The 144179-nt window shown below is 40.4% G+C and overlaps 1 protein-coding gene, 1 non-coding gene and 1 pseudogene across 2 annotated transcripts; 1 reads left to right on the forward strand and 2 right to left on the reverse strand.

The window, feature by feature from the left end:
• Positions 1-36740: 36740 nt before the first annotated feature.
• FREM3 (FRAS1 related extracellular matrix 3) lies at positions 36741-119484 on the forward strand. Its single transcript, XM_044268036.1, has 8 exons — positions 36741-41922; positions 43293-43382; positions 86866-87012; positions 90099-90329; positions 93017-93142; positions 103508-103759; positions 116006-116155; positions 119279-119484. Exons 1-8 carry the CDS (start codon positions 36741-36743, stop codon positions 119482-119484), a joined length of 6384 nt encoding a protein of 2127 aa, XP_044123971.1.
• LOC122889668 lies at positions 59421-67704 on the reverse strand (annotated as a pseudogene).
• On the reverse strand, positions 77007-77109 carry LOC122890734. Its single transcript, XR_006381165.1, has one exon. It is a non-coding gene; the product is annotated as a U6 spliceosomal RNA (small nuclear RNA).
• Positions 119485-144179: the final 24695 nt, after the last annotated feature.

The raw sequence follows: 144179 nt of genomic DNA on the forward strand, positions 1-144179 counted from the left end.
ACACACACACACACACACACACACACACACACACATTCCCTTATGCACTTATATGTGCAATATGTCATTTATTTCTGGCATAAAAAAATTTTTAAAAATTTTAATTGTCATTAAACATGTTTGCTTGAATCAACTGATTTATGACATTTGTATGTGCCTTTTCACAAATTCTTTTTTCTCAAAGTGAGATTCTTCCTCCTCTCCTCTCCAGGCAAATGTCTACTTATGCTTTCCTCACACATTTTATGGGTCACCGGTCAGTCACAACACTCATCCCTCTGGGTTATAGGTATACCATTTATGGGGATGTATTAATGACCAATCAATAAGATCTTCAGTTCTAACATACAGAATTTTTCATATAATATGCTTGATTTTTGTTCATAATGTTTTTCCTTCCCATAGGGAGCTAGACTCACTTATTATGTATTCCCAAATTTACTGTTGAGCTCTACTGTCTATAATGTTGTGAGGATCTGGCTATTTGTTAGTATTTGAAAACAAACTACCCTAGTTTTAACATTGAAGAATAGTAAAACAGTGCTTACTATAATGTATGAACAGGATCTTTGCTTTAGTTGGCACTGTTTTTAATTTCCTCCTTTCTCACTGATGTATCACAAACATGTAGAACCACTGAATAAGCAGTCAATAAATATTTGTTGAATTACTAAATGTTGATGTAGAAGAAGGTTAATATTTCTTGATTCAACTGGAAGGACACTATTTCCAAAGATTTTAAGTGCTTTCCTATTGAGGAGATCCCCTTGCTGATGACAAATTAAAAATCTATTTCTCTTGGGGCACCTGGGTGGCTCAGTGGGTTAAGCCTCTGCCTTCGGCTCAGGTCATGATACCGGGGTCCAGGGATGGAGCCCCACATTCGGCTCTCTGCTCAGCCAGGAGCCTGCTTCCTCCTCTCTCTCTGCCTGCCTCTCTGCCTACTTGTGACCTCTGTCTGTCAAATAAACAAATAAAGTCTTAAAAAAGAAATCTATTGCTCTTTATACAGAAAATGAATAATTAGACATATCTTGATGTTGAATAGTGTAATTGTGATTTGCATACTTGGGTGTTCAGAAGTTAAATTCTGCTTCTAAATAACTTAGTAAAATGCTACTTGATTATTTTCATACGTGTTTGCAGTACACAAGTATTGATTGAGGGTTGATCTGAGTCTAGGAGATGCACATGTACTAGTAAGCATCAGCATTACGATGTTAAGACACAGACTCTAGAATGAGGTCTGATTCTAACACTGGCTCTGCCATTAACTTCCTGTCTAATGTAGGATAAGTCAACTAAGTTCTGTATACCTCATTTTTGTCATCTAAAAAGTGGGAATAAAAATAGAACTGATGTCTTAGAATCATTATAAGTGTAAATGAATGAGTTCATTTTTCAGAGGTCTTTCAAGAGTACATGGGAAATAGTAGGTACTATATAAGTGCTTGTTAAACACAGCTTCAAAAATCAAAATCTCTGCTATGATGTAGCTTATACTGGATGAAATAGCAGGGAAGACAACAAATGAATAAGCAAATAAATGTACATCCTTTCAGGTGATCATCAATGTTATATAACCAAAAAAAGCAGAAAACGGAGAGTGATAGAGCAAGACTGGGAACTGCCTTTTAGGATCAGTGGACAGGAATGGCCTCTGTGATAAGATGAGGGGTGAGTAAGTGAAGGAGTGAGCCATGTCAGGGTTAAGGACTGTCAGTCTTAAAAACTGATAAAATCCATTCTTTCAATGACATTATTAGTCATACTCTCAGTCTTATTTTTTTTAAGATTTTATTTATTTATTGGAGAGAGAATGAGTGAGAGAGAACATGAGAGAGGAGAAGGTCAGAGGGAGAAGCAGACTCCCCAAGGAGCTGGGAGCCCGAGGTGGGACTCGATCCCGGAAGTCCAGGATCATGACCTGAGCCAAAGGCAGCTGCTCAACCAACTGAGCCACCCAGGCGCCCCCACTCTCAGTCTTATTTTTGCACAATAGTATCTATCATTACAGGAGAAGTATTCATTATATGCTTTATCCAAAATCTAAATATAACCATTAGTTCAAAAACTCTAAAAATAATCATCCTTTTCTCAGATTTGTATTATCTTAAAAGTTGGGTATAAATGCTGCCAATACTTCTGTTCCATAAATGTCAGAGACGTCATGTTGCCATAATTATATCCTGGCCATCAGGGAATGAACCGCACGGCTTTGTTTTAAGAAGGTTATTTTCTTTTGAGCCTTTGAGAAAAAACAACTATACCACTTTTTCCATCATTGTAGATTTTTTTGTGTTTCTGAATAAATATTAGAAATAGACCTCTTTGCTATGATGAAACCCAGGAATAGTGTCATGTTCAACAAAAGCTTCCAGGTAGATTTCCCGCGCTTGACGTGGATCGCCAACATGGCCATGCAGTCAGGATGCTAGGGCTCCCTAGTGGTTGGGACAGCCATTTCTGGATGAATGCATTTGCTGCTTAATTTCCTACCAGACATTATTATAGCCTCCAGCAGAATAGAGCTCACCTTCTCTCCTGTTTTATTTTTCTATTTTGATAATTAATATTTAAGAGTTTTAGTAGTAGGATTATGGGGTGTGGCAGATTAAAAAGAAAAAAAGGGAATATTGAGAAATAGAAAATTCCTTTTTATGTCAGCTAGATGTTTATCCTCTAAACTGGCGCTTCTCATCCTGAGGACTACTGACACTGGAGCCCGACAATCTGTTGTAGGAGCTGTCCTGTACGATGCAGGATGTTTAGCAACATCTGAGCCTTTACCCTAGATGACAGTCAGCATCCCTCCCTTCCTTCCTCCTCCCCATCCATCTGACCATCACAAACGTCTCCAGACATTGCCAAATTATGTTCCCCTGGAGAAGGATTGTCCCTGCTCAAGAACAACTTCTCTAATTATTGTTATAGCACTTTCAAATAAATTGTGATTAAATTTGCTTAAATTTAATCATATGCATATATACATGTTTACATGTATGTATCAGAATTATCTCAGAGAAGGCTTGGCTAGCAGATTTCAATTAACTAAACCAGTAGATCTCCAACTTTTCTCAGATTATAATTCCCATTTCTCCTCTCCACCACTAGATCCCAAATCCCTGTGTCCCATAGTAAATTACGGAGAGTCCATTACAGCGAGTTAATGGACAGTGAACTCTCACTGTGACTCTTATTTTGATTAATTCTAATATGAACATAAAAGAAATAATGCATAAAGGAAGTACACAAAATATTTTAGCTGGTTTTAATTTATAACATTAATTTCTACCAGCACCTTATTAAAAATGCTTTTTAAATTACTAAGTTGAAAGATTTTCATACCCTGTACTATGAAATCTTGATTTGTTTACAGCAGTAGTGAATTGAGAGCTAAACTATATGTGAGCTGGGAAGTGGGGAAACAAGGATATGAACAGTCAGCCACTGAATTATATACACAAACATCTCTTTCCAGGAAAAGGTAATAAACAAAAGCTACAGAAACATAATGATACACCCATAAATATTACGTGTGTTCTCTGTGTTCTGTTCTCTTTCCTTTGAATCATAAAATTTGTGTTGAAGAACCCAGATTGTGTGGTCATAATCACACCCCTTAGACTAAAGAGAGGTATGAGGAAAGCCATTTCAGCAGCTCTGAGAGAAAAAATACAAAAATTTAGGGCTCTGTCTCCTGCCCAAGAAGCTGGTAGATCTCGTGCAAAACAAAGGCAGCAAATTGGAATTCTGCTTTTATAAAGTTTGTTCTTGAGTTGACCTTCCTTTTTTTTTTTTTAATATTTTATTTATTTATTTGACAGGCAGAGATCACCAGTAGGCTGAGAGGCAGGCAGAGAGAGAGGAGAAAGCAGGCTCCCTGCAGAGCAGAGTGCCCGATGCGGGGCTCGATTCCAGGACCCCAGGACCCTGGGACCATGACCTGAGCCAAAGGCAGAGGCTTTAACCCACTGAGCCACCCAGGCGCCCCCTTGAATTGACCTTTCTTTTCCCATACCTCCCCCATGTGTCTGCCCACTCTGTGTCTAAACCTGGTTTGTGATTGGATCCTTCTATTTATTTTAGCTTAAGATTTCCCAGCTTCAATTTCTTGGTTGACCTGCTTCTCCAGTCTTCAACCTCTTTGCTTCTCAGCTCGTAGTCATTCATTTAAAAGGTGTTCTATTATCTCAAACAATGGGGATCCAACAAAAAAAAGGAAAGAGTGGTCTATCTGGGAAGGTGAACATGGAATAATTACCATACAGGGTGATGAATATTGTGAAAAGAAATGATGGGGGTGTGCTGGCTTGAACTCTTTCCCCAAAAAAGATAGACTGAAGTTCTAACCCTGAGTACCTATAAACACCACTGTATGGGGAAATAGTCTTTGCAGATGTAATCAAGTTAAGTTGAGGTCATTAAGATAGGTCCTAATCCAATAGGACTCTTGTTGTCCTTTGGAATTAGAAAACATTATACAGGGGTGCCTGGGTGGCTCAGTGGATTAAGCCGCTGCCTTCAGCTCAGGTCTTGATCTCAGTGTCCTGGGATTGAGCCCCGCATCGGGCTTTCTGCTCAGCAGGGAGCCTGCTTCCCCTTCTCTCTCTGCCTGACTCTCTGCCTACTTATGATCTCTCTCTCTGTCAAATAAATAAATAAAATCTTTAAAAAAAAAAAAAAAGAAAAGAAAACATTATACAAAGACAGAGACACAGCAAGAATGCCACACCATTTGATGACAGAGACGAAAAGCTGGCTTGTCATAAAAGAGGGGGATTTCTACGCTCATGGTTTCTCAACTGTGACAGAAATCCACTGCATTAACTTCTGGCCCCTTAGAGCCCTCTGCATCACTTAGGTGGGATTTAGAGGACAAGGAAGACAATCCAAACGTGATGCTCCTGCTATGGGCTGTTCTGTGATGAATAAAATGTTTTCTTTTCACCCAGTATCCATGAAACAGCAATAGGCTAACTTTTAGGCTTTCCAAGAGAGTAATGTCAGGACCAAAGAATAAGTGGGAGACAGGACAGTAGAAGAGTTCATCAGGAAGCTATGTTCAGATTGTAAAAAACTGCATGCACAAGCTAGAGAGTTGGAGATCTTTTCCCTGTAAGTTTGGGGCACTCTTAAAGGATACTACCTGCATACATGTGCAAGGGGTTGGCATGCAGTGGCTACACTGCACAGTGAGTCTGGAGACAGAAAGTCTACAGAGACCATTCCACTGTCTACTTGAGAAATCATGGTGGACGGCGTCAGGACAGTACCCGAGAGGCTAATGAGAGAAGAAATATGCATGATACTGAGTTTGTAGAGTATGAGGCATGTAAAGAATCTGTGATAAGTATTAAGAAAGAGTCCTGGTTCCCTGGCTTAGATTCCTGGGTGGTGTGTACTGAAGGGAACCTACTGAGGAGAGCAGATATTCTTTCCTCCGGGGAGAAGGGATATGATGACTTCAGTGTGGCCATACTGAGTTTGAGGTGGCTCTACGATTTTCAGGGGATGATATCCAATGGAACACTTATAAAAAGCATTTGGAATTCAGCAAAAACATGAGAGAGAATTTTAGGTAAGTGATAAAATTATAACGTAGTCACTTGAGAGAATGGAGTAAAAAGCAAACTGGGACCATAAAAATGATTTCCAGGCACATTGACAGTCTAACCAAGACTAAATAACATAAATGAGTCAAGCTGTAAATGTCTTTTAGTGTTTGATTATTCCTGCATCATTCCAGAGTCCAGAGCCTGTGAGAGGGTAGATGGTCAAAACTGCAACATTGGCAGTTTCCTGAGCAAATGCGGTGAGAAGGCAAGGGACTCAAGAAGCTAAAAGTGTTAACGCAACATGAATGACAAGTGTGACATGCCAGGGGATCTCCATAGGGGAAAGGACTAATCAGGCAAGGGTTGGTGGCTTTGAAAAAAAATAAAGGAATCAAAGGACTAAGGTGACATTGAAATCAGACATTGGAGAAGGGACTGAGATTATGGGGTATATAAAGACTATGGCTGCTCTGGTCTGAGTGCATCCCCTAAAATTCCTCTGTTGAAATCCTTGCCCGCTGAGGTGATGGTATTAGGAGATGGGGCCTTTGGGAGGTGATCAGATCATGAGGACAGAGCCCTCATGAGTGAGATTAGTGCCCAGAGAGTTGGTTCACCCCTTTGACCATGTGAGGATGGAGAGAGAAGACGACATCCGTGAACCAGAAAGTAGGCTAGACACAGAATACACTGCTTCTTTGATCTCCTACCTCCAGCCTCCAGAACTGTAAGAAATAAATGTCTGTTGTTTATAAGCTACCCAGTCCATGGTAATTTGTCAGAGTAGCCTGAACAAATTAAAACAATGATCAAAGAGAAGAGTATTAGATTTTCTTCAAGCTCTTTAATGTGAGAAAAAAAATGTGCATGAAGATTAAGATTTTTAAAATCATTATGAAATGAACCACTATGTCCAAAAAAAAAAAAAAGTTTCCAGAATCCTAGAAGCCCTTTGATCTAATACCCCCATTTCTTCTTCAAGAGATAATCACTTTCACTTTTGCGAAAAATCATTTCTGACTTTTCTATAGTTTTGCTACCTATGTATTTTCCCTAAACAATATAGAGTGGTCTTGTCTACTTCTAACTATATTTAAATGGAATCATATTGAATGTACTCTTTTGTAGCTGATGTTCTTTTGTCCTTTCCTTATATTTGTAATATCCAATGATATTTTTGCAAATAGCTATAGTTCTTCAATTTTCAGTGATATAAAATATTATATTGTATGTACCACCATTTATCCATGTGACTGTCGATGTACGTTGGGTTATTTCCAGTTTGGGTGTTATCACAGTACTCTAATGCACCTGCTTGTATAAGCATCCGGGTTCATTTGTGCACAAATTTCTCTAGAACACAAAACTAGGAAAGGAACTGAAGGGTTGCAGGATATGTGAATTTCCACAGATTATGCCAAGTGATTTTCCCAAATGGTTTGACCAATTTATGCTCCCACCTGCAATGTCTAAAAATTCCTATTTCTCCACACCTTCATCAATATTTACTGTCAGACTTTTCAATTGTTAATGTGATAGATGCTTAATATGTCAAAATACAAGTGGATTTTCAGTTGCCTTACTACTAGTGGACTCAACATCTTTTTATATGATTATTGCTTATTTGGGATTAAATTCTCATAAAAAGCCTACTCGAGTCCTTTACCCACTTTTCTATTGGGATATACCTATCCTGTCAACTTGTGAACATTGTTTATATATGGATATGAGTTCTTATTGGCTATATGGGTTGTGTGTAACTTCAAATTCTATAGCTTGTCTTTTCTGTCTTTTTATAGAGATTTTTTATATGTACAGAAGTTCTTAATATTATTTCACTAGAATTGATCAGTCAGTTCCTTTGTGGGTAAAGATTTGTGCATCTTATCTGAGAGAACCTGACCTAGACCAACATCAAAGTCACAAAAATATATTTTTATAACTTCAAAAAGCTTTATACTGTTGCTATTTACATTTAGTACTTTAAACCACCTGGACTGTTTAAATATGGATGTTCTCTCAGGTTAAACATTTTGGAAGTAGTTCCTAAGATGAGGATCTTTGTGCAGGTGACTCAATTAAGGACACGTTCCAGGGAAAGCTGTAAGGGAGTTGGATGCAAGGGAAGAGAGAAAGCCAACCGACAATGCAATCTCGGGAAGGCCCTCCAGAAACTAGTTGCAGCCCATCCTGCAAAAAAACCCTCCAAAGTAGTGGTTCTCAACAAGGGGTGATTTTTTTACCCCAGGGGCCATCTTGCAGTGTCTGGAGATATTTTTCTGATGGTCACCATTGGGGATTGCTACCAGCATCTAGTGGGTAAAAGGTAGGGGTGAGGCCAATCATCCTATAATGCATAGGGCAGCCCTCACAACAGGAGCTATCACATCCAAAATGTCACTAGTGCCAAGGCTGAGAAAACCCTGCTTTGGAGTGTGACTTATACCTTGGAGGTCTCAGACAAGAAAGCTCTCATCAGTCATCCATGAAGAACTGATAATAGGAGGATTGGGGGGGAGCATGTTTCTGAGTCATTTCTAGGTCTCTGAAAAATGTGGAGATAAATGGACTACGTAGCTCAAGGTTAATCTTGCAGGACAGAAAAAAGTACACCAAAGCTATTCACAGAAATGGTACAGTAGCAATCAAGGACATCTAATTGGAGCAGAGCATAGACTCTACCTGCTATGGTCCACTCCATGAATGGCTCGGAGGCTCCCATATTTTAGTCTACTCTGTTGTGTGCTTAGAATAGTGATGGTCACAATGTCTGGTGAGGAAAATTACAAGAGAAGGATCGTAGGCACAAACTGGTCTCCACTGCTATAACTGGTGTGGAGCTGAAATTAACCATACCACCCACTTCTCATTTCCTCGTGGTTGCCTAGCCCTTCCGCTGTCTAAGTTGCTTACCCGATAGGGTGATCTTCATCCTGGCCTTCATTCGTGGTGGGCTGCTGATGACCATGATCTTCTCAGGCAGTGGTTAAATAATTGTCCACTCACTGTTAAATTTAGGTGTAAGAGTACCAAAAGATGCTTCATGGATTCCACAAATTCAAATCACACTTTTTTTTAATCCCCATTATAAAATTATACCTCCTCGTGATAACCTGAATCAAGTGCCTGCTGACTGAACAGCAACCAAATGACCAAGCAACCTCTGGAGTTTTAGCTTTGATAGGATTCTTACTGAGTCTCCTCTCTAGGAAGCAGACCTCCTCACCCGTTGAACTTACAGTTACTGGAACCAGCAGCAAAAAATCCCCTAAGGGCTTATACTGAAGGATGGTGAGCAGAGCCACTCATATTTTTATCGTTTGGTAGTTTATTTTCTTAACTTGGCAGTTTCAGAAGTGTCAAGGAAGGGGTCAGGAGTTTCCACTCAGCCTTTCCCTATAATACAGTTTTTAATCTCATAAGTCAAGGAATCAAAATGAGAATTATTCCAACTGCTCTATTGTCCATCCCATGCCAGGCATGAATTTATCACCTGAACTCCACATGTGTCTACTCTACCAAGGGGTTCATGATAGGTGGCTTGGGTCCCTTGCTATCAGTGTCAGGCCAATCTCTGTATCCAGCTACCCTCAAAACTCCTAGTGAATAGTTAGTGGCCATTTACTGGGTAAGTGGCCATTGATCTGTTTGGGGAAAGATGGGGAGAAATTACTATTGTGTACATTTGCTGTGATATCGCAGATGCTTCTTCAAGAGGACGCAGTCATTCCTTCCATGAACTAGCTCATTTATGAAAACCCACTGGGGTGTCTAACATCTGACTTAATGTTCATCCATTCTGATATCGTTTGACTGTATAATCCCTCTTTAGATGTCTTTACGAATATAGTAATCTGCTAGTCATAGCCATGTTTCGCTACAGGCCAGAGCTCCCTCACTGCCAGTCTGACCTTGTTGCCCATGCTTATCCACATTTTGCTTCAGATTATCCTGCCTCAACTACTATCATTTCCATTACTCTAGCAAGTTACATTTCATAATAGAATAACCTACTAACATTGTAAGTGCAAGGACAACCATTATTGAGTTTCTAAATGATACCAGCAGATTTCTTAATACCTTAGTGAAGGCAGTGGACCTTCTGGACCTCCCTCCCCCAAAGAACATCATCATCGGGAGAGTCTCAGATGGGATCTTATAGAATGTAATATATAATTCATTCAATTATCCTTATTTCTCTGCATCTTTGGGGCCCCTTTCAACACTCTACCAATACAACTGTGGCATCTCCACCTCATTTAATGTGTGCTCTTTTTCTTCCAAAGTTAAGATTTATCCTAACAGTATATGAATGGTTCCAGAGGGGTGCCTGGGTGGCTCAGTGGGTTAGAGCCTCTGCCTTCGGCTCAGGTCGTGATCCTAGGGTCCTGGGATCGAGCCCCATATGGAGCTCTCTGCTCAGTAGAGAGCCCACTTCCTCCCCCCCCCGCCTGCCTCTCTGCCTACTTGTGATCTCTCTCTGTCAAATAAATAAATAAAATCTTTAAAAAAAAAAAAAAGAATGGTTCCAGAAGCCCTCATAAGAACATTATATCCTAAACCATTGGTGAATGATGCATATCAATAAATTCTTACTAGGCCTTATATTCTGCCTCCACACTTCAGTCCAACCCCCCTGAATATCCATTTCTAGGCATATTCTCTGCATGCTTGCCTGGGAATTAATGTTCTCCAGCACATCCACCCTAATGTTTCTGTCCCAAGTCTCAGAGTCCCATCTTTTGCCCATTAGGGTCTGACTTATCTTGGGAGATTTGCCAAGTCTGCAAATTGAGCCCTCTCAGTTATTCCTTTCCCAACCATGATATTCAGCTCCTAGACCAAGGTCTGTAAGAGACTTGAGATACATAAATCCTAACGCAATCAGTAGTTCTTGATTGGATTCTGAAGAAAACAGTTGTAAAAGACATTTTAGAAAAATTAGAAAAACACAAATCAAGACTGCATGTTAAATGGTGTGTATTACGGTGTTGAGGGGGTGGTATTTGAGGTAGTTATGGTAGTGGATTAGGTAATAAGGAGTCCTTGTTTTTGGAGATAAAGGCTGTGATATTCAGTGGTAGAGTGTGGTGATGAATGTGGTTTTCTTAGGAATATTTCAGCAAAAATGGATGATGAAGCAACATGACAGAAAATTAATAGTTGTTATGTCCAACACTTGGATGTTGGTGTTCCTTATACTAAGGCATGGGTGTTCATACATGTTTGAAATTTTCCATAGTAAAAAGTAAATAAAAGGTATTTATAGAGGAAGGAAAACTTTTGACTTAGGTGAGGAAAGAACCGGGATCTCTAAGGAGAAACAGTCAGGTTAGAATGGTCCTGGAAGTATGCCAAGGAGGCTAAGTGATGCTAAACCTATCCCTCAGGCCCTGCAGATTTTGAAGAATGAAATCCTGGGAGGTCTATGAAGAGATCCTCTCCCGATTACGTGAGGAGAGAGGAAAAGATCCCTTGCTTTACAAGAGCCAATTTTCTAAAATCCTTCTTAAAAAGGATTAAAAAAATACATCACCTCTTAAGATATACCACTTGTCTTCTCCCCCCATTAAAAAAATTTTTCACTTTAAATGGCCCATTAATGGGGTGCTTGGGTGACTCAGACTGTTGAGTGTCTGCCTTCGGCTCAGGTCATGATCCCAGGGTCCCTAGAATCAAGCCCTGAATCGGGCTCCCCACTGAGCAGGGAACCTGTTTTTCTCCTCTCCCCCTGCTTGTGCTCATGCTCTTTTTCTCTCTTTCTCTGTGTGTCAAATAAATAATAAAATCTTTAAACAAATAAAAATAAATAAATGGCGTTAGAGAGGAGAAGGGAATTTGGGTAAATTGGAAGGGGAGGTGAACCATGAGAGACTATGGACTCTGAAAAACAATCTGAGGGGTTTGAAGTGGGAGGGGGGGAGGTTGGGGTACCAGGTGGTGGGTATTATAGAGGGCACGGCTTGCATGGAGCACTGGGTGTGGTGAAAAAATAATGAATAATGTTTTTCTGAAAATAAATAAATTGAAAAAAATAATAATAATAAATAAATAAATAAATGACCCATTAACTCCAAATTACCTAGATACTGCACAAACTCTTTCTATAATTATTTCTCCTATCTTAGAATACCTTTAATCTTTGGGGTGAACTCCAAAGCAGAATCACCTTATACTCGATTCAATTTTAGTACTGAGATTCTGCTATACTGCATTTAAAAAAAAAAAAAAAGACATTGTTTATACCCTTATTGAGAAACATACTTTGTTCCAGCAATCCTAATTCTGGGTATATATCCAAATGAAATTATTATCTCCAAGAGACAGTCACACTTCAATGTTCATTACAGCCAAGATATGGAAACAACCTGTCTGTTGCTGAAAGAGTAGATGAAGAAAACGTGGTATATATACACAATGGAATAGTATTTGGCTTTAAAAAAAAAAAAAAAAAGGAAACCCTTCCATGTACAATAACATGGAAGGACCTGGAGGACATTATGCTAAGTGAAATAAACCAGATGGAAAAAGACAAATAAATACTGCATGGTATCACCTATATAGAGAATTTTAAAAGAGAAAGAAGAAAGTTGAACTCATAAAAATAGGGAATGGTGGTTTCCAGGGGCTTGAGAGGTGGGGGTAATATAGGGAGAGGCTGGTAAAAAGGTATAAATTTTCAGCTGTAAGATGAATAAGATCTGAGACCTAATGTGTACCATAGTGATTGTGGTTAGTAATTCTATACTGTATAATTGAAATTTACAAAGAGAATAGAACTTAAATATTCCCACTAATAACAGTAATAATTATTATTATAAGACAAATATGTGAAGTGATGGATATATTCATTAACTTAGTGGTGGGAAACATTATATACCTATATCAGATCATCACTTTGTACCCTAAATACCTTACAGTTTTGTCATTTATATCTTAATAAAGCTAAAGAAAAAAAAGGAAACAGTTTGTTGATCAGATTAAATCCATCAGCTAAGTTATCTTTCCTTCCACAAATTACCTTGTTCTTTGAACTTGAGATTTCTTGAGATTCAAATTCTACTTTTTAGTAGAAATCCACTCACCTTGAGTGGATTTCCAGGGACTTAGACCATGAAGTCACAGAGTTCCTAAAATATTGACCACTGTTCTGATTTGCTGTATGCCTAACATCTTTATCTAGTAGTAATTGAAGATGGCATTCTATATTCTCAATCATTTTTCATCTCATGGTGAATAAGCCCATTTACGCATACTGGCTATATCTTTAAAAAGTGGAACTTTGGGGCACCTGGGTGGCTCAGTCCTTAAGTGTCTGCCTTGGGCTCTGATCATGATCCCAGAGTCCTGGGATCAGGCCGCATCAGGTTCCCTGCTCAGTAGGGAGCCTGCCTCTCCCTCTCCCACTCCTTTTGCTTGTGTTCCCTTTCTCATTGTGTCTCTATCAAATAAATAAATAAAATACTTTTTTTAAAAAAAGGTAGAACTTATTCACTAATTACTGAAGTGTTAGAAACAGAGTTTTATCCACCATTTTCAGTCAGTGAATAAAATTCCGTCTCACATTTGCCATGTGCCAGACACAGTACTAGACACCAGAAGTGCCATGCACACAGAGGGCAGCAGGTCCCTGCCCTCAGAAAGCTTACAGTTCTATAGAGAAAATCAAGATTAAACCAGGACATGCAAATAATTAATTAAATCACTATCTATATTGCAAAATATTTTAAAAGAGAACAAGAAACAGGGGACCTCCTGGCTTGTAAAATGCAGAGATGATAATATCTTTGCAGCATTTTCAAGGTGAATAACACCAGGAAGCCAAACATGGTTGGGTAAAAGAAAAAAATTGCATATTTTTGGCAAAATATAGAGTATTTATTATTACTATTATTATTATTATTATTAAGAAAGAGTGAGAGCAACATGGGGGAGGGGCAGAGGATGGGGTAGAGAGAGAATCTAGAGCAGGTTCCACACACAGCATGGAGCCCAATGCAAGGTTCGATCTCATGACCCTGAGATCATGACCTGAGCCAAAATCAAGAATCAGATCCTTAACCAATTGAACCACCCATGTGCCCCCAAAATGTAGAATATTTAAGCCAAGGAGGGGGGGAAATGCTGTAAGAAATGAAACCATAAAATTCTTTTCTACCATTAGCCAAACGAAATTTAACTATTTCAAGCAAAAGAGCATAAATAGTGAAAGGCAGATTTTTTTTCTATAGTACATTTTGTTTGTGATGAGTGCCAAATTAACTGGTATAATCCCAGTGAAACTATTCCATTTTTTTCAATAAATGTACATCACATAAAATAATGCTTCACAAGCTCATAAGTCTTATTACAAATGTGACACATAATCATACCACATAAAAGATCTACTCCTAATTACAAAGTCTTAATTTTATTTGATGATCCCATGTCCTCTTGCAGAAAGATCAAACATGCTTTTTACATGTTCTCAAGGATTTAAATTATTTTGCCATAAGACACTGGGGAGATACCTATGATACAATTTTTTATTCAGCAAACACTCAACATATAATTACCTTACTAACTTCAGATTCTGGAAAACTTAATTTTGTTCTTTTTAAGCAGCAAGTACAAGTCTCTCAACACAGATGAAAATTTTAACTCACTTCTATTTTTTCAAACATAGAAACTGAGGCAGGGAGCTCACTACCTTCTTAATTATTATCTGCTATTATTACCTTTGGGTGAACTGAACTCCTTTAACTTCAATGAGAACTCTGAAATTTTGAATTGCTTTAAAAAATTGTTTCCAAGTTTAAAAATTAGAAAGGATAGACTACTGCCAACAGACTATCTGGAGCTGGGTAAAATTTCAGCCCCAGACATTGGTGACCCAGAAATGAATAAATCTCCGTTATATTCAGCATTCAAATACTAATCTATAAACTGGAACTTTTGTTGTCTATGAAACAATAAAAATGGCATGTGGAGGGGGCAATATCTAATTTCACAGCACTTTACCAAACATCTCATTTCACGAGTATAACCCATCTCGTGCCAAAAATCCACATTAAAAACCCACTACAGATGACATGTGACAGGGGAAGGGTTGGGAATGGGGGGAATGTTGTAGGGACAAGTCAGTTTGTTGAGGGAAGTCAAGGGCACCAAGAAAAACAGAGAAACTCCCAGCAGCCAGAGGCTGACGACAGAGGTCAGCACAGGACAGGGAACAAGGGGGGGTGGGGGCATGGAGCAGCAGTTTTAGGAAGGATTGCACAAAACAAGGTTCCAGATTCAGTTGTCATTGACCTTATGAAGGATTTCACATATTACAGAGAGCTTACACGTACACTACCGTATTCAGACCTCACTGTGGTGAGGCAGCTATTACTAACCACATGTCGCAGCCACGGAAAGAGAGACCCAGAGCAAGGCTTGAGCTGTGGCACTTGTCTAAGGGACATGACTAATAAGCAGAGTTCAGAATTTCCCCAAATCACCCATTCCTCCTCCCAGTATCTCAAATTTGGACTCCACTGTTATAACCAGAAGCACCAAATTTTACTGTAGGCAACTACTTCATCTACCACATAAGTTTTAGCATTTTCATCAGCTTAAGATCCAGTTTGTTCCTTTATGATGCTTTGATTGCATACTATGTAAGAAATCTGATTCAAATGGGTACACGGTTTTAAATGGTTTAACAATTTCTTAGCAGCTCCTCTTGTAATTTCTGGAAATCTTCAATTAAATAAAAATAGCAGGAAAAACATTTTTCTAATAACCACACAAAAATGAGTTAAGTCTGGCAGTACAAATTATAGTATTGGTCATCTCCAATGTGTGAAGGTACAGAATTCAATTCAATGTACCTGTTGTTTTTACAACACAGTTTAAATAGTGTCTGTGTGCATACACACACTCACACATGTGTGATACACATACGTGATACACATATGTGATATATGACATATACTTGTGTATATACATATACAGAGATACATATATAGACAGCGACATATATAAGTACATGCATATATGTAGTGACTTGAAATTAAAACCAAGTATTTGAAAAACAAGGTATTACTCTATGTGAATGCCACTGAAGTTTGCTCTGAGTCTTTGAAAAAACAATAGAGGTAATAACCAAGTAATTTTATCAATAAGAGTTAATTGGATTGTATAAGAAGGCCATGACAGAAGCTTACAGTGCTGTAGAATTGGCCTTAGATAATTATATTCCTATGCCTGAGCTTTATATGAGTGAATAAACAAATGAGTTAATTCATCTTCATTTGAGGCAATCAATCCATAGATATTTACTGAATGACTTCTGCTTGCCGAAAGCGCAGGGTTATGAACTCTAAGGGATATAAAGACACAGTCTAAATAGAAGTTAATAATGAAGTACAAACAGGAACAGATAACCAGCCTTACAGAGAAGTGAATAATGAGTACCATGAGAGCACTGTGCACAGTAAGTAGTCAGGTGGTTCAGAAGAGGGAGAAAACACTTCCATCCTGGGGACTCAGGATGTTGTAGTGGGGGTTCAGCGGGTGTCTGATAGATGACTGACACTGGACTCGCCAAAAAAAGGAAGAAGGGCATTCCAGGTAAAGGAGATACCACAAACCACTAAGTAGAAGAAAAAAGAAAGGTGGGGATGGGGTGAGAAGGAGGCTGTAGCCTTCTGTAGGAGGCATTACCTGACAGACTACAGAATTGAACTCTATCTGAGAGGTAAGAGAAGTTACAGAAAGCTTTGAGGGAAAGGAGAAGCGTGATCAAAGTCGTAAGATGCAAGACGCGTAGAGACTTGGAGAACAGTACAACAGTCCAGTCATAAAGTGACAAAAGTCTGGAGGAGGGAATTTGCAGTGGAAAAGGAAAGCCAAGATCCAAGAAAAATTAAGTCCTGAATAGCCAAGGTTCTGAAGAGACTTGACACCCCCTAGAGGACAGAGATTGACTTGTATTCATCACTGTGCCTGACTCTTAGCAAGGGGATATTTACGTATCTGGCTATTTGCAGAGAGAATGAACACAAAAGATTAGAGAAGGAAGGCTTTTGATGATTAACTGGAAGAAAGGCTGCCTTCTTCATTAAAATGGGAAAATCAGTGGTGAGACAATTCTGATCATGCAATAACTACATTCGTACTTCGTTTTATCGTGCTTCAAAGATAATGGGAATTTTTTACAAATTGAAGGTTTGTGGCAATCCTGCATCCAGCAAGACTATCAATGCCATTTTTCCAACAGCATTTACTCACGTGTGTCTCTGTGCCACATTTTTGTAATGCTCACAAAACTTCAATTATTTCTTTTTTGGGTTTTCCATATAAAGTATCATGTCATCTGCGAAGAGAGTTTTACTTCTTCATTGCCAATTTGAATACCTTTTATTTCTCTTTGTTGTCTGATTGCTGTTGTTAGAAATTCTAATACTATGTTGAACAAGAGTGGTGAGAGTGGGCATCCTTGTCGTGTTTCTGATCTCAACGGGAAGGCTGTCAGCTTTTTCCCATTGAGGATGATACTAGCTGTCAGTTTTTCATAGGTAGATTTTATGAAGTTGAGGAATGTTACCATTATCCCTATATTTGAAGGGTTTTAATTAGGAATGGACTCTGGATTTTGTCAAATGCTTTTTCTGCATCAGTTGAGAGGACCATGTGGTTCTTCTCTCTTCTCTTATTGATTTGTTCTATCACATTAACTGATTTGTGAATGTTGAACCACCCTTGCAACCCAGGAATAAATCCCACCTGGTCATGGTGGATAATCTTTTTAATGTACTGTTGGATCATATTAGCTAAGATCTTGTTGAGAATCTTAGCATTCATATTCATCAGGGATATTGGTCTGAAATTCTCCTTTTTGGTGGGGTCTTTGCTTGATTTGGGGATAAGGGTAATGCTGGCTTCATAAAAAGAGTCTGGAAGTTTTCCCTCTGTTTCTATTTTTTTAAACAGCTTCAGGAGAATAAGTATTATTCCTTCTTTGAAAGCTTTGTAGAATTCCCCAGGGAATCCATCAGGTCCTGTTTTTTGGGAGGTTTTTGATCACTGCTTCAATCTCGTTACTAGATATTGGTCTATTCAGGTTGTCAATTTCTTCCTGATTCAGTTTTGGAAGTTTATAGTTTTCCAGGAATGCATCCATTTCAGCTAGGTTGCTTAACTTATTGGCATGTAACTGTTGATAATAATTTCTGATGATTGTTTCTATTTTTTTGGTGTTAGCTGTGATCTCTCCCTTTTCCTTCATAATTTTATTTATTTGGGTCTTCTCTCTTTTCTTCTGGATTAGTTTGGCCAGTGGTTCATCGATCTTATTGATTCTTTCAAAAAACCAGCTTCTAATTTCATTGATGTGTTTTACTGTTTCTCTAGTTTCTATTTCATTGATCTGTGCTCTAATCTTGATTATTTCCCTTCTTGTGTGTGGAGTTGGCTTAATTTGTTGTTGATTCTCCAGTTCTTTAAGATGACATGATATTTTATATGGGAAACCCAAAAGACTCCACCCCCAAACTACTAGAACTCATTCAGCAATTCAGTAATATGGCAGGATACAAAATCAATGTACAGAAATCATTTGGTTTATTTTATACTGACAATGAAAATACAGAAAGGGAAATGAGAGAATTAATTTCATTTGCTACAGCACCAAGAACCATAAGATACCTGGGAATAAACCTAACCAAAGAGATAAAAGATCTGTAGTCGAGGAACTACAGAACACTCATGAAAGAAATTGAAGAAGACACAAAAATATGGAAGACCATTCCATGCTCATAGATCAGAAGAATAAACATTGTGAAAGTGTCTATACTGCCTAGAGCAATCTATACTTTCAATGCCTTTCTGATCAAAATTCCACCGGCATATTTCAAAGAGCTGGAGCAAACAATCCTAAAATTTGTATGGAATCAGAAGAGACCCCGAATTGATAAGGAAATATTGAAAAAGAAAAACAAAAGTGTGGGCATCACAATGCCTGATTTCAAGCTTTACTACAAAGCTGTGATCACCAAGACAGAATGGTACTGGCACAAAAACAGACACATAGACCAGTGGAACAGAATAGAGAGCCCAGATATGGACCCTCAACTTTGTGGTCAACTAATCTTTGACAAAGCAGAAAAAAATATACAGTGCAAAAAAGACAGTCTTCAATAAATGGTGCTGGGAAAATTGGACAGCTATGTGTAGAAGGATGAAACTCAACCATTCTCTTACACCATACACAAAGATAAACTCAAAAATGGGTAAAAGACCTCAACATGAGGCAAGAATCCATCAGAAATCATCAGAGAACATAGGCAGTAACCTCTTTGACATCGGCCACAGCAACTTCTTTCAAGATATGTCTCTAAAGGCAAAGGAAACAAACAAAAAAAAAAAAGTGAAAATGAATTTTGGGGACTTCATCAAGATCAAAAGCCCCTGCACAGCAAAGGAAATAGTCAACAAAACAAAGAGGCAACACACAGAATGGGAGAAGATATTCCCAAATGACAATACAGACAAAGGGCTGATTTCCAGGATTTATAAAAAACTCCTCAAACTCAACATACACAAAACAGATAATCACATCAAAAAATGGGCAGAAGATATGAACAGACACTTCTCCAATGAAGACATACAAATGGCTAACAAAGACATGAAAAAATGTTCATCATCACTAGCCATCAGGGAGATTCAAATCAAAACCACATTGAGATACCACCTTACACCAGTCAGAATGGCCAAAATTAACAAGATAGTAAACAACGTGTATTGGAGAGGATGTGGAAAAAGGGGAACCCTCTTACACTGTGGGTGGGAATGCAAGTTGGTGCAGCCACTTTGGAAAACAGTGTGGATATTCCTTAAGAAATTAAAAATAGAGCTTCCCTATGACCCTGCAATTGCACTACTGGGTATTTACCCCCAAAATACAGATGTAGTGGAAAAGAAGGCCATCTGTACCCCAGTGTTCATAGCAGCAATGGCCACAGTCACCAAACTGTGGAAAGAACCAAGATGCCCTTCCACAGATGAATGGATAAAAAAGATATGGTCCATATATACTATGGAGTATTATGCCTCCATCAGAAAGGATGAATACCCAACTTTTGTATCAACATGGATGGGACTGAAAGAGATTATGCTGAGTGAAGTGAGTCAAGCATAAAGTTGATTATCATATGGTTTTGCTTATTTGTGGAGCATAAGGAATAACATGGAGGACATGGGGAGATGGAGAGGAGAAGGGAGTTGGGGGAAATTTAAGGGGGAGAGGAACCATGAGAGACTGTTGACTCTGAAAAATAACCTGAGGGTTTTGGAGGAGTGGAGATTTGAGAGGTTGGGTGAGCCCGGTCATGGGAATTATGGAGGGCAAGTTTTGCATGGAACACTGGGTGTGGTGCATAAATATTGAATTCTGGAACACTGAAAAGAAATTGAAAAAATAAATAATTTTTTTAAAAGTTCAATTATTTCTCATTATTATTGTATTTGAGTTGCTGCAGTCTCATGATAAAATGTTAATGGCTGAGGAGTTGCTTTTTATGGATGAACAAAGAACATGGTTCCTTGATATAGAAATTGCTCCTGGTGAAGATGCCTTGAAGATTGTTAAAATGACAACAAAGGTATATTATTCCATTGACTTGGTTGATAAAGGAAAGGCAGGGTTTGAGAGGACTGACTCCAATTTTGAAAGTTCTGCTGTGGGTAAAATGCTGTCCTCACACCAGTCAGAATGGCTAAAATCAACAAGTCAGGAAATGACAGATGCTGGCGAGGATGCGGAGAAAGGGGAACCCTCCTACACTGTTAGTGGGAATGCAAGCTGGTGCAACCACTCTGGAAAACAGCATGGAGGTTCCTCAAAATGTTGAAAATAGAACTGCCCTATGACCCAGCAATTGCACTACTGGGAATTTACCCTAAAGATACAAACGTAGTGATCCAAAGGGGCACGTGCACCCGAATGTTTATAGCAGCAATGTCCACGATAGCCAAACTATGGAAAGAACCTAGATGTCCATCAACAGATGAATGGGTAAAGAAGATGTGGTATATATACACAATGGAATACTATGCAGCCATCGAAATCTTGCCATTTGCGACAACATGGATGGAACTAGAGCATATCATGCTTAACGAAATAAGTCAAGCGGAGAAAGACAACTATCATATGATCTCCCTGATATGAGGAAATGGTGATGCAACATGGGGGCTTAAGTGGGTAGGAGAAGAATCCATGAAACAAGATGGGATAGGGAGGGAGACAAACCATAAGTGACTCTTAATCTCACGAAACAAACTGTGGGTTGCTGGGGGGAGGGGGTTGGGAGAACGGGGGTAGGGTTATGGACATTGGGGAGGGTATGTGCTTTTGGGTAAATTGGAAGGGGAGGTGAACCATGAGAGACTATGGACTCTGAAAAACAATCTGAGGGGTTTGAAGTGGCAGGGGGGTGGGAGGTTGGGGTACCAGGTGGTGGGTATTATAGAGGGCACAGCTTGCATGGAGCACTGGGTGTGGTGAAAAAATAATGAATACTGTTTTTCTGAAAATAAATAAATTGGGAAAAAAAATGCTGTCCAATATCATGGCATGCTACAGAGAAATCATTCATGAAAGGAAGAGTCAACTGATGTGGCAGACTTCACTGTTGTCTTATTTTAAGAATTTGCTCCAGACACCCTGAACTTCAGCAGCCACCTTCCTGGTCAGCAGCCAAAAACATCAAGGCAAGACCCTTCACCAGCAAAAAGATTATGACTTGCTGAAAGCTCAGATGATGGCTAACATTTTTTAGCAATAAACTATTTTTAGTACATTTTTTAGACATAATGCTATTGCACACTTAATAGACTTCAGTATAGTGTAGACATAGCTTTTATATGCCCTGGGAAATCAGAAAATTAATTTGACTCATTTTATTGAGCTATTTGGTTTAATGCCCTGGTTTGGAATCGAACCCACAATATCTCCAAGGAATGTCTGTAGAGTGAAATGTGATAACTGTGTTCAGTTGGAATATTTCTGTTATCCTGTTCCCCTTTAGCATACCTAATCTGTAACTGACCCAGAAAATTGTTTTTAGTCAGGTCCTGCTGGCATATCTACAGTAACATGAGTCATTCCTTTCCTCGGCATGATGGTCTTCTTTCCTAGGTCTTCATACCACTCTTCCGTAACTCTATGAAGTAATTATGAGGTCAAAGTAATTAGGAAAAAAAAAGTACAGTTGTACTCTGCTTGGAACTGCAACACCAAAAAGACCCAGTCGAGGGGATTGCAATCTAGCCATGCCATATGTCCAGAGGAACAAAAGACAGCCCTGACCATGGTTAGACAGACCTTACATCCCAAAGACCTATAAAGATACCAAATGTGAACTACATCTGGCATGAATGGACTGTATCACCGGTACACAGAAGGACTTAAACTTTTACCCAATGAGTTCTACTCATGGAGGCAACTATTTTAAGAGCAGGGAAAACATTTTAATCCTCCAAACAGATTATTTGGTTGGAATTATTCTCTTAATTGTTCATCATTTTCTTATCAATGCTTCTGTGGACCTTTTTATATAAATGGACATTCTCTCTTTCTGCCAAGTCTGAAAATGTTATCCAATTCTTTCTCATAAAGGCTGCAGTTTGCAAACTTAGCTCGCAAATCCAAATAACTATGTAATTACCAACCACATCTTTAATTTAGAGCATCTGACGTTATAAGGCATAAAAGTAAAAGTAATGGCACTGAACACCATAAATGTCTTGATAACAAATAAACCAATAAAAATATTACTCAAGATAATGCAAGCAATAAGGAAACTCATAGAGAATTTATATGTATGCTTAAAGCGTCCATTCAAAATTTGCTTTTACAATCATTTTAAATGAATAATAAACATGTTACATTACTAAAAATAAACTCAATGACAGTAACAAAAGAAAAGAGAGCAGCTGGTATAGTGTGCTCCAGTGCAGCTGTTTTGTATTATTTAAAATTTTACATTTTGCAACAGAAACTAAAGCAATCTAGGCTTTTTTAAAAATGCTGTATTGATATGGACTACTTTAAAATTTCTTCTCATAGCCCAAAAATACAATGTTTTAAACTTAAAGTCATCAATTTCAATCTCCATATTACAATGAGTCTACATGCTCAAATATATGAATAGATGGGGTCGAATCTTAATAAATTTCATATAAAGCATATTTGCATCTGTTTATAAGATTTTGTTTCAAGACCTGAAAACAAAAATAGACACAATCTTCAAAATACAGACTATTTATTCCTCCACATGCTCTAGGTACTAAGGCCAAACCCAGAAAGATCTATACAAAGCACACCACACAATTATGTGAACTATGACAACCGGACGAAAACTTTAGAATGATTTTGTGAAAACAAAACATCCTAATTTCTCCCCATTAATCTTCCAAAATAGAATGAGGTACTGAGTGGATATTGGTCCAAAAGATGGCCTGCATACAAAATTTAAGATCACTTTGTGTACCATGTACAGCCACTATGGAACCCACACTTGGCTTCAACATCCCTCCTGCATCATAGCCCTCCACGGTCAACTGCCATGTCCCCAGGAAGCTTCTCTGCCATGTAGCTTTTTTTCTCTACTATGGGGTCAATGGATATAGCTCTATACCATTTCTCATGATCCCAATTTAAAATGAAAGGTGGCTCAGTTGGTTAAGCAGCTGCCTTCGGCTCAGGTCATGATCCCAGCGTCCTGGGATCGAGTCCCACGTCGGGCTCCTTGCTCGGCGGGGAGCCTGCTTCTCTCTCTGCCTGCCTCTCTGCCTGCCTGTGCTCACTCTCTCTCCCTCTCTCTCTGACAAATAAATAAATAAAATCTTTAAAAAAAAAAAAAAAAGAAACTCCATGCATATGAAGGTCCTTTCTCCCTCCCCCTTGCTGCACTACATATCCTGTGATGCTAAATATTCCCATAGTTCCTAAAAGATAGACATCTTCCAAAAACCATACATCTTGGCAGGCAAAAGATACTTTGCAAAACAACACTGTGTCCTTTAATAGATGACAACCATGCTTGAGTATAAAGGGTGCACTTTTTTAGGCCAACCCAGACCAAGACCCAATCTCTCTCCTCTATTTTCTTCTGCCCCTGTATCTTGATTAATTCATGATTTTTAACCTTTAATATATGTGCTGCCAAAGCAAGCACATGTTTAACCTTTAAGTAGTTGAGATCAGAGATGCTTTGAATTCTCCAAATACAATCTGATCACACTCGTTAACCTTGTCAACCTTCCAAACTAATAGTGACATTTGGCCTTATTTAATGATTGAAAAATAAGTTTTTCTCATAAGCAAAATTTTGGCAGTGACTCCAAAGTGCCCATACCTATCTTTTAGTGGAGGAGGAGGAGGAAGAATGATGGGTTGTGCTACTTGATGTGATTTCAAGAAGTCCCATCTGCTGGTATCTAGGCTGTCTTTGGCAAGTCTAATGCGTTTCTCTCTAGTTTGGACACCATGCATACTCATCCACACATGCAAATACAGTCTCATTGGATCATCCTGCTATTTTGAGAATCTTCTTTTAAAAATACTTTTTTTAAAAGATTTTATTTATTTATTTGACAGAGATCTCAACAGGGGGAGAGGCAGGCAGAGAAAGAACGAGGAGGAAGCAGGCTCCCCGCTGAGCAGAGAGCCCTATGCAGGGCTCAAAACCAGGACCCTGAGATCATGACCTGAGCTGAAGACAGAGGCTTTAACCCACTGAGCCACACAGACACCCTAAAAATACTTTTGATATGCCAGTTATAAATTAGTCTTTATCAAATGATTAGGTCAATTTCCTTGGGAATTCCTAACAAAATGTTTAATAAAACTTGCTCAAATCTACCAAATGTATTGGAAATGTCCTTGAAAGTCAAAATTAAATAAATTTGCCACCTTAAAAATATTGTAAACATCATAAAGAAAGCCTTCTAGAAGTTATTCTGAATGAGATTTCAAAAACAACAAGTCAATTAGTGAAGCAACATTTACATGGCTTTCTCTTCATCTTCATTCCTAGGTCACTTTAAATGGAAAAACTTGCACTTGTTTTTAGTCCCATCTGAGGGAGATACACACATCTATAACCTATATGGACATCTATAACCTATAAGGATTTTCCATGTGTCAGTTTGGTATTGGTTTGCAAAAATTTGACCCTAGAGAAAAATTCATGGTAGGAGTTAGTGAGGCTACACAATACATTATTGATAATTTTTATTATCATAATTTCTGGGGAGAAAAAACTAATAATAAGGTGGATTTGCTCTTCTCTATAAGAGCTTGCTGAATTGATTTACTACCTAACTACCCGCATATGAATTTACATGGAGCATTGCCTTAACTCTAAGTATGGATAATCAGTCCCCTATTTTTTAAAAGATTTTTCTTATGTATTTGAGAAAGAGAGCATGAGCAGCGGGGAGGAGCAGAGGGAGAAAGAAAAGCACACTTCCTGATGAGCAGGGAGCCCCACGTAAGGCTTGATTCCAGGACCCTGAGATCATGACCTGAGCCAAAGGCAGTCACTTAACTGACTGAGCCTCCCAGGTGCCCCTAAGCAATCCCTTATTAATGAGGTAGAACTCAAATTAGATTTTTCCCCCTTCAACTTGCCTGGCAAATGTTTCCCTACCAAGTTAGTAATCTTAACAACTAGTAGAGAATATTATGACATACCCACCCTTGGCCGAAGGGTGAGACTGATACTCAAATGGCTCCAAAAGACAGGCAGTCCAAGCACCCAGCCAAAGAGAATTATTCTCAAAGATTAAAATCTAATGGCATTTGCCCTATCACTGTCAGAGTTGCTCGGGACCCACGATTCTTTCTTCTTTCTTCTTTCTTTTTGAATTGGAAATGTCTATTCTATGCCTGCCTACCATTGTATTTTGGACACAGATAACTTTGTTTTCTGGTTTCATAGGTTCACAGATGGAGAGGAATTGTGCCCCTAGATTTATCCTATGCCCAGTATCACCCATAACTGATTTAGATAGTATGTGCATATTTTGGACTTAGAGTTGATGCCAGAATGGGTTAAGACATTTGGAGATGTTGGGGTGGGATGAATGTGTTTTGTATGTGAAAAGGGTATGAATCTGGAGGGCCAAAGCAAAAGTGCTATGTCTCCCCAAGATCCATTCATCTCAGTCCTGGCCCTCAATACCTCACAATGTGATCTTATTTGGAAATAGGGTCTTTACAAAGATAATAAATTTTAAGTGAAACTATTAGAGGGAATCCTAGTTCAATACAATTAATTGGTCCTTAGAAAAACGGCGAGTTGGGGCACAGAGATATGCGTGGAGGGAAGATGGTATGAAGACACAGAAGGAGGAGACAGTCATCTATAAATCCAGGATAGGGGCCTGGACCAGAGCCTCCCCTCACAGTCCTAGGAAGAAACCAAGTCTGTTGAACCTTGATTTCCAACTTCTAGCCTCCAGAGCTTTGAGATTATAAATTTCTATTGTTTAAACTACCCAGTCTGTGGTATCTTCTTATAACAGCCCTAGCAAACTAACAGAATACCATTTAATACTAATGATTTAACGTAGAAAATATGTTGATATTTAAATCATAATGTTTATGTGATATTTGAACATCTATTCAATGCTATTAATTATATTTTGAGTAAGATATTGAAAAAGCTTTTACTTCCTTATAAAACATAATTAAAAATTGTAGAATTATACTTTGATAGTCATATATTTGGTATGCATATTTTGCACTTGCATAACTGATTAAAAGGAGAAAAGTCAAAACAGAACAGTCTGAAAGCGTATGCAAAAGAAAAAATAAGAAGTAATAGTAATTATATTTAATTGATAAATAGGCTACCAAGTCATTTTGAATTTGGCTGAGTTTTTCAGAGCTGAAATCATGATTGTAATATTCAACAGATCAATTCTTAAGAGAAAGAAAAAGCTGATTTATTAAAAATGCATAATTACCATCAGATAAAACTTGCATACAAATAAACAGGATGATGCCTAAGAGTAAGATTTCTTTTTAACTCACTCAAATTAGATTAATGGAAAACCCAAATAACAAACAAAACAGTACCTTTAAGCCATTCTGATGTCAGTTTCCATTGAAATATCTCCAATAACCACTGCCAATTAAATACCATTCATGAGAACTTCTGTTTCTAAAATTTGAAACTACTTAAAAGGAAATCTCTGCTGAATACACATTGTACCTACATGTACTGCAAATGAATAAAGAATACCAAATAGACTAGAAAAACTCAATCTTTTAACTTTGACTCTTTTTTTTTTGATGTGTTCTTCATGCCTTCCTCTGAGATTAAAAAAAAAAGTTCTTTTCTATGTTGTATGGTTTAGAGTCATGTCACAATGATCATGACACAATGATCATGTCACAAATTAATCCTGAATAATGCCTTTTGTTCTCCCAGGGTTTTATTTTCTACCAGGAATGAGAGAAATTGAATCAGCTCTTTGTCCTGGTGCACACCCAAAGAGAACCTTCGTCATCTCCCACCCATAGGCTCCCCTGCCCTGGACTTCTCTCCACCCATCATCTTCCCTGAGCAGCCACAGCTGGAACAGGAACCACAGGAGTCAGGGATCTTGCACCCAATGAACAGAAGGATGGCTCTTTCTGGCATGAGAGAGGTAGGACTACCTGCTCTTTTCCAGGTGGCTGTTAAAATCTCAGAAGAGCAGACAGAATGTTCTGATTCCTCTCCTCCCTGTCCTTACCCCACCCCTTGTTCCCAAATGCTGACAGTAACAATGTACATTTATAGGATGACTAGAAATAATTGCTGGGAAAATTTTAGAAATTAATGCATGCAGCACCGTATCTTTAAAAAAGCTGCATGGTTTGTCCCATTGAGCATGATGACCTCCTTGCCCCATAGGGTGATGCTTGCCTTCCACAACACCCTATAATGTGTGGAGGCACAGAGAACAATGGTGCCCATCCCAGGGCCTGGAGATCCCCCATCAGAGAGATCCACGCAAAGGCAGCTATGGCCCTGGAACACAATCATGGGGGTGGAGCTGTAGCTGCTGCGCTCTTCAGAATGGGAGGAGCTGGTAAGACACACAGGCGCCCCGCCCCCCTGACTGTGGGGACAAGGCTGACTTGACCACTGAAGGCTGTGTGCTTAACGTCTCTGGAAGCTGCTGTCCTGACAGATGACAAATGACCCACACAGCCAGTGGATGCCGTTTTAATTTTTTTTTTTTTTTTTTTTGAGGGGAAGGCTTATTTGATTCTTCAACCTGTAGCCTCCCTGAAACATATTCTTCAATGTCTAAGAGACCATTGCTGGCTCCAAGGTCGATTAGAATAAAGCCTCCAGGTAGGTTTTTCTGTCGTATATAACATTAAACATTTGCAAGCAATCTGATTCAAGGCATTCATCTTATGATATTTAGGATGTAAGCCCTTTTATTCCCTAGCTGGTAGAGAAAAAAACGGCTTCAGCAAAGACCAGGTTGAACAGCTTAGCCTTGACAGGGAGCAGAGACAATGTGGTGGAACTTCTCAGTTCGTGCGGCACAAACCCACTCTACTTGTGCTCAGTTAATTCTCCTAAAAGCTATGTGACTTTTCAGAGAATGGACTGCCACCTGCCAAAGCACAGGCAGGCTGTTTGGACCCATTGTCTCCTTTCTATGACCTATTAAATGTCACTGTACTTAGGGCAGAGACAACTATTTATGGAGTGGGACTTGACAGAAAGTACCCTGGGGTGACAGGGACATATGAGGAGTCCTACACAGGACATACTTCTAGCGAAAGTTGAATTAATTTATAAGGTAAAATGCAGCTCAGTTTTAAATAATAAATTTGGGATGATAAGAGGTAAAAAAGACATACAATTGAAATTGTTCTGCGGAGTGGGAAGGAGACTTCGATAAAATAAATATTTGGCTAGAAATCAAATTTTCATTCTCTACACAGAACTGTCACCAGCCTCTAAGGAATCCACAAAGTCTGAGGATGAAGAAAGTAAAACCAGTAACTAAAGGGTCAAGAGGACCAATAAGCACAGCTCCAACAGTTTACTCAGATCTCTCTCATTTGCTTTAAATGTCCCTGATTCTCGTCCTTCTGCCTGAGGTGGTTTGGGGGTTTGTCTTCTGGTCTCCTGCTTGGCTGCCTCTCTGATGAGCTCTTTCCTTGCTGCATTTTTGATATCTCAGTGATCATCTCAGCTACCTATCAGGTACATGAATTTGGCTGTTTAGTTACAAAGTTAACAAGCCAACCTGGAGCTTTTTACCTGTGTCCATGCCCTGCCTCCACACCCCCCAGCTGGTAATGGGAGTTCAGTGATGAGTCCACGCAGCTGCCTAGGCTCTTTTTCCTAGAGACCGTCCCTGGTGCCCCACTGCACTGGACACCTAACCTCCCACACCAAACTTAATTTTTTTTTAAGATTTTATTTATTTATTTGACAGACAGATCACAAGTAGGCAGAGAGCAGGCAGAGAGAGAGGAGGAGCAGGCTCCCCACTGAGTAGAGAGCCCGATGTGGGGCTCCATCCCAGGACCCTGAGATTATGACCTGAGTCGAAGGCAGAGGCTTTAACCCACTGAGCCACCCAAGCGCCCCACCTAACTTAATTCTTGCTGCAAGGAAATGGTTTTGGAGTTCGGTTTGCACAGACAGACAGATGTCTCTTCATGAGTACTTCCAGTGGAACAGCACCTGAGCTCTTCCTCCTGTTTGCCTTGGCTTTCCCAGATTTCTTCCTCCCAGTTGGTTGCCTCCTTATAGGGGGGTTAGGGTCTCTTTGCCTGCTTTCCTAGCTTATAAACCTGATGAGGAAGCCATTTGGTTCAGTCAATGATGCTCTGAGCTTTGGGGAGGAACTAGAAAGTAGAAAGCTATTTGGTTCAGTCGGGAAAGCCCCAACTTTTGAGGAGGAGCCTATGCTCACAGAGGTCCTCTGGACTTCATTTGGTTTGCCTGTCCCTGAAGCTTTCCATATCTTTATATAAAACTGGCCATGTTCTAACTGGGAAATGGAAAATGTTAGCCTTGTTTTATAAAAGAAAGATATTTGGAAATTGGATCTTTAGGATTTTGTTTGCATCTTGTTTACTTGTATATGTTCGTGTATGTTGTACATGAGTGTACACGTAAACATACACATGTATGTTGAACACGTGTATGTTTTACTGCTAGATAATTTCTCTACATTTCATGGTTTTGCTAAAATTAATTTGTAAAAGAGCTCTATTTAGTTGGTTTAAAGGCAAGCGCTTATAAGAATTGGACAATCTAAAACTCAGAAAAATAGAAATACAAATGTATTCAGGTTCATGCAATCTTGAAAAATACTCAGTATTAAAGCTAATTTAAGGTGTGGTTTAATTAAAATGGACATGTCTGTGAAATTATCAGCATTAAATGTAGGACTTTTATTCTGCTTGTGTTTACTGAAAGTCAAATAAGTTCATGTTTCCTTCATTGCAAAATTTGTCAGAAAAGAAAAAAAGGCCTGAAAACTTTGTCAAATGCCTCAAAGTTTTATGGATAATCTAATAGCAAATAGATTTGAATAATTTTAATAAATGTAATTAAAACTACTAGAAATAGTAGGGGAACAACACTGTATGCAAGGAAAGCAAGACCGATTATTTAAAGAGAAAACTTAGGACAAACTCTGAATATAAAAGGAAAGTTGTAGAAGGCTTTTGTGCAAAGGGAACCTTTGGAATAGGAATTTTGTGCATGGTCATGAGGAATGAGATGATGGAGATTAGCGTGTAAACAAGTTAACTAGGGAGTGAGCCCCACCTGGAAAGGAGAAGAGAGAGTCCGAGTACAAGATCAGGTGAGAAGCGAAGCGTCAACAGAAGCCTTAGTTGACTCTGCGACGCGTTCCAAATGCAGGATTACCCTTCAGAACCACCCTGAATTTGGACAAAAGGGCTGGATTCTCTACCCTCCTGTGGAACAGTCTTTGGATGCGAACACCTTGGGGGAGGTGTCATCATCTGTAATTCTAATTATTAAAGTGTTGTATGTCACTGAATTTCCTTGTCAATTACATTATAATAACAGTTTTAGTATCTTTAAGGTCACAAAACTAAACAGTGTAGGACTATTGGAGCTAATGGGGAAAAGGCATTCAAACAGACTCTTGTTTAAAACATTGCTGGTTTGCTATTGTTTCCTTTCCCAGATTTTTTTAAAAATTTTTTTAAATATTTTATTTATTTATTTGACACAGAGATCAAAAGTAGGCTAAGAGGTGGGGGGGGGGGTGAGGTGGGGAGAGAGAAGGGGCAGGAAGCAGGCTTCCTGTTAAGCAGAGAGCCTGATGCAGGGCTCCATCCCAGGACCCTGAGATCATGACCTGAGCTGAAGGCAGAGGCTTAATCCACTGAGCCACCAAGGTGCCCGCTTTCCCAGATTTTAGGCTATCTATGACTTAGGGAAATTTGGTATAACATTCCTTTGTAAACAAATATGAAACATGTATCTTTATTTCCCTACCTGATCCCTCCAGAATTTAGACTCCCTCGCGAGTATTCTTCTATTTCAATAGCAATGCATTTATTTGCATAAGTTTAATAAGGATCTGTTCTCCTTATGTCAGGACACAATTGGAAACACTGGTTATCTTACCAAGGCTTTCACCAGAATGTCATAGTTAAGGGAGATCTGCATAGATTCAGCTATGACAAGACAGCTTTAAGGAACTAAGGTTAACTTGATGGAGCGAATGAATCAACCTGGTACCTTGCTTCCAGGGGTACCAGCTGCCTTCCCAGGTGAGTAAAGAAAATCACTTCCTGGCAGGTGCGGGAAACTTGGGCTATTTGGAGGACCCCAAAAAAGAGGAATTCACCCAAACCTCTAGGTATTGTAGGTGAAGTCAGATGGCAAGTATTTTGCTTGGCTGCTTAGCCTTAAGGGGCGACTAGTAATTCAATCTGAAATTTCTTATGAAAAGTTCCAGGAAAACCAATTTAAAAAAAAAAAAACCTATATGGACCATCACTATTTTGCTCCACTTAGGTAAATAATTAAGCCAAATTTATTACAAACATTTTACAAACAAATTATTTTACAAACAAATTAGTCCTAATTTGGCTATCTTTGGAAATGAGGGTGATTTTAGAGAAATGATGTTTTAGTAAACATACTGTTATGGATGTTAGATTTTAGTGCTGATTAACTGTTTGTGAGAGCTTACTGTTTGCCTATAAAACTGAGTTGGATCCTGAATTCTGGTGTCCTCAATTATCTGGCCAAGTCTCTCCACACTAGTATTTCTAGTTTTCTCCCATTCTCTTGACTTGGAATCATTGAGAAATGAAACTACTCTTTTTCTTAAAACCCTGCAAACTGAAACTATACAGCTTGATGTAAACTTCAGAGAAAAACTGCCACCATGGCCCATGTTTAGGCCATCTTCATGCCTGTTGCTGTATAAACCGCTCAAAGATCCCCAGAGACCTACAGATAATTGAGCAAGTTGATTTCAGCCATTCTGATATGACGGGTCTGCCCCTAGAAAACCCAAAGTTTAGATGTTTATGGACAAGAACAGTTTCACGGATCAAAGACCATTAAGAGCTGGGTGCAATGGTGACCCAGCAGCTGTTGTCCACCGCTGAGAACACCAGAAATCAGACTGGTTGCCCAAGAGAACACCTGGGCAGATCACGCTACCAAGCCAGAGGCTCTGCAGCCTCTGCAGAGATCCAAAAACCTCTGTAATGGCTTTAGCACCAGGCACAGATTTAACTAAAGTTATCAACTGCAATATTCCTTGGAGGACTCAAAAAGACCAAAGGAATGAGGATTCAAACACCATGCTGGCACTAGAACCAGCTGGAAATACAATGAATCCTTATCCCAGAACATCTTATGGGAGAAATATTTAACTTATTCCCCAAAGCTCCTATGTTGGGTGAGATGCTGCTCTTCGATGGACTCAGGGTATATTGCAGGTCCCAGTCTTTGGAGAACTATTTTTAAAATGTATTTGTGGGGCGCCTGGGTAGCTCAGTGGGTTAGAGCCTCTGCCTTCGGATCAGGTCATGGTCCCAGGGTCCTGGGATTGAGCCCTACATGGGGCTTTCTGCTTGGCGGGGAGCCTGCTTCTTCCTCTCTCTCTGCCTGCCTCTCTGCCTACTTGTGATCTCTGTCTGTCAAATAAATAAATAAAATCTTTTTTAAAAAATGTGTTATTTGTGCTAAAAACAATCCTAAGACTGGGTCCTTACCCATTTAAAAAGGTACACAACTCAGAGACCTCAAACCTGGAGGAGACTGGCAAATAGATTTTGCCAGGATACCAAAAACAACAGGTAATTTTTTATTTTATTTTATTTTTATAAATACAACAGGTATTTATAGAGAACTCTACAGACTAGGTTGAAGCTCTTCCATGCTGTTCAAAGAAGGCCTTAAGTTATGAAAACACTTTATGCAAGATCATTCCTAGGTTTGGATTGCCACTAATAATTCAGAGTGACAACGGAGATGCATTTGTGGCAAAAGTCACATAAACAGTGTCCAAAGCCTTGGGCATTAATGGAAATTAAGCTCCTTCCTGAAGACCCAAATAAACTGGAAAAACAGAATAAATGAACATCAAAAAAACGCTGCTTGGACCAGCAAGCCTCTGGTCCAGAGAAATCCATGGACAAGTACAAAAGAAATCCATGGATAAGTACAATAATTTGTTGGTTATAACAGACCTCCCCTAAGGCCCTAGATAAAATAGTATAAGAACAACAAACCAAAGTACAAAAATCCTGGTAACATAGAATATTGGGTTTCAACTTGGAGCTAAAGTTTTCTAAATGAATGCAAAGAGTTTCCATTCCTCTAATTCTGCTGTTTGCCCCATTTTAGCAGGAAGTAACTAGAAGGGTCATTATCCCAATTCCCTCAGGAATGAGCCATAATCAAAAGACAGTGGGGATTGACACCGGTAACCAAAGGGTTAACAGGATCGACAAGCACAGCTGCAACTTTTACCCAGACCTTTCCCATTTGTCTTTAAATTTCCCTGATTTTCCTCTTGCAGCAGGGTGAATCAGATGTTTGCCCTCCTGTCTCCTCCAGCTCTCCTTGGGCTGCCTCCAGAATCAACCCTTTCTTTCGGAGCCCAGTGTCTCAGTGATTGTCTTTGCTGCCCATCAGGCAGATGGACTTGTTTTCGATTACAAAAGAGGCTATCTTATACTTGTACTGGTTTGGTTTCTCTTGTTTTTGTTGTGAGTTTTTTTGTTTGTTTGCTTGCCTGGCACCTAGACTTCACAGTACATGATTACTACTTCTCAATTTCTTATTCATTCAAACAGTAAATAATTTGATGTACCTGTTATGCACAACTCCTTGGCTTCAATGGCTATCACAGGTCAATACTGCATGCTCCCTGCTCTCATGCAGCTTAATCATGTTATCCTCAAATGCGGAATTACAAACCGATTTAATATGGCTTTAATATAGGAAAAAGACTTTCTGAAGATGGGCTTAAACCACAAAGAAGGAGGAAAACCAGAAGGATGTGGCAAATGGACAAGACGAGAAATAGTCATGGGATTTTGCCACATGGTGGTTATTAATGACCTGATATAGAATTTTATTGATGTTTTTAAAGTGGAAACCAGACTGGAGTGTTCTAAACAGGAGTGAGTGGGAGAAAAAGTTATGTAGATAACAGGAAAAAATGAAACCCCACTTTTAAGAAGCTTGGTAGGGAAGAACAGAACAGTAGAGAGAATGTTACCTGGAGGGAGAGGATCAAAGGACAAACTGAAAAACCTAGTAGCTTAGTTTTCTGTCACCTGCAGTCCCTACCCTCATCTCTATAATAAAAATAGCTCATGGACAACATCGTTGCCCAGAGTGAGTGGTGCTTGGACTGGAATCAAAATTACACTCATACAGGAATATTCATTTGGTAAAGTTTAGTATATGCAAAAAGTTCTATTATAGAAAAACTATCCTTTGGACAAGGCAGTAGCGTTATGAAATATAATTTCTCTTTCATTTACAATGGAATTTTACCTGCTTCAATTTAAAATATTTTTAAAAATAATTTCTGGACACACTGGACCAGCATAATTTGCTAAATATTTTGTTTCAAATTTACTATCTCTTAATATTCAATTATATGAACAAATCTGCCTAATCTGTGCTGATGAGGTGTACTAGCATTCCACCTTGTGGATTATATAGACCCATGGCCTTTCACTTACTAAATTAAATATTTAAAGAGAATATTAATGCTTTCAAGCCAAAAGCAGATTATTTCTGCTCTGGGAGTCAGTGCTGCTGCTGCTGAAATGCATAAGACAGGCTTCTGCAGCACAGTAAAATAAAATAATTTGAGGATAACATTGTATACATATATTCCCCTCAAAGCCATATTTTATTATAACTTAGAACACAACTATTTTCACTGACATCAACAAGTCTCACATTTATATTAATTGCATAAGATAACACATTACAATTTTTAACACATTTTTTAAAACTTTTATTTATGCTTCAAATCTTAAGCCCAAGATACATTAACGTCACAGGAAATCCACTCTGAGAAACCTCTTTCTAGGCCAAACACCTGCTTCCCCTCAGACTCCCCAAAACACCGCGCATCCATCCACGTCATTCTCTGTTCACAATCACCGCCTTCCTGCCAGTGCACTGCTCACACCAGATCGGCTCAGCTGTGGCGTTCTGCAGCACGATACAATTTTAATTACAGAAAAAGAGTAATCGGCCCTGTGCCTAAATGGACATCCCTCATATTTGAAAAAATAGACATGAAGGGGCACCTGGGTGGCTCAGTCTGCTAAGTATCAGACTTGGGCTCAGGTCAAGACCCCAGGGTCCTGGGATTGAGCTCCATCCCCTCCAGGCTCAGCTCAGGGAGTCTGCTGCCCCCCCCATCCTATGCCCCTCCCTGCATTTGTGCACTCTCTTTCTCTCTTTTTTTTCTTCTCTCAAATAAATAAATAAAATCTTTAAAAAAAAAAAAAAAGATATGAGACTAAGTAGCTAACATTACACCCACCCAGGGGAGGCATCCTTAACTAAAAGCCACAAAGAGCAAGCCTAATTCCATTCCAAGTGTTAAATAGATTAATTCACCAAAATTGATCCAAGTACCTGGGCTATATTCTCTGCTACTGTTTCTCTTGACATTCTAGCCTCTGGCTACTATATATTTTTCTACAAAGGAAGTATTTAGGATACAGCATATCTAATAAACTCAGAAGGAGTCACTGTTGATCAGATAAGGAAATCACATTCTAAAAAAAAAATGGAAGGAAGCCAATCTGCACACTGGGTTGTGTGGTATGTGAGACCCACTGATTAGAAACAGATTTTAAAAGCCATTCAAGTTCTCCAGCCGGGATGCTAATCTTTTTCCTCCAGAACTGAGTGAAGAAAAATGACAGGGTTATTTTGGAAGCACCGAATTACAAGATCTAGGAATAAGCTACTTCATCAGACGGGCAGCTAGAAAATCCTATTTGCAAAATAGCTCCCACCAGCTTCTTTTATGTCCGAAGTGAGACTCAATTTTGGCTAGAAAATGCACGCCTGTCCGCGGTAAGGAAGAGGAATGGTGGCTCTCCCCGCTATCAGAAACACCGTTGCCTGGATGAATGGACCGCGGGAGCGCAGTGTCTTCCACGCGCAGAACTGACCCGGGTACAGTCGCTGTCTGTCTCCCAGCCCTAAAGAACAATCTCTTCGAGACACCCGGGGAGAATATCCCAAGCAGATGGTTTGAAGCAGGCAGCCGGGGCTGCACAGTGGCCGACTACCCCTCCCGGCACGAAGGTCAGTAAGGAAGAGAGGTTAAAGGCACAAAGCAGCGGAGGGGCGAACTCCCACACCCTCGCGAGGTCTGCGGGCGTTGGGGCATATCTAGGCGGTCCCCGGAGCCAGCCGAGGAGAGACTTGGGACGCAGGCAGGGCAGAAGGTGAGCATAGCCCTCTCTCCCCGCTGCTTTTACCTGCCACAGCTGGAGCATGGCCACTGGCTCCTGCTGAGTCCGCGCCCCGGCTCCGGACCGGACAGCAGCCTCCTCCTCCCCAGCCTGCACCTGCAGTTGAGCCGGCCCTCTCTGGACAGGGTACTCTCGAGGTATCCCAGCGTCAAGGTCCCATGGCTGGGACTTCTCCGCGCCCCACTGGGACGCCCCGGCAGCTTCTCCCGGCTCTCGCCTACGTGCTCCTGAGCTGCCCGGTGCTACAGGGACAAGCACCCTCGCCTGGGACTGAACCCCACCCTGCTCTCTACCTGCCCACCTGGGATGCACTGGCCTGCAATAACCCCGACAGCCCCAGCGTCCTGATAGCTAACCCCGGACTCCGGGTTCCCGCGGGCCGCTCGCTTTGGCTCGATCCGCTCCGGGACCTGGTGATTCGAGTGCAGCCCGGGCACCAGTGCGAGGTGACGGTGCTGGACGCCCTGCCGCTGAGCCACGGTGCGCTCTCCCCCGGCCGTTTCCCCTGCAACTTCGGGCCCCGCCAGGTCCAGTACACTCACTTCGGCTCCCGAAGCCCAGGACGCGCTCGGGTGCGGCTGCAGCTGCGCTATGACGCCCCGACTTACACGCTGGTACGGCCCTTCACGCTAGATGTGGACCTGGTCTTCTCCCAGCCGGGGCTGGTGACCCGCAACAGGCCTTTGTCGGTGGAAAGGCTGCAGGGCTGGAGCCAAGCCATCGACCGGAGAGTGCTGGACTTCGCCTCCCTGGGGAACGGAGCCTCTACCACCAGCAGGTGCTGGCTCACCCTTCTTCCTCCCCAGGGCGGTCCGCTGCCCAAATATGGACGTTTGGTGGACGCCATGGGGACTCCTCTCCCCAGAGGCAAGAGGGTAGACTGTGAGGCTTTTGTCAGAGCTGGGGTGCGGTATCAGCATACTGCCACTATCCTGTCGCCCAATCAGGACTATGTGCCCCTAATGGTGGAGCTGCTAGGGCCAGAGAACGGAGGCGCTGGGTCAGAGGAGGTGCTGTCCCGCGAGCACTTCCAGCTGCTGGTGAGCATCCATGAGGGAGTAGAGAACACTGCACCTAGGCCCAGCTTTGCGGCACTGATGATGATGGAGGTCAGTCAGTTCCTACTAACAGCCCTAACCCCTGATGCATTGGCTGCAGATGACAAGGAGTCTGACCCTGATGACCTGGTCTTCAACATTCGCCATGCCCCCACAACCACGCCAGGGCACCAGGGGTACCTAGTCAGCACTGATGACCCCCTGGGTCTTCCAGTCTCTTTCTTCACCCAGCGTGAGCTACGGAACCTAAAAATTGCCTACCAGCCCCCAACAGAGAAACTGGATTCAGAGCACCTCTTCCAGCTGGAGCTGGAGGTGGTGGACGGAGATGGCGCCACCTCAGACCCCTTTGCCTTCACGGTGATAATGAAACCCATGAACACCCTGGCCCCAGTGGCTAGATGTAACCAGGGACTGCTTCTATTTGAAGGTCAGTTAAAGCCTCTGTCCAGCACCCACAGCCTTCAGATTGGGGATCATGATAACCTAGAAGAGGTGATAGTAACTGCAGTAAGGGGCTTGAGGCACGGGCAGCTGGTGGTGCTTGGGACACCAGCTGGGTGTAAGCATTTCACACCAGAAGACCTGGCAACAGGGCGAGTGGTGTACCAGCATGACGGCAGCAACACCTACAGTGATAATATCATTTTTCGGATGGAGGATGGGTGCCACCAGGTGGAATTCCTCTTCCCTGTCACCATCATACCTGTTGATGATGAACCACCAAAGGTCAAGGCCAACAACGGGCTCTCGATTACAGAAGGACAGGTGGTCCAGATTTCCCCCTTTGTCCTGAGTGCTACTGATCCTGACTCTGATGACTCAACCATCCACTTCGTGCTGGAAGACCAGCCTCTAGAAGAAAAAAAGGAAGAAAGAGGGTGGGATCTGGCCCCTGGTTCCTCCTACTCAACTCAGCACCTGGGGGAGATGTTCCTGCGGCAGGCTGAACCACCTCTGTCCCCTGAAGATGAAGATTGGTATTATGTGGAAAAAGAAGGACTTTATGAGAAGGTGGTGACTGAGTGGCTTCAGCAAGACATCATGGAAGGGAAACTCTTCTACCGCCATCTTGGACCCCATAGCCCTCAACCTGTAATGGCTCAGCTGACTTTCCATGTACAAGATGACCATGACCCACCCAACCTATCCAACCAGCACTTCTTCACAATCAAGGTCCAACCAGTGGATCTGCAGAGTCCAGAACTATTTCCAGGAACTACCCTAGAAATGACTGTGCACCAGTACCAACTCACTCACTTCCAGAAGAAATTTCTCCAATATATTGACCAGGACTCAGATGACCAGAATCTGTGGTACACCTTACTGACACCCCCAACTGACACAGATGACAACCACCAAGTCCGGGCTGGAGAAATTGTGTTCACTGATTCACCAGATATGCCCATCATGAACTTCACCCAGGCTCAGGTAAATCTCCATAAAGTTGCCTACCAGCCACCACAGAAGAAGCTGGGTGTCGTACCACGGGTTTTACAGTTCACCTACCAAGTGGAGGATGCTGCAGGCAACAGTGTACCTGGAACATTCACATTATTCCTGAAACCTGTAGACAACCAGCCTCCAGAAGTCACCAACAGAGGCTTTACTGTCTTAGAGGGAGGAAATTTTATCCTCAGCAGTAATGAACTGGATGTCATAGACCCTGACACTGATGTTGACCAGATTGTCTTCATATTAGTCTGGGGTCCCCAACATGGACACCTGCACTACTTAAATAGACATATGGTTCCAGGGGAACTTTTCATGCAAGCTGATATTATTAATGGGAAGGTCTCTTACCAGCACAGCAGAGACCAGTCTGCCAACGACAACTTCCATCTGGAGGTAAGTGACAGGGTGCACCACATACCCATCACCGTCCAGATTTCTGTGCATCCTGCTGCAGCTTATAAAAGTCCCAGGATCTCTATTACAGGTAGTCCATTATTAGATGTTTCCATAGATGTACTAGAGAGAAGAGCCACTAGGATCACCATAGGCATGATACGTGGCAAAAAGAAGGGTGCAGGTGACTTGATGCTATCTTTCATTATGGAGGATAGTCCCAAATTGGGTACTCTTCTAGTGAATGGTTTACCTGCAGGACGATTCACCCGAGAGGACCTCATCAGTGGGGCAGTAGTCTATGTCCACACTGGGGGTGAAGTTGGCTTCCAGAAACAACATGATACCTTTAGCCTCACCCTTTCCAAGGATTCTTATCAATGGGTGGTGGGAGACAGCATAGTGGAGAGAGTGCGGGTGCAAGTGGTTGTGCTGCCTGTGGATAATGTGGCACCCACAGTCTCGGTGGGGGAGTCTTATATTGTTGATGAAGGTGGTAAGAGTCCCTTGACCTTACGACATCTCAATATTGAAGATGTGGATACACCCCAAGATGAAATCCTATGCACAGTGACTGGTCAGCCAGCCTCTGGCTACCTGGAAAACATTGCACCAGCTCCTGGCTCAAAAGAATCACGGGCTGGTAGCCCCATCAGTGCTTTCTCTATCAAAGATGTCCAAGCGAGGCATATCAGTTATGTACAGAGTATTCACAAGGGGGTAGAGCCACAAAAAGATCAATTCACCTTTCATTGCTCCGATGGCATCAACTTTTCCCCAAATGTCTTCTTCCCTATAATCATCTTACCCACCAATGACGAGCAGCCTGAACTCTTTGCCGGTGAGTTTGTGGTATTAGAGGGGATGAGCCTGGTCATAGACACCCCACTGCTCAATGGAGCAGATGCTGACTTGCCACCAAACGAGCTTCACTTTCAGCTCACAGCCCTCCCTCAGCATGGCCGAATCGTCCAGCAGCTGGCCACAGGCAGCCAGCCCATCCACAGCTTCACCTTACAGGAAATCCAGGAGGCTTCTACTATTGTGTATGAGCATGATGACTCTGAGACCACAGAGGATAGTTTTGAGGTCTGGCTGAGTGATGGCAAGCATACCACCCACAGGAAGATTCCCATTATGGTGATCCTGGTGGATGATGAAACCCCTCGACTGACCACCAATGCTGGACTGGAAGTAGAGACTGGACACACTGAGGTCATCACAAATTGGGTCCTTAAGGCCACAGATTTGGACTCCAGTAAAAAGAGCCTCAGTTTTGTCCTCCATTCAGGGCCTCAACAAGGGCTTCTACAGCGGCTGAGAAAACCCAGAGGGGAGGTGAGAAATAACCTCACCCTAGGAATGAACTTTACCCAGGATGAGATTGACAGAAGCCTCATCTGTTACACCCACACAGGCCAAGATGGAGTTCTTGACATTATCAAGTTCGATGTGACTGATGGGATTAACCCTTTGATAGGCTGCTACTTCTACATCACTATTGGGAGCTTAGACAGGGTCTTCCCTGAGGTGGTTAGCAAAGGGCTGACCCTGACAGAAGGTGGAAGAGTGACCCTTACCACCAATCTGCTTAGCCACAGTGACCTCAACAGCTCCAATGAACAGCTTCACTTCAGAATCACACAGGCTCCTAGCCTCGGGCACCTGGAGAGCTCCGACCACCCTGGGAAGCCCATTGCCTCTTTCACTCAGCTTCAGTTGGCTAGCAACAAAATATTCTATGCCCACACTCCAAATGATGAGATAAAGACCGACAGCTTTGAGGTTCAAGTGACTGATGGACTCAGCCGCATGTTCCGAACCTTCAGGATCTTCATCACAGATGTGGATGATAAGAAACCTATCCTAACCATCCATAAACTAATACTGCACAAAGGGGAAGGCAAACACATCACTCCCTTTGAGTTGACAGTGGAAGACAAGGATACTCCCGATGATCTTCTCCTCTTCACTGTCACCCAGCTCCCCATCCATGGTAGGATTTTGTATAATGGCAGTCATCCTGTGACCACCTTCACCAAGCGGGACCTGAATGAGAACCTGATTAGCTACTGGCATGATGGGAGCAAGACAACTGAAGACAGTTTCTCCTTCACTGTGACAGATGGCACTCATGCTGATTTCTATGTCTTCCCAGACACTGTCCTAGAGACACACAAACCTCAGGTAATGAGGATCCACATAAACCCTCTAGACAACAGACTCTCCCAGATTGCCACTGACAGAGGCGTGTCACCCTTGAAGCGCCTTCACACTGGACACGTGAGCTTCCTGATTACCAACAGATCTTTGAGGGCAGGGGATCAAGACAGTTTCCATGGGTTTCTGAAGTATAAAGTGACCAGAGGACCAGAACATGGCTTCATTATCAACATTGGCCTTGGAAACCAGAGCACGCGAGTGTTTGTGCAAGGTTAGTAACAATGTCCCTGATGCCTCCGTCCCTCTCCTTGAGCAGATCGGATCTCCCAATTCTGTATAAAATTTTCCCAACCTCAGCCCACTGACAGAAAGATTTTGATTCTAATGAAATATGGTGGAATATGAGATTATTCTGGTAGTAAAAAAGGGCAACTAGTCCTTTTCCAGCCATCTCATCAGGATGCCCATTTAATTCTCGGACATCTAGTAAAGCTGGTAGTTATGCCCTAAAATTGCAGAATGCAGGTGGACAGTTTCTGCTTCTGAAATCCCCCTGTAAGATAAGATTACATTAATTTTGGTAATATCAGTTTAATTTCAAATTTTAAGTCATGACAAACCTAGGAATTGTTTCCCTGGTTTATCAGTAAGTTTAGATTTCTGAAGATGATATTTTTTGCATTTAGGTTTGGGAGATAAATATTACACTGCACATTTTATTGTAGTATTCAAATGTAACTTATGTATCTAAAAAAAAAGCATAGAACTAAATTTTCCTAACTGTGTGGTGATATATGTTTTAAAGAACTTTTTAAAAATATATTTGTCATCACTACATGGTGAATTTGAAGCAGGCTCCTCTGTTTTCCCAAGTAATGTGACACCTGCTGTCTTTGGCATCTCTTTACATTGTCTTAAAACTATTTCATGTAGCTTTATGTATGAGATGTGAAAAGATACATGGAAGGCAATCTTAGATTAAAACTTATGAAGGGTTAAAAAATAGTCCAGTTACATTTTCAGAATCGCTTCTAAAGCCAATGAAATCATGTGGTTTTATAAGAATCATCTTTATAAATAAATACCTCCAAAATGCATATTGTCTTTAATATACTAATAGTGATCCATACCCAAAAAAACACAATTACAAACCAAGTGACAAATCTCAAAAATCCAAGAAAATAGGTAATAACAAAATCGTGATTTTATTCCCATTTTCTTTTTTCTTAGAATACTGCAGTTATTCTTGATTAAATTCATTTGACTAATAGTTAATGAATAACCACTGTCATTCCAAGCTCCAGGCTTATACAGAACCAGCTGGGCTCAGCTTTCCATAGAGGGCCAGGGTGTTGTAAAACATGGATCACTGGAATGTCTTTCTTGTTGGGGATTATCCTAAGATCATACACATAGCACAGTAACAAAAGTTTAATCTAACGTTTCTATTTTTGCCAGTGTAACTTTAAGAAAAAATTTGATTCATTTTCACTTAATCATTTTTTAAAAGTTAGATTTGTATGCATTTAATCATTTTTAAATTTCTTTATTGTCATATTTTCATGCCTTAAACCACTGAAGTTGTTATATACTCATTTTCTATTGTGCCAATATGATGAGTGATACTTGCTCTTTTATTAGCTGACGTTGATGAAAGGAAGATCTGCTATGTCTTGAATGAAGGCAGCAGAGCAACAAAGGATATCTTCTACTTCTCTGTTGAAGACAATGGTAAGTCAGTGTTGAAACCTTAAAAGGGAGTCTTGGTTACTTAAAATCAATATGAAACTAGAAAATAATTAAATTATTTACATAGTAATTGCAGTCGGTATATGTCATAATACAAACACGAATTCTTTTTGCTCCATTTGCAATCCTATGTCAAATGATTCTTGACATATCATTATTTTGGAAGGGAAAGCAATGAGGAATTTCAATAATAAGATATGAAGTATTTTGCCTGACCTAGATTATGTGTGATGTCCTATAGGCAAGTCAATCTGTTCTGGTGGTTCTGAGATCTGACTGGTGGCTTCTGTCATTCTGGAACAAATTACAAAGTCCAACTTTAGATTTTGTGAGGATTTTCAGCTCCAGAGCCGAATCTTAACGGCTCCTTGATCTCCAAATTGTAATATTCCTGGATGGAGTAAAAATTATGTTGACCACCATTGAGGAACACTTGCTTTAAAAATTGCCTTTGTAAGCTGCCCTCTATCCTCAAAGTAGCATAATGGGAAGCAACAAGCTAGCAGAAGGTGCTTGATTCAGCCAGAAATGGGCTGATTATGTCGTTGAAGAAAAATTATTTTGCAGAATGACAGAATAATTACAAAAATTATGTCCATGTGCTGCTTGCTGCTCAATAACTTTTTCAGTATAAATCATTACTCATTTCTAGTGAGTAACGTGCATTTTCTTTCATAATCATATGCCATCATTCAGGACTGTTTGGGAAAATAGTCCTACCTGAAGGCTGCACAGTATATTGTGTCTGAATCCCAGCCATACCCTGTGTGACTTTGAAAGAAGTAACCTGGGCCTCTCAGTGACTCATTTCACTCATGTGTAAAATGGTGGTCTTCATACCACTTCCAAAGGGCTGCCAAGAGGATTAGTGAGATAATATATGTAAAGTGTTGGGCACAAAGTAGATGCTTATTAATAATAAGTCACCTTCTCCACTCTGATGAGACTATGGTGGAAACCACTGACCCCTTCTCTCCATCTTCTCACTTAAAGTTTAAAATCTGATCTTTCCTTCATCCTCCAACTTCCTAAGGACCAAAGTCACTAAAAAGATGAAGATGAATTCAAGCCTTCTAAATGGACTCACTAATGTAAAGCATATATGAGACTCAAATAGTTTATAATGACTATTTTTCTTTCTGTTTTCTAGAAGAATGATATTCTAAAAGGATGGGCAACTGACTTGCATGTTATACTTTCTGGATGACATCAGAAACAAGAGTCAGTCTGTGATGATAAATGTGAATTTTATATTGTGACCATTCTTGAGTACTTTCTATGGGCCAGGCAATGCTTATATACATTATGACTTCTGATCCTCACTGTAAAATAAGAGATAAACATTACGATGCCTATTTTTAAATGAGGGCACCAAAGTTAACTAACTGGATGGAAGCCATCCAAGTAACAAGCAGGTGAACTGGAATCAAACCCAGGTAGTGCAGATTCCAAAGCCAGGGTTCCTAACCACCATTGCTCCACCACCTCTGTTCATGAGGCCAAAAGTATGGACAGAAGTCAGGGAATAAAGCAAAGACAGCATTTCCTCACCTCACAAAGAAGCTTCTATTAAATTAAAGTGATAATAATAACCAAACATAGATTCCAAAATATTTGAGGACACCTTTGCTCAAGGTGTGGATGGTAAAACACATATGTATGTCCATATGCTGATTCAATATTTATGCATTTACTTGTTCCCTGGATTTTGTTCTTGTTTTCTGAGAGTCAAGCACAGAGCTAAGACCCATATCTGCCCATTTGGAGCTTTCTTGGAATAACTTAAAACTGCTAAAGAACTTGCTTAAACATTTTCGTGTCAGGTATTTTCAAATTTTATAAATTTTTTTTCTCTACAAGAGCTGACTTGATATTTGCTTTTAAAATATCCCAGTTTGAGGGTGGGGAGTACCTGGATTGGCTCAGTCTGTTAAGCATCTGCCTTCAGCTCAAGTCATGATCCCAAGGTCAGGGATAGATCCCCACATCGGTCTCCAAGCTCAGTGGAAAGCATGCTTATCCTTCACCCTCTCCCTCTGCCTGCCGCTCTCCCTGCTGTGCTTTCTCTCTCTCTGGATCAAATAAATAAATAAAATCTTAAAATATATGTAAAATAATAATAATAAAATAAAATATCCCAATTTTAAAAATATTTCCCAAATGGCATAAGATTTATAATTTATTAATTTTTTTTTATCTTGACAACATATAGCACTAGCAAAAGGTACTGCTTCCAGTTATTTAAGCTTTTGAAACTGGGCACACTTCCAGGGCTGCATTTTTTACCAATGGGTTGGTGTTGGTGGTTGTACCAACTTTGAAGGCATTAAAAGAAGCCTGTGCCCTACCTCTAGGACTGGGCATTAGGCACATCCATAGGTGAGCTCAAGGGTCTTAAAGGTGGAACTATTGGCAATATTACTCTATTGGCAATGTATTAGAACCCCAAGCTGGACAGCAAGAGGCTTCCAGTGCATGGGCTCTGAAACCAGGCTGTCTGCACTCAAACCCCAGCACTACACTTCAGTATATCTTTGAGAAATGGTGCTTTAGTTTGCTCATCTGTGACTCGGAGATGATTATAGTTTGTATCTCATAGAATTATTATGAGAATTTCATTGGTTTCCCATTGCCACTCCAAAGAATTACCACAAGTTTAGTGGCCTAAAACAACACAGACTTTTAAGTCTGTTGTTCAGAAGTCCAAAGTGGTTCTTTCTGGGCTAAAATCCAGGTTTGGGCAAGGCTGCCTTCCTTTCTGAGGACTCTAGGGGAGAACCCATGTCCTTGCCCTTTCTAGCTTCTAGAAACTGTCCCATTTCTCCATGTTCAAAGCCAGAAGTGTCCAGTCTTCCTCATTAGCTTCACTCTGGCCCCAACTCTCCTGCCTCCCTCTTTCCCTACGAGAATCGCTGTGATTCCATCGGGCTCACCTGAATAATCCAGGATACTGTCCTCCCCACCCCCCCCCAGAATCGTTAATCACACCTGCAGAGTCCCTTCGGCCACGTGTTACATGCACACGCTCTGGGAATTAAGATGTGGACGTCTTTGGGGACCCATCGTCGTAAGCACCTCGAGTCCTAAAAAAGGAACACACATGAGACCCTGAAGAGTGCCTGGACAAAGGAAATACACGATGGGTGTTATCATTTTTAGAATTAATAGCTGAGATACCAAGTGTTGTATTTCTCTTGTGTCAGGTAAAAAGAAATTTAACAATTTATTCCTGAAAATCTACGGTTAGATCAGTTGATTATATAAAAAGTTCAACTTCTTTTAAGATTTATTTATTTATTTATTTATTTATTTATTTGAGAGAGAGAGAGGGAGCGCAAGTAGGGGCAGCAGCAGAGGGAGGGAGAAGCAGGCACCTCGCTGAGCAAGGAGACCAACACGGCGCTCAATTCCTGGATCCTGGGATCATGACCTGAGCAGAAGGCAGATGCTTAACTGACTAACTCACCCAAGGACCCCCCAAAATTCAACTTTTAAGCTATTATGGTGAATTATCTTATTGGGGTATTGCCTGGAACTCTTGGTTTCTCATCTTTTTCTCTTCCCACTTATAAACTGATTTCATAGTTATTAGAATCCCACTAAGAAAAAAAAAAGTCCACTAAGGAGATAAAGAAGAGGAAGTAACTCAGATCCACTGTTCTAGGCTTTGTCATTGCACTCTGAGCCACCACACACAGAAATACCTTACCTATCCACATCCTGTTTCCTATAGCAATTGTGCCTTTTTCTTTTTGCTCTGCTATAGTTAAATGAAGTAATGTATGCCAAAAATATAATAAGACACCCAGCATCTACCAATTCCCTGACAAATCTGAGTTTTCTTTTCTTCTTTCCTGTATGATAGTTATACATATACCTATATTCATGTACACAGCTGGACTGGGAATTCAAATGTAAAGTTTTTACAGTGTACCTAGTTTGTATGTTCTATCTGTTGCTGCATCATCAGTTTTGAGTAACTCAGACTAAGGCCATTGCTGTGTAAGATCTCAGTCTTTTTTAAAACATTGGTGGTAAATTTCATTTTGCTCAAGGTTATCATGAAAGCCATGGGTAAAATAGGGAATGCATTTTAGACTTCTAAAGCTCTGGACCAGGCACCTGTGTGGCTCAGTCATTAAGCATCTGTCTTTGTCTCAGGTCATGATTCCAGTGTCCTGGGATCGAGCCCCGCATCGGGCTCCCTGCTCAGTGAGAAACCTGCTTCTCCCTCTCTTACTCCCCCTGCTTGTATTCCCCATCTCTCTGTCTCTCTTTCTCTGTCAAATAAATAAATAAAATCTTAAAAAAAAATAAAAACCCTCTGGACCAATTAAGCATACTGTCAAGTTCATCTATCTTCCTCTCCGTAAGTCATTATACTCGTAGATTTGTCTTGAAATTTTGCATTATCTTTACTATATGTAATGCTGAATGGATCTGTTCTACTTACCCTATAATAACATAACCCTAAATTTATATAGCACTTAATATTTCTACAATGTGTTTTTACAGATCTTATTCCAGTCGATGCTTACTATGACCTGTAAAACAGAAATCATTATCTCAGATTTTAAGATGAAGAAATGGGCTCGAAGAATTAAAATGATCCTTAGAAAGGAACCATCAGAAACATTAAAAGTCAATACTTTCTAAAAAGCCACAACAGATTGTGAGACAGTTTTACTTTGAGGATTTGCTACAGATACTTCACATTCTCCTTAAGACCTAAAACAGATTGTTTTATTTCTTCTTAAATTATTCAGGGTCTAAAACCAATCTGATTAACACTATGCATTCTGATATTTGAATTTATTTTAATTTGACCTGATACATGCCTCATGGTCCCTGTGAACACCGGTTTTCTAATAGGTGAAGTGTCTTTTTTAAGCAAGTTATGAAAGTAAAGAGCAACAAAAAGGTTTTTTTATGACCAGTGATAGAGCTAACCGTAAGTCTAGTGAGTCTAGTCTGCCCATGCAGTTAAGGGAATATCACACTTGCTTTGGACTTTAAACTCTCTAGAACACATCTAAGACTTCAAGAGCAAGGCAGAAAATGTCTCTGAATAGTCAACTCACAATATGTGGCCTGATATTTTCACACTTGACTCAAAGAAGCCCTTATTTGGAGTCTATTTACTCTTATTTCCCAAACAATTCTAATTTTATTTCAAATAAAAACAGTGGTAAGAAGAGAGTGGGGTTAAAAGCAAAGACCTACAGAATGCAGAAGGGATAGATAACAATGGGCAGTCAAAATATTCAAATTCAGGAGAAACCAGGAGGCAAGGTAGTGAAGAGACAAAACGTTGAGCCTATTTCTATAACTATTTATAATATAGCAGAAGTGTACCTGCAGTAAGATTATAAAACGTTTTGCAAGTCTTCAGGGTGATGTCATAATAAACCATATATAATATGGAAAGAGGTTCCTGATGTATTGTTAAAAAGAAAACCAAGTAGAAATTTATATAAAGCTGTAAAGGATGATTATAGTTCCATGTATACATGTCTAGATATATGTCTAGGAAAAAGTCTAAAGTATATATAGCAAAATGTTAAAAATGATTTATAATGGCAGTGATGGATTTATATCTTTTGACTTTGTTTTACATTTTTTTGTGTAAATGCTTTACAATGACCACTATTATCAGGGAAAAAAAAAAAACAATTTCCATTTAAGAAAAAAGAACAATGGCCTACATCACAACTAACGTGGTTCAATAATATTGATTTAAATGGCCAAACATGTTATTCTAGCTTATCAATAATTCAAAAATGTCCCCTTAATAATGCAATGGATTTAAAAATCCAAACAAAGGAGAATCAAGGTGGATTCTCTTCGGGCAGAAAGGAACCAACCATTACCCATGTTGCTGGTTCTTCCCCTCATGAGTTCTTCTATCATTTCTTCATACCATGACCAGAAATGAGTTGTTAACTCTTGGGCAAGCTATAAGCAAGGCAGGTCCAGAGACAATGGGGCAGGTGGCTAGAGGGATAGGCAAGGCTCACCACCAGTGTCCCCATGTTCAGTCTATGGAAGAATTAGTTCAGAGTCACAAGGTACAGGAAAAAGCTAGCAATTTGGTTGTGCTCATACTGTGCTAAGCAAAAATTAATGTCATTCCCCTCTCCTTTGTGAAATATGCTAGGTAATCTTCCCTTTATGTCATTTGTGATTTAATTTGGCTTTTTCACTTTCATGCTGAAACCATTGTTTCTTTATAGAGAAATGAAAGAGGTACTTCTATTTGGATCACCTTACAAGGTGTCTAGACAGACACCTCAGCCACACTTCCTGTATCTGTCTGGAGGCCACAGTTGGAGTGTACCTGTCCTACAGTAATATTTTGCTACAAACTAATTCTTATAGAAATGGCAACACTTTTTCACAACCTCCACTACTGAGTCATTTTTAAGAGCCCATTCCATGAATGGGAGAATGGTAAGGAACAATATTGAAAACTACCTTCATGGCACACTATTTATGCCTTGTCTTTAGTATTGCTAATTGTACTTCCAGCTGAAAGCTTTAAGTCTACAACTCTGCATTAAAATACCTGACTGTAAAGGTTATTTTTAACATAAATAGTCTAAAATTTTTTATAATGCTAGTAATTCCTCCACCAGATAACAAACTATGCACATTTTTTAAAAAAATAAATGCATATACAGGGGTGCCTGGGTGGTTCCGTGCATTAAGCCTCTGCCTTCAGCTCAGGTCATGATCTCAGGGTCCTGGGATCGAGTCCCGCATCAGGCTCTCTGCACAGCAGGGAGCCTGCTTCCCCCCCGCTCTCTCTGCCTGCCTCTCTGCCTACTTGTGATCTCTGTCAAATAAATAAAGAAAAAACTTTATATATATATATTTTTTTTAAATAAATGCATATACATAGTTAAAGAATAATAATAATTCTTTAACCTAATCCCTTTGCATTGATACCTAATCCCTTTTCTTCTTTTTTCTTTCAAAAAGAAAATTAATCACATAGCAGAAAATAAATGTATATTCTTTTTATTTACACAAAAGAGATTATTTTTTATGCTTGACTCTGAGCCTTGCCTTCTTTTGTCTAGGTTATATCCAGATATATACTGAACTAACACAGATCTACCTTACCTGCTTTATCCTTTGTAAACAGATAATATTTTTTACAGCTATGTAAACCAGAAACTCTTCTTACATATATATGGCGGTATTTTTTCCCTTGTATTTTCAGTGCTTCCTGAACTTACTCTTGGCCTACACTTGTGAATGCATACCTTTTTTTAGCAGTGAAGATGCTGATTTAACCTGGGTATTTGCATGTCTAAAACATTCTAGCTTTTCCCTAAATTCATAGTTGCTTCAGACATACAAGGCTCTCTCATATGAGGGTACCAAGTGTAGTTCAGATAGAAAATGTGAAAGCAGTTTATTCCAAAATTAACTATTAATCCTTAGAAGTTAAAAAGTATGCACAAGGGAAAAAGAAAAAAAGAAGCAAAACATTTTCTGCTGTTGGTACTCCCAGAAACCCCCCCAGATTTCTTGCTTTCCTGGCTCTGCCAAGGCTGACTCTGGAGGAGTCTCAGTTTTTTGATGTTTTTAAGGACTGTCATGCTGAACTTGCAAGGACTGAGTCCACAATTCAGAGCAAAGTCTAAAGTCACAGGGGCACTGAACTGCCCCAAGATGGTCTGCTTCTCTGAGTACAGGTCGAAAGAAGTTTTGCTAATTTCTAGCTCCTGGTCAATGAGGTTGTGAGGACCACCACGCTGTGACACTACGAGAGACGGGCAACCTCATCCATTTACAGGACACATGCAGAGCTGAGTCTAAGTCACAACATTTTATACAACATTGTATATCAGTACTGGGTGCTAGACTATTACACTGTATTGATAGTGTAGGAACACTTTAAACCTCCTAATTCTAGATAAGTCCCACGTCTTATTTTTTTGGCATCGGCTTGTCCATGCTTGAAAAACGTAGCTCCTTTTTTCACATATTTTAATAACAAAGTAGAATTCCTTACTGAGTTTCCACATAGAAAATTAAGTGAGGATTTGAGATAAAAGTTCTACAGGTATTGAGGTGAAAGTGAAATAATTTCCAGATGATTTTCTCAGTTCTCAGTTTTATCCTTTTGGTACTAAAACATCCCTAATGTTTTCAGACATATTTTTTTAAACTAAAAATAATATGTACACAAACAGTACAAATATTTGAATAGTACAAAATAGTATAAATATCTATATTTATATAATATTTAAATAATTATTCAAATAAATATTCAAATATACAAGAGCATACAATAAAAAGTGGAAGTTCTCTCCTGTTCCCATCCATAGTCCTATCCCACATGAAACCAAAAATTGTTTTTACATAAGCAAACATTAGCACACACACATATATCTTGCTGTACTTATGTCTTCCATTCATGTTTAAAGTCCTGGAGGTCTGGGACATAGATAAATTTTATTTACGTATTGTCCAATTTTTAACCTTTATGTAAATGGAAGCTGTTTAAAATTGTAGTTTGGGCTGTGTATGCCAGATAAAGACAAAGAGGAGATAATTTGGCTAATTAAGCTGATACATTCAATCAAATCATATAATCCTGATCATAATCTGTGTTAGAATTGATATGCCTCCCAACAATAACTGGCATATGGTAGATGCTTAAATCATAGTGGTTGAATAAAGGGATAAACCCAAATTCATGAAAAAGTGACCAAATCTCAAATTCATCTTATGATTTGTAGAGGCTGCATGCTTAGTCATAGTCATGATTCAAAAAATAATATTGATCATGGTTGTGGGTAATTTGGGAGGAGACTTTTGAAATTAAAAAATAAATGTATTTTAGAGTTTATGATCCACAGCAAATAACCTCAGAGAAAAATGGCTTTGGTCTCTTTATCTTTGAGTATTTGCATGAAAGCATTTTGTTCATATTTTTCTCCCCATAGAATAAAACAAAGGCTTATTTTTTTTAACCATCATCTCTTTTTTAAAACTGTGCAATCCCATATATAAAAATAGAAAGCCAGGTTGAGCCTGCAGTAACCTAGGAAAGCTCTGGTGTAAGAAAATAATTATACTTCACAAAGATGATTAATGAAAGGAGAAAACGTTTTTGAAAGTGAAGAAATACTATGAATGATGCTCTTTCAGTATTCTTGACTAGTAAATCAAGACCTGCTATATTCAGAGAGTGTCTCATTTAGATCACATTATTGTGCTTCTCTTGCTTCTCATTTTCCAGTTGCTAAATATCCTCATTACCACATACATCAATTTAGGGAACATTTTATTGCTTGAAAAGAGAATTTATTGCTTAAAAACAGCAAAGCTGTTTTTGTCTTATGTTATGTAAACAGGCTCTTAAATAATCACTTTAGGGATCAATTTAAAATAAAACTTGACAACCTCAGGATTAGGTCCTAAATTCTGTGTACATAACACATGTACCTAATAAATAGATAATTATAAGTAAACAAATACATATGTGTATATGTGCACGTATATATGTATATTAGTTGGTGAGCTATAGATGAACACCCAGAGCTCTCTAAAATAAGAAAAAATATTTTGACTCATGTGGTATGGCTAGTTAACATGTATCCATCTTCTTGATAATGAAGTAAAATAGTTTGATTTCAAATTCGGGCTCATCATTTATTGAACATCTCTTTCTTGCCCCCGGTGTTATGTTAAGTAACTTATCTCTCATTTAATCTCCCCAGTACCCTCACAAGATAGATATTATCCCCCATTTTATAGATAATAAATGCTAAGTCTTGGTGACATTGAGTGAAATTGTTATTAATGTTATTAGCACTTGAACATTCTAGGGAGTCGTATGGAAGGATAAGACCATAGCAAAATCCTAATCCTTACGAAATTAAATCAGTATTAAAATTATCCTTATGTATTGATCGCCACTTTGTTAAAAATTACATGTTTCTCTGGAATGCAGAAGATATTTAACTTAAAGCAGAAATTATAGGAAATATTTGGAAGCAGCTGTTTATATAGGGCACATGTAAAAGGTAAGTCCCACAGCGTAAGGAAGGCAAGTAGTTCAAATGACCGAATGATGCCATTGATACTTTCAGGAATCAGAAATCACTTTCAACTTCGGTTGGATGACTCATCTGTAGTTTTGAATGACTAGAGTCACCGAAGACACTATTCTTAATAGAAAAATTATCCGCAGATGCATTCTGTCTGAGCTTCAAATAAGTCAGTCTGCTGGGCACTTTGCTCGTCATTCTCTATCTGGACACAAACATATTGTCTCCATGTATGATAATGATTCAGACTTTCTTAAAGGAATTTACAAAAAGTGGAAATGAATATGCATATATCCAATCTGCATGGTCTCAGCCCAAATCTATGGGAAACTGCCAGAGAGGTGAAAACATGTATGAAGCGCAGAATAGGTATCAAACCTGATCTCATTAGCAGGAAACCAGGTAGTAAAATATGCTGAACATACCTGGTGCTTAACCCAGTCAGGTTTCCAGAAGCTTGAGCAGTAGCACAGAACCAGAGAAGTCAGTAACAGTGGCATTTCAGCCCCTTGAAATCCCAAGCCTACATCCAGGGTAAGGGATAACTGCTAGAATGACCAAGGATCACAGTGTTTTGTTCCTTAGGTGTGTTATTAGGATGCTGTGCATTTGAAGGTGTGCAAGTAGAATGTTTGGCTTTCACTTTTCTTTTTTGTTCAGTAGATTAAGAAAGTGAACATGGGAATGTATTGTTTCGTCGGGCGGCCTAAGCGGAGGGAACTTCAGAGCCTCCCAATCATCATTTGTTAGCGATGCCTTCAGGATTCGGTTTCCAGCTTTGACTTTCTTCTTCTTTCTACCTCTCCTTTCACCCTCTGTCCTCATTTTCTTCCTCATTTGCTTTTATTTCTTTGTACAACTTATAGAATTAGCTCTGGGTGCTCATCATATTCCTCTTGGTTTTTTTCCCAGCCCTGCAATATCCTCCACCTATGACTTTATTTACATTACTTAATCCTACTTTTGCCTTCTTTTCCATTCTCCGAGGTAGTTTCCAAAAACTGTAATATCCTTCAGTGTGTTTATTCAAAAAGCGTTTGAAAAAGGATAACAATACTGTTATTAAAGCAAGCCTACATCTTATAATAAGAGTGGGTTGTTTTTTAAGATTTTCTTTTAAGATTAAGATTTTTTAAGATTTTATTTATTTGACAGACAGAGATCACAAGCAGGCAGAGAGGCAGGTGGGGGATGGGGGAGAAGCAGGCTCCCTGCTGAGCAGAGAGTCCAATACAGAACTCGATCCCAGGACCCTGGGATCATGACCTGAGCCGAAGGCAGAGACTTTAACCCACTGAGCCACCCAGGCACCCCAATGAGAGTGTTCTTAATACCTGTCGTTAGTTATATCTAATAAATGTGCTAAGGTGTGCAATTTGTTATGGTTAGAAATAAAATTCTCTGAAACAGAACGAGGGGTTATGATGTCTACCCAAAAAAGCCATGAACATTAGAAACATCTGCTAGAGCCTGGGTGGCTCAGTGGGTTAAGCCGCTGCCTTCAACTCAGGTTATGATCTCAGGGTCCTGGGATCGAGCCCTGCATCAGGCTCTCTGCTCAGCAGGGAGCCTGCTTCCCTTCCTCTCTGCCTGCCTCTCTGCCTACTGTGATCTCTCTCTGTCAAATTAAAAAAAAAAAGTCTGTTTCTTGATTTCTCTCTCCATCTCTACTCTCTCTATCTCATTTTTTTAAAATAAATAAATAAATAAATAAAAATAAAATAAAATAAACATCTGCTAGAAAATAAAATCCTGCTGAAGGGAGGGAAATGAGCTTCAAGGAGCTAGCTATCCTCTCTCTTTTTAAAGATTTTATTTATTTATTTGACACAGAGATGGAGCACAAGTAGGCAGAGGGAGAGGGAGATGCTGGCTTCCCGCTGAGTAGGGACCCCGATGCTGGGCTTGATCCCAGGACACTGGGATCCTGAACTGAGCCAAAGGCAGCCACTTAATCCACTGAGTCACCCAGGTGTCCCAACTAGCCATCTTCTCTTTAATCATCTGGTGGGCACTCAGCCATGCTCAGGACAGGCCCTTGGTGGAGCTGGCCGAGTTCCAGCCAGAAGCATCTTTGCTCAGGAGAGAGTCAGCTGAGGACCACCGTGGAAGCAATTAGGATAGACTGAAAACGGCTGTGGTCTCTGCTTCCTGTGATGAAAGTGGAATATGCACCAGTTGGCACAGCATTAGAACAGATAATAGGTTTCTTGAGACAATGACTTTCTAGTCTTTTTAAGAGACTAAAAAGAACTACTGGAGTTCAAGAATTATTTGGGGGAAGACCTATAATGGATTTCTCATTTTCTTTTTTTAAATTAATAAATGCTGCCCTGAATCAAAGTCTCAGTGGCCAGAATTATGTATGTAGATGAATTAAAGACATCAAAGGCAAATTCAGTTTTTCTCTTTTGTAGTTTATTTTCAATAAAATAAATCTGTAGATCTTAACCCAAGAGATCTATAGATAGAATTCAGAGGCTCAGTGAACTTAAATGGAAAAAAAAATGTTATCTTTATTTTTACTAACCTCCACCTAAACTGTAGCTTCCCCCCCCAATTATAAATGTAAGTGACAAACAACAACATGGCCAGCAGCACTTGTGGCTTTGTAACTAGTAGAAATAACATATATTTTAATATCAAATTATAAGAAGTGTAGAGATGTGGGCGCCTGGGTGGCTCAGTGGTTAAGCTGCTGCCTTCGGCTCAGGTCATGATCTCAGAGTCCTGGGATCGAGTCCCGCATCGGGCTCTCTGCTCAGCAGGGAGCCTGCTTCCCTCTCTCTCTCTCTGCCTGCCTCTCTACTTGTAATTTCTCTCTGTCAAATAAAGAAATAAAATCTTTAAAAAAAAAAAAAAAAAAAAGAAGTGTAGAGATGTCCAAGTATCCTTTATAGTCATTACTTTGAAATTTTGGTGGTAATTACTGTTGGAAATTTCTTTTGTAATAGACTTACAAGATAATTCATATACCATAATCATTCATATCCACCCATTTAAAGTATGCAATTCAATGGGTTTGGGTATATTATTAATTTTTTAGACTGTAGTAACATATAGAGCATAAATGTGCTGTTTCAGCCAGTTTTACACATATAATTCAGTGGCATTAATTGCATTCACAGTATCATGCAACGATCACCACTGTTTTCTATTTTTTTTATTTACCCCAAACAGAAACTCTCTAATCATTCAACAGTAATTATCCATTCTCCCTTTCCCCCAGCCCCTGGTAACCTCTAATCTACTTTCTGTCACTATAAATTTGTCTCTCTGTGTATTTCATATAAATGGAATCATACAATATTTGTCCTTTTGTGTCTAGCTTATTTCACTGAACATGATGCCTTAAAGGTTCATCCATGTTTCAGTATCAAATGTATCAACTTCCTTCTTATGGCTGAAGAACATTCCATTGTGTCCATATACTATGTTTTGTTTTTCCATTCACCTATTGACAGATACTTTGTTTCCAACTTTTGGCTGTTGTGAATAATACCATAATTAATTCATTTGGGTCTATACCTAAGAGTAGAATTGATAGGACTCATATGCTAATTCCATGCTTAGTTATTTTTAGTAGCCGCCAAATTGTTTTCCATAACAACTTCAAAAAAGTTTTTAATTTTCTGATAATTGCATTTTAATATAATTGAGTTTTACATAATCCTATGCATTTTCGCACATACATTCAGAAACATTGTTCGAAGAATAGGACCAGAGGCTTCCCCGGATTGCCAAAACACTTCCATGGCACACAGGCATAAACAGATGTGAAGAGCTCTGCACACTAGCTTCCCTTTTGTCTAAGCAAATCAATTTAAACCTGTAATATCCTGGCAAGTGTTTGATGTCTAGAACTAAATGAGAAATGTTATAAAAATAGTGATTTTGCATTATCTTGGAAATTCAGTACAGTTGAACTAGACTAATGACCAAACTTTTAAAGTGCTTTCAGAACCGAATTTTCTCAGTTGAAAAAGTAATAGTCATCTTTACCAACAAAAATGTTGAGAAAACATAATATCCATTTCAGTGGGTAAGTAGAAACTCAGGCCTTCAACATACAAGAGCATAAGGGCTAATTAGCTGGAGATACTTTGAAAAGCCAGATGGCAGGGATGTGTGCGTGGCTCATGCGTTAAGCCTCTGTCTTCCATTCAAGTCATGATCCCAGGGTCCTGAGATCAAACCCTAGGTCTGGCTCCTTGCTCAACGGGGAGCCTGCTTCTCCCTCTTCCTCTGCTGCTCCCTCTGCTTGTGCTCTTTCTCTCTGTCAAATAAATAAATAGAATCTTTAAAAGGAAGGGAGGGAGGGAGGGAGGAAGGAAGGAAGGAAGAAAAAGAAAGAAAGAAAGAAAGAAAAGCCAAACCCAGCCAGATAGCTCATGAGATGTAGTTAAGTAATCAATCAGTTATTTTGGAGTTCTGAAAACAGAATAAAAAATATAAATTCTTCAACAATTTACAGCTCTCTTTTAGAACTATAGTCAATTTAAAACATCATTAAGTACATTATTTTGCAATTGTATGCAACCATCATCTCTCTGTATTTTCAAAACTTTCATTACTCCAAACAGAAGCCATGCAGCCATTAAAAGTATCTGTCAGCATGACTGTATCATTTATGTACAGTTTCACCTAAACTCTGTGTTTTACAGTTAGAAATACATTGTAGCCACTTGCTCAATTCAGGTGTTTAGGATTCAGAATATGATTGCCGTCAACTATGAAAAATAATGCACAGGAAGAACTTGGACTCAAATTTCAGAAATGGCATAGTACTTTTCTGACTTAAGTATCACTCATTTAATTAACAAATGTTTATGGAGTACCTGCTGTATACTAGGCTAATGGGATAGGACAAGAAAAAAGGCATAGTCCCTCCTGTCAAGGAGCTTATAGTTCAATGGGGGATAAGTTTGAAGGCAGGGTAGGGCGCCTGGGTGATTCAGTTGGTTAAGTAACTTCCTTTGGCTCAATCCTGGTGTCCCAGGATTGAGTCCCAAGTAGGACGCCCTGCTCAGTGGGGAGTCTGCTTCTACTTCTGCCCCTCCCCTGTCATGCTCTCTTTCTCGCTCTCTCTCTCAAATGAATAAGTAAAATCTTTTTTAAAGGTGGGGGGTGGTTTACAGGATAAATGCTATATTAAGATTCATCTGGGGCACCTGGATAGCTCAGTTGGTTAAGCATCTGCCTTCAGCTCAGGTTGTGATCCCGGATTCCTGGAATCAAGCCCCACGTGGGACTCCCTGCTCAGTGGGAAGTTTGCTTCTCCCTCTCTCTCTTCCCTGCCTCCTGCTCTCTCTTTCTCAAATAAATAAATAAAATCTTTGGGACAAAAAAAAAATAGCTTAGATTGTTATGAGAGCAAATGTGCAAGGCATCTTATCCAGGACTCAGATGAGGCTTCCCAAGAAAGTGATCATCTAAGCTGAGACTTGAATGAGTGAGATTTAGCCAGGTGAAGGGAAAAGAAAAAGAAGAGGCATAATGGCCAGAAAGAGCGATGGTAATTTGCAGACTGCTGTTGAGCTCACTCTGACCACAGAGACCAAAGAGCAGGGACTGGAGCTGACCCAGTGAGCAGCCTCCAGACCAGGAAGGATGTTCTAAATGTGTCAACAGACTTTATCCGGAGGGTGATGAAGAAAGAGTAAAAGTTCAGGCAGAGTGCTCACACGATCACCGGGTGTTCTGGGCACATAACTGTGTATTACAGAGAATAGACCACAGGTGGAAATAATAATAGAAAGGGGAAGATGAAGGAAAATAAGTGAGAAATAATGCTTGTATAACCTTAAGTGGTAGCAACAAGTGTGGAGAGAAGTGGATAGATTTTTTTTGATTTGTAGGAACTAGAATGGACAGTTCTTGAATTTGAGGGAGTAGAGAGAGGCGGCCAAGCGTGATGCCTGGTGTTTCCTTTCCAAATATTATTACTATCTCCCTAATACGCCGTGTTCTCTCGAAGTTCTAAATGCATGTGGGCAGCCACTGGCCAGTGACAGGTGGTCCGTCTCCCACTGGAACAACAAAAGAGACAGAAAAACATAACCAGATCTAAGAACACAAGCCTAATGGATACTGCCTTCTGTGCAAACTAGGCTGAGACCCGAGGAGGCAATGGTAACTGAGAGTCATGCTAAGACCAATAGTTTTGATCAAATCTCTCGAATGGTCAAGAGAGTAATCAAAAAGGGGGACTATTGACATAAATTTCTAAGCCCGAGATGGAGCTGCTTCTGCCCACGGTGCCGCATCTGGGAACTGAAGCTTAGATAACTTTCATGTCCCTGCAGATGTCCGGCTTGACCAGAAATGCAGTGCGCCAGGGTCATCCAGGCTCCACACGCCAATTCTGGGCCTTCTTGCCCCAAACAAGGCTGACTACTTGACCCCAATCAATCAGATATTCTCTATTTATTCCTTTCTTGCTCTTTATTCTTGAACACTGTTTTATTTTTTTAAATATTTTATTTATTTTAAGAGAGAGAGCGCACAAGTGAGGGAGGAAGGGGCAGAGGGAGAGGAAAAAGCAGGCTCCCTGCTAAACAGGGAGGCCGATGTGGGGCTCAATCCCAGGATCCTGGGATCCTGACCTGAATCGAAGGCAGATACTTAACCAACTGAGCCACCCAGGTGCCCCATTCCGTGGTCTTTATCCTACAAAATATTCTTGCTGGGGCACTTGGGTGGTTCGGTTGCTTAAGCATCCAACTCTTGATTTGGGCTCAGGTCATGATGTCAGAGGTAGTGAGATTGAGCCCCACGTCGGGCTCTGGAATCAGCGTGGAGTCTGTTTAGAATTCCCTTTCTCCCTTTCCCTCTGCCCCCCGCCCCGCTAACTAAATATATAAATAAATAAACATACAAACAAGTAAAATCTTCTAAAACAACACAAAACTCTTGCCCTCCACCCCATTTTACAGATCTCCTAAAGGGGACTGTTCACTTCATAAAGTGTTCCATGAAATTTGTTTGTATCACCTAAAACAAAGTGATGCCCAGATTGCTAACACGAGAACCTGGGTGACCTGGAGGCAAAGAATAATGAGTTCTTCTTGGAAAATATTGTGTGTCAAGTTCTCATTCCAGAGTCAGTACTTCCCAGCCCTATGGCCTTGGGCAAATCTTACCAGCTTTTTGAACCTCTGTCCAAAATGGAGACACTGATTTCTGTCTGGTTCACGGGATATGAGACTCTAAAAAATTGTGTTCCTGAAAGCCCTTTATAAACTATACAACTGAAAAGAACTGGGACTCTGATCAGTGCTTCCGGACCTTATTCAGTGTCATCGTTGCTATCATGAATTACCATTTGGAGCTAGGCTTAGCAGGAGAGTACAAGCCTGGGAATCAGGAGACCTGCGTGCCTGCTAGCTCCCCGATGGAGGAGGACTGGTGCTCTCCTAAAAAATGAAGACATTGAGGGCGCCTGGGTGGCTCAGTGGTTAAGCCGCTGCCTTCGGCTCAGGTCATGATCTCAGAGTCCTGGGATCTAGTCCCGCATGGGGCTCTCTGCTCAGCAGCGAGCCTGCTTCCCTCTCTCTCTCTCTGCCTGCCTCTCTACTTGTAATTTCTCTCTGTCAAATAAATAAAAATAAAATCTTTAAAAAAAAAAAAATGAAGACATTGAATTGTTCATCTCCGAGGGCCCTTCTAGCCCTAAAATTGTGAGAATTCTGGGGACACCTGGGTGGCTCAGTTGTTAAACGTCTGCCTTCCGCTCAGGTCATGATCCCAGAGTCCTGGCATCGATTCCCGCATCAGGCTCCCGGCTCAGCAGGGGGCCTGCTTCTCTGCCTGCTGCTCCCCTTGCTGGTGGATACGCTCACACTCTCTCTGACGAATAAATAAAATCTTTAAAAAAATTAAAAGAATGCTGTTAACTGCTTTAATGAAATCTATTGGATAACCAGCATGATCTTAGTAGGTCTAAGGGGGATTATTCTTATGGAAAGCAGTTTAAGAATTTTCAGTCATGTTAACCTACTTTATGGAGGAAAGAAGGCTTAGGCTATCTGAGAACCATTATTACACAAATAAGTACATATGTGATTAATATGTTACTTGATAAATGTGAATGTGTTTGCAGAAACAGTATAATTGAATATGACTAAGGGAATATAAAATGTGGTTCACTTGGTGCAATAAACAGTCAAGGTATGAAATAATTCTAGCATCTCCTGTTGGATTTCATTTTGTGGATTGAATACATAAAGCTTGGTTTTCCCTTGTGCCTTTAATTGCAAACAGCAAGAAATCTGTAAAGCGCTAAACAATTCCCTGCTAGTTATTTTACATTCTGTGTTGTTGAATATAATCAGCCTCTTCTGGGGCTTCCTCTGCCCCTCAGTTTTTGTTTTGTTTTTTAAAAAATCTATTTATTTACATGAAATATATGTACATAAAAATACATGAAATGTAAATACAATATTTTAATACCTTTATTGAGACATAATTCGTATATTATACAATTCACCCATTTAAAGTATACAGTTTTGGGGTTTTAATACATTCCCAGGATATACAATCATCACCACAATCTTGTTTTCTAACATTTTCATTGCCCCAGGAAAAAAACCCAGACTTATTAGCAGTCACTCTCATTTCCCCAACCCACTTCCCCACTCCAGGCCTTGCCACCACTAACCTACTTTCTGTCTCTATAGATTTGCCTATGGTGGATTTTTCATAGAAATGGAATCATGGAATGTGTGGTCTTTGTCTGGTTTCTCTCACTTAGCATAATGTTTTCAAAGTTCATCCACATCGTAGCATATGTCAGTACATCATTCCTTTTCTGGATAGTAATATTCTGTTACATGGATGTATCGCTTTTCATGTATCCATTCATCAGCTGATGCACTTCTGGCCTGTTTCCACTTTTTGGATGTTATGAATAATGTTAGGAGCAGCCATGAGCAAGTGTTTGTGTGAATGTATGTTTTCATTTCTCTCAGATATATAGCTAGGAGTGGAAGCTTTCCCCTCACTTTGAAGAAGCCAGGGCAAGGGGAGGGGGGCCTGGGTGACTCAGCTGAGCAACTAACTCTTGATTTCAGGTCATGATCTCAGGGTCATGGGTTTGAGCCCTGAATGAGGCTCTGTGCTCAGACGGGAGTCTATTGGAGATTCTCTGCCCCTCTGTCCTTCTCCCTGTTCACACACACACACATGCTCTCTCTCTTTCTCAAAATAAATAAATCTTAAAAATAAAATCAAGGTGTAACCTGTGCTGTCCTTGATGCCTTGAGGAACACTTTCTTCAGTTGAAAGACTAACAATGAGCTCCAACTAATAGGAAATCAGTTGAATTTCTTTTGAAAACACATATTAGGCATTTTTTTAAAAATAATTATATATTTCTTTGAGAGCTGGGAGGAGGGGCAAAGGGAGAGAGAATCCTCAAGCAGACTTCCTATTGAGCCTGGAGCCTGACGCAGGGCACAATCCCAGGACCCTGAGATCATGACCAGAGCCGAAATCAAGAGTTGGTCGCTTCACTAACTGAGCCACCAGGCGCCCCAGGGCCAAGCACTTTTCAAGTGTGCACAAATCAGTTGTTCTCAAGTTTGTTCTTATAAAAGGGTCAGAAATCTTAGCACAGTGCAGGAACGAGGCTCAGGAACCTAAGATTATAGTCTGCTTTCTTTAGAGACTTTGTGACTTCTACAATGCTTATTGCAAGTAATACCGTCATTAATACAGGGTTTGTGTCCATGAGCTGGGGTCACGTGAGAAGACTCGGTAAATTTGGCACAGGTCTCCTAAGCAGGGTTTTACTTTCAATTAACACGTTTTTCTGTTATGAAGCAGAATACAAAAATCACAGGGAAGTTTTAAGATATCTCCAAGACTTCATAGCTCACCGCCTCATAGCTCTGCCCCAGGTCCATGTTTCTCACCTCTCTTCAGGACAAGTTCACTGTGATACGTCCTTAAGGTTATCTTGGTTGTGAGGTTTGAGAAGCACTGATGGAATTAATTTTTTTCCATATGGGTGTGATATGACTTCAAAATAATTTAAGTGGTACTTCCTGAATGAAATCCCATAGAACTGGTTGTTAAAAGATATTGTTGTGTTAAAAAGAAAAATAAAAATCCTGTGTTCAAATAAGCTTGAGAAATAACGGGTTCGACAAATGTATAGTTTCTTTAATTTAAAACTTCTCAGATGCCAGACAGTTCTCTTATCTCTTGCTCAAAATGGAAGATCTAGAACTACCTGCTACCACCTCCAGCCTTAGGCCTGCAGAGCATTTCAAAAAAGTTAAACCTTTGCCTTTTAGTTCAAAGTTAAGTTAACCAAAACAGTTAATTAGAAACCCTCCCCAAATGTTAATTTTAGAGCCCTGCGGAGATATTCGCGAGAGAGTCCTCCCTAGATGTAAAACACTCTAATTTTATGAACCACTGAAGACAGTTTTGTCCGCCTGCAAGGTTTTCTCCTCTCTCGTTTGTTCATATGTGACAGTGTTGGGATTGGTAATGCCATTTCCTTAACTGTTTCACCTGGGTTGTTTTCTGATAAAATGGCTGCATGCTGGCAGACACATTTTCTATGATTAATTAAGCATGAAAGAGTGATTTTTTTTTCTATACAATTTCACCTTTCAAGTTTTAAATTGATTTTCCCTTGCAGCTCCAATTTTTTTCTTCCGTGGACTCATTTGTTAGGAAACAGAGTCCTACCCCGGAACCTGCTAGTGCAAGGTATAACAGGGATATTTGGAAGGGGTGTCTGACAGGTCTCTACAGAGTCTTCAGCGGCGAGCTACAGCCTGTACCCCCAGGACTCAGTTCCCCTGGTGTAGAAATGGAGGGAACAGCCCCACTAGGGCTATTCTCACCAGCCATTCCTCCCTGCGAGCTCCGATGTATCTCTTTAACTCTGACCTGTTTCATTACGAGGACCAGCATACCCCGCACTGTTCACTGCCAAGGAGTACGCTTGAAGTGTGGTTGTCTGGCAAGTTTAGGAAAGTTGAGTCTTCCCTCCGTTTGGCAAGAGTGTCAAATGCCCCAGAGAACAGGGCCACTCCAGCTGAGTGGATGGCATTGTTTTACTCACAGTTGTTCAGGATGAACATGGTTATAAATCATATGGCAGAACATGTAAGCCATGTTTAACTGAGAGCAAGCACAGCTAGAAGACTAGAAAGAATCAGATCCACTCTAATTTATCTCTTCCTTTTATTCTTACCAACAATCATTTTATTACTTTTTTCATTTCACCCCAAGTTCATAAATGTTAATTTTTTTTTAAGATTTTGTTTATTTATTTGACAGACAGAGATCACAAGTAGGCAGAGAGGCAGGCAGAGAGAGAGGAGGAAGCAGGCTCCCTGCCGAGCAGAGAGCCCGATGCGGGATCCCAGGACCCCGGGGGATCATGACCCAAGTCAAAGGCAGAGGCCTTAGCCCACTGAGCCACCCAGGCGCCCCTCATAAATGTTAATTTGTATACAAAAGATTCTTCGGTCTGTTGTTCTGAAGTCTGAATTTAAATCAGTGTCTGTCTTGCTAGCACAAACTTGAGAGATTCTCCGCAGGCCTTGAAGAGCAAACAGCCGCACCGCAAACTACCTGTTGAATGCCCCCACGTGGAAAGAAACTTCAGGAGGCTTTGAGAGGTGGAAGGCAGCATCCAGCCAATAGCCAGTGAGAGGCTGGGGCTCTAGGTCACACAACAGGAAAATGAATTTCGTCAATAATCTGAATGAGCTTATGTTCTGAACAATAGCATCACAATAGCGGTGTTTGGTTTTGAAAAGGAAAGGACTCTTTATTATTACTATAGAAACCTAGTAGAAACAGAAGAGGAAAGGAATCAACACAGAGATGAAGGTAATAGCAGGCAAGAAATGAGAATGAGGCAAAGTTACATCAAGTTGTGTACTTACAACCCTCATTAGCTGGAGAAGGCCCCGTGAAGACAGCCTGGCTGGAGTCCTGACTGAGAGGCCTGGCAGGGTGTCCCCCTCTCAGGTGAGACTTCCAACTGACCGTCTCCATAAGGGCCGTATTCATAGGGCAATTAACAGGGTTTGAAATTAAGCATTTGTTCACCTATGTGCAGTTAAGAGCGAGCTACATTTCCATGTTATCATGTTTCTAGATTTTCAAGAAGTCTGGGCTACGTGTGCCTACCTCCCCTCCCGATTCCATTCTGGGGGACTAGCCCAGCCTGGAGCAGGAGGGGATGTGAGACAAGACTTGTGGCTGGTGCGATACAGAACAGAAGGGCCAGTTCCAACCTGGAGGCCAAATAATATGTTTTGAATAGCCAGGCTCCCAAGATTATTCACACAGCACGAGTCCAAGAAACTAACATTCCTTATCCTGCCTATGTGCGTGCAGGCCCCTGTGGTCCGTTATGCGGGACAAATCCCAGAAGCATCGATCCCTACGGAATGGCTTGGAAGCAGATTCTTCCTAGTCAGGATTTTGGATAAGACTGCAGTCCAGCTAACACTGTCTTTTGAGACCCTGAGCCAGGGACTCAACTAAGTCATGTCAGTCTTCCTGATCCACCGAAACTATAAGATAATATATGTGTGCTTTATTCAGCTTCTAAGTTTGTGGCAATTTGTACATGACAGTAGCAAATGAACACAGGAACCACTCTAATAATTACATCAGAGCATCTGGGTTTCAGTTTTACCACCAATGCCTGGTAAGGTTTACCAGGACCATATGATTTGCTGGATGCTAGAATCAACCATGCAGATTTTTTTTCTCCAAGCTCTTCATGTCCTTAACAAGCAGACAAGCGTGATACTGTGATGTATAATAGGAATGCATATATTTGGTCTTCTTCCCATTTCTAGAACAGAGCTTCTAACACCCTTTGCATTTCCTGTGATGAGAACAATAATGGTGTCTTATGTTATGTTAATGAGGTGACTCTGGAAAGTCTGAGGACAGGGGCTGATTGCCAGGGGAGCCATCCAGGTGTTTAGAACTTTCAGTTCCACCTCTCTAACCCCTGTAACTTCCAGGAAGGGAAGAGGGGCCTGAATCAATCATCAAAGACCAGTGATTGAATCAATCATTTCTTTGTAATGAAACCTCCATAAAAACCTAAATCGTCCATTAGGAGAGTTTCAGGTTGGTAACAAGTAGAGGTAGAAGGAGAGGGCATGGAAACTCTGCACCCCTTCCCACCTACCCTTCCCTATGCATCTCTTCCATCTGACTGTTTCTGAGTTGTACCCTTTTCTAATAAGCCAGTAATCTAGGAAGTAAAATGTTTCTCTGAGTTCTGTGAGTCACTCTATCAAATTAATCAAACCCAAGGAGGGAGTCATTGGAATTTCTGTCTATAGCCACCTGGTCAGAAACACAAGGGACAGACTGGACTTGTGAAGCCAGTCTTGGGGCGCCAGGGTGGCTCAGTCAGTTAAGCATCCAACTCTTGATTTTGGCTCAGGTCATGACCTCAGGGTGATGAGATTGAGCCCCACATCGGGCTCTGTTTTTAGCGGGGAGTGTGCTTCTCCTCTTCCCTCCAATCCTCCCCTACTCTTCTCTCTCTCTCTCTCTCTCTCAAAATAAATAAAATGTTAAAAAAAAAATAAAAAATAAAGTGAGGGCAGTCTGATGGGAGAGCCCTGTGGGACCAGATGCTATCTCAGGGTAGAGAATGTCAGAAGTAAGTTGAATTATAGGACACCCAGGTGGAATCAGAGAATTGCTTGGTAGTCCTGGAAAAATTGCACGTTAGAATTGGTGTCAGAATTATAGCAAACATGCATGGTCTTCACCTCAGTTGTTCAATTCACACTACCCAAATGGACTGAGTGAAATTTCTTTCTTTTTTCTTTCCTTTCTTCCATTTTCTTTCCTTTCCTTTTCTCTCTTTTCTTCCTTCCCTTACTTTTTTCTTTTCATTGTTGTTACATAAACGAACTCAGTTATGACAGAATAGCCATGTTTCAAACCATCGAGTTTCCACTGGTGTTTCAACTCCTTCAGTCTTCTGATGGCGGACATTACTGTGACAGCAGAAGAGGTTGTTGTGGGTTTGGGTACCGCCAGCTACCATTTTCATGCAGGAACCACAAAGCCAGATCCCCACAACTTGTCTCTTCATCTTGGTTTAGCCACAGAAGAAGCAAGTGTGCTTGGCATGCTGATTCAATATTCTTCACCATTTTCCTGAGGGAAGAACAATAATGGGTTCCATATTTACTGACGATTCTGACCTTCTTGGTGCGTTTAGTCATGTCATCACAAACTAGGTCTGAGTCCAGAGAGCTGAATGGGATTCATTTCTATATCCCATTAAATTTCCCAGCTTTATTTTCTATTGTTCTTTATGGCCTTTAGAACTCATGTATTCATTCTTTTCTTCTAAAGGAAAGGAAAAGTCCATTTGAAGGAATGGCTTAATTATTTTTAAAATTATGTCTTTAGAGCACACCAGGAAAACCAAATAAAGGGAGGAAACTGGCAACATTTTTTTAACTTTATTTTATTTTTCCAGTGTTCTAAGATCCATTGGCAACATTTAATATTAAGTAAAAGGTGGTGAGATGTTATATGCAACTGGGGACTTATGAAAAACACAAAAGATAGAAAAATAAAATTCAAACCATTAGTTCTTCAGAGACTAAAATAAATGTAGCACTAAGAACTGGTCCATTGAAATGGAATTATAATAATATTAAAGTACACGATTCCATTCAGTGCTTAATTGATCACTTAGCCCTGTATCATCTGTACTATCCTTTCCTCATTTATCTTCAAAGAAGTATGGAGAGAAAGAGACTTGATTTTAAGATGGCTTTTATTTTTCTCTCACAGGCCAAAGGACTTCCTAATGTCCTTATTGGGTGCTCACAATTCTAATTAATATAGAAACCGGTTCTTTTGAGGGTCAAAAGAACTCGTGAACAAAAGAAACAGATGCATGGTATTTTACTTTACTAATCAGTATCCACTGAAGTAAAAGCAAAGTTACTCTCTGTTAGGAAATGAAATCTAAGGTGCCCCAGGTGCCAGCATCCTGTGCTGTGCCTCTGAATATATACCTCCCTATCCTGGGCGTCAGGTACTTTCCAGTGAAATGCTGAGTCATCTTACCTGAAGTATTTGGTATTTGAAAACTGCGATGCTGATTTTTTGTAAGGCATGTTTCACCCATCCTCTGAACTCCTATTGAATTCAGAGGAAATCAAAAGTTCCTATTTTGCTCAATTCATGTACAGCAAGCCAAATACTTAAAGAAATTTAGCAAATGATAGAGAAATTATCTAATGATGAACATTAACTCTTTGCTTCTATAGTCTGTGACAATTAGAGGAAAACTAGCAAGTGTTAAAGTGGGTTGAGAATGGGATCTGTTTTAAAAACCACTCAAGAATCTTTTTTTTTTTTTTTTTTTAAGTCCCAGTTTAATACTGTAGAGTTATATTACTTACCTGGCCAAAAAAGAAAAGAAAAGAAAGAGAGAGAGAGAGAGAGGATTATCTCCTATTTAAATAATGAATAATATAGAGACATATAAAGATTATTAAAAGAAATACTGAGACCACTGCAATGGTCAAATAAGTGAATGCTGAGTTTACTGACTTGTTAGGCAAGGAAATACACATCAGTGAGGAAATTCAGAGTGATTCACTGAAGAGGAAGAGTCAGGGACCCATACATTCTAAGAAAGGGAAGTTCACTCTGTACTAATTAAGGACCAGAGCCTACATTTAGGAGAAGGTGAAATGATTCTGTAGCCCTGATACAACTGATTATAGTAAGCCCCATTGTTCATTGACTGTGGAAGACTAGCCTACCAGTCACTGATCATCTTTAGATAGTGGGTGCTTTCCATTCATAGCAGTTGACCAGTTGTGGCTGGCTAGAACCAATGGTGGGAGGTACAGCATCAGCTTTCAGTATCTCCTGGGCAAGAGCTGCTGTGAATACAAAGTTCATTTACAGTCCCTCCTATGAATTTTCATCGATCCAGACAAAATGCAGTGACTCCAGAAGGATAGGCAAATTGTTAGATTTTTGGGTCTACAGCACTGTTTTGGTGAGGGGGACTAGTTTTATCCAATATTACTATCTTTATCAGGGTCCTTCCAGACTCCTTCTGTTCTATAACCTTCAGATGCATGACAGCTGGAATAGTAACTGTAAGATATGTATGATTTTGCTAGCAATCAACATGACAACAGCAGTAATTAGGAACAAGGATAGAAAGATCAAAACTATGTATAGAATACCCCCAGCTAGAATCCTGTTTTGCCAAGCCCAGCCATGAAAGTAGATGCCATAGATTGGTTTATTCAGTTTTAACAACCAGTTGTTTTGTTCTGAATTTTATGCAAGTCCTAGGAACTGGTCCTAAAACTTTCCCCCAGAAGCAACAAAGAATGCTAACCAGTGTGAACACAGAAACTTGACTTGCCAGTAAATAAACTAAAGAAATTTGGCTATCTAGTACCATCATATCAGGTACATGAAGGTTCATGTATGAATCGTTTACTGCATGTATAGTTTCCTATGCAATGACAGACAGGAAGAGAGGAAGACTTGTATACAGCTTTCTAATGTAAGTACTCTGAGTCATGTTTAAAAGCCTCATAAAAAATAAAAAGCGAAGCGTGTCTTCAGCTCTTCTAAGAAGGCCTACCTCTTCTCAAAAGTGTATCAGAGAAAAAAAAAATAAAAAAAAAATAAAGTGTATCAGAGAAATGGACCCCTAGAAAAGAAAACCATGGGCCAGTGTCCACATATAGATGCAATAAAATACTAGCAACCCAAATTCAGTAGCACGTTACAAAGATTATACACACCATGGTCTAGGAGGCTTTATCCTGAGGACACAAGGATACTTCAACATACATGAACCAATCAAGGTGATATGTCACAATAACAGAATAGAAGAAAAGAATCATATGATCAACTCAACAGATGCAGAAAAAACATTTGACAAAATCCAGCATCCATTTGTGATAAAGAGTCATAACAAATTAGGCATAGCAGGAACATATCTCAACATAATAAAGGCATATATGACAAGCCACAGGTAACATCATGCTCCATGGTGAAAAGTTGAAAGCTTTTCTTCTAAAATCAGGAACAAAACAAGGATGCCCACTCTCACCATTCCTGTTCAACAAAGTAATGGAAATCCTAGCCAGAGCAATCAGGCAAAGAAAGAAAGAGAGAAGGAAAGAGTGAAAGAAAGAAAGATCAGAATTGGAAAGGAAGAAGTAAAATTGTCTGATTTTCAGATGCTATGATTTTATAATATAGAATATCCTAAAGAGGTTTTCTGAAAGCCTCAGTGCTGATCAGAGGTTGCCTGATAAACACAGTGAGCAGAGGAAGAATCTAGGATCTAGAACATGAGTATAACTAAAGAAAACTTAGTTACAATGTTTCACACCAGTGAGGCAGAATCTGTAACCACAATCAAATGCAGGAAATTTTCACAAGGAAATTCATCAGTCGCAGAATCTTGTTCTGATTTTTTTTTCTGTAAACAACACCCTCATTTTGCTATCCTTATTAAAATGTGAAACTGACTATTTTGTAAAACTAAGATTTGCAAGCCACAGAATTTAAGTTAAAAAAAAAAAATCTAATCCTGAGCTCCAGAAAATACAAAAGGATATATCCTAACACTTTAAGTAATCCTTGCTAATACATCTCTTCTTCATCTCAAATTTTGCCCTGGATAGTTTTGAATGTATATTTGGTCTATTTTATATAAAAACTCTCTAAAATCTTTGTGTTGTATCTCTAATCTTTCCTAGCATTTTCAAGCAGTGGTAAAGGTTCAGTCAGTTTTAGAAGCATAGATTTTTCTTTTTCATCTATTAATATTGTCTTTTTTGAAGAATCTGAGTTTAAAGCTTCATAAAAGCTCTTTGGGCAAATTAGGTGGATTAAAATGATTCATCTCTGTCACTGGGGAAAGGGATAAATTCTTCCCAGAGAATTCACGTTGCAGTGGCTGTGTGCTAAATACATCTGAGTGGATTACAACAAATGAAAACAGGGTCCAAACATCTAAATACGATTAAAAGGACATGTTGGGAGACGCTTGCATCTAGAATAGTTTCAGAAAAGCTTGGTGTATCAGAGAAAAAAAAAAGAGGGTAGGGGTCAAGGATTATGGTGACTGTATTAGTCACGGTTCTGAACCCAGAAACACAGAAGAGTAGGAGGGGTGTGGGGGTGTGTGTATGTGTGTGAGAGAGACAGAGACAGAGACAGAAACAGTGACAGAGAGACAGAGAGGTATTGGCTCACACAGTTGCGGAGCTGACGAATCTGTAGTTCAGGTAAAAATTGCAGTTTTATGTCTGAAATCTTCGGGGCAGGCCAGGAGGTGGGAAACTGAGGCAGGTTTCCATGTTGTAGGCTTGAGGTAGAATCACTTTGGGGAAGCCTGTCATTGCTCTTAAGCCTTCAAATGAGCGGATGAGGGCCATGCATGTCATGCTTTACTTAAATTCAATTGACTGCAAATGTTGATCACAGCTAAAAATTACCTCCACAGCATCTAGACTATCGTTCGACAAAAACGCTGGGCTCTGTCAACCAGCCAAGTAAAAGTAACCATCACAGCAGCAGTTCTGCCAAAAGGTTTTAACCATTCCTGAAGCAAATACAAATCCCCCCCCCAAAAAACTTGATGAACAGCCAATCAGGGCATAATGGTGTCTCTTTGTCCCAGGCTGGACTACTACTACTTGGGGAACGCAGAAGAACTAGTAAGCATTTATAGAGATCATTATTGTCTTGGCTTGTCTTGGCTTGTCTTGGCACAATTCCTTTCCCGGATTCTCCCATTGTGCTGCCCAGGGTGCTGGGGGCCTCTTGTTTGGAGGCTGACTACAAATCCCCTCGTGTGGCTTAAGACGTGTTTCTCTTCTTTTCCCTAGTGATTCTTATTCCCACTGTGTTGTGTCACCTGTTACTAATACACAGAAAGAAATCAAGAATCTGGAAAATTATGGAAATAATCATTTTGGAAATGGTAGTCTTGATAGAAACAGCACGTTTTAGTCCTTGATTCATGACTTCTGCCTGGGCCTGCCTAGGGAAACTGAAAGGCCATTTACTCGAATATAACTGTGGAAATTCCATGCTGTGTAAAGGACCTTGGTGTAAGGGGCAATCGTATTTTTCTTCTATTGCTGGCACCATAAAATTCATATGCTCTTAGGAGGAAAATGTTATTTTTCTTTACAAACTCCAAGGAACACTTTTTGAAAGAATTAATATGCCTTATAGATTGAGCTTTCATTTTATTATTTAAAAAAAATTATAAAAACTATTATGAGTATTACTATACCCACTTGGAATCACAAACCCAAAGACCAGAAATGGCCTCAGAGACTGTACCTATCTACCTACTTACCTACCCATTTATTTATTTATTTATATGAGTTTTATACCCAGTTTTATATTTCAGCATGTTCCTTGAAAGATATGGGAGTGAAGCACTACCTTGAGATTTTATCATAAATCTCAAGGAAGCTACCAGATTGGATTCCATTTGGTATGGAACAGGCAAAGAAAAAATTGAGAAACCTCTTTGTAATGCTGCTTACGGAATCACCATTCCTTATGTTCTAATTCTTTTAAATACAATGTATACAAATACTAACTAGTCTTCTAGAAGCTGGAAAGATCTCATGCGAACACAAAGATGAAGTAGAAATACAAGAGAGTCAGATGCGTGGGAAGGACAAGATAAAAGAAGCAGGGGCTTTAACAAAGCACACACACACACACACACACACACACACGTAGCAGGAAGTAATAAGTGTGAAGGGAAGACACAGAGAAACAGAAAGCCTAGACTATATTTTAGACCACAGTCAGATTTCTTTCCACATGTGAATGTCTCCTGATCATTATACATAATGGTGTATCCAATGTCAAATTCCACAGCAGCATAAATCAAAAAATATATAACTCAAAGCCTCCAAAACAAATATTGTCTTCATAAAATATATCTTAAGCAATTGTTACGCTGAATTTCCCTTACCGTTACTACAGCAATGGGTTCAGTCTGGCACAGACCTATTAGCATGTGCTATTCTACCATTTTTTAATTCTGTGAATCTATAGCATCATTCAATGTGATGCCTAACAGAGCCACTTCCATTTTCCATAAGGGTCTATAAGATTTATGGATCTGGCATTTGATTGCTTTAGTGGAACCCACTGGGACCATTTATACCTTGTGCTATAAAAAAGGAATTTTTATTTCTAAAAAATAAATAGTTTGCCCAAGAGTTTGTAAGTTGAATGGAAGTGTTTCATTTATCTAGCAACTGTTGATTTGTGGTCTGGCAGAAAGAAATTGCTGACAAACAGAATGCCTCCCTGGGGCAGGGGGGTGGGGAGGGTAGCGGCTGAACTCAGTTTATATTCTTTGCCTGATAAGTGCTTGCCAAGAACTAGGCTAATGACATCTGTTGGCTCTCTGGCTTGCCCATTTTTATAATGCCTGGACGAACAACAGAGATGACACAGAGCTAGGCTGTGGTTTACTTTAACTTCCAAACTCCCCTAATTATTGTCTTGTCAGACCTTAAGAACTCTACCAGAGGTCATTCCCCATTCATTTAGAGCTTAGTTACATGGTTCCAAAGTTTGGCCAAACCCACTTACAAGAGTGTGTGAATACATTTGGTTCTACAATCTGGGCTGTGATGAGAAGACCTTTATTTTTATGCCTCTACAAAACTTTCTTTTGACACTTTTTTCACATGGCTCCTTCCTTCCCAACACTTACAAGTCAAATCGCTCTTGAAACAGTCTTATATATCCTTTGAGCAAACTGTGGACATAAGCTGGGATGGGGATGTGACATTTATCTCTTTTGTTATTGGAGAATAAGTGATTCTAACTTTCACACTCACTATTTTGGAGCTGCTAGTCACTGACATTAGAGTACACCCGCAGGGAGATGTGCCCTGTGTTGAACACCTATAAGAAACTGTAGGGGTTTAGGGTGCCTCAGTGGCTCAGTAGGTTAAGCATCTGCCTTTGGCTCAGGCCATGATCTCAGGGTCCTGGGATTGAGCCCATCATTGGGCTCTCTGCTCAGTGGAGAGTCCGCTTCTTTTTCTGCCCCTCCTCGCATACATTTTCTCAGTCTCTCTCTCTCTCTCTCTCTCTCACTTTTGCTGTCTCTCTCAAGTAAATAAATAAAATCTTAAGAAAAAAAAAAAAAAACCCTAGGAGCTTTCTTTGGCTAGGTCTCCCTAAGATATAGAGTGCATTATGGCTTTTCAGGAAATAACTGCTTTTCATTATATATACATGTATAATTTTTATTATACTGTCTCATTCTTTAAGCCAATAAAACACAAACTTATATGCCCAGTGTGATGTGATCAGTTTCTAGAACATGAGCAGAACACTAGACTGGGGGTGGGGAGTTAAATAATACATACTATAGAAATGTAAAATAGTATTTTTATTATTTTTTCAAGGGTCTATTTAGAACTAGACCCTCAAACTTAAAGATCAGTTCACAGCCTGTACACACAGTTGATCCCCAAAGAGGAATTTGCTGTATATGTTACATTGCATTACATTCTCTAGAAGGAAGAGTTTGCTTCAACATCCTCCTTGAATCAATCCCATACAGTCTTGAGAATGAAGAAAGGACAGTTTTCTCCCTTCCAGGTAAGCCATGTGGAGCCCCAAATCCCAGAGAAATAGCCATTGCATATGATCATACAATCAATATCTTTTTACTTTCCTAATAGTTGGAAACTTCTGCTAATATAGTGTTATCCTTTTTTTTTAATTCTCTAAAATCTTGCTCTGAGAGTACTTTGGATAGTCTTGTTTTGTGTCAAGAGCAGAATGTGGTGCCCCTATTGAGGCATGCAAAAGAATCTTTAAAAATCTTCTGGTCTGTATTTTTTCCCACCGCTTCCACTGTGCTAATATTGAAGTACTCTATTTTAGGAAGGTGGAAAAGGGCATGGAAAACTTTTACTGTTATACATAGCAGCAATGTTTTCAGTTTTTATTCTTCAAAATGGAAGCCAAATTTATCATCAAGACAGTTTGGGGAGATCTCCAAAACAAATATACCAAACACCTCTTTAAAACTGCATTGCACCTGCCACCCCTCCCCATCCCACCCCACACCTGCTGCCTCACCTGTCCCCCTACCCTGACATTTCCAAAGATTGCAGAAGTATATATAGAAACATGGTCTGGGAGGTAACAGTGCTGTAGCTTAGAAGAACACAAAGGGAGAAACGACTGCAGATGTCTCATCTGTGTGCTCTTCTTTAGTTCCCCCCTGCTTTTCTGAAAACCCTGCCGTGTGATTTCACAAAACAACCTGCTATTGTTCCTCAAGAAGAGAATGGACGTGACCTGTGTGTTGGAGACACCTCTCCTTCCCAGCTTTGAGTCGTGAGTGGTTGCACTGTAAAGCACTGAAGGGAGGATCAGGCAGGCCCGTGGAATTATTGAAGAGAAGTGAATTATGCGAAAGAAATGGGAGTGGAATAACATCCTCGAGCAGGAAGGGGATGTAGTGTATCTCACCCAACAAAGCACATTTTTCAAATTCTACCCACAGCTCCAGGAGCACTGGAGTTGGCTGGGGGAAGAAAATGGAGATCAATCTGACATGCAGTTTGACTTTTCTTCTTACCTAATTTTGCTAATTCTTCTGTCTCAAGTTCCTTTCTTTTCCTTGAAATGATAGCTCTACTGGGGGAAAATATATTATATTTATTATATTTATATCCTGTAGACATGCAGCTTACCAGTACACAACAAGCCTCGAATTCAGAATAACACATTTCATCACAATAAGGCACTGTGAAGCATTTTCCAAAGACAAATGATATTAACTGAAACTATGTGACAACTGATAGTTACAGGTATTATGATGAGGAGGTGCTTAAGGAATTCAGATGATGGGATAGGGAGGGAGACAAACCATAACTGACTCTTAATCTCACGAAACAAACTGTGGGTTGCTGGGGGGAGGGGGGTTGGGAGAAGGGGGGGGTAGGGTTATGGACATTGGGGAGGGTATATGCTTTTGGGTAAATTGGAAGGGGAGATGAACCATGAGAGACTATGGACTCTGACAAACAATCTGAGGGGTTTGAAGTGGCGGGGGGGGGGGGGTGGGAGGTTGGGGTACCAGGTGGTGGGTATTATAGAGGGCACAGCTTGCATGGAGCACTGGGTGTGGTGAAAAAAATAATGAATACTTTTTTTCTGAAAATAAATAAATTGGGGAGAAAAAAAAAAGTTGGTATCTGTACAAGATAAATGTTTATGATGATGAAGCTATTTGAAAATGTCAGGGAATGTTAAAAAATATTTAAAAACACAAGGATAATATTAGATTATTCTTTGGGTGATTATTAAACATTTAAGATCAAATATCCTAGTTAATTTTTTTTTTAAGTTCAAGGCCATGAGCCATTAACGTTTGACAATAGCGGCCACCTTATCATTCAGTACTTTTTTACTCATTTGACAGTCAGCATTTATTTATTTTTTATTTTATTTGTTTAATATGGAATACTTCATGAATTCGTGTGTCATCCTTGAGCAAAAGCCATGCCAATCTTCACTGTATCGTTCCAATGTTAGTGTACATGTTGCCATAGCAAGTATGAGATTCAGCATTTATTAGCTGTATTTTTTTTTCACACTAGCACTTTTTTATTGTTGTGGGTTTTTTAAATTTTTATTTGTTTTTTAAATTTCTTTTCAGTGTTCCAGAATTCATTGTTTATGCACCAAACCCAGCGCTCCATGCAATACGTGCCCTCCTTTATACCCACCACCAGGCTCACCCAACCTCCCAACCCCCCGCCCCTCCAAAACCTTCAGATTATTTTTCAGATTCCACAGTCTCTCATGTCTCCCCCTCCAATTTCCCCCAACTCCCTTCTCCTCTCCATTTCCTTATGTCCTCCGTGTTATTCCTTATGCTCCACAAATAAGCAAAATCATATGATAATCGACTCTCTGCTTGACTTATTTCACTTAGCATAATCTCTTCCAGTCCCGTCCATGTTGCTACAAAAGTTGGGTATTCATCCTTTCTGATGGAGGCATAATACTCCATAGTGTATATGGACCACATCTTCCTTATCCATTCATCTGTGGAAGGGCATCTTGGTTCTTTCCACATTTTGGCGACCGTGATCATTGCTGCTATAAACATTGGAGTCCAGATGGCCCTTCTTTTCACTACATCTGTATTTTGAGGGTAAATACCCAGGAGTGCAATTGCAGGGTCATAGGGAAGCTCTATTTTTAATTTCTTAAGGAATATCCACACTGCTTTCTAAAGTGGCTGCACCAACTTACATTCCCACCAACAGTGTAAGAGGGTTCCCCTTTCTCCACATCATCTCCAACACACATTGTTCACTGTCTTGTTAATTTGGGACATTCTAACTGATGTTAGGTGGTATCTCAATGTGGTTTTGATTTGAATCTCCCTGATGGCTAGTGATGATCAACATTTTTTCATGTGTCTGTTAGCCATTTGTATGTCTTCTTTGGAAAAGTGTCTGCTCATGTCTTCTGCCCATTTTTTAACATGATTATCTGTTTTGTGTGTGTTGAGTTTGAGGTGTTCTTTGTAAATCCTGGAAATCAGCCCTTTGTCTGTATTGTCATTTGCGAATATCTTCTCCCATTCTGTAGATTGCCTCTTTGTTTTGTTGACTATTTCCTCTGCTGTGCAGAAGCTTTTGATCTTGATGAAGTCCCAAAAGTTCATTTTCACCTTTGTTTCCTTTGCCTTTGGAGACATGTCTTAAAAGAAGTTGCTGAGTTGCTGTGGCTCAAAGAGGTTACTGCCTATGTTCTCCTCTAGGATTTTGATAGATTCCTGCCTCATGTTGAGGTCTTTTATCCATTTTGAGTTTATCTTTGTGTATGGTGTAAGAGAATGGTTGAGTTTCATTCTTCTACACATAGCTGTCCAGTTTTCCCAGCACCATTTATTGAAGAGACTGTCTTTTTTCCACTGTATATTTTTCCTGCTTTGTCAAAGATTAGTTGACCATAAAGTTGAGGGTCCATATCTGGGCTCCCTATTCTGTTCCACTGGTCTATGTGTCTGTTTTTGTGCCGGTACCATGCTGTCTTAGTGATCACAGCTTTGTAGTAAAGCTTGAAATAAGGCAACATCATGTCTCCAGTTTTGTTTTTTCTTTTTTCAACATTTCCTTATCAATTCGGGGTCTGTTCTGATTCCATACAAATTTTAGGATTGTTTGCTCCGGCACTATGAAAAACCCACAGTGAATATCATTCTCAATGGGGGAAAACTGACAGCCTTCCCTTTGAGATCAGAAACATGACAAGGATACCCTCTCTCACCACTCTTGTTCAACATAGTGTTAGAAGTCCTAGCAACAGCAATCAGACCACAAAGAGAACTAAAAGGTATTCAAATTGGCAATGAAGAATTCAAACTCTCTATTCGCAGATGACATGATACTTTATATGGAAAACCCAAAAGACTCCACCCCCAAACTACTAGAACTCATACAGCAGTTTAGTAACGTGGTAGGATACAAAGTCAATGTAAAGAAATCAGTTGCTTTCTTATGCACTAACAATGAAAATACAGAAAGGGAAATTAGAGAATTGATTCCATTTACTATTGCACCAAGACCCATAAGATACTTGGGAATAAACCTAACCAAAGAGGTAAAGGATCTGTACTCTAGGAACTACAGAACACTCATGAAAGAAATTGAAGAAGACACAAAAAGATGGAAGACCATTCCATGCTCATGGATCAGAAGAATAAACATTGTTAAAATGCCTATACTGCCTAGAGCAATCTATACTTTCAATGTCATTCCAATCAAAATTCCACCGATATTTTTCAAAAAGCTGGAGCAAACAATCCTAAAATTTGTAGCTGTATTTTCAAAATTGTGCCATAGCAATATATAATCTCTTTTTTACTTTAAGCGTTTTTAAAAATTTTTTAAATTATTGCATTTTTAAAAGAAGAGATTACATCAGAAAACTAGAATTGGTAAATAAGTTACATCAAAATTAACTCTTCCTGAATATAGTATTTAGGTAAAATACTTAATGTAGTTTTCCTTTTTTTCTTAACCCAATAGCAGATAATTGTGAAAATGTATATGCATTATACTCTTGAATTCAAGAAGTTAGAAATTCTGCAGTTGGGTGTTTTTCTCCATTATTATTTCCATAGCTGATTTCTAAGCTATTCCCATCCCAAAAGTCTCCTTTGTATTTCCCTTCTCCTCACTGTGCACTCAGATCTTTCCATAGTCCAGACTGGTCCCATCAGTTCTTGTTCACCAACTCCTGTCTGTTTCATCTCATTTGTCTCTTGTTTTTCTTTTTCTTTTTTACTGGCCTGTTGCACACTTCCTAGCCCAGCACTCAGCACATATCAGGCACCTGGTACATGTTGGTCCCTCTGTACTCCCATTCTCCATCCCCCATTATGAGCTTATAGGTTCTATTTAGAACATTAAACATTAATTATGTTCTACATAGTTCTCTTATCAATAATTTCTTCTCCTGACTCATGAAGGAAAAAAATATTAGCTCAATATTAATAATATTAGCTCAATTGAGCTTAATAATATTAGCTCAAACCATCAAAATGACACACCCACACTTCCCTACCTACAAGGCCTCTCCCATGCAGTGCCTCCTATGTACATCTCTTTACCTCAGTCTTACAGATGAGGGAACAGGGCTGGAGGCACATGCCTAGGACTTCGAGATCACCTGTGGGAGGGCAGCCTCCAGTCTTCACTCCTAAATCTGATGACCTCGTGCTTCCTCTTTAAAAGCTGCCCAGGATAAGTGTGATGGGAAACCAGATCCCATGAATAGAGCTCTTGTCCCCAACTTTAAACTCTGATTTTCCCACAGGAAAAATAGTTTTAACGTACTTGATATTGTGGCCTTCTAATTTTCCTCAGATTGACTGAGATCAGGCTAAACTCTGAAGCCAATAAGAAATGTTAGATCATGAATGCCAAATTCAAATCCAAAAGTTTTCTTTTGTCATTCTCCTAAAACAGGAATATGAAGCACAGAAAGACTTTTATCACAGATGCCGTAAAATCCTTTACACCAGTGGTTCTGAATGAGAGGTCATTTTTCTTCTTTGGGGACATTTGGCAATATCTGGAGATAATTTTTTTTAATTTTTGTTATAGTTGCAGTTGGAGGGCAATGGTGGGTGAGGGACTGCTGTTGGGATCCAGTAAGTAGAGGTCAAGGATGCTGCTGAACATCCTATGATCCACAAGGCGACCTCTCTCAACAAAGACTTCCCCAGCCTAAATGTCAGTAGTACTGAGTTTGAAAAATGCCATCCTAGGGTGTAACTAGATATCTAGCTATGATAGTTTGATAAAGCAATTAACAAGGTATAATCCTTGGATAAGAAGATTATAGTTCTGCTTGAAACTGTTCCTTTTTTCCCTCTAGATGATAGTCTTAGATCAGACTTCCACACCATGATAAAACTAACTTGCAGCCTTCTTATTTTCCATTCTATTACTTATTTTCCATCACTGGCTCCCAAATGCAACTATCCCCAGAGTTTAGTTCTTGGTCCTCTTTGTTTAAGGCTATTTCCTCATTGAAGTACAGAACTTTGTCTGTGTAAAGTCTTGTATAAATTGGACTTTCAGGCAATCCAGGCTCTGCACTCTTATTCATTATGCATTAAATCAGCTCTCATTACCTGGAATGTAATCGTTAATGCATCAGCTGGCCAGCTTCCTGCTTCTGGGTGCAGGGGAAGGAGCTGCACCTGTGAGGAGTGCACTCAGTGGAAGCCTGTGAGGGCAGAGCTAAAGCCTAGGAAACCATGTCTCTGCTCCCTACTGGGAGGGCCCTCAGTCATGTCCCCCTCCCTTGCTTCCCCCTCAGAACTCCCTGACTTCAAAAGCCAAGGGCCTGAAAAACAATCTGAGGGGTTTGAAGTGGCTGGGTGGAGGGAGGTTGGGGTACCAGGTGGTGGGTATTATAGAGGGCACGGATTGCATGGAGCACTGGGTGTGGTGGAAAAATAATGAATACTGTCTTTCTGAAAATAAATAAATTGAAAAAAAAAGCCAAGGGCCCTGAAACTGACCCTCACAAGTGGGGCCTCCATCTTAGTGGGAGTCCCCTGGCCATTCCAACTGCCTCCTCTGTCTCATATTGCATTCCCTCCTCCCCTCTACCTCTAGCCCTTCCCCAGCAACAGATGGTGCAGAGTCAACCAACCCAGGGAGACTAAATCAGAGCCACACCTCCAGAGGCAAGATGGCTGGTAGAGATGAAGTCCTTTCCTCCACATCACCCTGGCTTGGAGTTTCAAAGTCCAGGGACAGTCTGGTCTGAAGACACAAAAGGGCAAGGCCTGAATCAGCTTCCTCAGGGCCCCAGGATGTCTGCTGTCAGGTTCATTTAACAGATTCTGATCCACTTCCAACATTGCGTGGATCCTTTGAGAGGCGTGGATCCTTTGAGAGGCAGTGCCTCACAAATACAAAGATAGTATAATATATACTTAGCTATCTATTGTTATGCTTCAAAAATTGAACTTTAAAACGCCCTTTCAGAAATTCCCTGTATCACAGTACACCCAAATATATATTTCTCGGCTTTGTCCCTCCCCCAGACCTTTTTCCCCATACATCCATGTATCCAAGTAGCTTATGGACTTTTCCCTTGGACTTCTTACCACCCCTTCAAAGCCAAATCTGAAATTAAACTCTCAAGCTGTCTTCCCCTCCTGACTTCTTTCTATCTGCTCACACTATGCAGTTCCTCCAGGCCCCGGATTTGAGCTCTGAGTCGTCTCTGACGGCCCGCCTCCCACGTGCTGCTTCTCCTCTCCCAAATCTGTCGCCTCTCCCTTCTCCCTAAACCCAGCTTTTCCTCGCCACTGTCACTGCCCAGTGCTTAAGCCCTTACTGCCTCATGAAATCTGTCCACAACCTCTCTGAAGAAATTATATCTTGTGTCAAATGACAAAAATAATACAATTGGGCAACCAGTCTGATATTGTTTATGCAAGGGGAAACAATCATGTACTGTGGGAGACAGAGCCTCCCAAGCAGTGGAGCACTGTTCCTGAGGGACCTGGGGCTAGAGCAAGTCTCACAGAGCGTAAGAGGCAAGTGAGAAACAGAGTAGGATTGGCAAGGAGTTTGGAGATATCCTTGTAAGACTTCAGTAGGTTCTAATTTCTAGAGTAAGATAGACTAGGTAAAGGTGAGTTGAAAGCTTGAGATTGGTGTATGTTGGGTTTCCTTGACAGGTGCTTGGAGTAAGCATGGGCTAACTTAGGTTTAGTTCTGTGACGTGGACTGGGCCACTGGGGGGTGTCCATGTTGTGGGTCCTGATGCACAAATTCCATAACACTTAGCCCAATGCTCAGCACTGTGTCTACTGACTGGCTGGAATTTAGAGTCATTATTTATAGGATATGTAAATGAGCATGTAAATGGTCCTTGTACCTAAATGATTAATGCATTAAAAAAATACTCATTTTTACTTATTTTCTCCTGCCTCTCCATCAAAATGTGTGTGTCCATGTCACAATAACCTTCATGTGACCTGTTTCTTGAGAGCCTACTGTGTGCCAAGCATTGTGCTACTCATTTCCACCTTCACTATTCAGAGTAATCCTTAAAATTCAGTGATGAAGATATTATTCTTGTCCTTGTTATTGTTATGGTACTCATTTAACAGTCAAGGAATCTAAAACACAAAGGTACTCAGTAACTTTCTCAAGTCTGTATCACTAATTAGTCAGATTGAAGTCCCTGCTATTTCCATGTCTCCTCACTGTTTCTTTGTATTACCCATACATTTTATTTTAGGAATATGAGTACAGAAAAATTATAGGAGACAAGAATTTAAAAGGGCCCCTCTTCTATTTTCACCTCGTTTTGGCATCTTAATATTAAAGATAAGCACCATTTAGATATCTCTAGGTCTCTGAGCCCTCTTCTCTGAGAACTGCCTTCCTTCTCAATCTCACATGGCAACAAAGCCACAGCCAACACCACCATAGATAACCAGACCCAGACTCAGCCACTGAGATGCTGAGATGCATTATCTATCTCTGCAGATCATGTGATAGAAAGATAAGCAAACTCAAGGTGAGTGGGGCCATATGCAGGGACAAGTGGAGAAAGCCAGTAGGTCTTCAGAGAACACAGAATGAAGCAAACATCTCAAGAGAAATCTTAAGAAACCATACAGCCCCAGGAGGCAGAGACTTAGGGGAGTTGCTAGGATCTAAAGATATTCATTACTTATGCCCATTTTTTAAAGAAATCTGCGTCATATACATTTGGGCTCAGAAAATGGTTTTGTCTCCAACTGTTGATTCTTTTTTATCATACATGTGTTGATTCAAAGGGTCTTGTTTGCAATCGATTTTGCCCAGTTCCCTTTTGAGGTATTTGGGTTGCATTGATCTGGGAGCATTGATCATAGGAGCGGCAGCTTGGAGTCAAAAATAGAACACAGAGTATGAATACCCTACTTTTGCATCAACATGGATGGGACTAGAGGAGATTGTGCTGAGTGAAATAAGTCAAGCAGAGAAAGTCAATTATCATATGGTTTCACTTACTTGTGGAGCATAAGGAATAACATAGAGGACATTAGGAAAAGGAAAGGATAAGTGAATTGGGGGAAATTGGAAGGGGAGATGAACCATAAGAGACTGTGAACTCTGAGAAACAGACTGAGGGTTTCGGAGGGCAGGGGGTGGGGGGTTGGGTGAGCCTTGTGGTGGGTATTAAGGAGGGCACGGATTGCATGGAGCACTGGGTGTGGTGTATAGACAGTGAATTTTAGAACACTGCATCAAAAACTAATGATGCATTTTATGGTGACTAACATAACACAATTTAAAAAAAATAAAACACAAAAATAGAAGTCTGCAGTCCAGAAAAGACCGGACCTTGCCACCACCCTGCATGAACCTGGTCAAGTCACTTCACTGTCCTGAAACTGTTTGCCTAGATATACAATGAGACTAATTACTTACCCTACTCTGTAGTGCCATTGTCAGAATAAGATAGAGATTACATCAGAGAACTTTGAAAAAGAGCAAGTAAACATAAACTGTTGTTTTGACTCATGATTTCAAAATCCAAAAAAACTATACTGGAAGAATTAAAGTGGTTTTAAACGAGAAGTAAGAGCAATATCATATTTTTTAACAACATGAAAGGATTTCTGGTATATTCATCTTATATTTTTTCTGTATTTATCAGAATATCCACAATAATATCAACCGTGTTACCTCTAAAGAGAGAATACAGATGGAGAGTAAACTCATGAAATCTAGTAGGTGCATTTACCCTGCAGTCACACCTCAGTGAGTTCCTAGGACACCAAACAAGCATGATTTGTGATATAACCAAATTATAATTTGAGCTGTCTGTCCTTTTACTTTGCAGTTATGTTGTTGGCAGGCACGGGGTACTTCCCCTCCTCCTATGGTGGAAACCGGGGCAGGTCACACAACTTTTCCAATCACTCACAGATAAAAACATCTTACCGTCATATTAAATCAAAAGCTGTGTCAATCTGGTCATTAGAATTCGCAGCCCCAAGCAATAATTAAATTTCAGAACTTGTTCTGTGTTAAGCCTTCTCTGCAGCTATTAGCCAGAACCTGTGCCAGTGGGGAAGGGCAGACCCCAGCTTCCACTCTCTCCATGACGATGCTTCCCCTGGCTTCCTAGCAAGCTTTGTATCCTTGGGTTGGCCCCAGAGAGAGGAGATGGGGGAAAGAGCACAGTCTGGTAAAGGAAGTATTGTTATCATTTCATGTTAGGGCCCCTGGATGGCAACTATTTAACAGCGTTTGTTTGTTTGTTTTTTAAGATTTTATTTATTTATTTGACAGAAAGAGACAGTGGGAGAGGGAGAAGCAGGCCTCCCACTGAGCAGGGAGCCAGATGCGGGGCTGGATCCCAGGATGCTGGGATTGTGACCTGATGAGCCCAGGCACCCCAAGAGTGTTTTTATGAGTTCCTTAAAGATTCCTGACTCTGGAATCTGCAGTTCCTTATCTTATATGTTTCTGCAGTTGATGATAGAAATCTGGTGGTCAGCTTCCAGCATCCTTCCACTGAGATCCCACTGCCTCCTCAACAGTGTGTGTTGGATAGATGACCCACCCCCAGCCCACAAGCATGCTTTCTCTGTCCCAGTCTTTGTGGATACTTAACTACTTCCCAAATCCAGGTCCCGCTACTCTCCCTACACTGCCAAGGCCACGTAAGTTTTTTTGAGAATGCATTAGTCACATGCACCTACAGAAGGGCGTGTCAACTCTCGACAAGGTTCGTGAAGCCCACACCCTCTAGGCTGGGTGTGAAGACTGTAGCCTTACTCCATGCCCACACCTACCTTGGGCGGTGGTAGAGATTCCCACCAGCTTTACTAAAGTACTCTCTTCACAAATCCACCTTTCTTGTCTCTATGTTGCTCTTTTGTATTATGATTGATCTGACTTAGGGGTTCAGTCACTGTAGCCCTGGTTAGTAAAGCTTTCTGTTGTAAATTTTGCATATGGTAGTCTGCCCACACTTACTTCATCATCTGGTATCTATTACACTGGTGCATCAGTTGAAACTGAGTCACAGAGAATCCTCTTTCAACATCCTTTTACAAGTGGTTATTTGTCATGCCTGATCACCAATTGAGGTAACCTATTCTTTCTTCCTATCCACACACACTGCACAGCCCCAGAACAGGGCTAGACTGACCATCATCGAAAAGGTCTGTGACCTAGTGCGGACGGGAGCAAATCAGGTAGAGTCTTATATCCTTGTCTCTTTTTCTCCACTTGGACAGTTTTTAAACATTAAGAATTTGAGTTCCAGACACCACAGCAGATCCTCACAGTGGCAAAATAAGGAAATATAATGGGAGCACGGTCTTTAAGGAACTTGTAGCTTGTTGGCAGAGCAAATGGATATGCGAACAATACAAAGGACTAAATCACAGGGTGGAGGAAGGAAATGAGGGAAGGAGGCAGGGAGAGAGGAGGCAAACAGAGCAACCAGCGAGCAAAGGATAGAAGTGTTGAATATGAGTGGAATTTTTAACTACCAAGGCTTGGCTCTTTGGAACTCTAGTGCATAAGACCTTTTAGGAATAGACCCAGATGAATAATCCCATATTAAGCAGGGAGATAGTGCTCATGACATTCTCTAGAAAAGCAAAGCACTTCTCCCTCTATTTAAAAAAAAAAAAAAAAAGCATGTATTTTAAAACCCTTGGCTTTAGGACCAAAATGAAAACCCTGCATTAGATTATTTTTCCATCTAATTCAATTTTCATCCAATGTCTCCTTTACCCCTATCAATTGCAGAAGGAAATAAACTAACACATCAACCTTTCCGTCTGAACTGGGCTTGGATTTCTTTGGAGAAAGAGTACTACATTGTAGATGAAGACTCCACGTTTTTTGAAGTGACCCTCACACGCAGAGGGTATCTTGAAGAAACATCCTTTATCAGTAAGTAAATTTAGATTGGTTGTGGGCAATAGGTAATGGAATCTAAGCTTAAAAATAATTATGAGAGAGTTCCTTGGAAGAGAATCGATGACAGGTGTGGGGGAACCTCTAAAAAAAATTGTGTGAATTTATGCCATAGTTCTTACTCCTTGTTAGTTACAGGATTAAATAAACACTCCAACTTTTCATCCTCTTCCTGTTCCTGTTTGCCTCCTTCTGGAAGGTCACAGTCTTTCTGTTTCAACCCAAACGATACCAGGAAAAATGCAACATTTCATAGCCATATACCACAATCCCCAAGTCACTCAGTTTCTTTTAAAATTGCTTTTATGCCTACAATATATGATTATGCTTCTTTCTAGCTATTTCCTTTGAAAAATTATTTGTGAATATGTGATATATTATTATGTTTTGTTGTATCTATTTCCTTCAATTATACATATCTGTTTTTACCCTGCTATTAGGCTCTAAATTCTTCTAAAACATTTACGGGATCAAATTTTTCTATGTGCTACAAAGACCTATGTCTCCTTGGAGTAAACAGATATAAATGCCTATGTAATACCTGTCATCATCATCATTAATAATTAGTAATAATGGTTCTAATAATGCATTAGATTTTTATGACATCTTCAGCTGCCACGACTTCCAGAGATCATTTTGTCCTTATTTTCATAACCTACTGAGAAGACAGATAGGAGTGTGTTATCTTCATTTTACAAATGAGCATTCTGAGCTTCCCAGGCATTTGGAATCTAATCAGAGACCTGCCAACATATCAAAGCTGTTGGAGAGAAACCAGAAGGAGGTGTCTGAGAACAGGCAATGAAGAAAAGGCAAGCTTTTCCCCAGCCACCTCTTTAGGCCTGAGGCTCTGGGATAGAACTGTTCCCCTAAAAGAGGTCAGCGAAAGAGCACTCTGATTTCTAGGTGTCCCCTAGGCTCAGTCTACACTGCAGGTCACTTTGTCAACCCACAGTGGAATTTGCCAGAATAACTTGAGCTGAAATATGCTTCCTTTCTCTTGTAGGGTTCTATCTTTATAATTTTTTACCTCAGGGATTTCCTAAGGGCACAAGATTTGGGTTACTATGTCAAGGAATATTTTCATATCCTACTCAAGAAAAAACTCATCTATCTGTCTAGGACCATTTGGATAGCGATGGAGTCAACTCCTGAGAGAGGTGTCCCCAGCTCCCTATCTGAACCAGCTCCTATACAGGTGCTATCCCCACACCCTGCTTTATTCTTCATAGTGCTGAGCATCCCTGGCAAGCATCACATGTCCATCTGTCTACTGTCTGTCCTCCTCAGTAGATTTCCAGCTCCACTATGGCAGACGCTACAATCTGGGTTATGCCGAACTTTGAACACAGCACAGGGCATACAGTAGTCACCCAATCTGTGTTGTTAAGTGAGCTACATATAATCCACCCTTCTGTCCTATAACACACTCCTTAATAAACCACATCAACACACACTAGAGAGTGTGAGAACCTTACTCAGTGCTCCAAGAAGCCCTCACCCCAGCCCATGCTGGGTTATTTGTGGATTAAATATGATGAGTGTAAGTCAATCTAGCATAGTCGCTGGCCTACATTAAATACTCAGTAAATGTTAACTATCATTATTGTACCATGGCACTCACTAAATAGAGTTGAAATCATTTGTTTCTTACTCTTAGGGGTAGTAGTGGCTCTGCCGAATTCAGCTTTGCCTCCTCAGCACCTCACACTGAGCTGATGTTCACCAAATATTAATGGTCACAGGCCCACTCTATTTACACAGCGGTCCCAGGACCTACACTGAGGCTGTGGCTAAGGACACCACTCCCTCCTCCTCATCTTCTCCGAGTCCAACACAGGGCCACAGGAGGCGCTTCCTCAATGTCGAACATTTATTCTCAGCTACCAAACTAGTACTGATGCAAGCCTTCTTCAAACAGTTTTAAGAAGTCAACGTGCGCTCTCTTATCTTGGAAATTATTTTCACACCTTATAGGTTTGGGTGTCTTTTCAAGATATCAGGTTCTGAGAGTGAGTACAGGGAAGGACAAAAGGAGCTACGCACCTCATTTTATATAAAACTTTTCACAGTAGCTGGTACTACTACTAAGGTACTAAAAGGTACCTTTTACCTTTTGTCTCACTTTGAATACTTTCAACACTATGTTGCTGCTGTTCCATTTCTTTAGTGAGTCATTAATTCCTATTTCCTAACAGACCTCAAAACTGTCCCCCCACTTCCATTTTTGCCAACAGCATTCTACGTGTCTGCAAATCTCTATCAATCCTCTTACAATTATAAATTACTAAACACAGGAGGATTCAAGCCACCATGAGTAAAGATCCACATGAGAAAAAATTAATTATGTTAATTAAAACTATTGAAATTACTAGATACAAAATAATCACCCCTCAAAATGTTTATGGAACACTAATTCCATGCCAAGCACTGTTGTGATCACCAGGAGTGCATCAGTGAACAAAACAGCTGAAGATCTCCACCTCCATACAGTGCCCATTCTAGTGGTTTCTCTGGAAGCTGGAATGGTTTCATCCCATCTCTGAATCCTGAGCACCTGATAGAATTTGGCATATCAGATGCCCTCGGTAATTATTTATAAAATAAATCAGTTAATGACTGTTCTCTGTTCTCTCTTGTCTCTCCTCCTTTCCTGCTTCCCTCTCGCTTCCCTCCACTTTTGCTTATATACACTCTTAGCCAATAAGTATAGTTTAGAAATGTCTTTGGGAACATTAAAACAGGTACCTGTTACCTGTTTTTTATCAGCAGAAGAATCCACTTTGAAAGACTCTTTCTGGGGTACCTGGGTGGCTCAGTGGGTTAAAGCCTCTGCCTTCGTCTCAGGTCATGATCTCAGGGTCCTGGGATCAAGCCCCGCATCTGGCTCTCTGCTCAGCAGGGAGCCTGCTTCCTCCTCTCTCTCTCTGCCTGCCTCTCTGCCTACTTGTGATCTCTGTCTGTCAAATAAATAAATAAAATCTTTAAAGAAAAAAAGAAAGAAAAAAATTTTTCTTCAGTCACTTGGCTTTATTACATTCATAATTTCCCACTGTTTTTAGGCATTGAAACCAAAGATGAAACTGCAAAAAAAGATAAAGATTTTAAAGGAGTGTCTCAGAAACAGGTCCATTTCAAACCTGGACAGACTACTGCCACATGGAGGGTGAGAATTATATCTGACAATGAATACGAGGCTTCAGAGACCTTCCAGATCATTCTGTTGAACCCTGTCATGGCTGCACTGGAGTTTCCAGAAATGGCAACTGTTGAAATTGTCGACCCTGGGGATGGTATGTGGTTCCTGCTGATATGATTTATTAACCAGTACATGTTCCTGCATCCGTTTCAGGCATTCATACCTCCCTGAGGCTCCATAAGCCAAGGAACATGTTCATACCATTTAGGTTTTAAAGTTAAGCGATCACTTTAAGGCAGTAATTTTTCTTTTGCTCTTAGGATTTTTGAAAAGGAATCTAGGAGATTGAAGTAGACGTGACTTTATAAGCATTCCTTTAAAATACGCACGAACCTTCATAGTTTGCTCTCTACACACACAGTACGGTGCCGCTTTGCCCCCAGATCCTCAAGACTCCTTCCAGGCCACTATCTCCCCACCATTTTCAGGGAGCACCTCACAGATCAGGGAGGGACTTTAGATATCCCTTATCCTAGATATGGCTGCTAGGCACCAGCCAACTTGTTGGCTTTACCACATGTTCCACAAAGTTCTGTTAGAGTTGTGCATCATATTCTTGAATTCACAGATGCATTTGATTCATTTATTCATTCATTGGTACAGCAAATATCTCCCAAGATAAATTAAAAAGGGAAAAAAGTTTTAACTAATAATTGTGCCATTGGCTGCCCCTTTTCCTGAAAGGAGAAGAATACTACCTTAAGGAAGGTTTTAGTATTCATCTTTGAATTTTCATTAGACACATTGATTGTCTTAATAGTTGAAAGAATTCAGGCATCCCCTAGAATTACATGACTTACTACCAGAGCATAAGTCTTAGTTAAATTCACAAGAATGCATGAAGAGTCCTCTGTATTTGTATGTTCCAAACTGCATTACAGAGAACAATGGTATAATAGAATTTCTACAACAGGATCACAAAGCTTTCCATGGACCAAATAAATCTAGAAACTGTTTCAAATATCTTCCTTCCTTCGAATATCATAATTTATACTAGTATATTAAACTTTCTAAGAAATTCTCCTACAAAGAAACCTGTTTAACTTCGTTTAATCAGTTTTCCCAAACTAGACCATAGACTTTTAAAAAATTTATTGTCCCCGAGGAGTATCCTATAGTTTCTTATAGTCTCTTACTGTCTCTTATAGTTTTCTCTAAATACAATTTGGGAAATACCATTCTATACACTTTGGTTTTTGGCAGACAAAAGTACAAAATGTTGCCCCATTATCCAATGAACAAGGTATCTTATCAGTTTTGTTGATAACAACACTTAGACCCATGACCCAATTAGGAAAGCCCAATGTTAGGATACATGGCTAATGCAGTCAAGAGTTCAGAGGTAAGAAAGTAGAGAGATCATCATAGTCCTAAGCAGTTAAGCTTCCTGGAAGAGGAAGTATTTGAGCTGAGTCTTAAAGAGTGAATGGGATTTGGATTCATAGATGAAAGAGAGGAGGCTTTTCAAAATGGGAAAATAGAGAACATGTCTGAACAACTCAGTATTAATATATTTTTCCAGTTTTTTCACATGATACTAATATCTTTAATTTACTTCCAGCTTCTTCAAAAGATGTCAAGACAGTAGACTACTGTAGAAGGGTAAAATGGCAGAAAGAAAATTATCAGTGGTCTTTTCCTTTGTAAATCAATACCACTATTTTCTTAGAGGTAGATACCAGTATCTGTTGAAACTAATTTAGGCAGCAAAATAAAGAAGAAAAAAATTAACCCATGATAACTAGACAATTCAACATCGAATTCTGGATTATAACTTAGTAATAGCTCCAAAAGAAGAAACAATGTCTATTATAATATTTTTCCTTCTTGCTCCCAAGGGGAAGAATCTATGTATATATATATATGTTATGAAGGAAAGAACTGAAGAAGTTAAATGTGGTTTGATCCATTGTCCACTTCACTCTGGGAGTAGGAACAACCCATTTAAATTTCTATTTTTTTTAAACAAACCCATATATTTAATTGCACAATGCATGCTTAATGAATAGCCTTGGAAAATGTTGAAAACCCCAAAGGAAAATACCACATATAATTCCATCAACAAGAGATAACCAATATTCATGTTTATATTTCAGTGAATGTTCTGATGATGTGTATACATGCAGAAATATACACACTTGTGTGTACATATAGACGCACACACAGAAGCTCAGTAGACCCCAATGGGTATGTTATTTTAAAGATTAAAGGTAGGAATATGTTAACTATACCAGAACTAAAATAAAAGGCTTAATAAGAAAATTAAGAGAAAACCAGTAACTTATTTTTCTCAAAATATTAATTGGCCAGTGTCTTCCACACAATATCAGTACAGTAAGTGTTGAATAAAATGTTTGTTGAATAAAGCAGGGAAAAAACATTTTCTGCATTAATTAATTAGATTACCTGTCAGTTGAAAGCATCACAAAATTATATATAAGCAGTAAAAGTAAAGCAAGGGTAGAAATGTGTGATCTCTAGAAGACCTAAAATTTGATTTAAAAAAAAAAAAAAGACACAATTGTTGCAAGATTTTCCCTTCCATTTTAGTGCTAGCTTTCCTTTTAAACCTTTCAAAAGCCTCCCAAACCCAATTCCACTGTCTCTCTAGCTCCACTTAATATGAAACATTTTCTATCCCAACTACATCTCATATGGTTAGTCATGTTTGAAAAATGTAGGGGTCAAAGACTATGTACATTTCTACTCAGTTTAAAATATCACCAGTTATCACCAGTCCACTTGAAGTCTTGCTGAAGTATCTTCTACCATCTTTTCTAGAATCAACAGTTTATATTCCAGAGGCAGAATACAAAATAGAGGAGCACGTTGGAGAGCTTTTGATTCCAGTAAGACGGTCTGGGGATGCTAGCCAAGAACTAACGGTCATTTGCTCTACACATGAAGGTAGGAGGCTGACATCCGGCTATAAGATTCTCAGGCAGAACTGTGGGGCTGTGGGGAGTAGCTGGGTGGTAAGCCAAGCGTGTGGAGGACGGAAGCCTGGATCAGCCCGGGACCCTATCCTGCTGCCTGACAACCTTGTGACCATATGCAGGTGCCCTAATTCGGCCGTAGCTGCTCTCTTGAACCAAGGGTAAAATTTCACTGGAAACTGGGACAAAAAAATATGTTGTAACTACCTCATAAAGTTGTTTGAGGGTCAAATGAGACATTTTATGTGAAAATAGTTTATATATGCTGGTAGAAAATATAAATAAGGGATTCTTATTTTTAATAGCCCGCATTGCACCTAAGAAACAAGGTAAAGTAGTCTGTATGTGCTACTCAGTCTCTTCTTCTCCTCCGTCTCCACCCCCAACAATGAAAAATGCCCCCTAATCATGGGCCCAGGTGTCCTTATCCCTCCAAACAATGTCCCATTCTTTCTGACCTCTCCATTTCTATACAGTCAAAATTTAGCTGTCCTCTGTCCAGTCTGTCAAGGTTGTGTTTTTTTCACTCATTAGAACTAAGTAATAGTCAAAAACGATGGACCTATAAGAAGACCACACAAATGAGAAGAAGAATAAGCTATAAAAGTAAACTACCTATTTCTACACTCACACCATATTTCATCTCCGACATCAGAAGTGTGCAGGTTTTTCCCATACCAAGCAATTCTCCAGTTTCTGCACACACCAGCTGGGTGTCCTAAAATTCATTTCGGATGCCATCTACCTGGAGATAACACAGACCCTACAGGGTAAGGGCTTCATCCCACCAGACAACATAGCTGTCACTGTGTTTCTGACCTACTGGAGGTTCCCACTACCCTTGTTTGGGTTTGATAATTTTCTAGAACAGCCTACAAAAACTCAGGAAACCATTTACTTCCTGGATTACAGGTTTGCTGTAAAGGATACAACTCAGGAACCACCAGATGGAAGAAATGGACAGGCAAGGTTATGTGGAAAGGGGCACAGAGCTCCCTCTGGGCGTGTCCCCTTCCCAGCACCTAGAGGTGTTCAGCAACACTCAAGCTTTCTGAACACTTTGGTTAGGCTTTTTTTTCTGGAGACTTCATCACATAGGCATGGTTGATTAAATTATTGGCCATTGGTGATTAAATCATCCCCCAGCTCCCCTCCCTTCCCTGGGCCTTAGGGGTGGGGCTGAAAATTCTAACCCTCTAATCACTGGTTGGTTTCCCCAGCAACCAGTGTCCCACCCCCAGTGCTATCTAGGAGCCCCCACCACCACTCATCTCATTAGCATGCAAAAAGACATATCACTTCAAAGATTCTAGGGTTTGAGGAGCTTGTGTGCCAGGAAACAGGAACAGAAACCAAATATATAAATTACTTATGTCCCAGGCTAATTTATTCAGAGCTCACTATAGCTATGGGGTCAGCCACCTTCACTTACTGGTGAAGGCCAGTAGCCTATCTTAGCAAGAAACTAGATCCAGTAGCAGCTGGGTTTCCCCCTTGCCTCCATATAATTGCTGCAATAGCCCTCCTGGTCAAGGATGCAAGTAAATTGACTTTGGGTCAAAATCTCATCGTATGGGGTCAGAGACTCAAAGGCAGGCAGAGGAGTGCACAGCTTCATAATGGAAAAAAAGGGAAGGCATCCCTTGATTGGAGGCTGTTGGCTTAAGGAAGCTGGAGGCCTACATGTTTGATTAGAGAAGTATGTTCGGCTTTCTCTGGTTGGTCCTAAATTGGAAGCCAGGGCAAAAATTAGAGAAGCTGGCGGTTACTAAGTCCTGATTGTTTGCAGCCAAATGTCACAAGAGGTAGTGGTTTCACATCATAGATGGGTGGCTGCAGAGGGTGTGTCAGACTTCTGTTTTTATATATGGCCTGACCACGCTCCATTCATTTGTGCAATGTCTCCAAATCTATGCTCACACTTGCTAAACACCCAACAATTCAGGACACAGCCCCCACAATTGAGAATCATCTACCCAATCTATTAATAGTGCCAAGGTTGAGGAAAAGAATGAGAATAAATTCTCCTCTGCCCTGAGGACAAGGAATTTGGCAGTAAGCAGGTAATTCATTTTGAGATTTTTCAAAGCCAACTACAAGGACAAGACATCTTCGAGATCTTCACGTTTGTTTTTGGCTTTATATCCAGAGATAAATGTCCCTGTTCATTAAAGCCTGTTCTTTTAACTAAGACTTCCCTCTCCCCTGGCATCAGACACTGCCAGGTACATGTAACTTACATTTTAATGTGAATGTTATCCCGCACAGGAAGTGAAAAGCAAGGAGAAGAAATTACAAGGTGAGGCAGTCCTTGAGGTCTTCTTTGCCAGGTGATCCCTGGGAGGACGTGCTTTACTCTCTCTTCCAACTCCAGTCTGGGCTCTATTTCAAGTCTTAGAATGAATGAGGACCTGGGCATGTGGGGGAGGGGCTGCAGCTGGGCAGAGACCTGTGCTCCTCCTCTGCTCTAGGCTTCCAGCTGGGCTTCTTCTGATACCAGTGGCGTATTCTCTGCCCACACTCATACTGTCTGGAAGACAAGGGTTCTAGAGTTTCCCAGATGTGAATGGGAGAAATGAGGGGGTAAATAGACCAACTTGGAAGATCAGTTGCAATTGCTAAACTGGAAAGGACCACCAAGGTCTGCCCATCCCTCTCCTTCTGGAAAGAGCTGCATTGTAGAAAGATCAGCAGAACAAACTAAAAAGTTCAGAAGGTTTGGCAATGAGTCATTTAGAATAAAGGGATGTGTCTATTCCACATGGGAGAAGCTACACCCAGATCTAGCTTCCCATAGAACTCCTCAGTGGGACCCGACTTCCAATAAAGTCTCTGAGTTCAAGACGGATATTCCCAGAAAACTCCCTACTTAGCTGGGACACACAATTCAGACTTCTCAGTACCTGAGTCTTGACCCACACAAAAGATACACAAAAGTTCTCATGCTTTCAGTAAAAAATAAAAATAAGTTTAAAAAGTATAACAGGACCAGGGTCTTTCCCTGGAGTACAAAGCCATGGTGTTCATGGTCACACCAATTCTGGCACACCTCTCTGGAATCACAGGAGACAGAGAACTTGTAAATTTTGTATGCACATTTGAGTGCCATTGTGGTATCTATCCTCACTTAATCCCCACAGATACTAAAAAATCTCAGAGAGTAAGAGTTTAATTTGGTTACTTAAAGATTTATTTGTTTTTTAGAGAGAGAGAGAGCATGGGGGAAGAGGCAGAAGGAGAGGGAGAGAGAGTCTTTCTTTTTTCTTATAATTTTTTTATTTTTTTATGAACACATAATGTATTATTAGCCCCAGGGGTACAGGTCTGTGAATCGCCAGGCTTACACACTTCACAGCACTCACCATAGCACATACCCTCCCCAATCTCCATACCTCACCACCCTCTCCCTACCCTCCTCCCTCCAGCAACCCTTAGTTTGTTTTGTGAGATTAAGAGTTTCTTATGGCTTATCTCCCTTCTGATCCCATCTTGTTTCATTTATTCTTTTCCTACCCCCCAAAACCCCCACATTGCATCTCCACTTCCTCATATCAGGGAGATGATATGATAGTTGTCTTTCTCCAATTGACTTATTTCGCTCAGCATAATACCTTCTAGTTCCATCCACGTCATCACAAATGGCAAGATTTCATTTCTTTTGATGGCTGCAATATATATATATATATATATATATATATATATATACCACATCTTCTTTATCCATTCATCTGTTGACAGACATCTAGGTTCTTCCCATAGTTTGGCTATTGTGGACATTGCTGCTATAAACATTCGGGTGCACATGCCCCTTCAGATCACGTTTGTATCTTTAGGGTAAATACCCAGTAGTGCAATTGCTGGGTCATAGGGTATCTCTATTTTCAACTTTTTGAGGAACCTCCATGCTGTTTTCCAGAGTGGTTGCACCAGCTTGCATTCCCACCAACAGTGTAGGAGGGTTCCCCTTTCTCCACATCCTCACCAGCATCTGTCATTTCCTGACTTGTTAATTTTAGCCATTCTGACTGGTGTGAGGTGGTATCTCATTGTGGTTTTGATTTGTATTTCCCTGATGCCAAATGACGTGGAGCACTTTTTCATGTGTCTGTTGGCTGTCTGGATATCTTCTTTGCAGAAATGTCTGTTCATGTCCTCTGCCCATTTCTTGATTGGATTATTTGTTCTTTGGGTGTTGAGTTTGATAAGCAATTTACAGCTTTTGGATACTAGCCCTTTATCTGATATGTCGTTTGCAAATATCTTCTCCCATTCTGTCAGTTGTCTTTTGGTTTTGTTAACTGTTTCCTTTGCTGTGCAAAAGCTTTTGATCTTGATGAAGTCCCAATAGTTCATTTCTGCCCTTACTTCCCTTGCTTTGGCGATATTCCTAGGAAGACGTTGCTGCAGGTGAGGTCAAAGAGGTTGCTGCCTGTATTCTCCTCAAGGATTTTGATGGATTCCTTGGGAGAGAGAGTCTTAAGCAGACTCCTCACTGAGTGTAGAGCCCAGTCTGGGGCTTGATCTCCACAACCCCAGATCATGATCTGAGCCGAAACCAGGAGCCTGATGCTTAACCGACTGTACCACACAGGCACCCCTTAATTTGGTTGTTTAAACTTTTATGGAATATTTATTAAAAATTAATCTTCACTAACTCTTATTGCCATGAGTAAATTAAGCATAAACTGTATGAACGGTTGAATGGAAAGCAAATGCATGCTTTTTAACTTACTAGTAATTTACAAATACCAAATGTATATGACACCTACTGCTAGATAAAGAGAGTGACTCATTTTATGTTGTGCTTTGATGGGAATGTCAAGGTCCCACCATTAAAGTTTCAGTCTGCTATGGAATTGCCTGTCCTTGCTACCTGTCTGTAAGGTCCATCATCAGTATTCTGGGACAGTGATATAAGAACATTGTATTTTTAAAAAAAAATGTTTGGGAGAAGAAGAACTGAAGGGATTAACTCCCTCCATAATGGAGAACTATAACTCTCTAGTGAAATGTTTTAAGCTCAAGGATACCTTGGGAACTATGTGTGCAAATCAGTTCTTGGCCCTGTTTTATTCTTAAGAGAGATGTCATTTATCTTTTTTTTTTTTTCTTCTCAATAGTCACTTCCTTGTTAGGAAACTGCTCTTACTGGGAAAAAAAAAAAAAAGCCAATGAAGAGCAATCCACAGAACCTAAAACCAACAATCCAGGAATGGTGCTGAATCATCCGCGGTTTTGGTCAGCCCCAAGTCAAATAGTTTGAGGTTTTTAAATGATCGACTTTATCCATTTGCAAAGGACGGTGTGGTGAACCACAGGCCATGGTCCAGCCCACTTCTCTGATTGGGCTGTTTCTCTGGGTCATGTTAAGGAGGAGGTAGAAAGCACATGATTCTGAGCAGGTTCCAAGCACATCCAAACAGAAGACTTTCTCCTTTTTTTTTTTTTTTCCTTGAAAAAAAAACACAAAACTCTGTGTCTGTTTATTTGGTTATAAGAGTGTTCATAGGTTGTAGAAGCTACACCTTGGATCAACTAGAAGATTCTTTTTTTTTTTTTTCAACTAGAAGATTCTTGACTGGAGGCTTGCTGAGGGCAAACTCCTTCAGTATTTATTTCAACCTCAGTCCTGCAGTTCTAGATGACAGTTATTTTCTCCCAGCATTTTGAATTGTCAGTGTCTTCTGGCTCACACTGTTGTTAAAAAGGCTACCCATGGTTTAAAGTCATCTTTGCAGTGATCTGTCTTTTCTATGCGTTTAAGATCTTCTCACATTTATTTGACTGAGTCTGTGAAAGATCTGAGGACTTTACGTGTGGAGGCTTTCCTCCAAGGAGGATTTGTGTTGCTTCCTCCAGGATTTAAGAGCAGTGCTGACCCAGAAACACTCCTGCTCGCCTCCATCCCAGGCTTAACTGCAGTTTCGGGTTCTGGAAGCTCATGGAGCCTCAGGACAGGACGCAGCGCCCCCTGCAGGGATGATGCTGTACTTGTTCTCACGACCACACCACTTCTACGTGGAATTCCCTTCTCTAGCTTTATGACATTTGGGGTTTAGGGGTTTTAGAATATTGTTTTTCTTTTATTCTGGCCCTTGGTGATTTTCTTTACTCCTATGAGCACAGAAAAGCCAGAATAACATTTCTTCTGCATGTTTTGTGCTGGGAGAGCTTCCCGGAGTACCTAATCAGCCACAGTACTGGGAACAGTGTCCCAAAGACTCTTCTAGACAGCACTCCCATGCTGCTCCAGCTCAGCGTTCCCCACACTTCCTTTTTCTCCACTTGCGCCCCCCACCTGTCCCAGTCACAGACCCTGCCGGCCATGACATGGACTGTGCCCAGGGCTTCTGACAATGACCTGTCCAACCGGGAGTTAAATGCTGCGTTTTTAAAGAAGGTGATTTCCTGTCGTGCTGCCTTATAAAAATCTATAGTAAAGGGTATCTGTATGTTTAAAATAATGTATAATAAAGTAATATAATAACTAAAGATAATGTGGAGAAGTAAAAATGCCCCATCAGGAGATGGATCTTTGACTCACAGATAAGTCTCCAGGGTGTTCTCTGCCTCAGTTTTCTCATTGATAGAATGCTCTTGCCACCCCATAAAGTTATCAAATACCATAATATAGTGATGATTCTATTGCCCTTTAGTACAGTTTCTTGAGAGGGCTTTCTCTGACTCTAAGTATGATCTATGATCTTTATAAAGCAAATGTACTATCGGCCACAGAAACTGAGCCATATATGCTCTCTATAAAGAAAAAATTGTTTTGTTTTTTTTTTAAATAACTTCATAGATTCTCAGACTCCCAGTAACAGAGTCTGAGATGGGCGTGGATCGGGTAAAATCTATGCCATCGTCATCAACGATGCAGTGGCATGCTGGATCCTGCTAGAAACTGAGGGTAAGAGTCAGTTGTGTATGTCGTCATCCCAAATCTAGGTTCTGACTTCACACTGATATTTACATGACAAAAATCGGCAAAGGCTACAAATCAGGGCTTTTTGGCATTTTGTTTATTTGGAGAGCCAGCTGTTAGACGTTACCAGCAAACATTCTTGCTGGTGGGCGGAGGGGAGAGGGTAGTTCTTAGGTTAGTATGAAATGAATCCTCAGATCTAACCTTAATTTTGGAGATCTGAATGGTACTCACAAGACAGTCCATCCTGCCTCATAATCTACTTTCGAAAGCAACAAGAGACCTATTATATGAGAGCCTTCTCTAATGTTCCCTGCAAAAATGCTATAGAACAACTGGCTGTAAGACTTGAGGCCCAGTTCCTAAAGTGTCTTTTTGAAAACAACCAGGAGCACCATTCCTACTCCTTGGACATGCTTCACTATTACATAAGAGATACATACAGACTCTTGCCAAGGACCTGTTCTTAGTCCTCAGGTTATAGTTAATATTTTCGGAACAGAATTTTCTCTCTGAATTCCTGGGAATTCTTAACATGCTACCAATAAAACAGTGCTTTTGATTTAAATTGAAATAAATACCAGTAGTCTCTGTTCTTGACTACTACATATAACTGATCATTGGTTTTCCAAAGTAAAATTTCCAGAATCCTAGGAAGACTGGGTCATTTAGATAAACTGATTTTTTTTTATTAAATGAGAAGTAAATTAGACTCTTTTCTATCAATGCTGGTGTTTTAAAAAATTTTGCTGGGTGGGCCTGGGTGGCTCAGTCAGGTAGGCAGCAGACCCTTGATTCCAGCTCAGCTCATGATCTCGGGGCCCTGGAATCAAGCCCCAGGCTCGGGTCGGGCTCCATGCTCAACCAGGAGTCTGCTTGAGGTTCTCTCTCTCTCTCTCCCTCTGCCCCTGTGCCCATACACACACACACTCTCTCCCTTTCCAAGAATAAATAAATAAATCTTTTTTTAACTTGCTAAAAAATGCTAAAATGTACTGTTTTCCTTTTCTTTTAGTAGAGTTCCACGGCCAAATGATTTTCAATAAGAATTACATTTCAGTCTTTCACTGAAGCCAGAAAGCTACCTATTTAAATGAATGTCTCTTTCACCAAGTGGATCAATCAGCTGAAAAATTGAATGGAAAAGGGGAAAATCCCACTCACTTTTGTTTTATGAACTATGATAAATCATTATTTGACCGTTCACTAGACAAAATACATTGCAAAAAAGATTTAATAAAGATAGTTGCTATTTAGTAAAGATAACATTAGATACTCACTATGCAAGTTCAGTGTGTATCTACTTTTGGTATTTATCCTGAGGAGCTAAATGTGCAGTTTCTGATAAAGTGGTTTTCTCACATCGGCTGTCATATCAACATTCTGCACACCAGATGACTAGGGGAAAGAAAAAAGTGTATTCTCATGTATCATCCCTTCTAAACTTTGCACTCTTAGAAAAGCATCCCAAAGGTTGTTTGTTATCTAATCAGATTATTATAAGACTTTATGTCCTTTTTTCCATTTTGTGTGTATATTCTGAAGCTTCAAAAGTCTCCCCAATAGGGTACCATCATGTCCTGTGAGCATCTTGTCTTGGAGCCACTTACCTCTCTGTTTAACTGGGAAGTGCTTTTCTCTAGTGCTTGTTGATGGCCTTGCCTCTGACATCCTAAGGACCAGCCTCTCCTTCCTGACGTGGCTCGGAAAGCTTTTCAATGCATGGATTTCACAGGACTGAAGCAGGAGGGAACGTCATGAAGGAACAAATTTCAAAACACAGGCTGGCACTGGGACTTGGCTAGCTTCCCCAGAATCTGCTCATCCTCCCCCTCCACCCCCTGCCACAGCTATCCATGTCTAGCAGTTCCTGCCCTCTGCCTTTGTAAACAAGTTGTCTTCTCATCAGCCCCTCTGACTCTAACCTTTTTTTAAGTTCCCAGAATAACCAAACAGTCCATTTGTTACTACCCGATAATTCTAAAATTTGTTCTATTGAAAAGTCATCCTGAAACATTTTGTGAGTTAGTGCCCCTCACAGCAAAACCTAGAAAGTCAATTTGGAAAGCATTTTCATTTTTTAACAAGTTGTACGTAGACATGCATGTAGATATCAACTTATATTCATATTGACTCCCATTAGCGAGAAGACTGTGGACATTGGCATTAGCCCTCAGGTATGCATTTACCACAGCTACAAGAAAGAGAGACCCTTGCAAGACTAGAGTGTCAGTTCAGAGGTTCACTGCTATATCCCCACTGCTTCTCAATAAGAGAAGTGTGGTGCGAAATATTTAGGCTTTCAAAAATTGCTTATTTAATAAATGGAGTTATTTTACAACAGTCTTTGTTCTTCCTCAATCTGTTCTGCCTAAGTCATTTAGGTTACTGTGACTACTTTCTATTCTTTCAGCTCTCAGTCTGTGTGTTGCTATTTTTTTAATACTGCAAAAAAAAAAATGCACTGACTTGAACTCTTAGGATCAAGGTGGGGATTGGAAGATGGTACAATTACTATGGAAGACAGTACAGAAGTTGCTCAAAAAATCAAAAATAGAACTGCTACATGGTCCAGCAATCCCATTTCTGGGTATATATCCAAAGAAGTTTAAAGCAAAGTTGAAGAGATCTTTGCACACCCTTATTTGTAACAACATTCATTCACAATAGCCACGGTGAAGCAACCCAAGTATTCATGGACAAATGGATGGATAGACAAAACGTGGTTTATACACACAATGGACTACTAATCAGTCTTTAAAAAAAAAAAAGGAAGAAAATCTCATCACATGCTACTACATGGATGAAGCTTGAGGACACTGTGCTCAATGAAAAAGCCAGTCACAAAAAAAAAAAACTTAATTAAAAAAAAAATCCACTAACATGAAGTACCTAGAGTTGACAAATTCATGGTGATTGCCAGAAACTGGGAGTGGGGTGGGGAGAAGGAAATGGAAATTTGTTATTATTTAATGAGCATATAGTTTCCATTTTGTAGCTCTGCCACTGCATGAAGGGTCTGCACCATGACCACCTCATGGTTCTCTGGTTCTCATCTCTCCACACTTCAGTGTTCCCATCTGTAACATGAACAAATTGAGATAAACCAGGCCTAGGATTTTATGATCCTTCAGTTTATTTAGCCCCTAATCCAAACAGACCTTATTCAATACATACCCTGTTTAGAGACCACTAACTGTGGATCATGTCAAAATACCAGGGTTGGTTCTGAAAGCTTTCTAATTACAATATTAATATCTGTGACTGTCAGAGATAGTTGTGATTTATAAGTCATACAACATTGTGCTCAATGCTATTACCTCAAAAGAGTTTGAAGAACCAGTGGGGAACAGGTTTCCTACTTAATTCCATTTCTTCTCACCTTCTCTGTTCCATCTCATGTTCCTATAGGTTCTGCCACAGGCTCCATTCCTTCCACAGTATTATCTTTCTCCGACTACATCTCTCGTCCAGAAGGCCACACCAGCATCGTCCACTTTGACAAGGATGAGGTTGAGAAGAGCTGCCGGGTCTTGATCATCGATGACTCCCTCTATGAACAGGAAGAATTCTTTAGCATTTCACTGAGCCTGCCAATGGGAGGGCGACTGGGAGCCCAGTTCCCCACCACCAAGGTGGTTATCCTAGCTGATGGTGGTGATGGTAAGTCCATTTCCTGCTTTCAACTCTTGGCAATAACTGTCTTCTTCTTACACTGTCCTTCAACAGTTGAGAGACAAATCTCACTTAAATTATCTATTAAAGGAATATTTGGTGTTCCTCTTTCTCCAAAAGCTGTGAATGGCTTGTCAAATAGGTAGATATCACCAACACCAAAAACAAAACAGCAGTTCAGGGAGATAAAATATCTGTGTATAACTTTACTAGGGAAAAAAAAAAAAAAAAGCCTAAGAAGTGACCTAAGACTTGAAAAGAAGCCAAGAAGAGGTCCAAAGTTTAGTATCTGGTTCCCCAAACAGGACTGCCCACAGGAACCCTCATCTTAGTAGCACAAGGGAGGCGGGGGTTTGCTCACGGCAGGAGGTATGTGAGTCTTCAGATGGTACAAGGGTCCCGTGGAGCACCCATGTGTAGGCACCCAGACTTCTCTTCCTACCCCTATGTGCCAGGGAATTTGGCTCCAATTCCTAGGGAGCCCAGCTGAAATTCAGCCAGAGAAGGGGGGGTTTCCTCACAGCTCAACACCAACCCCATGCCCCAGATGTGGTAAGAAATAACAAGCTCAGTATGATTTTCCTAGGTCTCCATTGCCCTTTTTACCAGAGGCACTTTCAAAAGAGATAATGTAGGTCAAGCCAGAGGCAGGATCAGACTAATTTATTACTGTCTCAGACTGCTTCATCTCTCAAATGTGCCTCTATCAGGATTGGAGTGGCCATAAGGTGCCGTGTTCAGATCTAGACAAGATTAAAATGACTGCTACCTCAGACCCAAAATTAGGGTGACTGCTTTATGGCTACACGCAGAGCTTCTGTAAAACCGAGAGCTGAGCCAGGAGACAGACAGAGTCGGGGCTGGAGAGTACACACACCCTAGCTTGTAGGGTAGATGTGTTCCATGTTCTGGGTGACATGATGCTTTTCTAGCTAACAGAGAATGAAGGAAGATAGGAGTGTGATTAAAGGTTATTTTGTTTTTATTTGTTTGGTCTCTTAAGTGGGTTTATTTGTTGATGTTGTGTCCTGTGGCCAAAATCTCAGAGTTGTACAACAGACTAATTTGGCTCCATTAAAAGGATAAAAATCATCATGAACGTAGGTCCATTCCAAAACATATTTTCACAAGTATCAAGGGCTAGGGATAAGTATAGACCCTGAGGTCTGGGATTCCTTTATTTTGTACTTTTCTTTTCAAAAATTTCTCCATTAGAATTAAGAGAATGATTGTTTTTCTTCAAATGTATGAATTTTCACTGCATGGAAATTTAGAATTTGTATTATTTTCTCTTCTAAACCAAAAAGTTATTAGGAAGTGTCTACTAAGAATATCAATATGATTATCCAATTTTTCTGGAAAGAGAAATGTTATTCATAGTCTTAGATGTAAATTATCTCTTTTCGTCCCAAAAGAAGTAAAGGAAAATCTGAGTAAATTTAACTAGTTGAGACTCCTGAAAAATCCAATACCTCAAGTCTATTTGATAAATATGAAGGGCAGTCTGAAAGGAAAGAATGATGATATGGTGTTATGTGGTTTTTGAAGCTCAAATGAAAGACTAGATTCTTCTTAATATCAGGGTTATGATTATGATTAGGACTGGAGCACCTTACTCTTACTGAGAACTAGGGGAAATTTGCTGGCCTGAGTTCCAGAGACTGAGAAGTTCAGGGCAAAACAAGAAGAAAGAGAGAAGGACTTCTTAGATTATTCTACATATTTTTTTTTTCTTAGTAGCTCTTTCCTTTTCCAGCCAATTCTCAGTTTTCTCTAGTGAGAAGGACGTCACATGAAAAGATGGAAATCTATAAAAAGAGAGTTTCAAATTCCTTTTCCCTTCACTATGATACCTCTCTCTATTGCCAGAAAGGTGATGTCAGTACAATCTGAGTTTTCTTTGCTGGACCTAGTTATTTTTCCAAGTATACAAGGAAAAATAAAAAAGGGCAGGAGAAAAATGAAATAGAATCAGGAAGTGAAATGCCAAAGTGATGAGAGCTTGCACTGGGAGCTTAGAGACTTGGATCCTGAACCTGGGCACCACTACCAATCCAGTTGACCCTGGAGCTCTTTGCCCCTCAAGCTCTCTAAGGCTCAATTTCCCAATTCATAGAAGAAGGAGGTTTAATGTGTTGTCTCTAGGGACCCTTCCATCTCTAGAATTTGATGGTTTTTGAAGTAATTTTAAGATGAAGGTTTTAGTTAATTAATACTCCTATCCATAAAATGAAGTATCCTGCAGAAGATTTGAGTATTTTTTAAATAAAATTTTTCATGGACTTAGAAGCTTGTGTTAAAATTTTACTCCTAAAAATTCAGATAAAGAACAGAACTAATCATTGAACTTGAATGGTCTTGTGATTCAGGCTATCCATTTTGTCTTCTATTTCTCCAAGTCTTCTCCCAAATAAATAAATTCCTATTATTTGACTCATGATATTTTTTCCTACTTGGGTGCTAGGAGACCTCCAAAAATAAAGCTGTATAGTTTTCCATGTTTTAACATTTTCCAAGCATAGAATGAGTTACACTTTGATAAGGAAATACATTACAGTCCCATCCACATATTTAGAAAGACATGTTTATTAAAAATCTTCCTGAAGAACTAAAGCAAAATTAAAGAATAAGATTGACTTTCAATGATTCTCTTTTTTCCCAACAAGAAGTATATTTCCTTCAACCTCTTTACCTAACACTTTCTAAGACTTTACTAAAAAAAAAAAAAAAAAAAAACAGAGTGTACCCTAAAACTACAAACACCAGAAATGGTCATAAATGATGAGACAAACAAGAAAATTCGCAGGTCTCAGCATGGACTACAACTTTGTTGGTGAGCTCAAAACTGAGTTTATTCTTGTAACTTGGACAGAGCTTCCTGACCCATATGTCAATGTTTGTATGTGCAGTAAGACATGAATGGCTGTCAAGCGGTTGGACATGCAAGTTCATTGGTCAGTGTGGTAGGTGGAATAATGGCCCCCAAATGAATCCATGTCCTAATCCCTAAAATTCATTAGTATGTTACCTTACTTGGGAAAGACTGTAGATGGGATTAAATTGAGGATCCTGAGATAGATAGATTAGCCTGGATTATCCAAGTAGGCCCAATATAATCACAAAGGTCCTTATAAGAGAGAGGCAGGAGGATCAGTGAGAGAAAAATGTGATGATGGAGCCACAAATATCAGGGCTTGCTTCATTAATTCTCTGCTTATCCGGTAACCCACTTTAGCTATATTTTTCTCTCTCTTTGACTCTGTCATTTATATTTCAAGTAATAAATTTATATCTTTAAGTCATGGTGGCCACCGATACAATAGGTTGACTAATCAAATTCCAGTAGTGAAAGCCAGAAATGCCTGAGATGAATTTTGTTAATGCCACGGCATTATATGAACAACAGAGTCATTATGTGAACAAGAAAGTAAGATGAACTAAAGGGGACTAACCTGTAGGGATAACTGTGCACAGGAATATTGCTAGGTAAATTGGGGAGACCCCAGACCCTGAGGCCTAGGCTTACCCTATCCCAAAGATGTTGCCAAAGGCATGTGATCTTATCACAAGAGAGAATTCAAGGACAGACACAACACAAGGGATGAGCAACACAAGGAGAAATATTTATTTAAGCAAAATTGCACTCGAGATGCAAGAACAGGCAAAGGAGAGGGACAGAGAGACAGCGGCAGAGAGAGATACACACCCCATAGTTTGGGTTTCTATCTTTTATTGAAACTTGTTAACAAGAGGGGTGGAATATTCGTTACTTGGGGTGGGGATTTCTGGGAAGCAGGGTTTTGTTCCTTATTTGTCTTCCTTATTTGGTCAAGGATTTCCAGCCTGCCTTGTCAGCCATCTTGTGTCTGTCTGGGTTGATCTGACTTCCTGTGCTTTGTTTTGGAGTCTTGCCAGGACTGGTCTCTGACTTTCCCAACAGCTGGGCATGGCTTCCTCTTTGCTGGCCTCCAGGAATCTTATTACACCTAACAGCCTCTAACAGGAATGTGCAAAAATAAATAGAAGTATTAGTATCTGTTTCTTGAAGAAATGTTTTCTCTTTGAGTACTGACATATCTCCACTTACTTTTTACTTTAAAACCATAGTAGTTTTAAATTTTCCCATGGTTAGAACAGAGAAATTGTGAACTCTCCAACACCAATATTTAAAAAAAGGAAAAAAACAGAACAAAAAGGGAAGAAAATCAGCACAACGTCCAGTATATGATACAGTTGTTAACTTGTAGTATTATTTGAAATGATTTTAGTAGATACTTAAGTAATTAATTCATTCAAGTAATATTTGCAGTGGCCTATTGTGCACTTAATATAGAACCACAAAGTCATTAAGGTCTTTCTTCTGCCTTCTGTCACATCTGACTTGAACTGTAATTAGACTATTCTCAAACCCATGGAGGCTTTTGAATGGGGGGAAAAATCATGTGCAGAAATAATTGGAAGATATTTAGTTCAGTATAATCAATCGTAATCACTACACATTTTTCTGAGCCAGTCACTGTTAATAAGTGTTGAATCCAGGAAACCTGCTTTCAGATACTAAAATATTTATTGAAGATTGAACACTTTGCTAAGCTTAAAAATACCCCAACACCCATTCGTTAACATATCTTTTTCTTAAAGGAGACTCTACATGGGTAGCAACCTTATAAGCAGGAAATCATTTGAAAAGCGTGGGATCTTAGCAACACCATCAAGCCACAGAAATACCTATATTCCTGGGAAAATACTGCTAGGGATCCTGGACCCTCAAGGTCCATGGTCAGAATGGTCCATGGTCATGCTCTTCCTCTCAACATGGCTGAAAGAGGGCAGCCCATTCCTTCTTCCTCCAGCTGCTTTCTCTTTTCTGGGTTCCACACAAAGTGAACTTCAGCCAAAACAGTTTTGCTACAGATGTGACTGTACTAATCTAGCCACACTCTTCCAAGGCAGCCTGGTGATGCTCCCTTAGCCCAAGACTGACTCTACTGAGTCAGTGCCCTAGGATATCCTAATCTCCATGGTCAGAATTAATGATGTTTCTGAAAAGGCTTTCTGTAAAATTCTAAAGAGTGGCTTCCTCCCCCTTCGGGTCCCCAGCAGGCATTCATTTAGCAGCTGTCCTTGAATGACTACTGTGGGAACTATTTGCACTTTGGTCACTACAGTAAAGATATTCAGAGGTTTTGCCATTCGTGATGCTAATGTTTCCTTTGAATATTATCACTTCATCTTCTCCTTGAGAAAACATCCAGGGTGTTATTAGCATACCTACCACATGATCATAATCTTTTGAAATACTGATGTGAAACAGTAATTCCCCTAATTTGGTTTTAAGCATTAAACTTTTATCAAACTCTAATGTGTAGTGTATCTCAGGTAGTAATAAGGTTGTCATTTCAATCAGGAATAAAAACAAGTGTCGTACAAAATTGATGATTTGGGGAAATACGGAGGAAAGTGTATGCTCGTTTTCCAGGGTCACGATTTTGTATGTAATTGGCCATAGTCTGGGCACTTATTAAATACCAATAGTGCTTTCTCTATTTAGATGTATCACGTCCATCATCGTGTATCAAAAGCATGTTTTCATTTAGGCCAGCTGGTGACAGTGGCCGGCAATCTAAACATGTGCTCAAGTAAGTCGAAGGAAAATGTTCTTTTTTTCTAGTTAGAATTGGGATGAAATGGGTGTTTTTGTTTGTTTGTTTGTTTGTTTGTTTGTTTTTGGTTTGGTTGGTTTGGAGTTTAGATAACTTTTTTTAGAGTTTATTTATTTATTTGACAGAGAGTGATCCCAAGTAGGCAGAGAGGCAGGCAGAAGGCTCCCTCTGAGCAAAGAGCCCGATGTAGTGCTCGATCCCAGGACCCTGAGATCAGAACCTGAGCTGAAGGCAGAGGCTTAACCCACTGAGCCACCCAGGTGTCCCTGGATAATTTTTTTAATGGAAGAACAGTATGTTCCATTAGTTTCACAACACAGTGATCTGACAGCTCTGTGTTGTTATGTTCATCGCCAGCACAGCAGCCATCAGTCACCATACACAGCTATTACAATACTAATGACTATATTCCCTGTGCTTTACCTTTTCAGGGATCCAGTATTTTCATTCTGTTTAGCTAGATTCTGAGAAATGTTTTGCTTCCTTAAACAGAGAACAGATATCCCTTGTCAAATGCCAAATATCCCTTGTTAAAAAAGGAATATCTCTGTAAGGGGAACTACTGTGGAGTAATGCTAAGAAAAGAAATCGTCCATGCGAACCTGGGTGGCTCAGTGGGTTAAGCCTCTGCCTTCGGCTCAGGTCACGATCTCAGGGTCCTGGGATCGAGCCCCGCATCCGTCTCTCTGCTTAGCAGGGAGCCTGCTTCCCTCTCTCTCTCTGCCTGCTGTTCTGCCTACTTGTGATCTCTCTCTCTCTCTCTCTCTGTCAAATAGATAAACAAATAAATCTTAAAAAAAAAAAAGGGAAAAGGAAAGAAATCATACAAAAGAAGAAGCAACCTAACCACCCAAGATCTTGGCCCTACCTGCCACAGGAACCCTTACAAAAAGCATCAGCTGCATGAGGCCCGACACCAGAGAACACGGCCAATAAGTTAGCTGAATGCACAGCAGGCTTCATATGCATTCACTAAGCTTCGGACTTTAGCTTCCAGGGGCTATCCCAGGGTCAGGAGGGAACTGAGGACACTTGTTATTTAGCAAATTATGTCTGTTTTATATATAAACACTTACAACAGGTTTCTGCTTTTCTACCAAGGATGGGGTTTTTTTCCCCCCATTTTTAGCATGTGCTCTGAAAACTTACAATCTGCTACAAAAAGAATTGATGTCCAGTTTCATAGAAGGCTGTTAGTTTCGTCCTGAGGCAATAAGATTTGCATAACATGCATAAAATTTTCCTATAAAGATTGCCAGCTAGATTATTATCTTCATCATTAAAAGGGTAGCTAACAGAATAATGACAGATTTAAGAAAACATTGTAAAGAAAAATGGTACATAATCCAAGTGTCACTTTGGTGAAATCAGCACATCCAACTTTTTTTTAAATATGGTTGATACTGTTGCATGGACTAAGATAAACTTCAACCCATAAATGTTTTTAAAACTTGAGAGACATATTGTGGTGCTGTAAAACCAGGAACCATTCGGAAGGAAGAGCATCGCTATTGGTAGGACAATTGCCATAGGCTTTACGAGTAGGAAAAATTTATTTCAGGTCTTATTCTTCAACTTGGGTGCCATAGTTCACCTTTTGAAGCTTTCACTTTCATAAGATGTATTTTGGTTATTTTGCACTGATTGCCACTGTTGGCTTGCACGTGTCTTTCTGGATACGCTTGCTGCATTTGACACGATGACCCCTTCTTCTTCTCACTACTCTCTGCTCTTGATTTTCCTGGTTCTATTCCTCTTTTGCTATCAGTTTTGTCCTTCCCTTCCTCCCCACTGCCCTCCTCCCTCCTTCCTTCCTTCCTTTCTTTTTCTTTCTTTTCTTTTTTTTTTTTTGTCTCTCTTTTGAGCCCTTTCCCATCTACTAGTTTCCTTAAAGTTTGATGCCCCCACTAAAATTCCCTTTATCCATCCATGTGGAGGATTATATCACCTATTACAGGATTGACTGCAACTTATGTGCTGAACATCTCAAATCTTATCTCCAGCCCTGACCTGAATTGAACCCTGAATTCACACATTAAAGCCCTCGACCTATCTACTTGGATATCCCATCACATATCATCATCTTACCCTCCCTTACCCCCATTACAGATTCTTTCCCCTCCTATATTACCAACTAAGTTATTGACATCCCCACTCCCACATCCCCAGAGCATCCTAGAAGCCCCCTACATCTAAACACTGGGTGCTGCTAAAGGCATTTAACACATTCTTCTCCCACTTCAATCTTTTGTTGTTGTTGTTGTTACATATTTTTTTTAATTTTTTATTTTTTATAAACATATATTTTTATCCCCAGGGGTACAGGTCTGTGAATCGCCAGGTTTACACACTTCACAGCACTCACCAAAGCACATACCCTCCCCAATGTCCGTAACCCCACCCCCTTCTCCCAACCCCCCTCCCCCCAGCAACCCACAGTTTGTTTTGTGAGATTAAGAGTCACTTATGGTTTGTCTCCCTCCCAGTCCCATCTTGTTTCATTTATTCTTCTCCTTCCCGCTTCAATCTTAATACTGGTGCATAGTTCAAACCATGCTCATGTCTTACCTGGATAATTGCAAAAGCTTCCTAATTGGTAACCTTAACTCTACCTTAAATCTGTGGCTCACACTGAAGTTAGACAGATATACAGAAACAACAACAATAACAACAACAAAACTGACCATATTTCCACTGCTTAAAATTAGTCCCCACATGCTATAGAGTCTAAAAAGTAAAGACCCACCCACTTCAAATGGTCCATGTCCCTGCCGTATCTGGCTTCTACCTTCCTCTCTCACCGATTCCCAACAACTCTTTACTCTCATCTCAAACATCACTTAGAAACAAATGCTTGTTTTTCCCCCCAGACACTGGGCTTCTTCAGTCTTATATGACTTTTCCATATTAACCACCTTGGAACATTCCTCCAACCTTTCCCATTGGTCCATTCTCATTCATCCTTCAGATCTAGCACAGCTTCGTTTCTCTCCGTACTCCTCTGAGCCTTGAGGCTGGTTCCTTCTTTTGTCAAAGCACTCAGGAGCTAACTGACTGTAATGGATGTGGCTGCCCTCTCATACCGAAAACACCTCAACAACAAAAACTGTGTTTTTCTCTACATCCCTAGTAGCTACCACAGTGCTTAGAGCATAGAGAGGATGCTCAGGAGATGCTTCACCAAACAACAAAAAATTGAATTTGACTACATGAAGCCCGATACTAAAGAATTAATATTGACTCACAGGCATCACCTCTTTCTTTTCTAAGAATTCAGAAATCTTTAAACTATTCTAGAATTTTTCTAGAGAGTAAGCTTACCAGTTTGCTTCTAGATTTTATTGTATTTTCTCTGCTGAGGTAACTGAAAAAAACATTTTCCTAGCTTCCATCTTTGGACATCTATCCTGTCCTGAGTGGTTTCTCAAAGTTTACCAATAATGTTCCTGTCACTTCATCTGCAAGTCCCTTTTGTATCTTGTCATGAAATTTCTCCGAATCTGGATATTGAGTTAATATTAAATGATGGTCATGTCTCTTTTGAGAGCTTCACTTCCCAACTTGTCATATTCTTTTTCCTTATTTCCACCAGAAGAGAATTCTCTTTGAAAGGAGATTAAAAACACATTTACGGCTGTGGAATCAATTTAATGTAAGGATGATGTGGTCAAAACATCAAACACTCATAAGTGCCCACCCTTAGTGATTACTGCCCCTGTCTCAGTTCTTCAGACAGAGTGAGACCAAAGAGAACTGGAGATACTGCTGGGCAACGCAGAGGAACTGTTTCCTCTATTTCAACAAATCCCCTGATGCTCAAGATACAGAGCATCTCAGAAGAGTTTCATGAACTTTTTCTCTAAGTGACACCATCCTCCTCTTACATCTGGTATCTGACCATATTCATAGAGTCTTGATCCATTTTTTTCTCTGCTCAGCAGCGTAAGTGACCCAGATGTGTTTTCCCTTCTTACTTCTTGCCCTTCCCTGATACCATAGAGAATAAGTTCAGTGCTAAAAAAAGATCACTTTGTCCCAACTTTTTAGAAAAGAAAGCCTTTGTAATAAGTTCAAAATATATCAGAAGTGAGTTAAAATTATCCATTTGACAAATTCTTGAGTACTTATATACTAGCCTCTGTATCCCTAAGGGTGTAATGACACTTGGACTATGGTCACTGACCTTGAGAAGCTTGTATCGTTCTAAGAAAAATACAGAACTATGTGTGAGCTTGTTAGCTTTAGGATTTTGACTTTTCCCGGAATTTGTAAATCGAGAGAAGGAGTTCTAAGGAGACCATTTGAGAAGTAACATGCGTCATGTGCAATATGGAGGACACAGTGAGTGGAGGTCTGGCTTTATCCGGAACATCACAACATAGGAGGCAAGCTGGTTGGCTGCTCTGATGGATGAACAAAAAAGAAGAGCCGCATCAGGATTAGGCAGTATTCCTAGAGTTGATCAAGGTGGCAGGGGTGTTGCCATGGTCCAAATGTGAGCCTTGCACACAGGAAAGAACCGGAATAAATTTGTCTTAGGTCTTGCCTAAAAGCGCCATCTATAGGGGTAAGCAGTCCTCAGCAGGAGCATTGCCCATGTTAATGGGTTGAGGGAGGATGAAGTGACCAGCTCTGAAAAACAGTCTGAGGGCTTTGAAGTGGCGGGGTGGGGGGTGGGAGGTTGGGGTACCAGGTGGTGGGTATTATAGAGGGCACGGCTTGCATGGAGCACTGGGTGTGGTGAAAAAATAATGAATACTGTTTTTCTGAAAATAAATAAATTGGAAAAAAAATAAACAAATAAAACATAAAATGCAAAGTAAAAAAAAAAAATAAAAAAGAATAAGGAGGCATCATCCTCATCAAAGAAGCCGCAGATGAGAATTATCCAAGTGTGGGAGTGAGGGGTCTCCATAGAACACACAAAAGTGGCCATGAGAAACAGAATCCGTTTTCTCCATCATCTCAGACTAGAGAATGGGATCACCATGAGAATACCCACAAGAAAATACTTCCCTGCTCCTCTTGCTTCTCCCCCCTCTTTCCTGTCCCAAGCTCGGAGATATCAGAAACATTCATCAGCAGCAATGGGGAAATGCTGTGAAAGGTCTTGGCAAGAAGAAAAGAGAGGATGCCACCCCCCTTCTCTGAGTGCAGAGAAGGTGAGCCAGTAGCAAGTGTGGCCCATCAGGCAGGTATAGAGCTATTCAAAATGTCAGGAAGCTTGGGGTAAAGAAGGCCTGATTTCTTGAGGGAGTTATATACAACTTCCCAAAGCAGGTAACTCTTACTAACAGTCTTAAAGAATGAGTGGAAATGTGTGAAACTGGCACTTTGGGAAGAGAGTTCCAGCTCAGAGAACATCACCAGCAACAGTGGAGACTCGTAAACACATGGTGTGTTGGGTACATGGTGAGCCGTTTGATGCAACAGGGCACAGGGCCAGTTGTGGTGCCCAGTGATTCCAGAAAAAATGGACTCCAGTCAGATAAGGAGAGGTCTTGTCCATCATGATAACCCTTTCAGTAAAACTTTCCTCATCATTAAGAGACCTACTAACATACATCCTGAGCAAATAATACTTATTACCTTGGTTTCTACCTTCCAAAATTTTTAATTTAACTCAGATATGTTTTCTATTGCATTAGGCTTGCAAAGTTGTCATCTCTATGATGTCAACTTTCCATTTACCATCAAGGGTCGTTCCTTTGTGGTGAAGCTGCTTCCTAGTTTTTTCATTTTTTTGCCTCCATATTTCACAGTCTAAACAAACATTTGTTTCAAATCTTTTCATGGCAGCACATCTAGTATAATAGCTAGATCTTGTGCAAGGTTTAAATAGTCATCTAGGTTCATGGGCTACTTTCTGAAACACAGAGAGCTGGATATAAACAGATTTCCTTGTAAAAGTCCCAACTTTCTAATTGTCAAACTTCCCCCCCTTCAGGAGATGTCCGCTACTCTTCCATCAGCACCGTCCCCCACCCCCGCCAAAGTCTGATGCCCACTCTGGCTTCCTTCAAACTTCTCTTTCTGGGGAGTCTCTTCTCTGCTTCCAGGGGAGCTTTCTGGCATCTCAGCTGATGTAACCCTGCCTCCTCCCAGATTTCTGTCCATCCCCTGTGATTAACAAATATCATGAGAAAAGAAAATGGCAGCAGTCTCTGAATTCAGAACCCTGGTCAGACTGTCCCTCAACATAAAGAGCAATTTCTCCTGAGAAAAATCCTTCTAAATTCCCCCACCATCTTTTCCCAAATAATAGCTGACTTGCCTGAGTTACAGCTAGCTGGCCAGTTTTCCCCAATAGGGAAGTTTCTTTATATGACAGAAATCTCTTGAAACAGAAAAATGAACAGAATTCTAACCAACGCTATCTCACTGCACCTCCTGGAGTCAGATTTGTGACACGGTTTGTGTGTATGTGTGTATGTTTTGTTGTTTTTGCCTTGAGCCTGTGGGATCTGTCAAGTCTGATGATTTTGACAAATACCTAGGGTCACAGAAGCCAACAAGATAGTTGGCCTGGAGGGCTGAGGTATTCTTAGTTTGTCTTTTAATGCCTCCCCAGAGCCTACCCTGCGCTTTGGGAACGCTGAGTATCATGTGGAGGAAAGTGCTGGCTCCGTGGAGATCCGTGTCTGGAGGACAGGCCCGGACCTTTCCCAAGCATCGTCTGTCACTGTGAGCTCCAGGAAGACAGAGCCAGCAGCAGCAGAAGGTGAGAGGGCCATTTAAAAATTATATCATTATCAAATATCATTATAATTATATCATTATCATTATCAAATTTATCATTATCAAGATCTACGTATAGGATGGGGCATAGTCTGTCAACAAGTCTTTCAAGTGTAGTGTGCCTGGTCTGTGTTGATAGACTCTGGTTTTAAGTTTTTCTTATCTGAGCACATAAACGGTCCACATAGGTAATGACTTCTGCTGTTTATAAAATAAATAGACTATTCAAAAAGCAACCTCTATGATTTATTCCGTGACTGGCTTGTCACGGACCCAAAATAACTTTCCAAAAAAGTTCGTAATATTTGTAGATACCGTAGATTGCTCATAAACAGGATTTCAGACCAGGATATCCCTTTAATGGCTGAGCAAGGCCCATCTCTGTGAACATCCAGGCCCCTGTTAGATGCTAGAAGGATCGGAGGTTTGCACCCCAGACTCAGGCGTTTTCCTTGGCTTCAAGCAGCATGTCCTCATGGCCCACTCACCTTCGCCTCTCTTGATACAGACAATCAAGGCCTAGCCATAAGAGGAGTAGACGGTTCTGAACAAGACTTCCTCTGACTGAGCCAGTCAGCTGCTCTACCAAAAAATAAAAGAACCCCAAAGGTAGAAAAATGCAACAGGAAAAGAAGGGGAAATTTCCACCCACATTTTCTCATTTGCCACCTGCACTTTTTAGTCTTCTGGGTTATGAGCAGTCAGTTAGTTCAGGACTAGCGTCATCTATATCCAAGACAATGAGAATATTTTAAGAGAAAAGCACAAATCCTACAAATAAAACCCAGCAAAGTAAAAGCCTACATGAAGTAACGAGGCATAAAGAGAATAAAGTAGGCATTTACCTCTGAAAATGTTTGCGGCATGTACCCAGAAAGTTAAGGACAATAAAGAGAGCCAGTTGGGTTTAGAGCACAGCACTTTCTCTTAGAAGAATTTGCAGGATATAACCCTCCAGTGAATATATGATAGCATATGGTACATGAAACTAGTAATGATGCTTACAAGGGTTTTGGGTTTTTTTTGTTTTGTTTTGTTTTTTTGCTTTTTTCCCTTTTTTTCTTTTCCTTAATTTTCAGAGGAGATCATTTTTTACTCTCTGTGGAAATGAGAATAAATAGATTAATTGGCTCATTGGGCTATTTGGCTTGTGCTTGGGAAAATAAATTTGAACTCATTTAGACAACTCCCCTTGCACACAAGTCATGATCCTTCTGGGAGCTCTCAGGTAGGGACAGACTAATAGAAGTAACGCAACTGCTCAGCTTGGTTAATTCACAATAATAATTATACATACGTGGGTAACTATACCATTATAACTTGTTACATAAATAATAATGATAATTTCTTTGTACCGGATGCCTATTATTTGCCAGACTCCGTGCTAGAATCCTTGCTGTATTATCTCTAATCTTCTCAGCAACTCTATATAGTAGAAGTAATTACCCCCATTTTGCAGTTAAAGAAACTGAGACTCAAGGAGGTTAAATAATTTGTGCAAATAAGCAATGGACTCAAGATCCAAACCATCGTGCAGAAGATCCCAAGGTCTCTCTCCCTTATTCTTCTGCCTTGACAATTTTCAGTGTAATCTTGTTTTATTTTTCTTAACATAATTATTTAATGACTTTTTTTTAAAGTATTTTCGTGGGTGCCTGGGTGGCTCAGTTGGTTAAGCATCTGACTTTGGCTCTGGTGATGATCCCGCATCAGGCTTTGTGCTGGGCTTGGAGTCTGCTTGTCCCTCTGCTCCCCTCACTGCTCATGCTCGCTCTCTCTCTCTCAAATGAATAAATAAAAGCTTTAAAAAAAATCTTTGTAACAATCTCAAACTTACAGAAAAGAGATCAGTACAGTGAAAAAAAACACTTTTTTTTCCTGAACCATTGAGAGCAAGTTGCCAATAAATTTGCAATCATCTCTGAAAACTTAGAATGCCGTTCCTGGAAAGACATTCTTCTCTGTGACCTCGATGCAAGCATGAAGTCAGGAACTTACCCTGATACATTACCACACTCCAATCCTCAGACCTCATTCGAGATCTGCCAGGTGTTGCCCATTCTCTACGGCAAAAGGGTCCAGTCGAGACTCCCATTCTGTTCAGTTGTCATGTCTGTTGAGTTTCCTTCAACCTGAAATAGTTCCTTGTCTTTCCTTGATTCTCATGACCTTGATATTTTTGAAGACTGTCAGGTTTGGTAGCATGTAAAATGTCCCCCAGTCTGGGCTTGTCTCATATTTCCTTGTAATTAGATTCAAGCTCTACATCTTTGGCAGGAAAGTTTGCAGACATAACATTGCGTTCTCCTTGGATTCTATCAAATGGCACACGGTCTCCATTTAGCCCATCAATGGTGGTGTTAACTTTGATCACTTGGGTAAGGTGGTATCTGTCAGATTTCTCCACTATGAAGTTGTTTTTCTTCCTTTGCAATTAATAAGTATTTTATAGAGAGATACCTTGAGACAATATATTCTGTTTCTTGATTGACACATTTATTTCTATCACTTAAGGCTTTCTATTTTATTCCACTGCTTATAATTTATTGCTATCATTACACTTGATGACTTTTTAAATAACTAGCAAAGAAGTTATAGGATCAGGTGACCCAACTTACAAAATAATTAATAATTCAGGAAGTCACCGAAACTCCATGTCTTAGTAAAACCAAGCAGAATGTGGTAAGATCAACCAAGTATCTGGCTAAGGTGAATGAGTAAAACCTAATGAAAATAAAGTTCATGATAGTGACCTTAAAAATTAAAAAGTAAAAAGTAAACTTCTTTATTAAAAATTTAAGTGGCCTTCAGAGAGCCTTGAGTCTCTCAGTGAGATTTTGGGGGAAGTGCTTGGAAGGTGATGTACCTGGTCTCAACATGGAGAGCCCCGAAGAGGACAGGCCATGGTCATGGATGAGTGACTATCATGGCATTTGGTTGAGTATGGAAACTCCCCCTTTCTGGGGATCGAGCCAACAAAATATGATTCTGAGGGTGCAGTGTACGTAGAAGTATGCTATCTTTCTCTGAAGGAAGTTTTCCTTTAAAGGAAAACTTATGACAATGAATCCTACAGTCTCACTATTGACTTTCCCTTTCCCACTAGCTGGAATAGATTATGTTGGCATCAGCCGAAATCTGGCCTTTGCTCCGGGAGCACGTATGCAGATATTCCAAGTGAGGATCCTTGATGACCTGGGACAGCCCATCTTGGAAGGTCCAGAAAGGTTTGAATTAGTTCTCCAGATGCCAGAGGGTGCCGCGCTTGGAGAACCAGATAAAACCACCATTTTCATCAATGACACCATCTGACTGTAAGCAGAGTGCTTGTAGTTCCCTTGAATAAAAGACTTTAAGGACTTAAACACCCAAAAGCATCTCCTAACAACAGAATGAAACTGTACATATTTAGGGCTTAGCAACTCTGGAATAGCAATGATATTGTACTGTCGTTGGTGTTATATATATTCTGGTGATATGTGAGAATGTAGTTTATGTGATTGTATGGATACATATATATAGAGAGAGTATACAGAGAAAGGAGTGAGCCCAGAAAAGATGAGGCTGCTCTTGCTTTCCTTGTCCTATTTTCTTTTACTTTGTTTCTAAAGCTAGTGAAAGCCATTGTCACGAATTAAATCAAAAGTAAGAATAAAAGGGCCGGCTTCTCTTTACCAATTGGTGCTGGACAGAAAGCACCTTTCAACGATATACATAGTGTCCCATTCTTTTAGTGTTTCGGGTTATTGTGATAAGAGTTCCCAAACTGAAATTTGCAGAGAAGCCAAAAGCCCAATTACTCGATTGAATTACTACAATTCTTACTCAGAGCCACTTAGGTGGTAGGGAATCCTTTCATCAGCTGTCCCTTCCTTTGCAAATTCCTTCATAAAAGAATAAAAAGGGGTGCCTGGGTGGCTCAGTGGGTTAAGCATCTGCATTTGGCTCAGGTCATGATCCCAGGGTCCTGGGATCGAGCCCCGTATTGGGCTCTCTGCTCAGCAGGGAGTTTATTTCTCCTTCTCCCACACCCACTGCTTGTGTTCCCTCTCTCGCTGTCTCTCTGTCAAATAAATAAATAAAATCTTTATAAATAAATAAAGAGGATAAAAATAAAATGATTTTTTAAAATGCAAATATCATGAAGAAGAATGAAAAGTTGAAGAGTTGTATAAGCCGCAAACTGCCCAATTTGTTCTTAACCAAGTTTAAGTTGGCAATGTAAATACCATCAGCATGCCTCAGCTAATACCACTAAATCAGAGTGTCCAAATTATTCTGAAAACCATATCTTCAATCTAGTCATTCCTCATTATGCAAATCCTTTTTAAATTTGTGTTTCAGACATGACTAAACCTATTCACAAGCCAACAGGGCACATGATAAAAAACACTTAAAAAAAATTTTTTTTTCGAGAAGCCTTCCCCACGGATGCTGAAGAGAGGACAAGGAGGCTCTTAGCTTCCATGTGGTCTGCCTATATAGGTAAAGAAGTCCTTATCTATCATCAGGCTGGGTTTTGCTTCCTTGCTGGACAATATCGGCTTCCCCAACCAGAGAGATTTTTCCAAGCTACCTTGCAACTCTTGATCTCACTTGCCCTTCTATAAAATGAGAAATCTGGCCTCTATTTCCAGTTCTAATTCCTGTCTGAGTACTTATCTTCCAACAGGAAATCACCCTCCCTCATCTTGTAATTCGCCCAGCTATCAGGATCAAAATTCTTTTAAACTCGGGATGTCTGGCTGGCTCAGTCAGTGGAGCATGTGACTCTTGATCCGAGGGGTTGTGAGTTCAAGCCCCATGTTGGGTACAGAGATTACTTAAAACTAAAATCTTAAAAAAAATCTTTAGACTCAATTCAATTCAACAGATATTTGTTGGGCTTCTCCAACATGTCAGAAAGATATGAAACCTTCACAAATGTTCAAAAAAAATAATGAAGAAACAACATACAGGCTGGGATAACTCTCAGACACATCCAACAGTCCCCAAGTAAAGCAACCATCCTGAATTTCCCACTGAGTACCTCTGTGGCTAGGAAAAATCCATATTGTCAGGTTTGTAGAGAAAGCCACAGTAGATAAGTTTTGAAACTGAAATTAATCTCAGTCTTTCGGAGTTTTTCCAGACAACCCCTCTCTCTCACTCTCTTGTTCTGCCTTTTGTTAAGGAACTTCATTCAGAAGAATGCAGTATTTATGCATACAACTTTTTTCCTGGGTGACATTACCAATTGTGCTTTCTGTGCAGTCCGCTCCATTCCTAGTTTCCTCCCAGAAGAACATGCCAGGGAAGGAAAACTACGTTTTTTAGTCTTCTAGGATAAAACCGAGTATATTCTAAATATGATTTTAATTGTACTAAATGAATGTACATTCTGAGTGAAAGTGATCTAGTGGTCTAAAGGAGTGAAAAACACCCAATTTCCTACCAAGAATGGATGTAAACACTATGGAAAATTGGGCTCATATTCATTCCTCACATATTCTTCCCTGTGCTACATTTTTATGGAATAAAAAGTATATACATTGCTTTTCTCATTAATACTTCAGTTTTCAGGGACCCTGGGTGGCACAGTCACTTGAGCAATTGACTCGTTTCTACTCTGGTCGTGATCTCATTGTCATGGGATCAAGCCCCACCTCAGGCTCCATGCTCAGCTCAGAGTCTGCTTAAGAGTCCCTCTGCATCTGCCCCCCCACCTCCATGCTTGCTCTCTCTCTCTCTCTTTCTCTCTCTCTCTCAAATGAGTAAATAAATCTTAAAAAGAAAAATACTTTCATTTTCTTAGGGATTTAGAAAGCATCATGGAGCTATACCAGATGCCCCATGATGTCTCTACTACTGAATTAACTGTATGTGGAAAGGTGTTGTATATTTTATTCCAGTATCCAGGGCCCAGTTTAAGAAGCCCATTCACAGGGTGAATGAAAAACACAGGCATCCAAGGGCAGTCATTTACTGCAGTGAACAAGACACCAGGCATGAGTCCTCCGTGCACTGCTGTACCCACCAGGGCTCAGCCCAGGTGACAATGGACCATGAAGGACAACCCAACACTGATAACTCCACAGTGTATTTTCTACCTGGCAAGCACTCTAAAATTTTTTGCCATAAGGCACCACAATGTTTTACTCCTAAACTTACTGTATTATAATAGTGAATAATTCTAAGCAACCTAAATGTCCCATACTAAAGGAAATTGTTAATTGAATTGTGGGATATCTACTTGATAGAATGGTATGAATTCTAGATTACCAATAATAATGTTGCTATTGCAATCTTTAAAAATATGGAAAAAAGTAAGAGGACATGCCTAGGAAAGAGAATAACTTTGTGTTAAAGTCAGCATATTAATCAGCCATTTTTTTCCCAAACTTACTCTATACTTACATTGGTAAATATATGCAAGTTTTTGCTATTTAGGAAATTAAGCAGGTTATAATGACCTCACTGCTTTATATCATCACAGCTTATGACGGCGTCAAATGGGGTCCTCATTAGCCCTGAGTTTAGAAAAATGAGCCGGATACAAAGAGGTATCACCAAAACTATACACAATAGAAGTGAAAACAAAATGTAAGCGGGGTTGAGAAACGGGGTTTCACCATACGTGTCTCTAAATATGATGAAGTAGAGAGAAGGAAACAAAACAAACAGAACTTGATAGGTGTAGTCAGCTGAAAATGGCCTCCAAAGAATGCAGGTCTCCCTGGAACACATGAATTTTGCCTTACCTGGAAAAAAGGATCTTGGCACATGAAATCAAATTAAGGATCTTGAGATGGGAAGTCTCTCCTGGGTGGGCCTACCTGTAATCACAAGTGTCCTTAGAAGAGAGTTGAGGGAAATCAGACAGAAAAGTTTGAGTGATGCGGCTACAAGCCAAGCGAGGCCAGCAGCCACCTGAGCTGGGAGAGGACAGAAGTGGATCTTCCTCTAGAGCTCCTGGGACATCTAGATTTTGTCCCGGTGATACTGATTTCCAACTTCTACACCTGTATCCCTGTATAAGTTGCATTTATAATGCTCAGATGAAGGACAAGTAGCGATGTGATCTTCGTACCCTTGAAAGAATATTTTCAGAGCAGGGGGCATATATGCAGCTGTCTTCCTTTCTCTTTACTCATTCAGGAATTTCTCTTGACCTGAGGTTCATGTTGACATTTGAAGGACCAGGGCCTCAGAACCTTCCATTCTTAGTTTCTTGACATATCTTGACACTAAGATTTATCAACTGGATCCAGCTGAGAGCAAACACAAACATGCTGGACTTGGTGCAAAACCTTGTTCTTTGACTCTACAATGGAATATCAATTAAAAAAAAATAATAGTCAGGAATCATCACAAAATCTTGCCTCTTCCACCCCACCCCCACATTTATAATGTTAAACTAGGAATTTTATTTCAAACTTACAACCCCCAAAAAGTCTACCATAATTTTGTGTTAAGAATATCTTATTGTAAAAAAAATATATATTTTATTGTAAGTCCTTAAAAATGGGTGAGTCATGCAGTGACTCTCTACTAACCAAAAAGCTTAATTAACCAGAATTACTCAACCATCTTTCTAGAAATTCAGCAATTTACCCACTATTCTTAATATGATATATTTGTTTGGTAAATGTTAGGAAGCATGAAAAAAAAGACAGTTTGCTTCTATAAAATATGACCAGTATGGATGTGATAGTGTTCTATAAGGAAATGAGATTGGGGTATCATACATTATGTCTCTTTTCTTACTTTAAGTAGCACTAAGCACCTGCATTAATGATTGAATGCAGATTATGCATTTGGCATTTCTAAAAACATCATCAGTAAAAGAAAGGTGGAGTCTATGTCATGTTACACTTTTTATGTCCAGCACTTGACACCATACCTGACACATAGGACTGTGTTTCAAGATTACAAATACAAGAGCAAATAAACTAACAATCCCAAGTCTATGACTAAAGTGCTCTTCTTCCTACAGGAATTTTTACTGGGTCAAGGTCCCAGCAGGAAAATCACAGCACACTCAAAAATATTTAACTGGAGAGTGTTCAATGAGGGGAATATTGAAAATGTGTGGGCAGGAGTAAGGGAATCAAAAGGGGTGCAGAAGCACCGAGAGACCAATGACAGTGTAGAGTCATCCCCACCATGAGGCCTGAGGGGCAAGCACAGAGCAGTGTACCAGAGCCTGGAAAGGACAGTAGCTGGAAACCTATGGAGAGAGGAACCACCGAAGGAAGCATGTGTGCAGGGTGAACCAGGGAATCAGTATCCTAAGCTCTCCGCTCCTATACCCTGCTCACCTGAGGGCACTTCCCATCAGGCAGACCCATCAGGAAGCCAGAGGAAAAGGGAGCTCGGTTGCCATGGTCTACTGGACTCATGTGCTGGGGCATCAGAGAAGCAGGGACAGTGGGTCTGGTGGAGATAGACCAAGATGATAATCAGCTCACAGGGGAACCATATGGACAGCTTCAACAGGACTTCCAGGCCTCGGAGTCTGAGGAACCTCAGCGCACCATTCCCAGGTGGGTGTTCTACATCCAAATCTGAAGGACAAAGGGATGAATGAATGCAATAAAATAAGAACTACAGTTTCTTTGGCACAGTCCCTTCAGGATTGTCCTTAAACATCCCAAAGTGGAATACTGAGATAATCTAATGGAAAATATGGCAAATATACTGGGACCACATATGGTCCATTTTGCTGTTTGAGAAATGACATTTGTATATATTTCAGATCACCAGAGCTATCGTGTACATTGAAAGAAACCAAGAGCATCATGCATATCACCTTTCCTTCCAGCTGTGCCCCAAGTGATGTCTCTTCTCACACTTCTGCCACAAAAAAACAAAGACAGACATCTGCTGGCTTTCCACTTGTGTGTATGAACATGGGACCCATTTTTCAGTGCTCTGTGCAACCCAGCACACATCAACCCTCAAAATGGTCACTTGCCCTCCAAGCTAACAAATTCCACAGCTTGTGATATAGACAAAAATCCGTGAGCCTCTAATTTTAGCTTATCCTTACTTCTTTATACTCAGAAATCCTTTAAGCCTTTAATTACTTTAAAACCTTGATGCTGGGGTTTCAGTATGTAAATAGAATATAATTCTCCTCAAATTGGAGTGTGGGTGCTTCTCAGTGGGTACCAGTCTGGGTGCCAGGATGTGCCAAACAACATCGTAATGAGAAATTTGATTCATCTCCCTCAAGCATTAGTGGCATGTATTTGTGACACTTTACTGTAAACAGAAATAGTATGGGAAAAATTTTTCCTTACTAAGACAAGCCTCAAATTTTAAAAATGTTTTGTCATTTTAGCTTCTTGCTCAGCTCCCCAGGGTGACAGGTATGTGGCCTTTTCGCAGTCAGAGCTACAGTCAGTAGAAATATTTGATCCACCCAGATGTAACCTAAAAGAAGGCATTTTTTCCCTGCCATTTTGTTTTGTCTCATTTTAGGCCTGTAATCCCAAATCTTTCAATTATGAGAAGACAAGAGCCATCTGCTCAGCCAAGAGGATTAATGACATCCTGACCCTGTGTGGCTCGCTGGCCACAGCTCCCAGCACCAATGACAGGGACCACAGGAATAAGACCTCAACACTTTCTTCACTGACATGAAATCAATCACACTTGACCCCATCTATGTCCAAGCCAGCTCAAGACTATAGTGTGCAGCTCGAGCTGTCACTACCATAAGTGATGTGAGGCTCACTCTTCTGAGTCCAGTTGTCAGCATAAACAAAAAGGATGGGGCATGGTAGTAGCCCAATGGGAAATTCCTTGGCACAAGGGCTGCAGAATGAAAAGAAAAAATTAGAACTGCTTGAAACCTGTGGAAGTTGGTCCCCATCATGTTCACTCTTTACCACTGAAATAACATGATTTCCAATATATGTAAACTATCTGGGAGCACAATAAACCAGATTTGGGGGGTAGGGACTTTTTTTATGCCCTCTTTGCATTTTGTTTCCTGTACTATCATGAGACAAATGGAAGATAAATGAATAAGTTGATGCAGCCACTGTGGAAAATAGTATAGAGGTTACTCAAAAAATTAAAAATAGAAATACCATACAATCCAGTAATTCCACTTGTGGCTATTTACCCAAAAGAAATGAAAACACTGATTCAAAGATATATGCACCTCTATATTCACTGCAGCATTATCTACAATAGCCAAGAAATAGAAGCAACCAAAGTGTCCACCCATGAACAAATGGGTAAAGAAGATTCCAGGGGTGCCTGGATTTCTCAGTGGGTTAAGCATCTGCCTTTGGCTCAGGTCATGATCTTGAGGTCCTGGGATTGAGCCCCATGTCAGGCTCCCTCTGCTCCTTTCCCTAACCCCTACTCATGCTCGCTCTCTCACTCTCTCTTTCTCTCACTCTCAAATAATGAAAATCATTAAAAATAAATAAAAATAAATAAATTCTTCAAAAAAAAAGATTCCACATACAGTGGAATATAATTCAGCCATAAAAAGGAAGAAAATCCTGCCATTTGCAACAAAATGGATGCTCCTACAGGCCATGATGCTCAGTGAAATAATTCAGAGAGAGAAAGACAAATGCCATATGATTTCACTTTTTTGTGGAATCTAAAAAACAAAACAAATAAGTACAGAAATAGACTTATAACTACAGAGAACAAAGTGGTGGTTTCCAGAGGGGAAGTAGTAGAGGGATGAGTGAAATAAGTGAAGGGGATTAAGAGGTACAAACTTCCAGTTACAACATAAATAAGTCACAGAGATGAAAGTTACAGCATAGGGAATATAGTCAATAAAATTATAATAATGTTATATGGTGACAGACACTAAGTACTTACATGGTAAGCAAAACCAAAATGTATAGAATTGTTGAATCACAATGTTGTGCACCTGAAACTAATAGAATATTGCATGTCACCTATACTTCAATAATTAAAAGAATTTTAACTTTCCAAGGTGTTATAAGTTTTGTAAGTTCAAGACCAATGCATACATGCACATTAACAGGGCTGTATGACAGGCTCTCTCAGTTATTTGGAGTTGACCATCCGCCAGGAACTGTGTTAAGTGCTTTACACACCTTCTTTCATTTCATCTTATAGCATTCCTCTTTGGTATGTATTACTATCTTCAGGTGAAAGAACGCTTTTACGGGTAATGAGACAGAGGTTCTGAGAGGTTAGACGGTGTGTCCAAAGTCATCTGGAGAGTCAAGATTGCAGCTCAGTCTGGTTCTAGAGCTAGAGCTCCTCCCAACTCAGCCTGCACCGCAATATGGTGCTGCACAGAAATAAACAGCAAATGCAATAATGTCCCTTAAGTAATGTAAGACCGATAAGGATCTCCTAGACAATAATTTTTAAAGGTTATCAGTATTGCCTTTACAATATCAGGATCAACACATTTCCTACATCTACTTAATAAAATTCATTATATACATTACACACAATATGTAAATACAAAGGTAGTGATTTCAGTCATAGAGGTATCTACAACGGAATTGCTTAACTCAAATAGATACGAGGCTACTAGGAATACAGTAACTGAAGAGACTCTTGAAATTCACAGCTTTTATACTCATGAAAGGAATGGAAAGAAATGGGATAGCCATCTCCAGGCCACAGAATGCGTGCCCAGTCTCAGAGTGTGAGGTGGACAACAGCTTTCTCTAAAATAGAATTCCCCACTGATGCGATGGTGTGGGTAAAACGTCCAGGTCAGGGCTGGGTGGATGGGACTCCCCATGAGGGCGAAGCTTCTACAAACCACCCGGACATCATATCAGTGCAAACCCCATGTAACAATTTTTAGCCCTAATAAATCATTTTTTTCACTAGGTCCATACTCTCTTCCACTCCTCAGCGATCCCCAGCCAGCTGGCCATTGGAGGCAATAAGTAATCGTCTCTTCCTCCTTTTTATTTTCTTGAGGCATTCCGAAGATGATCTGTTGTGCACTTTACATTAAAAAAAAATCAACAAATAGGAAACAATTTCACTAAGCACATATTTGTGTGCATGAGTATTTATGATTTTTTATGTCCACAATCAGATCCTTCAGGGACTAGAAGAAACCTATCAGACAGTCAGCTGAGTGCCTCCATGAGGAAAGTGTTTCACAGGTTTGCATCTAGTAGAAACAAGAAATGAGACCTGTTTGGATGAGGAATTATTTGACAAAAATACATTAAAAGAGGGGTGCCTGGCTGGCTCAGTTAGAAGAGCATGTGACTCTTGATCTTGGGGTCATGGGTTCGAGCCCCACAGTGGGTGTAGAGATTTCTTAAAAATAAATAACTTTTAAAAAATACTTTTAAAGATTATCATTACTAGTCAATTTATTCCAAGCTTTTCTCCCTAGTAACAGAGAAGTCAATAATTTACAAAGACAAAATCACATCACTGACTCCATTTTCTCATCTGCAAAATGAGAATATCTCCTTTATAGGATTGTTGGGAATAAATGTGATGATGTATGTACATTACTACTTAGGAGGCACTTGACAAATTATAACTACCATTTCTTTCCTTATTCTTATGAACCCTGGCCTAGCCCATCCCTTAGGTCTTCATTAGCTTCCATTTCCCCAGGCCTTGGTCAGCCTTGTCTGCTTGGCACAAGTGGGGCTGAAACATCCTCAGCCAAGAATCAATATACAGGGACTGATGGGGCCTGATTACCCCCATCTGATCAAAATCACTGTGATGAGGCCAAACGCAGATGGTAAGCATCACCATAAAACTAAAGGTTAATAACTGCATTCACTGGGAGGAGAAGGGGGAATCTCAGGGCCATGTCACAGGCAACTGGAAGAGCTAGAGATCCAGGTGGCCCCCCGGGTGCCCTGGTCCCTAAGCCCTTCCCTAGGCAGGCCACCTCTCCATGTTCCGGGAATGCTGCCTGTCATCTTCTCATGATGGGGAGATTTGGGCCAACTTCAAGCTCTTGCTCAATGGCACCTGTGTGGGCAACTACAAGGTCCCCCCAATCTTCTAGACAGCAGTAAGCTCTATACCAAGCATGGCTTCACCACAACACCTGCCACGCACGGACAGAGCACCCCTGACCAGTAGTGTAACCCCCAGAGATCGATCCCAGAGCCTGCTGGGAGTTTTTGCCCGGGTTGTGTGGGCCCCCCTCTTATCAGAACCCCCATCTGGAGTCCTGCCTCTGGGAAATGTGTAATTCCTATGACACCCTGCAACCGTTGGCTGAGCAAGGTGATGGCCAGGTATGCTTGTGAGACTCTCTGCTTGAAGGGGCACAGTGGTGTTCCAGGCTCTGGGACTGAGGGCAGGCGACCCCAAGCAAAGCTTGGAGAAATCCTAAGAGTGGGCGATCCCCAGCTAAACTGGTTCATAAGTGAGGCTTCTCCAGAACTAAAATCCCAAATGAGCTCGGACACCATCGTCATGCACTACCCTAGTTGCCTTATTTGAAATTGACAAAATGCCTTTTTTTCTTCATTTTCTCATTTAATCCTTAGTCCCATGTGAAGTATTTACAAACACCCCACAGCAAACATAAAAGCACTGGGAGTTCCTCAGACAACAGGGCAGAGTCAAGACTTGAACCCACATCCTCGCACTCCCAGTTCTACCCTTGCACAGCGTGCGGATAAATAGAGCCTGTGCTCAGGTGCCAGTGACAGCAGGTGAGCACATCCACATCACTGGTAGGAAACGCGTTGTACAAAGAATTCTGGTGGCCCAGGAGAGCGGCCGAGGCTTGCACTGATTCAACTGAAATGTATAGGTCCACGTGCTGTAAGATGGTGAGTTTGATGCCGGCAGCCAAAGGGTTAATGAACCTACTAAGCACAGCTGCAGGTTCTTACTCACACCTCTTTCCTTTTTGCCTTTAAATGTCCCTGACTCTCCTTCCTTCCCGGAGGTGGACTGAAGGCTTGCCCTCCGATCTCCTCCTTTGGCTGCCTCTCCAATACCCTTTTCTTTGTCACATCCTTGCTGCAGCCTGGACCGCTCAGCGGTTGGCTCCAAGGGGCCTCGGGCCGGAGACATGGGTTTGGTTACAAAGCTGAAGAGCCAGCTGGGAGTTTTTGCCTGGGTTGTGTGGCCCTCAGCTGGTAATGGGAGTCCAGTGGCTGGTGGAGCGTAGCCTCTTCGTCCTAGGGCCGGTCCCGGGGCCCCACCCTGCCTGGGTGCCTCTGACCTTCAGCCTTCAGCTCTGGCAGCAAGGAACCGGTTCAGGGTTTCAGTGTGGACAAATCTGTTGGTGAGTACTTTGTGTGCAGCAGCCCCTGATTCCTTCTTCCCTGGTTTGGCTCTCTGAGCCTCCTTTTTCTTGCTTGATGCAGAAAGGGGTGGCCAGGAAGCTGCTTGTTCACTAAGGAGGCCGGGACTTCTGGGGAGGAGCCCAGGCTCACAGAGGTCCTCTGGGCTTCATTTGTTTTGCTTGTCCCTGATGCTTTCCATAGCCTATGATAAAACCAGCCCTGTTATAACTGGAAAATGGAAAATGACCATTCACTTCCCAAATGTAGCCCTTTGGGCCATATCCCGCTGACCCCCAGACTGGGAAACATTGAGCTATGAGCCTCTGAAAAGAAATAAGGTGGTCTTTGTTCTTGCTGCTACGCTGCTTGGCCACAGTATTCCTTAGACTCTGGAGAAAAATGACTAACGGATCCATAAATCCTAATGCTGTCTTGTAATTAGATTTGTAAAAAGGAGATCTATGAAAATTAGGCCTTTAATGTGTTCTCCACAGATACCACTAGAACAAAGGCTATAACATTTTGTTTGCGTCTTGCGAATTTGTTCGTGTGTCCACAGGTGATGTAAATGGAGGATAATTTCTCTACCTCTGGATGATACTGCTAAAATTAATTTGTAGAAGAGCTCTTTTTAATTGGTTTAAAGGCCAGCTCTTGTGAGAATTGGGCATTCTAAAACTCAGAAAAATGAAAACTAACCCAAACATTTAAGTTTATATGATCTAGGAAAATACTTTATATCATATAATTACAGCTATTTAATTAAAATGAACAGGTCTTTAGAGGGGTCAGCACTAGTTGTAGAAGCCTGTGTTTCCTGAAAGTCCATTTCATGCTAAGTTTTAGGATTACCGGAAATAAGGGAAACAACTCTGTATGCAAGGAAAGCAAGATTGGTTATTTAAATAGAAACTTGGGACAAACTCTGAATATAAAAGGAAAGTTGTAGAAGGCTTTTGTGCAATGGGCATCTTTGGAAAAGGAATTTTGTGCATGGTCATGGGGAGTGAGATCATGGAGATTAGCGTGTAAATAAGTTGACTAGGGAGTGAGCCCCCCTGCAGAGGAGAAGGGAGAGTCCGAGAACAAGATCAGGTGAGAAGTGAAGCATCAACAGAAGCCTTAGTTGACTCTCTGAGAGTTCCAAATATTGGGTTACCCCTCAGAACCACCCTGAAATGGGACAAAAGGGCTGGATTCTCTACCCTCCTGTGGAACGGTCTTTGGACGTGACCACCTGGTGGGAAGGCACGCCCTTGGCAAGGCCATTCTCTTGGGTCAGAGCAGTCCCACTGGCCTCACAGAAGTGAGTACTGTGGTCTCCTTCCTACAGCCAAGAGCTCTTCATTCCTGTTGGGGATTCTGGTCCGCACATCCCAGCACCCAAAAGAACTCAGACCCTCAAAGTGCCCTGGACGTCCTTGTCTCAACATCCACATGGGAGAGGACAGGAGGAAAAAAGGAGCGACTGCATAATTTTTTAAAATTCACCTTGGATTGAATGGGTCTTAATATCAGAAGTACACTGTATGAGATGGAATTTGGTTTTTCTCTGCTAAAATGACAGTTTTCTTAGATTAGTCTAAATTATAAACGAAGTGGGTTTTCTTATCTTTAATAGAATCTGTCAACAAAAACAAAGTGCCTATTTTGTCTTTATTAGGTCTTTGATGAAAGCTGAAACATCTATGTAACCCCTGTACTTGCCTTTAGAATCTTATTAAAGCCTTTGGATATTTCTGACAGACTTTCCAGAATTCAACTTGTAAAGGAAGTCTTTTTGGCAAATTAGGCTTGTTGATTTGGTATATCAAATTACATGGGAAGCATTGTCAAATAAATGGTGATAAATTTCCTTGGGTTATATTATATGGTTGATGGCTAACTGTTCCAGAAATAACATAATCCCTAAGGTTTTACTATATCCTGGGATAATGTCCTCACCGGCAATTTTAATTATTGAAGTGTGTGCCACAGAATTTCCTTGTCAGGTGCACCGTAATGACATACAGGTCTCTGATAGCTTTAAGATCATAAAGCTAAAGGGGCGCCTGGGTGGCTCAGTGGGTTAAAGCCTCTGCCTTCGGCTGAGGTCATGATCCCAGGGTCCTGGGATCAAGCCCCGCATCGGGCTCTCTGCTCAGTGGGGAGCCTGCTTCCTCCTCTCTCTGACTGCCTCTCTGCCTACTTGTAATCTCTGTCTGTCAAATAAATAAATAAAATTTTTTAAAAAAGATCATAAAGCTAAAGAGAGTAGGAATTTCCACAACTAGTGGGAAACTGCCTCAAATAGAATAAGAATTAGTAACATGAGACCAAATGAATTGAGGCAGATGGTTATGACTCCTGTTTGAAATGTTGCTTGTTCTCTAACATTTGCTCTTCCAGATTTAAGGAAACTTTTCCTTTTAAGTGACCTGACTTACTGAAATCTGGTAAAATAATCCTTTGTAAACAAGTATGAAACCTTTATCTTTTTCTCCCTGCCTGATCTCTCCAGAATTCAGAAATTCCTAGTGAGTATTCTTCTGTTTTCTTGGCAGCATATTTATTTGCATAAGTTTAATAAGAATCTGTTCTCCTTATGTCAGGACACAATAGGAAACACTGGTTTTATTATCAAGGCTTTGACCAGAATGTCCTGTTTGAGGGAGATCTGCATAGACTCGGATGTGACCAGACAACTTTAAGGAACTAACCTCAACTTTATAAAGCCACTGAAACCCCTTGGAAAAATCGACCTGGTACCTTGCTTCCAGGGGTACCAGCTGCCTTCCAAGTGAGTAAAGAAAGTTACTTCCTGGCTGGTACCGGAACATCAGGTTATTCTGGGGACCCCTAGAAGGGAGGAATTCATTCAAACCTCTAGGTATTGCAGATGAAGTTGGATTCCAGGAACCAGATTTAAGAAAGAAAAACTATAAAACCTGTATGGTCAATCATTATTGCTGTGCTTATATGATTAACTAGGCCAAGTTAACTATAACTAATTCCAGCCATAAAAATCTACCATTGGGAAATGCAGACCTTGAGATGGTCACAGATTGGGTAGTTTTACAGATGAGGGAAAACCAAGAGCTGGATGCAGTGGTGAGCCATCAGCTATTGTCCATTGCCAAAGACATTAGAAACTGGACAGTTTGATTGTTCCTTTGGGCAGTTGGCAGATCAAGCTGGCAGCCTGTACAAAGACCCTGTATAATGGCTTTAGTACCAGATCTAGATTTAACTAAGTATCCACTCTGGTTGTCTTTTTTTTTTTTTTTTAAGATTTTATTTATTTGAGAGAGAGGGGGAGAGAGCATGAGCATATGAGCAGGGGAGAGGGGCAGAGGAAGAGAGAGAAGAAGACTCCCTGCTGAACAGGGAGCCTGGGATCATAACCTGAGCAGAAGGCAGATGCTTAACCAACTGAGCCACACACGCGCCCCTATCAACTCAACTCTTTTTTTTTAAAAGATTTTATTTATTTATTTATTTGAGAGAGAGAGCGATCACAAGTCTGCAGAGAGGCAGGCAGAGAGAGAGGAGGAAGCAGGCTCCCTGCTGAGCAGAGAGCCCGCTGTGGGACTTGATCCCAGGACCCTGAGATCATGACCTGAGCCGAAGGCAGAGGCTTTAACCCACTGAGCCACCCAGGTGCCCAATCAACTCAATTCTTAAGAAGAGCTGAAGAATGGGGATTTGAACACAATGCCGGCATTAAAGCCAGCTGAAGGGTGCCTGGGTGGTTCAGTTGGTTAAGCATCTGCCTTCGGCTCAGGTCATGATCCCAGGGTCCTGGAATCAGGTTCCCAGCTCAGCAGGGCTCTTTCTCTCTCTCCCCCTCAGATAAATAAATGAAATCTTTAAAAATAATAATAATAAAACAAATTTTAAAAGCCAGCTGGGAATATAATGAACAAGGGATAATCTTTATCCCAGAACATCTTATGGGGAAAAAAAAAGTCATATTTACCAAAGCACCCATCATGAGTGAGTTGCTACTCTTCAGTGGATCCAGAAATCTACTGTGGGTCCCAATCTTCAGAGAACTGTTTAAAAAGATCGTCCAAAAATGTAACATTTGTCCTAAACACAGTCCTAAGACTGGGTCTTCACCAGTTCTAAAAGGATATACAACTTCAAGGTACCAGACCTGGAGAATGGCAGGTAGACTTAAAAAACAACAACAGGTAATTTTCAATATTTGCTAGTATTTGTACACCCCTTCTACAGGTTGGGTTGAAGATTTTCCATACCCTTCAGAGAAGGAGAAGGCCTCAGAAGTTGTCAGAACACTTTTAAACAAAATTATTCCTAAGTTTGGATTGCTGCTACTAAGTCAGAGCAGCATTTGTGACAAAAATCACATGAACAGCACCCAATGCCTCGGACATTAACAAAAATGAAGTGCTTCCTAGCAACCCCAATACACTGGAAAAACAAAAAAAAATAATGGTGGTGGGGAAGTTTAGCAAAAAGTTGCCAAGAGGGGCGCCTGAGTGGCTCAGTGGGTTAAGCCTCTGCCTTTGATCAGGTCATGATCTCAACATCCTGGAATCGAACACTGCATCAGGCTCTCTGCTCAGCAGGAAGCCTGCTTCCTCCTCTCTCTGCCTGCCTCTCTGCCTACTTGTGATCGCTGTCAAATAAATAAATAAATAAATAAATAAATATTTTTAAAAAATAAAAGTTGCCAAAAAACCAACTTGGATAAAGCCTTCACTAACTGCCCTACTTTGAGTAAGAGTGGCCCCTCCAAGTGAGCGGGGGAAGGGGGTGGGAGGTTGGGGTACCAGGTGGTGGGTATTATAGAGGGCACGGATTGCATGGAGCACTTGGTGTGGTGAAAAAATAATGATACTGTTTTTCTGAAAATAAATTAATAAAAAAAATCCATTAAAAAAAAAAAAGAGTGGCCCCTCCAAGTGAGCAACTACAGTGAGCATCCCAATTTCCTCAAAAATCAGGAACAATCAAAAGAGGGGGGATTGAAACAAGTAACCAAAGCCTTATTGATAAGTCGATTAACATGGTTTTTATGTTACATGTATTATCTACTACAATATTATAATAAAGTAAGCTAGAGAAAAATGTTAAGAAAATCATAAAAGGAAAATACATTTACAGTATGCACTAGATTGAAAAAAAAAATCCACGTTTAAGTGGACCCATGGTTCAAGGGTCAATTGTACAGCATTCCGATGAGCTCAAGTGTGAAGGCCAAGCAGATACCATGGAAGATTCTGGGTCCATGAGGCTGAGATGCACCTGTGTGCATTATCATGCGTTCAGAGTTTTCCTGTACTAAACTCTGGGGCAAAGAAGCAGCAGGTCAGACAGACCTCGAGAATTAATATCCAGACACAAAAAGCTTTGAAAATTACCTTAGATGAGTTATTTATAAGGTAACCAGGAAATGCTTTCTTAACCTCTTTCTAAGTTGGTTGCCTGGCATTTAAAATGGCAAGAAGGTGCTTCTCCTAGAGGACCACCTATTTCTCTCGGGAAGTATCCAGAACTGGGATCTGCAAGTCCGAAACCAAGCAGAGTCAACTGCTTGAGAAAAACGTGCTTGCACGCGCACGCGCGGTCATTGGTGTCAACCTCAACCCATCATATGAATCTTAAGCACTGGACAAAGCAAAAGAAAGCAAAAGCATCAAGAGATTTGACCCAAGGGAGAGTCACCTGTAACCAAAGGGATGGTTTATCTCCCTGTGCTTTAAAGTCTTGGTGCTAGAAAACCAAAGATATTTGAACGTCTCCTTCAGAGGGTTTGACCCTCTGCCCTCCCCTTTTCAGGTGTTAAAGCTGGTCCAGGCCTTACGTGACTCTATGTGCGCCCCTCTGTGTCTCCTGCATCTTTCACACCCCAGCCTAGGTTGGTGGTGGGCAACACCTTGACCTCCAGTCTAGGTGCATCTCGCCTTCAGGTGTGACACTGCCACCCCATGGAGAAAAGGGGGTCTGCAGTGCCTCTGAGTCAAGAGCTTTAAGATGAACCTTGAGATCTCTAGGAGTATTTGCAATTCCACCTACTTCAACTGTTTCTTCCCCTATCCGACACAGGGTCACAGATAATGAGGAAGATGCACATGTAAGGGGTTTTTGCTTGTTTGTTTTTTGGGTTTTTTTTTTGTTTTATTTGTTTTTTTAAGGTTCATTCCTACTCTGGAGAAACGATGCACAGTCCACTTTTTTTTTTTTTAAGATTTTATTTATTTGACACCGCAAGGGGTGGGGGGACACAGATCAGGGGGAGAAGGAGAAGAAGACTTCCCGCTGAGCAGGGAGCCCAATGCAGGGCTTGATCCCAGGACCCTGGGATCATGACCTAAGCTGAAGGCAGACACTTAACCGACTGAACCACCCAGGTGTCCCTCAGTTCAATTTTGAAGGAATTCCCTCTCACTTGTTTGGGAACAATTAAGGTTGAGAAGGAATAATGCTGTGTCTGCAACACTTAGAAACAGATGAGCAGAAGTACCCTGCAGGACGCGTGCCATTAACTTCCTCAAATTTGTTCCCAGGAAAAGAGCAGGGAGCAGTGGGCGGGGTGGGATGGGGCAAGAAACAAGACAGGATGGATGGGGGTGTGCCCAGAGGAAAAAACCTTTTTGCAACCAGAAAACCTGCTAGGAAGCAAACACACTCACGTACTCCGATCAAAAAGAATCCAAACTGAAAAAGTGAGTTAAGTTTCTCCCTGCAAAGTCTGGATGACCAAATGGCCCCTAACCAGCTCCTAGAAAAGAGAAAGTCTGCTGATCACCAACATACTCGTGAAGGAAAGCTGGTATGAAGTTTTCCTCTTCACAGTAAACCTGTATCAACCATATTGCTCTTTTCTCTCTGCTTGGGCACTATATTCCCAACCAGCATGTGCCTGAATGAGGAAAGCAGTCCAATAGTCAACCTCGGGACTGAGATTTGCTTCCAAGTGTAGCTGGAAGGTCTAATCAAGGTAAGCTTTGCTTTCAGGCAACACCACCACCTGACTTAGGGAAGTTGCCAGTCTGAGAAGCTTTGACAAACATTCAAATATCAGCCATAGAGAAACACGCACGGTCTGGAGAAGCCATGTTGCTTCTTTGCGGGATTTCTCTGGGCTTTTTGAAACCAGAGCATGTCTGATGTATAACAGTGATGCTCACTATAACCGAGCTCTAGAAAGATGCTATTATCTAGGAGCTATCCTTTTCCCAACCACTCGGCACCTCTCCATCCTTTTCAGGGGCTGCTCAAGCCCCAAGCTGATAACCCCTTCCCTCCGAGCCTCTTGAGGAGTACACCCACCTTCCATAGACCAGCACAGCACTGGAATTTCCTCTCTGATTTCCAGTTTGCAGGACCGGATTTAGTCTGGGATGCGAACGAAGTTTCTATCATGATCAAGTATGGCATTAAGCTAACCTGCTGTAGCAAGAAAAATACATCTATAATTGATCGGCCTTTGCAAGCATTCATTAAAGCCCTTTCTGCCCATATAAAACTATCAGCTTTAGTTAAACTCCAAGAGACTTTTATGGTCTCTTGGCGATACAGAAGATACAGGCTATGCTGTATTAAACACTGATGTCCTAGAGATAAGCCCTATCCAACTTGGGTGCCATAGAATTAGAGGCAACCACCTAGACCTTCAGTCCTCTCATAGCCTCAACACTCCCAGATGAAGTCTGTCATCAGGGCTCAGGGACCTGTCCAGACACCAAGGATCCCCAGGTTGCCGGTCTTGATGTAGGCAGAGAAGCTGAGATACCAGTCCACTGCCAAAACCGTACTTTCGTATTTTATGTTAATCCACTATCAAGAAGTGATCCCAGTTCTTTATTTTCCCATTTAGAATCCCATCATTTGTCATTCTCTCACTACAATATTGGTTCCTACAGCATAATCTCTTCTGATAATCACAGTCAAGCGAATGCTGCAAGTCCTGTTTAATAGAACTTGAACAGATCCGAGGCTATTGTGGGTTGTCCGCAGTAAAGTTAATTTCGTGTGTTGCTGATTCCACACCAAGAATGTCTTACCTATTATCTATTACCTGAAGGATCCCATCACCTTTGACCTTGACATCAGGTTGCAACAGGTAAGAATATTTTGGTAACAGCTATATACTTCAAGGTTTCTATTAGGTTAATACATGCCTTCTAGCATTTCCTTAATTTGGATTTATCAATTCATATTGGGTTATCAATTCACTCGTTTAAATCTCCTCCTTAAATCCCTGTATCTTTAGCTGTGTCTAACTACACACATGTTCTCCCCCAAAACAATTGACTTGCATATAGCACATCCTCTCAATGGGATTTTTAAGGCTAAAAGGGGTAGAAAAATAAATGAACTTTTTTTTTTACTCCATTTTTTCTGGAAAACCACAGTATTTCATGTTTTGTTTCGTTTAGTTTTTTTAAAGATTTTATTTATTTATTTGACAGAGATCACAAGTAGGCAGAGAGGCAGGCAGAGAGAGAGGGGAAAGCAGGCTCCCTGCTGAGCAGAGGGCCCGATGCGGGGCTCGATCCCAGGACCCTGAGATCATGACCCGAGCCAAAGGCAGAGGCCCAACCCTCTGAGCCACCCAGGCGCCCCGTACTTCACGTTTTTAAAAGTTGAGATTCAGAAATGTACCTAAGCCAAAGAGAGCTAATGTAACTAAATATAAGATCAGTTCATATAACCAGCCTATGTGAATGTTCAGAGTACTCCACACCTAGGGTTGCCTCTCTCTGCTTTGTGAAGGACTTAGAAATACAGTATAGCTTTTTGGTGTGTTTCAACAACTTTTACAAAAGTATATAACTCAAGGTACATTCAGTTGAACTTGTCAAAGTGTTTCCAAAACAATATTTTATGGTTTATAGTAGCTCCCAGCACTTTACTTTGCTAGATGTACAATTAAGCAACATATAAGGTGTCCTTAATCACCATTTTAATATTAAGGCTTTGCAGCAATCCTAGTAATTTGAGAAGTCGTAAATGTTTTTGAGAAAAAATATAAATTATACTTATTTTAGAATAATTTTGAAGACTAAAAAAATTTGGTTTGAAAACCACAGATAACTCCTACTGCTCTTTTACTCAAAGTTCCATTGTTTTTCATATTACTCAGAACACAAACCAATCTCTCACCATGTCCTACAAGACCCTACCCTATCCAGCCTCTTTCCCTCCAGCCTCAGCTCCACTCTTCCCCTGGCCCTATTCCTTTTTAGCCACAAAGGTCTAGCTTGCTGCGTCTCCATAATTCTAGCCTCCTCGGACCTCACAGTCTTTGCACTTGTTTCCTCTGCCTGCAGACTTCATGCAGTGACTCACACAGAGCTCACTCCCTCGCCTCGTGTCTCTGCTTAAATGGACCCCCTCAGAAAACATCCTGTCCGGAAGAACCCTTGTTCCCTAGCCTTTTAAATCCTGTTTGATTTGTCTTCATAGCGTTTACCACTTCATGAAAACGTTACGTATCGGTGGCTCTCGGTCAGGAATGATTGTGCTTTCCAGAGGAAGCTGGGCAGTGTCTGCAGATGTTTTTGACTGTCACAATCGGGAGAGTGTTACTGGCATCTAGTGGGTAGAGGCCAGAGTTGCTAAACACCCAGCAGTGCACAGACCAGGCCCTGCAATAAATTACCTGCCCAAAAGGTCCTTGGAACTGAGGCTGAGAAACTCTTCTATATAAATCCTTTCTCTCTCCGGGATTGATATAAACTCCATGGGAGTTGGTGTCTATTTTGCTCACTTATTCCCAAAGCCTAGATTTTTATGTATAGATACTAAAAGGAGTTCAGATCCACACAGCTTTCCAAAATACCATACCAAAGACTTGCATGGTCTTCTTTACTGTTGTCTCCATCGACTAGAAAAATACCTTTGACCCTAGGATCAGAAAATCCTAAATCAGTGGGAATATTAGCATTCATACTTAGGAGAAATCTTATTCTTTAAGAAATTCTATTCTCCAGGTGCCTGGGTGGTTCATTTGGTTGGGTGACTGCCTTCAGCTTGGGTCACGATCCCAGAGTCCTGGGATCGAGTCCCGAATCAGGCTCCCTGCTCAGCAGGGAGTTTGCTTCTCCCTGACCTTCCCCCTCTCATGCTTCTCTCTCTCTCTTTCTAATAAATAAACAAAATCTTTTTTAAAAATTCTGTTCTCCAATACACATTAGTCTATAATATGTATCTATTCTTTATAACTTACACACTAGGATAAAAGTTCTCAGATACTTAACATGATGCTGCTATTAGTCATGTCATTAAACCTCAAGGTCACTGGGTCTATCCCTTTCACCATGTTGCTTGGTAAGCTTTGTGTACTAGAGTAGATCTTATTGCTTACTAACTTATTTCCGATTTATAAATCATAACTCTTTTATTTTGAATTATCTGGGTTTCATTACATAACTGTCTTTCTCCTACCTATTAGGTCAGTGACCTAGTTGCAGCTGTATTTGATCTCGATACCCAGATGTTCCTCTTCTCCAAAAAGGAGCTCTGGACCTCTGATGGGTCCATGGATTTTGAGTGTGCTCTTTTCTGAGGGGGAAGGCCCTTCTATATCTAAGGTACGGTTTAGGGTTACATTCACATTTACATACGTCCTTAGTCTGGCCTAGCAGTGGCAAATACGTGGCCCATGGAACAGTGTGACATCATTGTCTTTCCAGATGTAAACGTGTTAATCAACTATGCTCTCCCTTTCCTGTCAAAACCCCCAGATCTCCACTTAACAGAATTGTCATGAGTGATGAAACTCATCCTGATACTATTTCTGATTTAAAATACCACAGAAGCTGCATCATGATTGTGCTGCCATTGTCCAAGTATCCTTATAGATTTTTATCTAAATTTGGCTTAAAAAAAAAAATTAGTCCATATGAACATAGGCACAAGAATTTAACTTTCGGTAATAAGACTTTGAAAAGTCCTCATTTCTTTGGGGTAAGTAATCTGTTAAAAAAAATAAAACTTTGAGAGCGTAATGGCATCCTCTAGCTCAGTAACTTTTATAGTATTTCACAGTTTTATGAGGATGTTCCAGGAGAACCTTCTATTCATCATGAGATGTACCGGCTGCTCTTGACAAAATCTGGAAAATGTCTCCTTTAGGTCTCTATGACTTTTTTCATTCTTCAACACTTGCAATCACTAGTTTCGCATCCAGGAAAGAAAATCAAAGTGCCAAACTCACAAACACACTTTAGCACAAAACTCTCATCTGACTTTCCCCTATGGTCAGCATGACATCAGATTTGTGTATTTTCTTTCAGGTTCAATGATCTCAGGTAATGTAGAGGTGGACCCAGTTTAACATTGCAACATTGAGAAGGTGTTCTATGTACAGAAACAGATAAATGTGTCCCCAGATATTCCAGAATATAAGAAATATGGCTGCTTGGCTGACTTACCCTCCCTACTCCACAGGTTCAATATCCTGGTATATGATTTTTGTTTATATGTTAGCATCTACTCTCTGGTCAGTAACATGCTACCTTAGGGAAAGAGGGGAATGACAGGGTATATCATTGCTACCAGTGGACAATGTGGCTGGCCAAATAGACACGTCAAGCCCAGTTTCATGAGTTTTATTTAATGGTTTTTTTTTTGTTTTTTTTTTTTATTCTTTTTTTAAGATTTTATTTATTTATTTGAGAGAGAGAGACAGTGAGAGAGAGCATGAGCGAGGAGAAGGTCAGAGAGCAAAGCAGACTCCCCATGGAGCTGGGAGCCCGACGTGGGACTCGATCCCGGGACTCCAGGATCACGCCCCGAGCCGGAGGCTGTCGTCCAACCAACTGATTCTTCAAATGAAAGATTTACACTTTAGTCAGAAAGAAACTTAGCGACCATTCACTTTTTAATACTAGTGTTTAAAAGCTAAAGCAGAGGCACCTGGGTGGCTCAGTTGGTTAAGCATCTGCCTTCGGCTCGGGTCCTGGTCTCAGGGTCCTGGGATCGCACCTTGCATCAGGCTCTCTGCTCAGCAAAGAGTCTGCTTCTCTCTCTCATTCTCCCTCTGTGCTCTCTCTCAAATAAATAAAATCTTTAAAATTAAAAAAAAAAAAAAAAGGCGGGGGTGTGCCTGGGTGGCTCAGTGGGTTAAGCCTCTGCCTTCAGCTCAGGTCATGATCTAGGGGTCCTGGGATCAAGCCCTGCATCAGGCTCTCTGCTCAGCAGGGAGCTTGCTTCCTCCTCTCTGCCTGCCTCGCTGCCTACCTATGATCTCTCTCTCTCTGTCAAATAAATTAAAAAACAATTTTTTAAAAAAGCTAATACCAAATATCTCATGTCATCTTCTAAGATAAAGCTCATACCCAGAGACTCAAGTTAGAAAGTGTGGCAATGTGGATTTTGATGCCCAAAGGAAGCACTGCCTCTAGGGAACCGACCCATGTCTGATGCTTTCAGCCAGTCCTCTGCTGTCCTCTGCTCTCCTCTGCAGGTATGTGACAAGCAATTCATGGTAACAGTAGCCTCCAACTTCCCTGCTCCTTCACTTCTCATACTTTATAAACTTCTTCAAAGCAGATTTTTATTGGCTTCAAAGGTGACCACTGGGGGAGAGTGATATATCCACTCAGTTTACACTATCTGATCAAGACAGCATGCATGCAAACAGCATTTGGAAAGAGGAGTCTAGAGTATCATCTGTCCATAATTTCTTTTGCTGGGGGCAAAATGTGGAAACACAGTGGAAGGGCCAATCCTGGGTGCCTGACCTTGTCTCAAAATGTACGTAATGATAAAGACGGGCACTAATATTCAAAACATCACCCTGAACCATTCTCCAAACTAATTCCAGGTGACGAGGCTCATGAGCAAATGGGTCTAGAAATTAAGTATGGATACCCAAAGCAGCACCATATCCATCTTAGAGGGCCCGTGTTGTCTTGTTACTGAGCAGCCTCAGGTTAGGGACTTCCCTTATGCTCATATACATGCCTCCGATAAGAAATCTTGACCCATCTGTAAGCAACGTTAAGAGCAATCAGACACTGAAGAGAAGTAAAATAAAATGGAAAAAGAAAAAAAAAAAAAAACAATCAGACAGTAACTCCATTGTATAGTTATGGTGACTCCCCAGAAGTCTAAACTGTCTACTCAAGTTTGAAGGACCTTCTCTGCCAAGTGGAGCTTGACCATACCTGGGAAGCAGATCTGGTTGTGTATGCATCAACATGTGAACATAGTTTTCTGACTTCAAACCAGATTAACTGTTTAAAAGTACATCTTAAAAGAATATCTAGCAAGATAAATGTGCTTGAGAATTACTTTTACAAGTTCTGAGGTTAAAAACCATCCTTCCTTTGAAAGAGATGACCCAAATCATCCAAAATCATTGTCAGCAAGTCTAGTTCTCAAAACACCGTTTGTACACCATACTTGTAAGGAGAGGTGGCGTACAGCCCTACCAGGGTCTTGGCGCTCACTATGAAAATGAAATTACTCACATGCCATTCACTGAATTACCTACATGCTCTGCATTATTGCCTTTTAAAAAAAAAAAAAAAAGATTTTATTCATGAGAGATGCAGAGGAAGAAGCAGGCTCCCAATGGAGCAGGAATCCTAAAGCAGGACTCGATCCCAGCACTCTGGGATCACAACCCAAGCTGAAGGCAGATGCCTAACCAACTGAGTCACCCAGGCATCCAGCATTATTCCTTTTACAGTCTCATGACTAGATTTATAAATTTGAGTAAAACAAAGCAAGTCACAATCACAAGTTCAATCATTTATTATTTCCTTTAAAGGAAAGATAAACAACAGGTATTCTGAGATGTACTAATAC

The sequence above is a fragment of the Neovison vison genome, chromosome 11 (assembly GCF_020171115.1).
Source record: "Neovison vison isolate M4711 chromosome 11, ASM_NN_V1, whole genome shotgun sequence".
Taxonomy (NCBI): domain Eukaryota; kingdom Metazoa; phylum Chordata; class Mammalia; order Carnivora; family Mustelidae; genus Neogale; species Neogale vison.

Excerpts from the sequence above, each read along its gene's own strand:
- FREM3 (XM_044268036.1), top strand. The coding sequence starts at position 36,741 with ATGGCTGGGACTTCTCCGCGCCCCACTGGGACGCCCCGGCAGCTTCTC. Across the intron at positions 87,013-90,098 it reads TGAAGAAACATCCTTTATCA|GCATTGAAACCAAAGATGAA; the intron begins GTAAGTAAATTT and ends CACTGTTTTTAG. Across the intron at positions 90,330-93,016 it reads AATTGTCGACCCTGGGGATG|AATCAACAGTTTATATTCCA; the intron begins GTATGTGGTTCC and ends CATCTTTTCTAG.